This window comes from Maylandia zebra, linkage group LG6 (assembly GCF_041146795.1).
Source record: "Maylandia zebra isolate NMK-2024a linkage group LG6, Mzebra_GT3a, whole genome shotgun sequence".
NCBI classification, from domain to species: domain Eukaryota; kingdom Metazoa; phylum Chordata; class Actinopteri; order Cichliformes; family Cichlidae; genus Maylandia; species Maylandia zebra.
The window spans coordinates 24,115,012-24,259,190 of record NC_135172.1 but is presented as its reverse complement, the minus strand read 5'-3'; the positions used below and the strand labels follow the sequence as shown (position 1 = coordinate 24,259,190).

General features: G+C 40.2%; 3 protein-coding genes across 5 annotated transcripts in view; 2 read left to right on the top strand and 1 right to left on the bottom strand.

Moving 5' to 3' along the window:
• Positions 1-59,263: 59,263 nt before the first annotated feature.
• On the top strand, positions 59,264-107,566 carry ndst3 (N-deacetylase/N-sulfotransferase (heparan glucosaminyl) 3). Of its 2 annotated transcripts, none has more exons than XM_004549531.3 (15): positions 59,264-59,688; positions 61,424-62,725; positions 71,476-71,563; positions 73,882-74,036; positions 75,352-75,537; positions 81,921-82,049; positions 94,416-94,598; positions 95,131-95,227; positions 96,048-96,171; positions 96,769-96,943; positions 97,353-97,523; positions 98,051-98,160; positions 102,768-102,870; positions 103,946-104,056; positions 106,429-107,566. In XM_004549531.3, exons 2-15 carry the CDS (start codon positions 61,727-61,729, stop codon positions 106,456-106,458), a joined length of 2,661 nt encoding a protein of 886 aa, XP_004549588.3. In that variant the 5' UTR covers positions 59,264-59,688; positions 61,424-61,726; the 3' UTR covers positions 106,459-107,566. The 2 variants fall into 2 exon arrangements, with proteins under 2 accessions (XP_004549588.3, XP_004549589.3); XM_004549532.3 differs by having other exon boundaries at positions 106,424-107,566.
• Positions 107,567-109,929: 2,363 nt separating this feature from the next.
• prss12 (serine protease 12) lies at positions 109,930-133,571 on the bottom strand. 2 transcript variants are annotated; one of them, XM_004549530.4, is made up of 13 exons: positions 133,041-133,571; positions 131,767-131,905; positions 130,506-130,678; positions 130,204-130,351; positions 129,394-129,572; positions 128,278-128,419; positions 127,947-128,164; positions 124,623-124,764; positions 118,270-118,475; positions 117,601-117,679; positions 116,908-117,030; positions 113,688-113,983; positions 109,930-111,221 (listed from the first exon to the last, which is right to left on the bottom strand). In XM_004549530.4, exons 1-13 carry the CDS (start codon positions 133,372-133,374, stop codon positions 110,899-110,901), a joined length of 2,502 nt encoding a protein of 833 aa, XP_004549587.3. In that variant the 5' UTR covers positions 133,375-133,571; the 3' UTR covers positions 109,930-110,898. The 2 variants fall into 2 exon arrangements, with proteins under 2 accessions (XP_004549587.3, XP_076741010.1); XM_076884895.1 differs by having other exon boundaries at positions 130,204-130,354; positions 133,041-133,570.
• Positions 133,572-134,515: 944 nt separating this feature from the next.
• mettl14 (methyltransferase 14, N6-adenosine-methyltransferase non-catalytic subunit) overlaps positions 134,516-144,179 on the top strand; it is a 19,491-nt gene continuing 9,827 nt past the window's right edge. The window contains exons 1-4 of the mRNA XM_004549528.3: positions 134,516-134,819; positions 135,220-135,308; positions 135,647-135,734; positions 141,554-141,631. Coding sequence (XP_004549585.3) covers positions 134,754-134,819; positions 135,220-135,308; positions 135,647-135,734; positions 141,554-141,631 — 321 coding nt within the window. The 5' untranslated portion in view covers positions 134,516-134,753. The remainder of the gene's footprint in view (positions 134,820-135,219; positions 135,309-135,646; positions 135,735-141,553; positions 141,632-144,179) is intronic.

The window sequence follows — 144,179 nt, the reverse complement described above, 5'->3', positions numbered from 1 at the left end:
AGAACTCGGTCCAGCAATGGGAAAAAACACCGGAAGCCAATTTCAAGGTCTCCACACTAGTTACCATCAAGTGCAGCAAATGCCAAGGTGATGGACTACGCCACGACTTTTCTGCACAGGCCATCTGAAAGTTGCTCAGACTTGATAAGTCTGGCCATATGTTGCCATAGATCGTAAAACAGGTGCTGAGAAGCCAGAGGTAGGAATAAGTGCTAAACCATCAAAATGGTTGACCTGACAGTGCTCATATACCCTGGTGGTTTAGGAGTAGATAGATGGCATTAAAGGTTTGACCCAAAGTGTAGCATCCTGAAACTCTATGAGCAACAGAAACATCCAGGAAACAAGGAGGATCCATGAACACATCAGTGAAATGGACACCAGGGATCAACTGTTTCGTGCCTTAGGCAGTTTTAAACAGATGGTGTAGAGAAGGAAGTATTGTGGAAGACCAAGCCCCTCTATAGGATGTGTCATCAGCTGGCAGAGGAGATATCAAGTATTCCTCCCCCTGAAGAACAGCACAGAGGTTCTGATCATGGTGGCAAAAAGGACCTAAGATTCATAAAGTCAGGAGTCTACCACAGAAGACAGGATCCAAGGTACAGGCTGTACAAAGGTGCCCCTGAGACAGTCCACTGCATGGTACATAGATATAAGAATTTGGGGCGCTATACACTGAAAGGAATACAGGAACTGTACTATGTATGGATTAGAAGTCCTGATGGTTGATCACTGAAAATTGTTGAGAACAAACAGGATAAAACACTGTGGGACTTGAAGATGCGCACAGACAGACGGCTTCTGGTTAACCTATCAGACACAAGGCTGGTTGACAAGGAGCAGAAGATGGCAGTTGCAATAGATGTGGCAATCAGAGCTGACAGTGAAATCAGACAGAAGGAGCAAAAGAAGACTGACAAATACCAGCAGCTGGCAACCAGAACAGATGTGGACCGAGTATTAATAGAAGCTAATCCAAGACCTCTCTCCAGATGAGTGCAGTCCTGGGACCAGCTAAGATACCACTTACAAGTCTCTGCAGAGGAGCCAAGCTTAAAGAGGGCATCTGTACCAGCCAACCAATGAGACTTTTTTTTTTAAAGAAAAGTGAAAAGCAAAAAAGAAACAGCCTAAACAAATTTGTTTGAACAGCTGTCAGAAAACCAAGAAACAGAAATATTAAAATGAAAAAGAAAATACTGAATTCTGCGACTAGAACGATTTCTTCGGTTCAGAAATGCAAGTCAGTGACTACTACTCACAAAACAATAAGGTGCTTTACTGTTTTTTCTACTTCTTGTAAAACAGTACATTTTAAAATGCATGGATAATAATAATAATTATAAAGAAGCATTAAAATTATACTTGAAATGAAAGAACTTGCATACTGGTGTGTTAACCATTACAGAAACATTAAAAAAAGATTTTGGTAATTACCAGTATTGTTAATTTAGGGCAGCTGTCGCATAAACCTTGCACTGGGTAGCAGTCTAATAAATATGTTACAAGTACGTACTGCATGTAAATAAAAAATAGATAAAATAAATAATCAGTAGACCATATGAGCTCATCAAGCCTGATAAGACAACATAAACTGACTTCTGCAGATCAAATGCATGTCCAACTTTAAGATATCAAATGTCCACAAGGCATATCTTATTACATCAGAAATGGGCCAACAAGCTATTTCAGTTTCACCTCATTAATCCCTGTTGACTACGCTTACACGGCCACATTTCGTGTTCTTTTTCCCTGTGACTTTCCTCCCTTCCATAATCCTCTTTAAGAATCAGGCAGAGTGTTCCTCCTCTGCTTCTACAAAAACAAGGCAAGGAGCCAGGAATGAATTTTGCATGGTTATTGATTAATAAATTAAGTTCTTCTGACATTTTGTAGAGGGCCCTTCTGACTTTAAAACTATTGCTTCATTATGCCATTGTATTATTGAAACATATCCATCATGTTTTTAATACATTTTTTCACCATAAATCTGTGTGTTTGATGTAGCTTAATTAATTAGAATTTACTTCTATATTCAAGTGATGCAAAATCAATGTAATACTAGTCTGAATATTGAGCAGGAACATGAGCTGTGAAGATTTAAAAACCGCCCTCTCAAATACCCATTTTCCATTTCCCTCTCCCCTACACTCACAGTTGCTGTCAGGGTCTCCATACATAACTTTCAGGACACGAAGGTCGCTGCGATTGAATCTGGTCTTCGCAGTTGTGTACATTTTTAGAATGCAAACTTAAACTGTAAAAAGTCTAGCACATAAAGGATTATATTTTTAGTTTTTTAAATTCCCTGGAAAGTGTTCTTAGTTAGCTGCTGAACAAATGGGGGGAAAAAACTATTTGTCCCATGCAGGGGTGTAAAAGCAAAACAAGACAGATTCATTAGAATGGCTGATAGTAGAAGTACATCAATGATTTAAATATATAGGTCAGATCGGGGCTCATTAGTGGTTCATTCCAAGTGCCTTAACTCTGCAGGGAATAGTAATAATAGAGTGCATGTTTATGGATGAGGTTTTCTGCATGTGCTGTATGCTCTGTGTAGCTGCAGCATGGCATGGACTGGTGTCCAACTGCTCACATAAATATGACTCTGGTAAATTAATGACAAAGTGATGGAGCTGGGGTGGCAGTGGTAAATAAATTAGGCCTTATGAGCAAGCTTCCTTAGAGATTTCTCACTTCAGAAGGAAGGGAAGAATAAAGGGACCGAAGAGGGAGGCGTGAGGGCGGCGAGGAGTGGAATACACAGAGACTGATGAGCAGAAAGACTTGCGCGATTTTCCTCCTCGCTCTTCATATTTCGGTCTTCATTTCATTTCATTTTCACTTCCACCCCCTCTAGTTTTTTCCCTACATTCCATCTTAACTTCTTTGACTCGTCCACCATAACGCTAAATGCTTTACCGTCTGCTCTAGCTCATCTGTTGAGTCTGTTTTTGGGGAAACCAAAAGGTGAAAAGGGGGGAGGGAGACAAAGAGGGAAGAGATGGAAGATGATGGCTTTCAGAATGTAGATACAATTTCAATATTAAGATGAGATATGATTTCAATAATACAGCTCAACTCCAGCTGGCTTCTTCTCTTCCTTCCTCTCGGGGAGCCGTGCTGTCAGGTTGTGTTTTCGTCGGGATGGGCTAAACTGGGGGCTAATCCATCTTACTCCTCTGAGGACACACACAAACAACATAATCTGCCATTGTGTAGCTTCTAAAACACTTGGAAATTCAGATGAAGAAGCAGACAACTTTGAAAACTCTATAAAAGCTGTTGCTTATTTTTGTCTACTCACGTTTAAGGTGACTTACACCACCTAAAACAGGCTAAACACATGGTGAACTCGCTCCATCACTGTATGACATAGCGCTTCTTTTCATGCATGTTTCAACCCAGTTTCCAGTTCTGTTCAGTAGTCTCTATTTTCCATGGGCCAGATGTGTTACACAACTCATCTGCAGGGACACCCTGACACTAATATAACAGAAAGCTGAGACCACTTTAAAGTGTGTAGTTCAGAAAGTGACAAACCAAAATAGATGGCACATCGGCTTAAACCTTGAAAAACCAAGTACAGCTTTACTGCTTCCATAGGAATTAAGCACCAGCCAGCCAATGATAGTCGAATGCACTTTATTAATTAATCACGAGTAAGTGTAAACACCTCTGTAAAAGCAGAGGTTTTGGCAGATTGTTGGTCTGGAGCATTCAGGTGTGTCTTAACAGAACTCTAAAGTTTTCCCAGGAGTGAACGTCCTGGTAAATTCATGCTAAGGTCAGAGCGTGCAATGCTCAGAGAAGCGGCAAAAAACACAAGAGCTGCATCTCACACTCCACAAGCTGCAGTTAGCATATTCAATGTTAAAGTTCATGATAATATAATTAGAAAAAAGAACAAACACATCTGGCTTGTTTGGAAGGGTTTCCAGGAAAAAGCCTCTTCTCTCTACAAGGAATATGACAGCACAGCTTAAGTTTCAGCTACAGCCTCTGATGCAACAGAATAATGATCCCAAGCAGCTGCAGTGGCTCAGACCTCAACCTGATTGAAAGAAGAGTGGGACAAAATTCCTCCACAACAGTGTTTAACACTGATAGAGAATATTTTGATATATAGAGGAGACCATAGCCAACTTAATGACACCCAATAATGACAGTTACTTCAAGTTATTTCTGCTAAACAGGACTCCACATGAAGGTAACATCAGGTCCTTTTTCAGTTAAATTAGTTAAATACATTTTGACATCCTATTCACGGTTAAGGAAATAACATGTATGTATTTATCACACACAGGCAAATAAAATTAATCCAGATTGAACAAATTAATTTGTTATTCATTTTATAATCCAACTGTCCAAACATTTGTAGCACGAGACTTCTTATCCATCAGGTTTAAATCAGAACTTGAAGACTGAATTGCCAGTGGATACGGTGACAGCTGATTACACTTTTTAATCAGGATTTTGTAATGTGATGTATACCGAACAACCAAGACTGCCGATGTTTGCATGTTTGTGTCTTTAGATGAATACGCGGTCAATATAAAAATAGATATAGCATATTTTGCTGGTAAATAACCTCAGTGAGGAGGATATGCTTTCTCAGCCAGTCCAGGGTAACTCACCAGTTCAACATGAAATGCTCTTTCGTTGCTTTTGCCATATGTTTAAAATTAATGTTTTGCTGAATGGGGAAATATTGATTGTTTCTTTTATCGGTGAAATTATCAGTAAATGCCACTGCTCAGTCTTTAGTCGTTCAGTCATAACAGAACTGTTATTTTGACAAATGTGGTGGTATGTGGTTTGTTTTCTCCCCACTCTGTCATTTTGATAGAAGTTGACTGTTTTCATCACGCCTAGAATTTTGTTCCATAAGTTTCAGTATGCCCCATAATTCGGTCGCTTGTAGAACCACTTTTGTCGGCGATAACGTGAAGTAACTGTTTGCTGTACAACTTTATCAGTCTGTCAAAACATTGTGGAGGAATTTTAGCCCGCTGTTCTTTACAAAGTTGCTTCAGTTCATGGTTCATGCACAGCTCTCTCTTAAGTCCTGCCACAACACTTCAAACAGGCTGAATTCTGGACTTTGAGCCATTGCGGCACCTTCATTCTTTCTTTTTTCAGCTATTCTGTTATAGATTTGCTTTTGTGCTTGAGATCATTGTTCAGCTGAATGACCCATTTTTTGATCATAGTTTGACAGCTGGTGTGGCGTGTTTATGGTGAAGTTTTGTGTTTCATTTCCCTGTTTTCTCATCTGTCTCAAGGCCTGAAGTCTTTCTGAAGTCTTGTGGTTTGTTTCGATGCAACAGTGCAAACTTAAGACAAGCTGCGGTGGTTTTTTAGAGAGGAGAGGCCTGTAGATTCTGAGATATAGCTTTTGTGGGGTCTGATCTTTGGGTGGATTTACTAGCATGTTCATTCCTGGGCGGATTGTAACATCGTTTTAACACACACCTGCTTTATAGAGGTGCTCAAACTTGCTGATGATCAGTTAATCAGGTTCATTTGATGAGCAGAACCTGAATGCTACATACCGTCATAATTCCTATAGAAGCAGTAACAGTGTCCTTAACCAGTGACCAGTCATGACTGTATCCTTAGATGTAATCTTGACTGCAGGTTTTCTCCATCTACTCATATTTTATATCGCATTTATATCTTGAATAGTTATTTTTTCAAATGACTTTTTTGGTCCTTTGGATTTGTTTACTTTGCACTAACAGTTTTATATTCGCCATTAAGTTCTTTCACTACTGATGTAAAAATACTAAATCGGACAGCTGATACTTTCATCAAGCAATTTGAGTGTTAAAAGCAGATTAAATGCCTGTTATTAGTTATCACGCCAACATTTGAGCCAATCAAACAGATTCCACCTACTATTTGGATCCATTTAAATCTTGGGTAGCTAAATACTACATTTTTACAGGTTGTCTCTTGCATTAATTGGAAGTGAAATGTCCAATGGTGCATGTAATAGATTCGCTGGTCCACTAGGATACCTAGTCAGATCATGCAAATATTGGCACTACGTCTGAAAAAATGTAAACCTGAGCAATGACTGGTTCCTAACCAAAAAATAACTAAAAAAGAAAATTCTGAAATTTAAGTGGCTGGTCCCTGAGAGGAGATGAAACCAGGTCTCCCTGGGTTAAAGACAGAACAGCCAACGACTACTGACACCACCACCCACACCACCTCCATATCTGGATTTTAATATAAGATATGGCAACAGGCTACCAAACCTAAATGGAGGTGAAGGATAGCACCTGCTGGCCGTATGTAATCAATTTCATGGGCAGTTCACTTTGAAAGCAGGTGAAATCTCCTATTGTGATTGAAAATGAATGTTTTAAAACAGTCTGAACACCAAAAAATGTAGAATGTTATAAATTACTGCTGTTCTGTAATGTATGTACATTTGGTCCTCATTTAAAATGACTCAATCAGCTGGAGGCACATTCTGTTGTGAGTCATGTCTGACAGACTGGCCTGAATAGCTAAAGAAGGAAGATTGAGGGAGAACAGGTGAATTAAAAGAAGGTAAATACTGTACTTGCTGCCTTACACCAAAATTGAAATTTTGGAAAATATATAAATAATGTAAACTTCAATCGTTTTTTTTTTTTTGTAGATTTGTTTGATATGGACAAGAAACTTTTTCTGCTTTTGTGAGACAATCTGGAGGCCAGAGCCGCTGTTGAAATTTATTTAAGCTTTCTTTTAAATAAACTTGACCTTGACCTTTTCGCAGCAAATTATTTTACCCACCCCACCCCCACCCACAGCATTTAGCTTTGGGCCACCCATTTAAATTCCCACAGTGTTACCAGTTGTTTCACAATAATAAAAACAATTCACTTATTTTCAGTTGTTTTACTGTTTTTTTTAAAAAAATAATAATAATAATAAAAAAAACCTCCTATTAACACCATTAAGCTATCATCTTGTCCTCTTTCGTCCTTTCATCCCACTTGTCCATTGACTCCCAAAGCAGGAGCAAAAAATTTCCCTTTAACTGGAGCAGAAAATTCTGACTGTCTGCGTTATAGCCCTCATCCCCCTGCAACCTCACACTCTCAAACCTGAACACACTCGTCTTTTGCCCTTGCCCTTTAAGCTGAAAATAGTGTGGGAAATATATATATATGTATGAATGTGTGTGTGCATACAGTGTGTGATATGAGTATGTATTTGAAAGTGAAAGTGTGTGTGTGCGTGCTTGAGCGTGTGTGTGTAGAAAGCCTCGGAAAATTGGGACATATGGCTGTGTATTCCCTGAGATCCCACCTAAAACACTGCAGTATTCAAGGCATAAATCACCCAGATTGCTGAAACACACAGGATATCTCTGCACTTGTGTTTATGCATCCATGAGTGCGTTTGCATGCACATGCACCTCTGCACATACACTCACATACACACACACGCACACACTTTTGCACGAGTTTGTATTTTCCTACTAGCACATTTTGGCCACTATGAGGATCACACACATTCATTTGCATTCACATGCCCGCACACTTTATGCAGCCTGTGTGTTCACATGCACACCTGTGTGTGTGCGTCTGCTTGTTGTGTGATTTGCATACTAGTGTACCATAATGGGGCTACTCTACAAATCCTGGCCTCGAGCTCTGGTCCACCCTGCCCCCTCTTTCTCCCTCACTCTCTCCTTTTCAGGTTCAATGCAGGTTCTCTAATGCTATCACTCTTACCATATGGTGGGAGCATCAGTTAAATTGCTGCTGTTTCAGCACTGCATGGCCTGCGTACAGATCAAACACTCTCACACACACACACACACATGCATTCACACATGCATTTTCTGGCTGCCTGTGTACAGATCCAAACAAAGCCATATGGGCCTCCTCTTTCTTCATTTACTCCATGTAACCCTGGTGCAGATGAGAGACTAGAGGAACCAGCAACACCTATCTCTGCAGGCTGTGGAACTGAAGAACAGAGAGGTGCTGCCAGAGCCACCTTTGCTCTACCACTGACTGTAGAAATAGACACGATTAAATTATGAGATGAAATAAAATTTTGAATCTTATCAGTGCTACACTGAGCTGCAGATGCATTTTTTAATAGACTCATCCTGTCCGGCATCCTTTTTCCAATGTAAAAAAGGTCATAGCTGTGGCCTCAAAGGCCTGAGTTTATCCAACAGAGGACAGGACAACAACCTTTCTAACTGCCTTATCAAATGCCTGAGTAAGTGTGTGTGTATGCTTGTGTACGTGAATCCATACGTGTCTGTTTTGTGGGAACATGACTGGGGATGTTTCCTCTCCTCCTAGCCATTAGAAGGGGCTCATATAACCAGCCTATGGGCTTCAGAGAGACACACTCTCTATAAATACACACCACTTAAGGGCCTGTGGGGGACTCGGTACACACATACAGTTCTCAGGCACACACAAAGACGGGCACCCCACACGCAGCAGTTTCACATCTCTCTATTAAGTCTTCAGTGGATGTTTATGCTTTTGCTTAACAGGAACAGACTTCAAAATTGAAAAAAAAAAAAAGTTTGTGCTGAGCAGAAATACATTTCACCTCCCTAACATGTTTCATATTTCTTACCTTAACTACTTCATACTGTATTCATGTGAGACTCTGATTAACAAAAGGAGTAAAATCTGCCATTCAAAGTAGGCTTTGGGGAGTGGGAAGTGACATTTTTTTCGAGTTCAACATTATTTTGCAATGATTTTGCTGTCTTCATGCATCACTGTGTGCTTTTATAACATTCTCTGCTAGAAAGAAGATAAAACTGTTGACCAGATGTCCTGGTTGTCCTTCTGTCCTCTGTGCGTGTGCATGTGTGTGTGTGTGCGTGCCTGCACGCATAAGCATTTGTGTGCTTGCTGTGTTCGTGCCGTGCGAGTGGAGTGTGTGCAAGTGTACGAACCCTTTGCCATTTGTATCTTTAGTCTTTTAGCACCTTGTTTTGGCAGCATGTTCACTACTTTTATCTAGTACCTCAGTAATGGCCAGGGCGGGGTATTAAATACACACATTCACAAACGCACACACACACATCTGCATACACGCTTTAAAGCTGAGTCCTTCCTCATGTTGATGGTCTACAGAGATACAGCGACCTCTCTTCGCCTGGCCCCAGGCATCCCAGCCCCATTTCTGTATCAGAATGTCAAGCCTGTTCATTTTTTTGTCCGTCCATTTATTGCGTCCCAGTAGAGTTCCTGTCTGTTGGTATGTCCGTCCTCTAGTCTGATAGCCTGTTTGTCCATCTCATCAGAGCCCGCTTTTCCTAATAGAATCACCATCTGTCTGTCTGTTCAAACTGTCTGTCCATCTGTCTGTCTGCCCATGCCAGTCTCTCTTTGTCCTCTCTTTCCTGTTCGTTTTCCTGTCTTTCTCTTCCTAGCCATAAATCTTCCTTTTAATTTACCAGATAGTCCATCCGCCTGATTGTCTGCCATCAATCTGTTCATCTGCTTGTGTGTCTGTGGGCACGAGCGGTACCGAAATGTGTTTTTTGCAACCCCGTATAAGAAAGCATCATAATTTGCAGAAAGTCAATAAAGCATTTTACTTTGTCAGTAGTTGCTGTGCAGAAAGCAGGTCATTACTTGCTGAATGCCTAATATGGTTGGATGTATGGGTGCCTAAAAAATCTATAAAATATTATATTTGTTTTATTTATCTAAAAATTAGATGAAACAGGACAACTCAGGAATTTTAGTTTTTGCATTCACAGAATATGGACACGTTATATATTCTTAATAAAAAGATATATATTGACAACAAACAGCCGAGTGTACATAAATGCAGTTTGTAGTTCGTTTGTAGTTCAAGATGTAAGAGCAGCATTTTTAAAACATGCATCACTGTCTCTCTGTTAGATTTTTTAACTAGATGCCCTGTTGTGATTCATTAACAGTTAACATCATGAAACAGAAAGAAGCACTTTATTGAAAGTATCGAGATTCATGTTACTAAACTGTTAACATTATATAAAGATATTCCATTTAGACAAAATGTATTAGTAATGTAAATTTGTGTCCCTGACATTGCTGATTGCTGTTTAAATCAACTTTGTAGAGTGGCTAAAAGCTTAAAAACAAGAGGAAACTCCAGGTTTGGGAGCTCTGCTTTAGCCAGCGAGTGGTACACCGAGTGACCGCGAAAAGTAAACATATTTTCTGTGCAATCTCTTACCAGTCTCCGTCTGGCTGCTATCCAGTTGATTGTTGTTGCTGTTCTCTCCCACTCAGCAAACGCAGCTGTCAGCCTGCAGCCACAGTGAGGGGAAACGGATTCACCAGCCTGTAGAACTAACTCTACTCAAGGAAGTTTAGCTGATGTCTTTTCAAAATTCAAGAAGTTTAACATTTGCAAAATAAAGTTGCTGAAGTGACTAACTCCAACACCACAGCTGCTAAGTTGGTGACATTTTTGGTGTATTGTGAAGGATGCCCTTCATGTTCATCATGAAATAGTTGGACATTTTAAAAATGCATCACCTTTCATAACTGTTATGTTCCTCTTAAAGGCCAGTGGGGGATGTAATGAAGTAACAAAAAGTGTCTGGGTTGAAAAAATGTGACAAGGAGACAAAACTGTCAGTAAAGAAAAGGGTTGTGTTAATAATTAAAACTGAAAGAGACTGACAAGCCACTTTGACCATCAAAACAAAGGAAACACAACAAAACCCAGAAGCTGGTCGCTAAACAAGAGAGTAACCTGGAAAGGTTAAATCACCACCAACACCGTTCTGTCCACAGAGCAGGAGTAAGCAGCCACAACGCACGCGCACGCGCGCGCACACACACACACACACACACACACACACACACACACACACACACAGACTATAACACTGGACCTCTCCTCTCTGGACTTAAGTACTCTGATCTTAGCTGTACAGAAGGGAGTTTCCTAAGGCTGGAGCGAGTGCTAGACACACCTGCACCAACATTTATCACACGTTGCTGTACTCTTCATGACAGAAAAAAAAAAATTTTATGTACTTGATTCATCACAAAATATTCATTTAATTCCACCCAGGGCTTTAAAAAAAACACTGGTTGATTTAAGCTGTATACAAGAAGATGAGCAGACTGTCTCGTAAGCGGGCTGAGAGCCTTCAATCAACATGTGCAGCAAAATGATGGACATTTTATAGCTCAGTTGTGACAAGGTCAGTGTCCTTTGTCTGCTGGGAAAGCATTGGAGCTGGTGACACCAACAGATTGAATAAACTGATTAGGAAGGCTAGCTCTGTGATTGGCTGCAAACTGGACACTTTTGAAATTGGGGTGGAGAGGAGGTCACCGAACAAACTGTTATCCATCATGGATGACCACGCTGACCACCAGGGAATCTATCCCAGCTGTCACAGGGCGAGAACCAGGGTACACCCTGAACAGGTTTCAAATCTACTAGTGTAGGACTAACATTTAGAGACAGACAACTATTCACACTCACAGTAAATTTTACAGTCACTGGTTAAACTAACTCCATGCTCATCTTTTGACTGTTGGAAAAGTTCCACTCAGACATGACGAGAAGATGCAAACTGTCAGGGTACTGGGTCTGAGCGACCCAGGGACCCTGAGCAGTTTTGGACTAATATTATAATATATGTATTTTGTATTGCTGTCCCTCGTTCTCCCTGCATATGTGTCTGCGTGTGTGGGTGTGGCCCTGGCAGGTGATTGGCCACACCTGAAGACCATGTCACACCTGCAGCTGATCAGGCCTCGTCGGAGGAGCTACTTGAGAGTGTGGTGGAGCTCTCTCCGACGCTGGATCATTGCGTGACTTCATGTCAGTCAGTACGATTGTTCTTCCGCATTGTGTGTGTGTGTGTGTGTGTGTGTGTGTGTGTGTGTGTGTGTGTGTGTGTGTGTCTGTCTGTCTGTCTGTCTGTCTTACGGCTGCCTGTTTGTTATCTCCCCAGGAGAAGCGGGGAGACGAGAGGACAGCGAGTACGGGGTGCTCAGACACCAAGGAGCGGGGAGAAGGGACACTGACACTGGGAAGAGGACACGTCACGGGAGTTGGGATTGCACAGAGGATTTACTGTTATTTTCCTTACCACTGTAAATAAACACACTGCTTAGCACACAGAGCTCTGCGCCTGGGTCCTCCTTTTCCTCACACCCCCACGGTTTGCCATGCCAAACCGTGACACAAACTCCACACAGAAACACTCTCATGCCCTAACAGCCCCTCATAGCTAACTACTGTACCACCATGATAAGGCACTCCTATCCTAAATTAGAAAATGTGGAAACTGACAGTTTATTAAATTCCAAAGTTGAATTGAAAATAAGATGCAAAATCTGTACAGAGTCATGCAGCCTGCAGACTAACAAATAGATTTAAGTGCACACACATAGAATTCAGCTTTATATATAGCACCAATTTACACAACAATTGTCCAAAAACACTTGATGTTGTAAAGACCATACAATACTAAAATAGTCCCCTGACCTCCTACGAGCAAGCACTTGGCAACAGTGGAGAGAAAGAACTCCCTTTTTACACAAACAAACCCCTGGCAGATTTAGGTAGGGGTAGTCATCCACTGTGAGCAGCTGGGGGTGACACTGGACAAAAAGCACCTCACAATAAAAGAACTCGGCACAAGCTAAAAATATGACAACCAATTTGCTGTGACATGTCTGCTATCCTCCACCAGTGCTTCCCATTGTGAGCTGCAAAGGCCAAATTAATTATCGGTGGACTCAAACGCAAGATTCCAATTTTCAAGTTGCTCTTTATTGCATATACAGGGCTGGATCAGGTGACCCTGAATCCTCATTTAGTTGCAAAAGGCCTAGGCTCCTAGGTGTTTCTCACGATGCACTGAGTGTTCAATCTTCACTCACCTTTCTCAGTATGTTTTTAATCAGTGGTTATCATTAGTCTCTGGCCACAGTGCGTCTTTTATTCCATCTTCCTCCCTTCACCCCCAACCACTTACAGCCGATGTCTGCCCCTCTCTGAGCCTGTTTCTGCAGGTGGTTTCTTCCTGTTAAAAGGACGTTTTTCCTTTCCACTGTCACCAAGTGCGTGCTCATAGGGTGTTGTTTTGATTGTTTGTTTGTTTTTCTGTATAATCGTGTGCATTGAGGTCGGCTGCTGTTGAGGTTTGACAATATGTAAATAAAACTGAGTTGAATTGAACTGAAAGTCCAGTTAGTGAGTGTGTGTGAGCATACAGTGGCTTTGTTGAGGGAGAGACCACTGGTTTGTTTTTCCACAGGTGAGGAGGTGAGCAGGCAGGTGGGTAGGCTAGGTGAATGTTCAGGCGAAGCAGACAAGCTTGACGGAGTCAGGTAAGTGGTTTGGGTAAGCACTTCATGCTTTGGGACCGTTACATTTCCCAATTTCCTTGATAGCAATATTAAGGAACCTGATTGGAGAAAAAAAGACCACAAAGCTCCAGTATTCACCGAGAGAAACCGAGCTTACATTTAAATGTGGAAACAAAAAATATGTCCCGAGCTCATGGTGCTGTTTGTAAAGTTACATGTTGTGTATGTGGGTCAAAAATATTTGAGTACTGCAGCACAGCACAGAAACAATAATAACTCAGAACAGCTCATTGAGAAGGTGCAGTATCTAAATAAGGGAGAATTAATTCATTTTTCATACCCACTTACTCATTGTCAGGGTCACTGGGGTGTTTGAGCTGCTCTAAGGAAGTCAGGAAAACATCTTGGACAGATTGCTTGTGCTCTGCAGGCTAATGCATAAACATAACAAAAATAAATAAGTACTCATATTCAAACCTAAGGCCAATTTTCTATCTTCAGTTCACCCAACAAACACAAGAAGAAGGTGTAACCTCATTAAAGAAAGCAAGACTAAGATTCAAACCACAGCCAATTAACCATGAAGACATTGTGCCAGGGTACACATAATCCCTTCTTTAAAGACAACTTATATTATATCAGCACTGGAAGGAATTATACAGCAAGAGGCTACATGTCTGCACTGACTGGTACTCCTCAGGGTGTACATCGGGTGTCTGACACCATTGTTTAAGGTGCTCTCAGACGAATTTAGATAAATAAACATATCTTAAGAAAACATAAATTGTGAAACACCTTAAAGACAGTTAACCCAGTAAAGCTTTACCTATACAATAAACCTATAAACCTGTCTTAAGATGAACCAGGAGGCTGAACCCTGTAGAGCAACCACTAAGACAACAATGCAAAGAACTAAAAATCCTATAATCAGGATGACTCCTCAAGCAGAACTCAGCCTATAGGTAAGGACAGCTCTGCTTGAAGCTAGCCAACAACAACACAGACGTCAAACAGAACACAGCTCCAACTGAAATAACTTTTAACACACAGTTTATGCGCTCGCATGCACCAGCGAGCACTCGTGGGTGCATGTGTTAGTGTATTTAATTCTCTAGCTTATCCATCCAATTCAACAGATGCTGGAATATGAAATCCAGCCTGCAATCATTAGGAGTAATTTGCCTCATAAGTGCAACGTGATTACTCACAAACACTCCTGTGAGCAGAGTTTGAGAGGCACAAATGAGTCCAGGCTAAAGCCTGTAGGCTGGAGACTGAATGTGTGTGTTGTTGTTGTTTTTTTTATTTTATTAATTAACCCTTTCTAATTTTACTGTGTGCAAGAGTATATCTGTGTGTGCGTAACACGTGTACTTTAATATATGTGTGAATACACATGCGATATTTTTCTTCCTAGTGGTGATCCATTACTCTGTCAGCTCTTTCCCATGATGCTTAACAGCCACTGGAACATTGTGTCGGGAGAAAATTGCTTCATCCGGAAGACAACTCTAGCTCATTCCTTTAACTCTGTCACACTGCCTCTCTCTCCTTTGATCTCTTACTCTTATCGGCTGTATAGATCACCTGTATCTCCATCAGTGCCTGCCTCCGTACCTTCCTGGATCACTTTTGCTCTTTTCTGTCTGTGATTTATTTTTTTCTTCTCATGCACTTGTTCCTTACATTTTGCCTGTCACTCAGTCTGCTTTAAAGACTTATGCTTTTTTGTCTCACATGATCCTGAGCTTTGTCTCATGGATGAGGGCAGATTGAGCGATCTTCCTGGTTTTATTTAGCTGTAAGGATGCAATACACACAATGATGCACATGCTACCATTTATACTAAAAGCTTATTAGTAATGTTATACATGGTGTTACTGTGAGTTGTTGTCTTTCTGGATAACCCTCTGTATGCAAGATGTCCATAAACTTCAGATGCCCGTGAATTGCAGATTTGTTTGATTTCAATTCAGTTCAGCTTTACAAATCATTACAGCTGCCTCAAGGTGCTTTAAATTGCAAGGTAACAACTCTACAATAATAGAGAGAAAAGGCCAAACAATCAGATAACCTCCTATGAGCAAGCACTTGGTGACAGTGGGAAGAAAGAACTCCCTTATAACAGGAAGAAACTCTGGCAGAGCCAGGATCACGGAGACCAGCCATCTGTCGTGACTGGTTTTAGAGAGCAGTGGCTGTACTCCCATGTGGACTTGGACTTTATCACATGGAGTTTATTACTTCCAATATTACAGCACACTTTGCGCTTGGAGTGGTCTTGAATAGCTTCCATGGATGGATGGATGGATGGTATCCAATATCTTTGGGTGGATTATGATTCTGAAACTTCTACTCTGATAGTTGTTCATTGTGTCCACGCAGTGTAGTACTTACCTATTTAGTACAAAATAATAATCTAAGAAAAAGTAAAACAGTTGTGAATTTAAAACACCTAATATGATGTAATCTAAAAATGGTTTTGATCTGTGCTAACTGCAGTAACCCTGCTTTTGTATTTTGCTGGCATCCTCAGGTCTACATTTCAACCAAATATGGACCCATCCAGCATAAAAAACAGTAGAAAAAAAGAAGAAGATGTAGCTACCACAATCCCAAACTTGAGATTTCAAAATTGGCTAAGCACATATTTTTATATACAAGTTTGTTTTTATTGCTTTTCATTGTTTTTGGTTTGTCATTGTTTTTTAGCCCACACACTGTTAATCCTGTTTATTCATGCAAGAATCAGTGCAGCCTTTTGGGGCCATTTTGACTTAATTCACAAATAAATACCTTGCCTTGCGATACCTCATTTACATGCAGGTCATTGCTTTGCATCTTGCTGCGTTCACTCCCCCCTTTGTGCCATGCCAGGCATTCATGGCACAAAAATAGGCAAGTGCATATCAAATTGATGTAAATGCCAACGTGTCACTTGACAGTCAAAAATGATGGACTGAAGCCCAAGAGGAACTGCCACCAGTTGCCTTGGGAGATATGAATTATAAAATGACTTGTGACTTGTAATTACTTTTTCCCCATAGAATGAACCACGTTTTATAGTGGAAATCATGGATGGATTATAGCTGTCACCTAAAAGATTGTATGATAAAAAATGCTTCCGTAAGGCATATAAAGTAAGGTTTGTTCTTATTTCATATGTAAGCTTTGAGACTAATTGGACTCAAGCCTCATCTGTTTCAGGAATAATTCTTTATATCACAGGCTTCTGCTACACAAAACAAGAAAGAGCAGCTTGTTTTGCAGTGAATGAGTTGTATTAACACCTGTTCATGGTCCATATTAATCTTTTGAAATTACACATTTTGCTGTGGGATTTGATTGTGGTCGTACATGTGTGTGTGTTGGTTTATATGTATGCACGCTCATGTGCAACAGTCCCTTCACTCGACAGTATTTTTCCACACAATGACAGCCCATTCAAATCCAATTAAAGCAACACAGAGGGCTTTACAGCGTCATTCATTCATCTGTCACTTATTCTCTCCCGCTGTCTCTCCCTCTCTCCTTCTCTCATCTTTTTCTCTGCTGGTTGTAAATGATATGGGTGGTAACCGTGTGGGTGAGCTCTAACTATCTCTTCTGCATTTTCAGTCTCGTGTTGTTGTTTTTTTATTTCTCCCGTGAGCTGACATTTAAAATTAAATATATTTTAATACTGATTGTTATGGTTATGGTTTATTTTTTTAATAGAAGCAGCTATTAGTGCATGAGATTCTGTGCATATGTAGCTTGAATTTAAGAGCTGACTAAGTTTAAATGCTTTTGTAAGTTTTATTCATTTATTTAATAGGATCACTGCATATTAATGGAAATAATGAGGGAAAAAATGCTGCAAACATCCCAGATTGTTGCAAAACTACTCATTTGCATTCTTAGTCCTTTGGCAAGGTAAGTCAGAAAATGACTCAAAACAAAGATATGAAAGACGTTTATAAAGTCTCCACAACACGTCTTTGAGGCTCCTGCCAACAATCTACCTGCTTTTGCTAACTGAGAGCCGACGTTTCACTTTTAGCCTTTTACCATCAAGTGGTCTTTTATAACACAGGCAGGCCCATTAATGCAAAATCAAAGCTGTGGTATTACAGCAAAATCAAATTTAGATACTTTATTTTAAATAAACACGAAATTCTGAAAAAAGTGCTTCTGATAAACACTAGTTCTAGAAAATATTTTAAATGAACTATAAATTACAAATATAACAGCCTGATATACACTCACTGGCCTCTTCATTAGGTACACCTGTTCAACTGAGCGTTAATGCAAATATCTTATCAGCCGATCATATGGTAGTGATCTGTTGCAGACAAGTTCACAATCGCAAGAGCGTTGCTGATTGGCTGAGGAAGAATAAAGTAGTCATGGTAAACCAATCACATGAGCAATTTAAGATGACATAGCAACAAGATGCTATGTCAACCCAAGACAAGGGTGAAGTTTTAGGAGAAAGAGGGAAGGAATGAGAGAGAGAGAGAGAATTTTGAGATGAAACAAACAAAAAAGAAATGCAAATCAAAAGAAGAAAATTTGGAGCAACGTCTTGTAATGTACAGTTAAGAAAAATAATAACTGTGGCAGCTCTGATGGAAATTTTACATTTTATTTACTAAAATAAAACAAAAAGATGTAAATGAAAAAATCTTTTTATTTTACTTTTTTCTTCTGCCACATTTATCTCTGTGGGAGGTGCACGCCTGACAGGCTGATTTATCCAGATTTAAAGGTATGGAATTTTACTGCAGTTGATAAACTGTTGATTTCACTTTTTTGACATCACAGTTTGTCGAACTGAGGTCACCTAGTGTCAACACCAACAGCAAATTATTACATTTCAAATAAACCTTTTTATTTTATTTAATGAAAGTTGATCATTGAACACGAAATCTTTCACTACAGCTTTCAAACACCGGAGTTTTAGAACATGCCTTCAGCTACCAAGGTCAAAACAGACTCATGCACTATTAACACCAATAAATCCAGTGACTTTGATACACATGAACAGGTCCTAACTATTTTTCCCCATAAACTTAAAATAATCAATTTTTTTAAACAATAAATAAAAAAAAGATTTCTACAGGTGTAAAATTAAGGAGTTAGTAGCCAAACAGATGTGCAGCTGCACTGTTGATGGTTAATTTAAATCCCTCTGCATCTCATGCCAGAGACCCAGCTGCAAAACGAGGAACTACTTGCTAAACAACAGTTCTCAAAACAGTGACAGGGTGTTCCTTTTAGGCAGAGTAGGCACTTGGTCCTTTCCAGGATTGGTACACTATCTCCACCGAACAGGAGGATGCCCTGCTGCCAAATGCTATCCTTCAGCTCAAATCCCATGGAAATACAAACCTCTTCGACGACCATCACCACACTATAGTCCTCAGAGGCTGCTATTTTATGAGGATGTTACAATGATTGCCCCTTAAGGGGAAATTATTTAGACAGCAACAGTACTGATGAAGTGATGAAACTGAAGCCAACTCCCATAGAAGCAGTCGTCCAGTCAGGCTTGTATCATTGTGTCCTCCATTTCTTTTTTGTCTACGTGTTTCTGTAATAGAATTGCAGTGGCCACAAAATATTTTTCTGTGACGTCCTCTCTGGGCTGGTATTTAGCGTTGCTGTTGGCTTTGTATTAAAATGCAAACACCAAAGGAAAGATCTTGTGTGTCCTCATTGGGATAGGGATTTGTCTCGGTGTAAGGTTTGTATTGTTAACAGGTGACCGTGGATCTCAGGCCACTGCTCAGGGACACATCAAAAACTAAGAGAAAAAAAAATTCCAGTTAATTATTCATTGCATGCATGGCTAAATATCTGTTTATTTTATTAAAGCGAGTATTTTTTGTTACATCAATATGTGCAATACTTTTTTTGTTATCACAGACAAAAAATGCAGACCTGAAATATACCGCTGAGTCCATACATGCTTCCATTTCACACAGACTTCACCACCGCTGTATTCAGTTAAATGCTGACAAATAAATACCTGGTCATTTTTGTCATTAAGATCCATTTACGATGAGAGGAATAAAAGCAGTAGTTACCGGTACTTATATTTACTCACGTAAGCATTCAGTGTGCTGAAATCATGTTTCAAATGAGGATCAAATGATTTGAGTGTGCAGGCATCTGAGTGCTCGGTAAGCATTTATTTCACGGATTGCGTTTCAACAGTTGGGTTGATATAAGTGTGTGTGTGTGTACGTGCGCACACCAGGGAAGCACTGCAGGGTTTACTGTTTCCATTAATGTCTGTACTAAGATGCAACTCAGCTTTCTGAATTATGTAAATGAGGTGCTGTAAATTCATGACAGAATCAATGGCTTTCATTTTTTATCAAATCAATCAGGCCTCCATCAGTCCACAAGCTCCACAGTACCGCAGGACACACATTCACTGCACAGCCTTATATTAATCCTGCCAAGACAGGTCTTAGAATAATGAGTTTTGGAATGATGTGTATACAGTCATAAATATAATTTTTGCTTTTAACCATCAGCTGATTCATGATTGTGTGTGTGTGCGTGTGTGTGTGTGTGTGAGAGAGAGAGAGAGAGAGAGAGAGAGTAAGTGAGCGAGAGAGCAAAATAGAGAGAGAGAGAGAGAGCTACTTTATGATGACTCAACTATTGGGAAGTTACCAAATGGATTTCAGCCTGATACACTTTAGGTCATGAAAAATGAAGAGGCTTGGCATTTTACTACAGCACTGCATATAAACTTACTCTTATAGTCTTTTTAAAATACACACATACACACGAGCACCTAAATACAATAAAATGAAGGCACACTCTGTTTGAGAGCCAAACAGCCTATAATTCCATAACTCCTGTGAACAGTGTGTTTAACAAAAAAACAAATTCAGAGGAAGCGTTTTAACATGGAAGAAAATATGTTTACCATCAGACATCCTGAACTGTGGAGGAACTTTTCTACCAAATGATTCTGGGATTACTTCTGGGGACAGCCAGGCTCAGCCAGGCTGTTTGATCCCTCCCTGTCAGAGTGTCCTTGAATTAGAACCACATGGACTCATATGAAAAAGAAAGTTTCTGCAGGACTCCAAGTACACTCTTCCTTCTTCTATAAGAATTAAGAGGGTAAGCAGCAGCTAGATTTTGCTCATCAAATGAACTTGATTAACTGATTATCAGCAAATATGAGTACCTCTATGAAAGGAGAAAAATTGGCATCCCTGCAAATTCACCCCAAGGTAAAACTGTGCAATGCTCGGAGAAACTGTAAAAAAACCCCAAACAAACGCTACATCTTAGAGTCTACAGGCCTCAGTTGGCATGCATTTTAAATGTTAAAGTTCATAACAACACAATTAGAAACAGATTGAACAAGTATGGCTTGTTTGGAAGGGCTTCCAGGAGAAAGCCTCTTCTCTAAAAAGAGCAGGCAGCCGGGCCAAGGTTTGCAGAAATGCATCTGAACACGGCCGCATTTAGCATAAACCAAACACAGCATATCAGCACACCTCATGCCAACCGTCGGTGATGATGTGACTTGTTTTACATCCACAGCACCTTGGAACCTTTTGGCCATTAAGCCTTCAATAAAATCTGTATACCGAAGGATATGTGAGGCCTGTCCGACAGCTAAAGCTTGGCTGTAATTGTAATTGGCTTTTGCAAAAGAACGAAGCACAGCAGCAGATCTACAGCAGAATGGCTGAAAAAGAAAAATTCATCAAGGTGTTGCAATGGCCCAGTCAAAGTCAAGACCTCGACCTGGCTGAAATGCTGTGGCGGGACCTTAAGACAGCTGTGCATAAACAAATGGCTGCAAACATCAATGAACTGAAGAAACGGCATAAATAAAGTCATACAGAAAATTATTATTCAAGTTATTGCTGTTCAAGGTAGTTCTTCAAGCTACTGAATCATGGGCTATGCTTGGTTTTTCACAGGACTGCATAGAGTCTTATGAAAACTTAAGGACCTGTCATTCCTCAGATTATATATATTTAAAACTTTAACACCTTACTTACGTCTGACATAATTATTACTCTAATTCAGACCTTCCCAAAGTGTGGGGCCCAGTGGGGCGCAGAGCCATTGCGGGGGGGGACAAAACGCTTGGACACTGCTAGCACGGGGCTCCCACAGAAACGCAAAGCAGGAGATGAAGCATCGCTGAATATGTTTCCAAACCAACTTCATTCTAAGCCAAAGACTAGAAAATAGGGTGAAGCATATCTGCCCTTTGGTTTCACCTGCACAAGTGCCAAGGTAGGTCTCCCCTGCAGAATTGGTTTCCCTGTGTCGGGAGCAGCGCTGGGCTCTTCAAATCACGGACAAACAGTATCCCACAGTTGTTGATGTTTTTAAAGCCATTTTGCACAGAGAAGCATTTTTTGAAAAATGTATTGATAGCAATGTTGAATATTATAGCACATGAAAAAAACAAAACAAACCTACACATAAAATTGTAGTTGTAATTTGGGGTGGCTGTAGCTCAGGTGGTAGCGCAGGTCATCCACTGATTGGAAGGTTGGTAGTTTGATTCCTGGCTTCCCCTAGTCTACAAGCCAAATATCCTTGATACTAACCCTAAATTGCTCTCCGATGCATCCAGTATGGAGTATGAATGTGTGTGAATGTTAGCTATGAAGCACTTAGAAAGATGTACTAGTGTGAATGGGTGAATGCACAAGTTGTGTAAAGCGCTTTGAGTGCTCAGATGAGTAGAAAAGCGCTATATAAGAACCATTACCATTTACCAAAATAATTGCACTGTGACGCCTCTGTCTTTCTAAATCGAGGGACAGTGTAAAACCTGAAGATAGTCAGATTAACAGTATTTTGTCTCTATCTGCCATTCTGCAATTCATCTCATGTAAACAATAACGTGGCGCACAGCGTGACGGGAAAAAAGGCACATACCTTTGACGTTGAGTGACGAACTCTGTATTCCTCGTCTTCACGTAAACGCAAAAAAGGAGTTTTAAAAAAATCGCAATTTTCTGTGTTTCGAAACGCCGTTTACGTGTGGACGAAACAGCTGCATGTTCAAAAATACCTGTGTAGGTGTGACCGTAGCGTAAAAGAGTTAGTAGTTTATTTTATTACTACCTGTAATTTATTGCAGATTACTTATATTTGCTTAATTGTTTACTAAATGTTTGAGGTGTGAAATAAACCGCAATGGAGCAAAATATAGGTGTGTGTGGTTGGAGGATGTGTTTGTGCGTGTGCGTGCGCGTGCGCGAGAAGGGAGCGGGGGGCGTGAACATTTTTCTTGTAAAACAAAGGGGGGCCTAGCAAAAAAAAAAAACGTTTGGGAGCCACTGCTCTAATTGATGCTTGTTTTCTCTCCACCTCTGTTTTCCTTTTGATTTTTAATGCCCAGTTAGGACTCCCTTTGTTCAAATCCTACTTCTTCACAGTAACTAGGAAAACAATAGACTTCTGATTGCACTCAGTTCATAATCTGATCCTCAAAGCTTTTTACACAAACTGCAAAAATCTATGTTGAATCATTCCTTTTTTTAACTACACTTGTTCTTTTCTATTTAAAGAAAAACAATGCCAATAGTTTCCAGCTCCACATTTTTATGCTTGGACTAGAGTAGCTTTGTATGATTCAAAGTAATCCTTTTAAAACACACACACACACACACACACACATATATATATATATATATATATATATATATTGTGTCTTGATGAAGGCCCTAGGTTCATCCTTATGTTTGCCTCTTGACCAACAGGTGGGCGGGGCTTCTGTGCACACTAGTGATGTGCGATACCACTGATTTCCTTTCCGATCCGATACCAAGTAATATTCAGGGTGGTATCGACGATACTGATCCGATACCGATACTTTGTACAAAATGGATTTTATTTATTGTATCTCAAATTATAGCGTCATAATGATTACAGGACATCAGAATACCTTCTTCTTATCACTTAATAATGCAGAGTTCATCATATAGAAATAAAAAAACTAAAGTTGTGTGCTATTTGAACACCTTGCCTGCCTGGAGGACTAAAGGACTCCGTGAGAGACTCTCACCCTAGCAGCACCTGTCCCTCTCCTCCTCTTCAGTTCGCCTCAACATACGCTCGTCATATTTTGTGATATGATTTACTCTGAGGTGTTTGACAAGGTTAGTGATGTTGCCACAACCATACATGCCAACCCTCCCGATTTTTCCGGGAGAATCCCACCTTTCTCCAGATTTTCCACCCGGACAACAAAGTTGAAAAACCATATCGCAGAATTCATAGCGCGGCCCAGCCAATTCCAGTTTCCAACAATGACGGCAGCGACTTAGTTTTAATATTACTCTTATTTCTCTTTCTGGGTCGCAAAAAAACTTTTAACATATTTTCAGGTGAGAATGTAGCTGTGTAAACTTCAAATATCTGAGCCGACCGACACATCGTCTTCAAACCCCCGCGGTCTTTCACCACTCGGGTTAAACATGATGTACAAGTCACTTTGATAACTTAAAAATGTTCTTGTTTGGCTTTTTCAGTGTTTTATTTGTTCGTGAGTAAATCGGTTTGGCTGAGATTAAAGTTATTAGATTAGATTAAATTAAATTAAACTTTATTATTCCCTCGGGAGGGTTCCTCCGGGGTTTTCACACAGCTGAATAAACGTCAAACAGAAAACTGATTAAACAGAAGAGTTTACGTCAGTGTCCGGTTATATTTTAGACAGCAAGGAGCAGACGGCAGAGTTTCACTCCACCGAGGGAGCTCGTGACGTACTACCCGGCTTTCTTTAGACCGCGAAGGCCGGTCCTCAGGTGGAAGCAGCCTCTGAATTTGGACACCCCCGCTGTTTCCGGGCCGGCCAATAATAACGGTGACATTTAACGTATTTTATCCGATAAATAAACCCTGTAAAATATATTTATCCGCCCAAACAGCCCTTTTGAATGTCTCCCTAATTCTGAGGTCTCAAGGTTGGCAAGTATGGCCACAACACCTCACTTTTTTTGCCACATTTGTTGCAAACCACGGCTCAGCTGTTTGTGGAGGTAAAATACATCCGCACAATTACGCTCAGCCATTGTTGTGAGTGTGCACGCCAAGGGGCTGCGAGACATTTATACAGCCGTATTTCGCACATGACTATGAAAGGCGGAAGAGGAAGTAGTTCCTTTGAATGTAGGCAATCCGAATGTTATAGTTTCTTTCCACTGTGTTCCTGTTAATGATAAACTACAAATTTACTCTAAATTACTAAAATATCGATATTTTAATGTGAGAATCGATTCTAGAACATAAATGATTGGTATCGGAGGAATCGATATTTCAGGATCGATCCGCACATCACTAGTGCACACATAGATGATCATATCAAAGATCTGCTGTACATATATGACAGAAAACATGATAAAGGTGCACTTCATTTTGCTTGCCTATTTTTATCCAAAGTCAAGTCAGTATCAAGTTTCCGCTTCTTCCTGTATCAAATATAGTCCAGTCGGGGGGTTTTCATGACCTTGATCTGCCATTGAAGGCCAGTTTCACTTGTCTGCATCATCATGTTACACAAGCAATGTGTTTTATCTTACTTTACTCCACACCCTTCTCACACCTGTCAATCAGTTAATTGCAGCACCAGTCTTTATGTCAGAGATATCTATCTAGGATTTGAGATTCTGCTATGTTACTTGAAGCATTAACATTTGTTTAACCTGAAAACATCAATTGAAGCAGAGCAGGTGGTAATGGAGGGGGTAGGGGGACAGCTACAAAATTCTGGTGTCTTACTTTTGCTTGATCTATAAACACACTGGATACAAAATATAAGTTTACATTCCCGGTTGATTTTCTTTTTTTTCTGCTAAGCCTGTAAATGCAGCCCTTTAAAGCCTGAACCATGAAATAATTCCCAGAATTTATTATTTTTTTTAATTGATTGTTTCTTGAACCTACTGATATTAATTTGTATCATATTTACTATATCTTTGCATTTTTTTTCAGTTTCTTGTTTAAAAATGTTTAAAAAAGATTCCATGCACATCCTCCTCATCCTATGGGGCAGGTGCAGAGCCAGAAAAAATGGGATAAAGAAAAAGAAATAACAGTCTGCACACTGCAGAACTTCAGATTCCTTATTTATTGCATCTGGTGATGTTTCGAGCACACCTGCTCTTCATACATCTTAAAAATGTATTGTGCAATTTATTTTGGTTTTCTGGGAGAAAAAAAATGAGCCTGATGATGTAGAAGTCTTAAAAACTTGCAAAACCTCATCTATCAAATATGATACACTCAGGTCTACAGTCTTGAAATTAAAACTAAATTTCCTTGATTCTGTTTCATTACCCGGACCAAGGACGTCATATTTTGGTACCATTTGCACATCTGTCTGCAAATACACAGATGTGCACGATAGCGCGAAAAGTTTTAAATGAATTCTGATAAAACTTTGTCAGGGTGTAGAGTGGTGTCACGTTAATATTTGCCTTACATCCAGTTTTCCAATAAATCAACTCAATGATTTATTGGAAAACTTACAAAAAAACCCCTGTAACTGGAAATTATGATTATGACAAGTGTGGTGTGTATTGTTAACATATAGAAAGCACTGTACAAAGATGTAAAATAATATGTTACATTTGACCTCTGACCTCTTCTTTAAGGTCAACTGAGGTCAAACTTTCATAAAATTTCTTGTCCTTAAAATTCTATTCCCTTTTTTGTGTTGGCAGCTTTTAAGAAATGATCCTGTTCTATTGGGATTCTAAATATTAGAATTAGAATATCATTATAGCTTGTGTCACGTTTGACCTTTGAAATCACTTTTACATTTCACATCTGCCAGTTATGTCAAGCATGTTAAAATGTGTTTCAACAGGGCAAATAACAAAATTCTGCACTCTGCATAGAAAACAAAATGAATAAATAGAAAATATAATACTATTCCTGTAAAAGTAAATACGCCCCTCTGTGTGCTTCTTGTTGTCTTACTGTTGCACTCATGATCCCTCTGTCCTCCAAGTGCAGACCTACCATCTCTCTTTACTCTTTTTTTTGCTCTGTCTTTTGCTCTGTCTTTCTCTCTCTCTCTCTCTATCTCTTGTATGGGAGCACGTGTGGGCATTAACTCTGCTTACCTCCTCCCAGAGTAGGCATGGCTTCCTCATGCTCCGGCTGATGCACCTGTGTCACATTAGCGCTCACCTGCAGTATTTAACTCTGGCTCACCTTGTTATCTTGCTCTGTACGTAGAGTTCCTCAGCCCGCCATTTCAAACTGCGTACCTTGCTTTGCTTCCTTGATTATAGGAAGCCAGCCAGCATGCTTCAAAAGTCCCTCCCCGCCTTTCTCCTTCCTCCTGCAGAGGAACACACCTGCCAAAGGGAAAGCATGGTTGGAAAAACATACCTGTTTTTGAACCTGTTGAAAAACTGGACTTAAATTACCCCAAAACAAAACAAATAGAACTCCACCTGTCCATTTGTTACTTGTGCAGTCCATAGCTTATATTTTCCACTATTTTTCATAGTAATGAAACCACTCAGGGACCGCTCATTGAGCCATGGGGGCTATTGAGGGGCTATTGTCACCCTGGAAGAGACCCCCTGGATCAATATATTTCATGATAGGATGAAGACGATGCCTCAAAAATACTTTGAGCTGAACTGCAGTCATCCTTTCCCCTGAGAAGAAAAGTGGATCCTCCTCCTGTATGGGTCAAGGGTTTAGCCTTTTCCTTCGGTTTGTCACCTGTTTGTATATAAATGGGACTGCTATGACTTGGTATGTACATAAAGTTATTGGCTTCATCTGTCCCTGTGACAACAAGATACAAAGTCTTTGTTTTCATGCTTTTTATTTATGCTTTTTATTCACAGGCGTCTAGCCTGAACAGCCATTCCCCCCCCCCCCCCCCCCCCCACTTTTTTCCTCTTTTTTTCTCAGGTACCACGTACACAAAAGCACTAATTTTCTTAAAGAAAAGTCCATATTTAGCTGCTAGCTATTTGGCTGCCATTTTGTTCCCATTCCTTTAAAGTTCATTGCTCTACTTTTCTCGATATATTCCGCTGACTTTCGGATAACCGAACTGTGCAGACATTACCACAGCCTTTCAACCCAGAGGAACAATACCAAACATTGCAAACATCATATTTGTGTAGTCTAATTTTGAAAGGAAGAATATAATTTTTTTTTTAATGTTTTTCTAAACTGTCAAAAATGAATGTGACTGTTAAGTATTTGTTTTACACCAAAATATGGAGAACATGCAGCGGAATGATCAGACGAATGCATAAGACAACCGTGATGTGTGTAAACTAACACTAACTATGGTATGGTTTCCTTTTTTCAGGTGAATGTCCGTATCTGTGTGCATCTGTGTGTGTGTGTGTGTGTGTGTGTGTGTGTGTGTGTGTGTGTGTGTGTGTGTGTGTGTGTGTGTGTGTGTGAAACTGCTGTTGGGGTGCAATCATTTCCTGCCTCCTGGTTTAGAAAAGATGTTGGCATGACAACATGACACTTGGGAAGGATGGTAGGGTAGACATAGAGGGAAAGGAGGGAAAACAGTGTTCTCTCTCACTCTAACTCCCATAAATAGACAACTAAAGGCTTCATGCAGTCTTTGAGTAGGAACTTCACGCTTGCTTTGTTATTGAAGGTGCTTAAGATCTCCTGCTTAGCCAAAAATATTAATAAACTGCAGAAAAACACTGAGAGTCAGACCATAAAAAAATAATTTAAAAAAACATTCTTCATGTAACTTTTGGCTGATATTCTTTCTAAGGTTATCTTCTCATGCGTCTCTGGACTGCCTTTGCTGTTGTTTAATGTCACTCTGTGAGGGGTTTAACTGTAACGTAGATATCTAATCAGCCAATTGAGAAGATAAAAGGTGGCAAAAGTACCTCCCTTTATGAGGCAAAAAGTTAATGAAGCAAAAGTAGCTCGCCGCTCGTTACAACCACTGTATGAAGAAAAGCATCTCTGAACACAGATCACATCAAATCTTGAAGCAGACGAGCTGCAGGAGCAGAAGATCAGACCAGGTGCCACTCTAGTCAGCAAACAGAGAGCTGAGGCTGCAACTACACAGGTTCAACAAGTTTGGACAATAGAAGAAAAAAGTTGGCTGGTCTCAAGATTCTTGTTTTTATTTTGGTGCAAAATTCAGATGGTAGGTTCAAAATCGAAAAAACACGGAAGCACGGATCCATCCTTTAGGCCGTGTGAGCGTCATTTAAACACCAAAGCCTACCTGAGTATTTCTGCTGACCACACACATTCTTTTATGTGGTTATAAAGAGATGAACATGTGTACCCATCTTCTGATGGCTGCTTCCAGCACAATATCACAAAGCTCATATTTTCTCAAACCATTACTCAAATGGCCCCCACAGTCTCCAGATCGTTGCCTAATAGAGCACCTTTGGGATGTGGTGGAACAGGAGATTGGCATCACAGATGTGTGGCTGACATATCTGCAGCAGCTGATGCTGTCAAGTCAGTATGGACCAAAATCCCAGAGGAATGTTTCCAGCACCTTGTTGAATCTGTGCTGCAATTAAGAAGAAGACTCAACCCAGTACTAGCAACTCGTAGCTAATGAAGAGGCCAGTGAATGTATAATCCTGGGGCCTCTGAGGGAGAACATTCATCGGAGATAACCTACGTGCTCGCACAAAGCACATTAAAGATGCAGGAGTTCATCGGTCACAACAACACATCTTCACTCAACACCTGACCTATCATAAGATTTGCCTTCATGCCACTTCCAGAAATCATAATCACGTTATTCGACACACTGGAGGAGATCTGTGTGTAGCAAACAGGGAACACTGCATGGGGAGTTATCTTTAAAAAAAAAAAAACAATCACATGAGAAGATGACCTTGAGAGGTCATAAATGAGTGCCAGATTTCAAAAATGTAATAATTATTAGCTGGAGAATGTATATATGAGGTTCTATTGATTTAAGTTTCCAAATGTCATGCATTTACTTGTTCATTAAGGGAAAAGCTCAGCTCAAGCAGACATTATGACACGGTGAAGCCATTTAACACAGCAGGCATATCGATCCTGTTCATGGGTGATTCACTCATATAATATTAATGTGGAGGTAGAGTTTGTCATTCCCCGAAAACCACAGATACCAGAACTGATACATTCAAACACTTCAGTACAAATACTTTGTTACTGTACTTAAGTAGAATTTCCAGGTGACGTTTTTCTTTTACTCCCTACATTATTAAACACACATCTGTACTTTCTGCTCTTTATATTTTCAAAACAGAATCCTTACTTTCGGTTTAACGCATTTAAGTTAATATTTCTCGTCACTGCCGGCCTTAAACATGAAACCAGTTTGGGCCTAAACAGTAACACATGAAAGGAAATCCTGTTAATGTATTAATCACCAGAGGTTAAAAAGAGATGAAAGAGGCAAAACTGTGTACCATCGTCAGAGGTTACATTGGGCCTGTTTTTTTTGTTTTTCTTGGCACAACACCTGAACGACTGCAGACGTCCATAAGTTGCTGTACTGTGACAATCCTACTTTAACCCCTGACTTTACTCATTTTCTGTTTAGAAGCAAAGTAACCTACAAAACAGAGATATTTTTTTATTTCATTTCTTTTTCTCTGCTAATGTTCTGATCTGAAGCAAATTAAAACTTTATTATTTTATTTAGACTAAAATAAAGTCTGTATTTCCATCTACTAATATTATTTTATTATTAAATTAATATAGCAGTTTCAGTTTACTTTTTTTTTTTAACTTTTACTTGAGTAAAGAAGTTGAATCAGTACTTCAAATTTTACTGGATTATTTTTTAAACACACATCTGAACTTATTACTTAAGTACAGAATGTTTGTACCTTTGCGGCCTCTATATAAAATAGGATAATGTCTGAAAAGCAATACACGCTGCAAAAGATAGGCAGAGAAATAAACTGCAGACGTTATCACCTGAATTATTAATCAAGATAATTCATCTTCCAGTGATTACAATCCATCTCTGCGCCTCACTGTACACACACAGTCACACATCCACAAAGACACCAACCGTATACACACAAGAACATTTGTTCTGGCATTTGCAAGAGACATTTTTATCTTGCCTACTCAACGGTTATCTCCTTAAAATGGGTCAAGACAAAATGAAAATCGAGAAAATTCTCACAGCATGAAATAGATAGACAAGGAGAGACGGATACACAAGGGGAAGGCAAAGAGATAGATTTGTAAGGGAGTTGGGGGTAGGGAAGTGCGGGATATTGGGGTTGTTTGATAAGAAAAGTTCCCTTCAGTATTAGCAGGACTGCAAAGGGAAGTTGTCTCTTATTTGGAGAGACTGTAAAAAGTTCCATATTTTTAATTTTTTTGTTTTTGCCTTTCTTTGCACTGTACACAGTTGTAATGAAGCTTTCCTAAAATACACAATTTAAAAGTGCCATTCCCTGGTGTAGCTGTTGTTTACTGCTTTGACTTGTTTTTCCATCTCTGTTACCAGGACAACAGGCTATAAAACTAATGTTTCGTTCACTTCGAATTTGCCCTCGACTTCTTCTTTCCTATAAGTTGAAAAGTCAGAGAGCATTTGATGCAAAATTAGGAGAGGATTGTGTTCCAAACGTGGCAGAGAAAACAGATTTTGGTGAAAGTGTGGTCTAAAAAAGGACACACCTGCTTCATCTGCATATAATGCTATCTTCTAATTAGTATGTTTATCCTGTTATAAAACTATCATTCAAAATTCTTTAATAACAACAAGCTGCTTCGAATCTATTGGCTAAAGTATGGCCTGCATTGTGATTTGGTGCTGTGCATGCTCCTTGGGAGTGCCTCATCCCCCCACTTTGCCGTTGGCTTTATAATAATTATATTTAGGTTTTTTTTTTTTTTAGATATGGAATCTGGTTCAAATAACTGCATCACAATGAGAACTGACAAAGCATGGCACTTTATCAAAATTTGACCGTATTGAATTTTAAAAGGCAAACTGCTGTGCAGATTTTGTCTAAGCACATTTTTAATCAAATTGTAGGGCTTTTACTGGCATAAGGAGATACCATATGAAGGTCATCTTGGACCAAAAGCATGCCGTTTAAGCTTTGAAAGCTGTGCTTCTCACACCTTGAGTCTTCAGTGCATGGCTTCCCTAAATAAGGCTTTTTTAATTTTTATCACTGCCTGAAATGTGTCAGGAGCGTCCTATGATGGTGCATAAGTCCTACGGTGCTCCTATATCCTTGTCAATCTGTCAGTCCTGACTTCTAGCTGAAGGATAACAGGAGAAGTGATGGAGGAGAGCACAAACTTTGATTGCCTTTTATCGATTTAAACTCGTACAGCAGGATGTCTGTGTAGTTCACACTTAATAATTGAACGCAACATTTCATAACTATAAATCAACAAAGTTCAAAGAACATCTTTCTTTCTTTCTTTCTTTCTTTCTTTCTTTTATTAACATCAGCATCAGCCTCAGCTGTTCTTCCTAGGTTGCATAATTAGTGCTGCTTTGCCGAAGTCGCTGGCGTGGGCCATTTAGACTCAAGGCATCCTTTGGGGTCTGTGCTCAGATTTAGGATTATGTCAGTTAAAGGGATGTGACTCATCAGAGTTACTGTTTTGAAGAACTGTGTTTAACTGTATATAAAACTGTATATAAAACATGGACACAGTCCTGGTGACAGTAGTCATGCTGCATTTTTAAGCAGCAACATTAGGGCGCCGTCATGTTGGGGTTTCTTTTATCTGGGGTGCCAGTTCAGCTCACCTGGTTATGTAAATCTGTAAAAAATGACCGACAAAATAATGTTTAAAACAAAAATTACAGTATTTGGTTTGGTTGGTTTGTGGCATACTGTATTATCATCAAATGCTAACAAGCTTCATTAGTCATTTCCTGTGTACCTGCAATCCACAGTCACACATATCTGGTGATAAGTAAAAGAATAACAAAATGAAACAAAAACTGAGGCACAAACTGTAGCAGAGAAAGCCTCAGATAAGTCTATTAATATGCTCCAGTGGAAAAGTCCTGTTTAACTTCTCAAATTACAGATGATTAGCAGACTTTGACTGGCTGAAAACCAAAGTGGCCACACCTTTATACTTAGGCCTTATCATATATGATACTAGAATAGGTTTTAAAAAAGAAAAAACTGTATGAAAGAGGACACCATCCCAAGAAGCCAAAACATGAGCGTACCGGGACTGACTTGCTTTTGGAGCCAGTCTCAAAGAGAAATGCAGTTTTGGCACTTCGGTGCTGGCTTCATTTTTAGCCCTGAAGTTTCCTGCTTGGTTTTAACCCAAATCACAATCTTTTTCTGACACACATCAATGTAGTTTTCGGTGCCTAAACCTAACCAGTGAGTGAAAGCAAAAGAATTAACCAAATGAAAAAAAAAAAAAAAATCTGCCACCAGATGCAACTTAAATAATTCAGTATCTAGTGACACTATTTTCTACTTCAGTCTACTTGTAGCTTTCTACTTGTAACCTTCTGAAATGAAGGGACAATGGAGGTTGAGGGTAGTGAGAAATGTGCATGATCACAATATTTGTTACTTGCGAATGCCTTTCAAGAGAGACTGAAGTTGCAAAGCCATTGTCCATGTTCATTATACCTATTTTTGAATGGTTTCTCCCTTTACATCCATCCATCCATTCACTTCCGCTTATCCTTGTCAGGGTCGCAGGGGCGCTGGAGCCTATTCCAGCTGTCATAGGGCGAGAGGCGGGGTACACCCTGGACAGGTCGCCAGTCTGTCGCAGGGCTAATACACAGAGACAGACAACCATTCGAGCGCTTTACATCAGTGCAATATTTTATCTACAAGCTGCTGCACACTTTATACCATATACCAAGGATTTCTGATAAGTGATTCTTGGTGATGCAAGTCTTTTTTTGTTTTTCTTTTCAAATACATCTCACGTGTGATAAATAGTTTCTCTGTGGTGGCTGTATTTAAAATTGCTCAGTGCAGATTCCACCACATATCTGCCACTTTGTTGGCTTCAAATATGATTTTTGAAATAAAAAAAATCATAAAATAAAATAAAACATTTATGCAGTCACACTGTAGAAGCCTCATTAAATGTTAGCTGGTTAAAACCTGATTAAGAGACAAAGTAGTGTAAGGTTCAAGCTACAGTTAGGACAATAGGCTAATGTTAGACTACGTCAAACACATGCAAGTCAACGTAATCTAAAGTGACAGAAACACAAGAGTGTGTGAACAGTGATATGGGTGTTTTTCTGGAGGTAATGTGAATGTGGGGGGTGTGGGCTCCAAGTCTATTATTATTTATTTAATGTCAGTTCCAATCCAAAATGATTGGAACTGACAAATAAAAGAAAGAGTTAAACACTGAAACTTAGAACAAGAGCAAGTGTCCTACAGGAAAATGCCCACTATCACAGAGGCAGACTATACAGTTCGTACATTTTATGATCGCTCTGCAAGCATGTGCCACGAGTCGGTGCAACGTGTGCTGATTGTTAGTTGTGAATACATAATTATATTCATGCATGATTTACTGTTTTTCAGGAAACAATATAATAACAGTATATTCAGTGGGTATTAGTAATCAGCAGTTGCTGAAGTTCTGTACAGGCTTTGAATTAGCTAAAATATCTCCCTAATGAAGGCAGTCACGTTCCTTTCTTCCTTGCCTTTTGGTGTTTCCTTCATATGTGCTTACATCGTTTCAAATTCATTATTTTTAGCCCTTCACCCATAGTAATCCTGCAGCATGGATTTGCAGGATAAAACAGAATGGACCATGTGGAAATGTTTAATAAGAAATCCAGTGGGATTCCTGCACACTATGTAAATGAATGGAAATTGTCTGTCATGCATCATAAGCTGTGCTGTTGAATTCTCTGAAGATATTTCATGTAATTATGTAGAAATCATAAATATTATAGAATGTTTAAGGAATCTAAAAATATAATGTGGAAATATCTTGTAGCATCTTGTCTTCAAAGCTCTTTCTTTAGAAGAAATAAACCAGTAAATCTGGGCTACTTTTCCTAATTTACATGCAGAATTGAATGACATTTTAGTATCATTATGCAGCAAAACTATGCATTTTATATTTAGTCGTATTAGTTGCAATAAAAGGGTTTCTGAGGTCTTCTGCATAACTTAAAGTTAGTAACTCTGTTTTAAAATGTATTTATAATAAAACATTTAAAATTCAAATGAAGGACGTGGAATCTGAGATATGCTTCTACTCAACACCCATTATTACTTGTGCTATCCTTACTATTCATTAATGTAATGACTCCAAGCATAAAAGCCTGAAATCACCAAATAACTGGAAGCTTCCTTTATGTTATGGAAGAAAATTACCTAATAAGGGATTGTTGTCAACAAAAAGTTATGCCATCACATATTAAAACATTAAATATGATGAGCCTAAAGTTATTATGCATAACTTTAAAGGTTGGAATCAACATGGTAAACTATTAACCCAATGTATACAGTTTCCATCGTTTTAAGGGAATATAACATGGAAGCTGGTTATATTCCCTTAAAATACCAGGATAGAAAAAACACAGTGGAACAGTACCAGTCTGAGATTGTCCTCCCCACAGCCTGGATCTCAACATTTTAAAAGCAGTGTGGAATCATCTTGACAAAGAATGGAACAAAAGGCAGAATGCATCCATGGAAGCTTGAAGAGCTGTTCCTGACGCCTAGTTAAAGAAGAAATAACAAGAAAGCGTGTCTAAGAGAGTTCAGGTTGTGTTGAAGAATAAAGGTGGTCATAACAAGCTTCAAGCTTGTTAGAAATGTATATAATCAAATCACAACAACAGTTGCCTCGAGGCAAAGGTAAAGACCCTAGAATAACACAGAGAAAACACAAGACAGTAGGAAGGAAAAAACCACTTTTAACAGGAAGAAACCAGCAGAACCAGGCTAAGGGACAGTTGGTCATCTTCTGCGACTGGTTGGGGTGAGGGAAGGAAGACTACACTAAAACCTCTGTTTTTGTGTCGTGCACTGTATTTTTTGTTTTTGTTTTCACATTTTTCAGTGAATCGCTGCAACTATTACCAATTTTGCTTAATAACAATATGAAGGGTGGCACAGTAGTTTAGTGAAGAACAAAAGTGAGGAAACTAACCGATATATACAGATTTCCAATCTGTTGCAACAATGTATACTATGAACCAGCTTGTGTTTTACAAGTGAGGAACTAAAATTCATCATAGTAATTGTCTTAACATTTAAAGTCTCTCTTCTTATTTTATGATGCTAATGCACAAAACGAATAACCTTTAAACGCTTTAAGAAAAGCTGTGATTCTTGGTGACAGCACTTCCAATTTTGTCCTTTTTTCTTCTCGTGGATGTGGTTTGACACTTTCACTGGTGTCTATAAACATGACCAAATAATGAATCATAGCGCATAAAGGAAGGTTTGTGTCTTTTTCTCTGCAGTCAAGCACACAATTTAATGATGTATATTGTCACACCCCCAAATGCCAATTACTATGAGAAGGTAATTAGTTTACAGTTTAGTTCACAGGCTATAATCTGGCATGCTGACTCAAAAAAATAGTGAGGGGAAACGGCACCCTTCCAAATAATTATTATGCCATCAACACATATCATAATTTGATTTTCTCCAAAAAGCCCACATTAAACAAATATTTTTTCTTCCACCAAAAAAGGTGTTTTGTGTCTCTTCAGCTTCTCTGTTTTCGGGTGAAAGGCAGAGTAGACTCCGGACAGGTCGCCAGTCTGTTGCACGGCTCTTGCAAGTCAAAAGGTGATTTTTAAAAACAAAAGAAAACACGTTCTATATACGCTACCTTTTTAGACTGTGCCTTTTTTGAGTCTTCACACAAAAATGAACTTTATTTCTTAGTCATGTCAAAGCTTTGAACCAGAAAATATACTCACATCTCCCAAGTGCTTTCAGAGAGAGTCTGCAGTTGTTTCTCTTCCTTCAAGCTTCAGGAGAAATATATTTACTCCTCTGAGCAATACTTAAGCGCATGTGGTGCATTCATATCATTGTCTAGTTCCCTTAAGATCAGCGCCTCTGCTTATGAGCGATGATGACATATGCATATGTGTGATTTGCATATTTGCATATTTGTGCATTTTATGTTTTATGTTGATCACTGGTTGCAAGGGAAAATGCTGAATCCACACTATTAAAGTCTACTATGCTGTTCTTGATAGTTTCTTGCTTTCTTGCTTCACTGCTTCTCTACTCTGACTTCTAATGGACTCCAGGAAATTTACCCATATGGAAAAGAAAAAAAAAAACCCCTCATATTTCAAATGTTTATGTTTTCACATATAAGTCTTATAAGACTGTTTGTCCCTGCTATGAATTACTTTAAGGCATTCATCATATGAACTCACAGCGATACATAGCTGTTTCATAATATGTGGCAAAAAAGTCAAACTGGACACATTTTGGGTTAAACCATAGTACAAGGCTGATGGGGTCGTGTAAACATGTGTGAACCATTAATTTGATTATGCTTTACTGCTTACTATTGTGCTTTGTAATAGATTGTATATGATTGTATATACTTTAGGTGACACCTCAAGTGTCACGAATAAAAGGCCACAGCTGAGCATACAGGGAGTGCAGAATTATTAGGCAAATGAGTATTTTGTCCACATCATCCTGTTCATGCATGTTGTCTTACTCCAAGCTGTATAGGCTCGAAAGCCTACTACCAATTAAGCATATTAGGTGATGTGCATCTCTGTAATGAGAAGGGGTGTGGTCTAATGACATCAACACCCTATATCAGGTGTGCATAATTATTAGGCAACGTCCTTTCCTTTGGCAAAATGGGTCAAAAGAAGGACTTGACAGGCTCAGAAAAGTCAAAAATAGTGAGATATCTTGCAGAGGGATGCAGCAGTCTCAAAATTGCAAAGCTTCTGAAGCGTGATCATCGAACAATCAAGCGTTTCATTCAAAATAGTCAACAGGGTCGCAAGAAGCGTGTGGAAAAACCAAGGCGCAAAATAACTGCCCATGAACTGAGAAAAGTCAAGCGTGCAGCTGCCAAGATGCCACTTGCCACCAGTTTGGCCATATTTCAGAGCTGCAACATCACTGGAGTGCCCAAAAGCACAAGGTGTGCAATACTCAGAGACATGGCCAAGGTAAGAAAGGCTGAAAGACGACCACCACTGAACAAGACACACAAGCTGAAACGTCAAGACTGGGCCAAGAAATATCTCAAGACTGGTTTTTCTAAGGTTTTCTGGACTGATGAAATGAGAGTGAGTCTTGATGGGCCAGATGGATGGGCCCGTGGCTGGATTGGTAAAGGGCAGAGAGCTCCAGTCCGACTCAGACGCCAGCAAGGTGGAGGTGGAGTACTGGTTTGGGCTGGTATCATCAAAGATGAGCTTGTGGGGCCTTTTCGGGTTGAGGATGGAGTCAACTCCCAGTCCTACTGCCAGTTTCTGGAAGACACCTTCTTCAAGCAGTGGTACAGGAAGTGGTACAGGAAGAAGTCTGCATCCTTCAAGAAAAACATGATTTTCATGCAGGACAATGCTCCATCACACGCGTCCAAGTACTCCACAGCGTGGCTGGCAAGAAAGGGTATAAAAGAAGAAAAACTAATGACATGGCCTCCTTGTTCACCTAATCTGAACCCCATTGAGAACCTGTGGTCCATCATCAAATGTGAGATTTACAAGGAGGGAAAACAGTACACCTCTCTGAACAGTGTCTGGGAGGCTGTGGTTGCTGCTGCACGCAATGTTGATGGTGAACAGATCAAAACACTGACAGAATCCATGGATGGCAGGCTTTTGAGTGTCCTTGCAAAGAAAGGTGGCTATATTGGTCGCTGATTTGTTTTTGTTTTGTTTTTGAATGTCAGAAATGTATATTTGTGAATGTGGAGATGTTATATTGGTGTCACTGGTAAAAATAAATAATTGAAATGGGTATATATTTGTTTTTTGTTAAGTTGCCTAATAATTATGCACAGTAATAGTCACCTGCACACACAGATATCCCCCTAAAATAGCTAAAACTAAAAACAAACTAAAAACTACTTCCAAAACCATTCAGCTTTGATATTAATGAGTTTTTTGGGTTCATTGAGAACATGGTTGTTGTTCAATAATAAAATTATTCCTCAAAAATACAACTTGCCTAATAATTCTGCACTTCCTGTATGTGTTTCTCTAGTCTTGCTTGTCACAACTTCTGACTAGCTCAGAGAAACGTAGCCCTCAAATTTGCACACACCAAGAACAAAGAACTAAAGAAAAATAACACAAACATAAATACGAAGGCAGTGCCCACAGTCAAACACAGACTGCTTATATCAAACACTTCATTTGCGCTCTGACAGCTAAGTACATGTCTTGGATGAAAAAAACTGACAGTTCAAGGTGACGGCTAACTCCAGTCAATCCAGTGTATTGCTGTGTGATGTGAGCTTTGAGCACTGGATGTGTGTGTGTTTATGTGTGAGAGAGAGAGCAAGAGGAAGAGCGTGAGCCCACATGTGTACGTGTCTCGTCTTTTGCGTGTGGTCTAGGTAGGGGGTAGCTGACAGGTGTCCCTTCTTCTTAGCCATGCAATTTATCAACCCTCTGGAGGTAGCAACCTTTGCCCGAGTGCAAGTGTCCAAAACTCTCATGCTTCCCTCTCTTTCTAAACAATTAAACAACAAAAATAGATCAAACATTTCAAACCAAAAACCTTAGGAAGATAATAAGTCACTCTATAATAACAAGACCTGTTTTTTTCTCCCCTGTCTCTCTCTTATTATCCATATGCTGACAATGGCAGCGAATATATTCTAACAAGAAAAAAAGAGGAGAAAAAAATAGAAAGAAAGTCACGGCATGCTGAGCAGCCACAGAGATTTTAAATCTTTTGTTCTTTCTGGCTTAATAATAAAAAGTGTTTCAGGGCTCGCTATGAGCCAGCTGTCAGAAATAAACCACGGCTATCAATATCACTCCCCAGATATCATTATTTTAGTTCTTTTCAATTAATTATGAGAGCGTGGTAAGACGGCACTTTAGATCTCATTTCAGGGCCTAAATTGGTTTGCGAGCATAAAAACCTTTATTGTGTGTGCCCCGCGGCACATGCACTGGCGCACAAAACAGTTTAGAGTTTAGTTATGGAAGTTAAATGTGGAATTTTGCAGCTGCAGATCACAACTTTTTGCCAGATATCAATCAGTTTATCATCGAAAGTTTTTTTTAGGTAAAGCTCTTAATAGTTTGTTTCACTGGATGATTTTTTTTCTTTTCATTGAAATGCACATTCCTTCACTTTCTCCTTGGTAACAGTAGCTTTCTCTGTGGGGAGCTCCTTGCCTCCACCCCCGCCACCCTCCCACACTGTTCCCCTACCCCTCCAGTGCTATTCATTCAGTGCTGCTGTACCAAATCAGCCAGGGGTGAGGGCTTTGTGGGGAATGGGAGTGGGCTAAAGGGTTATGAGGGAAGCATGAACCATAGAGAATAATACAAGAATAAAGGCAGGCTTTAAGATAAAGATCCTATTTTTTTTTTCTTCCATTTTTTTTTTTTTTTTTTTTAGCTTCTCTTGTGTTTTTGTTGCTCTGGCTTTGCTGTCTTCATCTGCTTCATCTCTCTCTCTCGCTCTCCTCTCCCTCTCCTTGGCAGTGGACGGAAGGAGTCAGGGTGATAAATAGGTGGTGTCCGATGTGCTTCTCCTCTCCTGTCGTTCTTCCTCTCCTTCTTTTCCACTCCTCCTCTCCGGATTCGGCTCACCGCACTCCCCAGGCTTACAGCGTGTTCATTCCTGTCAGCAAAAAGCGAATCACGGGAACAACCAGATCTACTGTGCACATGTGCGCACACACACACACACACACACACACACACACACACACACACACACACACACACTTGTCGGCACACACACAGGAATGAATGAAGAGTCACACACAAACATAGGCCACAGAAGGCCTGATGAAATAGGCCAATGGTGGTATGCTAATGTGTAAAATGTACTCTGATGCATAGAAAGCCACAGTACTTAGCAGTTCTTGTAGAAATACACTCACAGCCACAGTCTATTAGTGTTCACAATGCACATAGTCTGGATGAATTAGCATCACCAGTGGCCAGCATTGACACTGCAGATAACAATTTATCTCAGGCATTTTCATGCACACAGGACAGAGGTGTTTGGGTTATTTTGAAAGAAATTTGGAGAGAAAGAAAGAAATTAGGAAAAGTTGATCCGTAGTTAGAGCCCTGAAGCTAGAGCTCATGTTAGCTTTATTCCTCCTAACACCTACGGACATGTTTCCTTCTACCAGCACCACATATTTAAACCTTGAAGATGGATCAGTCAAGAAGAGGCCCCTTGAATCTTCCGCCTGTGCAACTCCTATCAGGACTAGAGATGGCACGATACCACTTTTTTATGTCCGATACCGATACCGATATCATAAATTTGGATATCTGCCGATACCGATATGAATCCGATATAGTGTTTTTTAATCAACAAAACTGTTTTTTAAAATATCTTGCTGCATTTTGCAAGTCTGCAAGTTCATACTCAAGTTTAAAACAACAACTACACTAAAGCTATTCTGTTATACCTGTATACAAAAAAAATATTTCATAGTTCAGCAATACTGATCAATCTAATAAACTTAGACCTACACCATCCTCCCTATTCTGGTATTTTAAAGAGTACTTAGCGTAAATATTAAGCAACCTAACTAATAGGGTTCCAACTCCCAGCAACAACAAAATTAAATAAATAAAAAATAGGGAACCACCCCTCACGCGCCACCTCATGATGCTTAATCGACGTAATCAACCTTAATTTGATGCAGTGTGAAAAAAAATGCACAGAAATCAATTATTTTTCAAGAAATATTAAATAGATTCAACATCTTTCTTCAACAAAATTGCAGACTGCACAGATGGTACCTTCCCAAAGGAAAAAGTACTATAGCTTACTAGGGTATATATATTAGACTTAATAGTCACTATGTACAGTAATTGACTTCTATTCATTTTACATCAAATTAAAACTTTGGGTGTCAGATAATTATTTATTAAAAGCTAGACATTTTAAATGAGAATAAGAAAGAAAAGTATGTCTTTGTGCCCCCTTTTCCCAGTTAATGCCCTATCGGCCCCCCTGGCTAAACTTTGCTAGATCCGCCCCTGCACAGTTACCAGCCGTCAGCTACGTAGAAAAAGATCCTGGTGTAGAAATTAATATTAAATAAATTCTAACAACAGCTTATCAAGCTTAAACGTGCTGCTGTTGTTCAGCCGCTGGTTTCCTCTTTCTGGTGCAAAGTGGGCCAAAAACAAAGACGGACTCGCGACAGAAAAGCCGATCAGCTGATTTAAGCAGTTTCACGATTGAAGTAGCAGCCGGAGAGCGAGAGGCAGTCGCTTGTTAAGCTTAACGCAGGAATGCTTTACAAACATTCAGAGATGGACTTACACACTTGCTTTACTTCTCTCGGGATAACTTTGTCGGAGATGAAATGCCAGGTTGCTAGCAAAGCTCCACATGCTATCCAGACCACCGACAGGTCCTGCATGCCACAGCTGCTCTATCACGTGATGCATACTGCTCCGACTGCTAACGTTCTGAGGTGAGTTACGGCGTGTTGCAAGTTTTGTGAGGTGCTTTCGTGATATTTAATGGATCGGATTACATTTTTTATTTTTCTCCGATATCCGATCCAGTAATTTAGGTCAGTATCGGACCGATACCGATACGTAATATCGGATCGGTCCATCTCTAATCAGGACATCTCAGAAAAGACCAACATACCATACTCTGTTTTTGAGTTTGCACTAACACAGCTTGCAGTGTCAACGTACCCTCTCAAAACATCCCCATTGTAGTGCACTTCCCCTGACCTCATGTATCAGTGGAGTTTTATTGAAGAACAATTGGTGTAAGCATCCCCACAATGGTGCCATGCATCACTTGTTGTATAATTGAAGAGGCTGGGTGCCTTTTAATGATCCCCTGGCTGACCCTGGGCCTGTATTTGCATTGTTTTTCGCTTAGCACATGGCTAATAGCTAGCCTAAAGGTAAGCCGGCCTTACTAAGGATCGAACACCAATTTCCTCCACGCCGAGGGCGAGCTCACCACATCATTTGAAACATAAGAGAAAAGGTGCACGCTCACTCACGTAGCCACCCATTCTCTGCACTGCACAACAGACTTCCGCAGACATGTGCACAAACACACCGTATTACTGCACCTAGCATGTGGCCTCAGGGTGTGTTAAATAGGAACAGTGAAAGGTGCTATTTATTTAGATGATAAGCGTGAACCTGCTAATAGAAGGACTATGGGAGGTAGAACTGTGTTTTTTTTCTTCCCCTTAACCTAGGTAGACTCCTTTAAAGAGGTCACAGACGGTGAAGTGCAAAGACAGAACATGGCAAAATAAAACTGAGTACAAATAAAACAGGCTAACACATCGACATGCCACACCCGCTGCCATGCCATTCTTTCCCCAGCCTGAACATGTCTTTAAATTGGGTTATAAAAATGTGTATCTATTGGCCTTATATGAGAATCCAATCTTCCACGAGGAGGGGGCGAGCAACAGAGCAAAGTGATAAAAAACAAATAAATCAATTTAGTTGCCAGATTTATTTTCCGATCAGAGGGAGCAGTGAGTGATAAAAAACTGTATTACACCCAATGCTAAGCTTCGCTTGCATTTTTTATTTATGTGAACAGAATCTGTGTGTGTGAGTGTGTGAAATATGTGTGTGAATATATTTGTGCGAGATCGCTGCCTTTGTCGGCGGTGAGAGAAATGTTTTTGTGTGTGCGCTTAAGGTAAGTCACCTAGCAGATGTACAATGTCATAACCAATACACTGTAAGAGCCCACTGGGTTCCATTTAACAACAAAGAAATATCTACTATGGTATGTGCACAGATATAAACAATGTTACAGCTCCATCCCTGGCCCACTGCTGCCCTTATGCTGTGTCTATACTTCACTCTCTTTGTGGTACTTATTATTGGAAAGTCAACAGGCATAAAAGGATAGGGAAGCCCAGCCAATGTTTTCGAGTGTCATTTGGCAGGTGTAGTGAGGAGGATATTGGGAGATGGGCAACAAAAAAATCGCCTCGATTCACAAAACTACATGGGAAATAATTCACTTGGACTGTATGTCTCTAGGCACTCAGCATTTAGAATGGGCTCTGCCACTTTAATTGAAAGGGAAGGGGGAGACAGGGAAAGAGAGGGAAAAGCTGTTACAAACAAGAGCATGATTTATGAAATCCATCCTTCTGTTCGTCCGAGCGAGCTCATTATGTATGCGCAACGGAGAGAGTGTGAGAAGACGGATGAGTCGTCCCCGTGGCGGAGGAAGAGGAATGGCAGCGCTAAACTCCGCCGGTAATCAACTGGTGAAATTAAACATCAAAAAAACAGGAATGATTGTGTGCGGCAAAGCAATTTGTCTGCAATTAGCGACCAGTCGCATAACTCACGCACAGGCACACATAAACACATTCAGTCTTAATGGAACAAGACATGTCACTGGGTGTGTCTTTGCGTGTGTGTGTGTGCAGAAATACGGCGCAGGGTAACCATAAAAATAGTAAGTTAATAAACTCGAGAGACATTAACAGGATCTGGGGCAATTGGTGAACAGCTACGTCATTTGTCAGCAGCTTTTATTGAACGCTTTCTGAAAGGCAGCTGTATTTATGACCTTTTGGCTGTCATTTGTTTACACTAGTTTAGGAGAACTCAGAAAGGGCGTCAAAACATAGCTATATGAAAACAGCTTATATGAAAATGGCAGATATAGTGAAGTTATTTCATAAGGCGTAATATCCGTAATGGCAGGGTCAGCGTCGCCTTTTCTCACAGCTTAGGAGCTCTCTTTATTCCTTGATTGCTCTCAGCAGCTTTGTGATTAGCTCTTAAGTAGAAACTTTTAGTAACGCTTATAGTGCCATTTAGGAGGACTAAGATAAGATGCTTTGTGAATGCCACCATTTTTGTGAAAGTGTTTTATGAATGTATCCTGCATCAGTATTTGTAGAATATCCAAATTACCAACACTCACATATTACCGTAGCAGAGCGTGTTATTTAGTTGTAACTAGATTTCCTTTTAAGGGCATTTTGCAAGTTGTGTAGTTTTTAGCAAACAGGTTGCCAGCTCTCAGATCTTTAGCTTTTTAACTCGAGTGTCCTGCTCATGAGGTCTCGGATCTCTTATTTGTGAATCAAAAACAGTTAGACAAAGTTGCTGGAGGTCCTAGGCCCTGTTTGCACGTATGAGCCAATAATGAATATAGCCTAATGTGTTTGTGTTGTTTTCATAAACAAGACTTAAAAAGCGTTATCCACAGGATCCGTGTGTGAGTCAGAAAATCAGAATACTCGCACAAATTAAAGCACAGTAGCAATAATTTCCTTAATTACTTTTAAATCTTCATTATTCTCAAAACACAGACATGATTGGTCAGAACCCAACGGTAAATCAAAATCTGTGCTTTTCAACACCTCAGAGCTGACACGCTGGTTCTACGTTTTTTTATTTATTTATTTTTATTTTATTCTTTTACACAGTGTCCATTTCTAACATTGAGTCCTAAACTCCATTAAAGTAGTTTTAGTACTGCTGCTAAAAACCTGATCATTTCTCAGTTTTCTGCCTTTATTCAAAATATAATTTGTAGTAGAGATTATGCCACATTAACAAAAAAAAATTACAGACGTTCGCCTTTAATTCACAAATATCATTGCATTAACGTTGTTTAGGAACTACAGCCATGTTTATGCATTTTATACCCCATTGTAGGGGCTCAAAATTTAATTGGACAATTGACTGACAGGCAGTTTTATGACCAGGTGAGCCCTGTTCACTTGTTATTTCATTCCTTCCTCTTAATATCCAGTCGTGATACTTACACAGTACTTGTGGATTGTTTATATTTTCCATTTTGTCTTCTGTATGATCCTTGTTCTGTCATTTGAGTTTGATATTATAAGTTTAGAAGTCTTGATTATTTGCTAATACTCTGTTTGGTTTCTTTATTGTTTAATCTCTATTGTATACGGTGAGTCTTTGGTTCTTTGGTTAGTTTCAGTTGCTGACGACTTTGTGGAGTTTGTTTTTAACTTCTCTCTTTTTTTGTTTCTCCATCCATCTCATCTTCATTTATCTTTGTCTCCCACTGTTTCCTCATCTCATTCTTCATGTGTGGCAACTCTTATGTTCATGTTCAGTATATTTCTTATAGGTTATTTCTTTCTTGTTAAGTTTCTGTTTTGATTTCTCTGTCTGCTTCCTTTAGTTACTTCCTGTTTTTGCTTTGAAGACTGTGCTCTTCTGTCATATCATGTGTAGTTTTACTTCATGCCTGTCCTCTCTGATTCTCAGCTGTTCTTGTTACTGACCTGTTTTCTGTTTGCCCAAATGGCACTAGTCTTCCTCTTTTTTTCTTTTTTTTTTTTGTAGTACTCTAATGTATTTTCTCTGACTCTGTAATCAGAGTATTTCTGCCTAGCACACCCGGTGCTTCTGGATTTCCTTATTCTCCTTTTTCTGAACTCTCTGCATTTGGGTCGAACATCAGCTAACTCCAGAACATGACCATACAAAGAGTTTACAATGAAGAACAGGGAAGATTAGACTTTGTCTTCCTAACTACCTAAAAATGTTTGGACAGTTCTAAAACAAAATCTTGACAGATGAAATAAAGATTAAGAGAAAAGTTTGGAGACGGAGAAAAACAATCTAGATTCAAAGCATTAACACATTTTCTGTCAAACATGGTGGAGACAGTGTTATGACATGGGCCTGTATGACTTCCATTGGATCTGGGCCATTGGTTTTTATTAATGATTTGACTGCTGATAGAAGTAGCAGTACGAACTCTGAAGTTTACAGATCTGCACTTTCTGCTCTCTGCTGCAAAACCGATCGGACACAGCTTCACAGTGCAAATGGATAACGACCCAAAGCAAACTGGAAAAGCAACCCAAGAGGTCCTTAAAGCAAAGATGTGATATTCTTCAATAGACAAGTCAGTCACCTGATCTCGTCCCAACAGATCATGCTTTTCAGGTATTAAATACAAAACTGAAGGCAGAGAGACCCACAAAGAAGCAGCAAGTAAACATGGCTGCAGTAAAGGGCCTGGCAGAGCAGAGCCCCACATTTTTCTAATACCATAACTTGCTAGTTATAAATATTAGCATCACACATCCAGTAATTGCAAAATCTGAAAAAATAATCAAAAACAATCACTTAATAATAACAGGATATGCGGGACATCATCAAAGTGACTTTTTTTCCTCCATTCAAAAACTCTCCCTCACAGCATATATAGGTATTTTGTAATCACTGTAAACAATTTGCAGTGTGAGTATTTAAGAGAAACCATTTTCACGCATGCAGTGCACCCTGAACATTTCTCATCATTAACTGGCCGATCTGAATGCAAAAGTCTGAATCTGATATAACGCAGACTTTAGCACAGAGTTCATGTGAGAATACAGCAGCTTAAACGTCTGGAGAATTCACAGTGACAAAGTGGCCATCGGTTGTCTTCTGCCTGCTGCATGCTCTATGCGAGTGCCGCCGTAAGTGTCTCCAGTAGAGAAAATCAGATCCGTGTGATGTGTCTAATGAATTTGCCGTCATGTAATTTCATATTTTCTTCCTCCCCTCTTAATCATTGATTTTGCCTCCCCACTAAGCTTTAACAAACTCCTCTTTTTGTCTTTCAGATCTACTCCTGAGGTTAGTACTGACACATACTTAATACTAAGATATTAGCTGGCTGGGAACCAGCCAGTCAAAAGTTTCCCGGCCGTTTTCTACATACGATACCACTTTATTTCCTGTGCTAAAATAGTTTTCAGTTTTTATATAAATCAGGTTATGTCTGGTCTTTAAAATGAAAACTCCCGACAAGCCTCTTTGGGCATTTTGAGAATTACACACACCCTACAAAGCAAATCATATGAACATTCACGTATACTGGAGAAGCCTCCTGCCCACTGGAAAAGTAGTTGCACGACAAGGTCAGCATATCCTGTCATTTGTTATTCACATTGAATTAACCACTGCTAGTCGAGGCTTATATCTCTGGTTTGCTTCGGAAAAGGGTCGCGATAGGAACTGATGAAGTCATGCAGTCACGCAGCAAATGTGGGTGTCTGCATCACTTCCAAAGCTTTCAAAGTTAAAATGAGTCCACAGAGTTACCAAAAGTCTCCATTTTAGGGATCCTAAAGCACTACAGCTACATGGATTTCAAAGGTTTTGCATCTCACACAAACATATTAGGGTCGAGTCAAACAAGACCATCACATTCCTCTGTCCCCTGAACAGAAAAGCACTTCTGTTCAACCCACAGGGGTGCTATGAGGGTGGGGGGCTTCAAGCATCTGATGATTTGTGTGAAGTGCTCGCGCAGTATGTTGGCTCTTCACCTCATGCCAAGAAGCAGGTGAAATAGAGTTGACCCTGATGCTGTTTTGCTGCAACATGCAAAGGAAATGGAATCTCAGAGGGTTCATCAAGATCACACAAACCATAGGGCCGAACCCGAAACCAGATCTACCAAAGTCTCTTTTTTTGGACAATACCCGAACCTCTCAATCTCTATTTACCCCTGCTGTCTTCAATCTATCTTTTCCTCCCTACCTCTGACCTTTTCACTTTTGAGATTCTTCATACCAATCTGCTCTTTCATCATGTCGTCTATTCTTTCTCAATCCCACCATACTACTGACCTTTCAGTTTCATTCTTCCTACATTTCTCTGCCTCTCCTTTCCTCCTGGTCTAGGCTGTAATTCAGCTTGTTTCAGGGCCAGTTAGGCAGCCAGTGGAGTTAATCTGTCTTTTCAGGTCATAAATCACTGCTTGGCGTCTCTCTCTCTCTCTTCCTCTTTCTCTATCTCTCTCTCTCCCTTCTTCTCTCTCTCCCTTTTCCTTGCTCTTACCTGCTGCTCAGACATAGAGTATACTTTGAGGTTATTGTGCCTGACAGTCAATGCTGGTGTTCTTTGTATGCATGCTTGTGTGTGGTTATCACTTCTTTAACGTCCAACAGATAGAGAGTGAAACTGCATACTCTGGAAGTGCCACAGCCAATAAGAAAAGACTGTTAAAATGTCAAGACCAATCAGAAGTGATGCTTCTCTCTGCGGTGCAGTTTGCAACTCTGTGTGTGTGTGTGTGTGTGTGTGTGTGTGTGTGTGTGTGTGTGTGTGTGTGTGTGTGTGTGTGTGTGTGTGTGTGTGTGTGAGTGTGTGTGTGTGTGTACATCAGCCTTTTTGCAAACACAGCAAGAGCATGCTCTGGTAACAGATGGAATCTACTGGCTGAAATTTCAATCAAAAGCTGTGCAAAAAGAAAAACATTTTGAGGTTAAAGACATGCTCTGTGCACGTGCGTGCCCATGTGCGCATTTCTCTGTGTGCACGCCTGCATGTGCTTGCTGACATGTGTACAACCGAGCAGGTGCATGGGAAACTGTTGGCCTCTACAACAGACAAAACCACATCAGGAACTAGAGTGGCGGAATTGATGGGGGAAGAAACACAGAAGAAAGAAGGGGAAGGAGAGAAAACAGATTAGCGTAGCAGGAGGGAGGAGAGAGAAAGAAGGGGAACGCAGGAGGAGAGTAAAGTTGAATAGCAGGAGGGTGGGAGTTGGAGAGCGGGTGAATGAATGTGTTGTGAATCTATTGTGCCCGGCCCCTGAATGGAGTGTTAGTAAGCTAAGTAGTAACCGGTGATTTACTGCTCCAAGTCCATATCAGCTGAAGTGGCCAAACAATGCCCTTTCGCAAGCAACATTTACCAACTAGAAGAACCGTGTAGGACTCTGATCAGGATCAGAAGTGGAGCAAAGTGTTTGGGAGGACACTTCGCCAGAGAGGGTGAATGCAGGGGCAAATGCTACCCAGACTGAAAACTGAAAATCTGGGAGATTTTAGTGACTTTTCCAGTGCATTGTTTAAGTTCTGAATTCCATAAGAGAACTGATGGAAGATGAAGAGGTGGTTATCATCATATCAGCAGTGTTCACATGTATAACACAGCTGGATTTGTGTGCATTTAGGGTGTATCCCTGGCAGTGGGGATTGTATTTTGCTAATTATATTTTCAACCACACATTTCTCTCGCTCTTTCTCAGCTTCTCACTTTCTCTGTCAGCTTTTCCCTCACACTCAGTAAAAAAAATTGAAATGCCAGTAATTATGAGCAAAACCTCCCAGCTTGGGGACCCTGAATTCAGACCTAGCCATGACATTAGAAAAACAAGCCCTGTGACGAATGAGAGAAAATAGACAAGTAGCAGTGTGTGTTCATGTCGGTGAGTGTGTGTGTGTGTGTGTGTGTGTGTGTGTGTGTGTGTGTGTGTGTGTGTGTGTGTCCTTAGCTACATGTCTGCCATTCTTATTTGTTGAAAAACGGAGATTCAGTTGACCACTGAAACACTCACTCACACAATCATTCATCTAATCTCTAGCTCCATTCCTTACTGCACTGCATTGTTGCTCTGCATATATAGTAGACTGCAACCAAGATAATCTGCATCAGAGTTTCTGCAGGAGTGTCACAGGAAAGGGACACTCAGAGAAACATGATCTCTTTCCACACGGAAAAGCACACACAAGTGCTGCATGAGCAACAGTTGGCTCTAACTTGCCACCAGAAACCCCACAAGACCTCCTTTCAGAGACCCCGGAGACCTCAGCCTCCATCCTAATACTCCTCCATCCCTTTCCAATTCATCCTCTCCTCAGTTCTGTCCCTCCCCCTCCTCTGCCCTTCCCGCCCCAGCGAGTTCTCAGTTCTGACAGAACAGTTAATCATACACTCTCTGCAGGGTCTCATCCTAGGTGCGTGCATGAGGCGAGGGTGTGTGTGGGTGCGTGCGCACGTGTGTGTCTGTGTGTGTGTGTCCAGATGTACACCTTCATTTTCAGCAAAGCAGAAGATTCATCTTTCTCACAGCTATTTTTCTCGTTTTATTTCACTTAAAGAATCCTTATGTCCCACGCCTTCATGAACAAGCACATGCAACTCAAACAAAGTTTTTCTTTTCAAATACCGGACGTTACAGCGGAAAAGAAAAGCTCGCCGTTTGGTGAGAATTTCTCTCTGGCTTCCTAGCTGATTGGTTTCATAATTAATCATTCATTTTTGTTTCATTCACAGCTACAGGAGGTTGTTGATTAGATCAAAGAAAGAGGCTGTTGAGCTCGATTCCTTCCACGCACTTTTTCAGAATTTCTGCGAAATTCCACTCAGAGTGAAACATGAAAGCAGCGCATGAGTAATGTTAAATCAATCAATCAATTAATATATAAATAAGGCCTGCATATATTCTTTATCAGGCTGTTATAGTGGCAGAGAGAGTCGGCCGCATGTGTTTGCTGTGAAGTGATTTCGGCGTGTGGTGGAGTGCGCCTTTAATCGGAAGCAAAGTGATGTGAAATCTTGTCTGTGGAGGAGGGTGGAGGATGTGGAGAAGTCCTACTGTCTCGAAAACAGAAAAAAAAAAACCTGTTTAAAACGGAAACCTGTTACTTACACTGAACGTTGCCACCTTTGCGCGTAGTGCGCGATCTCCAGCAATGCATACCAAGTTGTTATAGGAGGGAGTTGTGAGGAAGCCTGTGTTTTATTTGAATCAGCTCTTGCAAGACTTGGAAAATATCTCAGCTAGTGAAGTGTGAACCTACTGGGCTTATGCTCGACTTTGATGCGTGAAACTACAAATGCGGTGCGAAATGTGTCTCTTTCAGTATGCGGGTTCGATTTTAAGTGGACTTTTATTGGCGCTGTCAGCCAAGAGAGGAGCAACCCGTCGACTATCTGATCAACTCAGTAACAGACCAGAGAATTTCCATTAACGTCTGAACTTTAAAACAGTTTTTGATGCTGCAGCACAAATAAATATCTTCACAGTGTATGATTTTAAAAGCTTTATGGCTTTTGGTTTTTAGAAGAGATCTACGGGATTTTAAAAAATGACTACATTAATTTCAGACAGGCGTGTGCGCCTTTGAAACAAACAGAAAGGGTGGAAAAAACATTCATCAAAGTGCAGAGAGGATGAGCCAGAACAAACATCAAATATCGCCAAAAACCACGTGATTTGCTTGTAATTGTCTCTGGAATGTAAATCTTCCAGTTGCAGCTCTCAGACACACACCTTATGTTTTGGGTATTTTCAGTTAAATTTTTATCAATAAATGAACATAACTTTGATGTGTTTTATAGATTTCGTTCACCAGGCAAACCTGTTACAAGCTTTTATCTCTGCCAAGCAGGTTATGTTTTTGGTAGTGTTCGTGTCGTTCTGTGTGGAAACATGAAAACTCGAAATGTTTTGAATGAATTCTAAAAAAACTTTGTAGGCGTGCTGAGTGGGGCCATGTTAACAATCCACTGAAATTTGGCTTACATCCACGAAGGTCTTCAAGGTGTACTCAACGATTGATTGGTTGAAAATTGACAAAAAGACTTTAATTTAGAAACTATGATTCTTGCTAGTGTGCTGTTTCATTAACATTAACAAAATGCACCCTATAAAGATTTAAAATTTTATGTCACATCTGATCTCTGACCTCTCCCTCAAGGTCAACAGATTGATCAGAAGGTCAAAGTGAAAAAAAACCCTCGCTATTTAATACAGTGTTTCTTACTGCCATTGTTTGTACTGACAACATATAGGCATACAGGAAATATAGATTTATGGGGAGAGATTGAGTAAGAGATTATGACTTTGTTTTATATATTACAGCAACAGGTTATAACCTTTTAAATTAATAACAACTGAATATTTGTATTTTTAGGATAATAAATAAATAAATTTGTTATCAAAAACTTGTCATTACTACGAACCATTAAAACAAATGTACTAAACTTGATTGATTGGTTGATTGATACTAAACACTAAAATGAATGCTGTACTTGTTTTAAATCCACATGAAAAATAACAATAAAAAAAATCATACTACTCAAAAAATATGTCAAATGGATTTCAACAGGGCAAATAACAAAATGCTGCACTTCTTTGCAGTTATGTTTACTGCACTACAAACTTCTTAAAGTTCATTTACAGAGAACAATGAAAAAATATATATAGAAAATACAATAGTACTTCTTACTGCCATTATTTGTATTGACAACATATATGCATATAGGCAACGATATATGTGGATTTAAATCTCAGACTTCTTCTTTAATGTCACGTAAATTCATTACAATTTTTTAAATCAAATTTTCATGATTTTTTTGATCTTCAAAACTATTTTTAAAATTCCACTGCCTTTTTTTGTATTGGTAATATTTAGGAAATACTGGCATATGGAGATTGTAAATATGCCAGTATTATATCGAAATATGATGTCACATTTGACCTCTGACCTCACTTTTACATTTCACATCTGCCTTTCTTTCAAGTTGACCCCAAAATGTGTTATATCTTTAAATAAAGTAATGTCAGGAGAAAGAGAATGAGCTTCCAAGTTAATTAGAAATATATATCAGTATAATATTATATAATAAATTCAAATTATTCATGTCGGGTCATTTACGAAACAGTGCCTACTGTGCATTACCTTCACCTGCATAATGTTTGTGTAATCAAAGTAGACACGTGTCACCTTTTTCTGATTTTTCAGCACTACAAACTTAAAGTACTTTAAAAAAGAACAAAGAAAACTAAATGGATGTATACAGTTTTATTCCACAGTAAATACTGCCCATGGAGTTAGCAGAGGTTTGTCCTCTCTGAGTGCTTCTAGTTTGGTTATTGCATTGTTGATACTTGGATGCATATGTGCAGATTATAGTTACTAATATTTTCACTCATTTTAATGTTTTTCCTCACGAGAAATGTAAGGATTTAAACCTTGTGAAGAACTGCAGCATCAGAGAAGGCAAACATGATTGTTAAGACCAGTGCAGTCAAGATGACTTTGCTCTTTAAAGTGTATCCGTGAGGAGAAAAATGAATTGCTTTGTTGCACGTAACACATGGAAGAGCGTTTGGATTAACATTTGCTAAAGTAGTCAACCAAAACGCTGAACTTCTCCAGACCACCTTCTCACATTCTCATGTTACATGTCCTCAACTGGAGTCTGCAGGGCAAACCATCTTTCTTCTCCTTTGTGCTGATATAATATGCTTAGGGACACACATCCTCTGCCTCGCACACTCACACACGTCAAACATGCACACACCCAAAGTGCACATGAAAGTGTGGGCGTGAGCGAATATTAAAGTCAGCAATTTTGAGGTGCGAAAATTGCTCTTGCTCTCCGGGATATTTTTAATTTCCTATTAAGCATCATTACGCTTGCATGATTATGCATGAAAGCCACACCTATGCACGTGCTCACACACTCACGCTCCCTGACAAACTCGGCAAGTTCACATTGCGTGACTGACCATGTGATTCTCATCCTTGTCCTTCATTTCATTAGACAGGGGGCTGAGAGAGCTATTCTGGGAGAGAATGGTAACTCTTTGTTGGTTGCTCAGCTGAAGAGACGTCTCCAATAGCAACTGAGACCTATGGCCTGCCCCCCGTGGCGTCCAGCGCTCATACTTGTGGCTGTGAGTGTCCACGTCTGCATGGATTCATCCCTCTGTGTGTGCTGCCTTTAAACTGTGTTCTTGCACGCGTGTTTATGCGTGTGCGGACGAAAACAGCGGCCAACTCGTCTGTCATAGCGGTGCACAGCAAGGGATGAACACGTTAGTGTCAGCTGAAGATGTGAAAGGCGAGCAGAGGACAGGAGTGATGTGACTGTTATTGATCCTGTCTGGTAATTACAGCACGATTTATTACCAGAGGAAGATGGGGGAGGAAGCAGAGGAGGAGGTATCATATTTAGTTTGGGGTTGTAAGTTAGGTTTTTGGCGAGCGTGAACAAGGTCAGAGAGACAGAGACGGATCACTTTACCCTTCCTTCCCTTGAGCACTGTGTGATCTGATCGCTGTTGTGCTTTCTGACATCCTCCCCCTGTACTTTCTCTATCTCTCTGTGCTCCTTCCTAATTTTCTGTTGTTTAAATTCTCATACAACCACATGATATGCGGCTACAACACCGCCAGACTGGTGTTTGTTTTTCTTAAACGCTTGCGCACACGTCTAGCATTACCGCTACTCGGTGGCTTTTTGTCTGTCAGAAACATCACGTCTAATCAGCGCTGAGATGAAGTGTTGATATGATATGAAATGAAGGTGCGCTCCGTCACTCTAACAAGCAACAAGCCTGCCAGTGTTTGTGGCTTGTAAAAGTGTGGGAGTGTTGGGTTGTTTACAGAGATGTGTGGGCGTCAAGCATGATCTTGTGGGTACGTGTGCGCATTTATGTGTGTTTCTGTTTGCGTGGAGGCAATATTGTTCCTGAATTTGTCAAAAAAAAGCCCGTGTTCTTATTGGCGAACCACATCCTGTCTGTCAATGAGTCACACGGAGTAAACAAAGTCTTACCAAAACACACTGCTGCGATGATCCTGCTCACTGTTTGCACTGCTGAGACATGGAGATCTTTTCCACCTGACCACTGTAATCTAACGAGGTTGCATCTCTGTAGTAAAATACTTCCTAGTGATAAAAATGATTACAAGCAGAAAAACAGTCTTATAATGGTTGATGTAAGAGTTTAAAAAATGTAAAAGAAAACCGTTCCCCCCCCCACAAAATCCCCAAGAACACCAAGAAGGAGCTGGATGTAAAATCTGTTTTGCTTCATTTCTGCTGTATAAAATTTGTTGGAGCTGAGAACTTTAATAGCCTCCGTATTTCCCCCCGCACATTATACACAAATCCCGGGAAGCATGGGAGGTAAACAAGTCTCCATTACTGCAATGACTTCTTGCATTTTAACCTTTGCTTTCTATTATGTATTATCTGGTACTCTCTCAGTTCTCTGTTGCTGCTCCAACTGAATTGGCAAACTTCAGTACTTGGGAAAAATAAATAAATAACTGTGAAACACACAAGTCTTTACTTCACAACAAGCTCGCTATCTGACCCAACACTTAATATAGGTTTACTGGGCGTGCAGAGCACTAGGATTAGCTTCAAGTAACATTTTATCTAATGTTGTGTAGGTGCTGTTTTTATTTCTTGATTTTTTAAAAAAGTTTTTTGTGGTGTTTTTTTGGTTGGGGTGAGGGGAGCATATTAAGACTAGAGGCAAAGACAATGGCACACTGACACAGATACCTGTGAAATAGCTGTGAATTTATCTAATCATTAATCAGATTAAATGCTACTAAACCTCACCTGAAAAGCTGTTGCTCCACCAAGTAAACACCTCAGGAGTGACAGCAGAGGGAGATGGCACAGTACTCACGTCGGTAACCGAATTATTCAAGCCTCTTGTTTATTCTCTGATTTACAATTTTAATTCGTCAGGAGTAAAATTCTCTTGTGTTTGCTGGAGTTTTTAGAATTCTCTCTCTGCAGCGGGGATTTGAACATTTTTCCAGCTGTCTGACATTCAAAACTCATTGTTGCCGTTTTTGGTCTTACACCTTTGTAGTGCTGGGATGTCAAACGAATTTTGCATCGAGGGCCACATGCAGCCCGCTTTGATCTTAAGTGGGCCGGACCAGTGAGACTCCAATTTCTGTCATTGCGAATTAGCTCAACTGCACATTTAATCCCTGAGATATCTCAATATAAGTAATCAGAAGTGCAATTTCAACAGTACGTCTCAGATTTTCTACATAATAAAGAAATGCTGCTGAAGTAGTCTGACTCTTTGGGCACAAATTGTTAGAAAGTCATGTGTAAAATTACATAAAAAGTTGTTTACTGTAATTCTAAAACTTTTTTATTGCTAATTCACAAAAATATGCAGTTTTATTTATTTATATATCTGTTTATTTATTTATTTTACTATGGGTACATTGCAAAAAAACAGACATTTCTATAGTAGACAGTTAAGAAAATAGAAACTTTTAAGTAATTTAATTAATACTTCATTACTGTAGAATGAATGGCTGTGGGGGGGAGGCTTTATCAGTAGGACAAGCTGTAGAATTTATGAAAATACAGTTAAAAGTTCAAAATTTATGTCCTACTTCAAATTTTCCAAAGCCGTCCAGTGGGTCAGATTGGAGCCTTTACCAGGCTCATTGTGACCCTAGCTTTATGTTTGACACCCCTCCTTCAGTGAATACACAGTAGCTGTGGGCTTATCGAATAACATAGCTTCAGGCCTGTTAATTTCATTTATAATTTTTCTGTAAATTGCTCTACAAAGCATCACTGAGCCCTGCTTTCACTCTGGCTTTTTCTTGTAATGAGAGAGAACGTGTACAGTTGTGCTATATGAGTATGTTATATATGTGGTATGAGGCAGGATAAAATTAGCAATTTATCCGTGTTTGTAAAATTAAAAAGAAAAAAAAAACATGTGATATTATTCATAACAGACTATAGTTGCTGCTGTATGTTGCTATGGTAATCCTGCTACTGGCAGCCTTCCAGTGATAGATTGATCCAGGACTGGTTATTCTATACACTAGACCCAAAGATGGGAGAAGAAAATATTTCTTTCTCCGTGTGCGTGTGTGCATGCATGTGCTTGTTTACTGTTGTGTACGCGTATCTTTGGCTTATCAATCTGCGAGTGCTGTATTGATTGGCCAAAAGATATTTCCTCTAATGTGCTTGGGGATGATGGGTAAGGGGGGAGGCAGCTTTCACTTAGCCTCCAAGCTCTTAAGAGAACATCTATCTATCAACATTTCCAGGCAAGGGGAGGGGTCAGGAGCGGGTAGGTAGTTTGATCTTACTCACTTACACACGCACACACACACACACACACACACACACACACACACACACACACACACACACACACACACACACACACACACACACACACACACACGAAGAAGAAGAAGAAGAAAAAGAAAGAGCAGGAATCATTGAAATAGCACCAGCATCAAGCAGCCAACACACCTTAGCAAAGCGAGCATGTTGTTGTTTACACTGTGGGAGGCAAAGAGCTGATACATCTCAGAGAGCTGCTGCTTAGAGCCATAGATCCTGCACTTTGTGGAAACAGCCAGCAGAAGAGAGTATCGTTAGTAGTGCCCGGGCACAGGTTCCACTGTGTGTTCAGTGCGACAGTGCAACAATCTGTCCAGTGTTTTGTTGTGTTTTTAATTAGGACTGTATAGTGTGAACGATGCTCTGTGTAGATGCCTGCTGCTCCGACTCTTGCGACTATGTGATGCATCGTGGTGATAACGTCCCCTCGTCCCCCTCCTGCTTTTGCACTTGAGCTCCATTTGCTCTCTTCAGGGCCTCGCACAGGACCAGAGACTCGCAGAGCCACCATTTAGCTCTCAGCAGGGAGAGAGAAAAGAGGGGGAATCGGTCGCTCCTCCTCTCTTATCTCTCACTTAACAAAAGCCTCTGATGAAGACAACAAGCATTCTGCCTCCCGCTCTCCATCTCTCTCGCTCTCTCTCATTTATCTCCATGCTCTTCTCTGTTGAACAGTCAGGGTGCTAGTTGAACATGGCAGCTCTGACACTTTTCACATAGTCCTTTGTTGCGTGTGCACTCTCACATGCATTTGTGCGAGCGGCTGCATCCTTTTGTGTTCCGCTGCGAGTTGGAGACAGCGTATAGTCACACATGTGTGAGCTTAGCATTCTCAGCACTTATTATTCTTGGGGTTTGTGGCAATGGGCAAGTCTGTAATTACCTTTAGGGTTAGCGCAGTCCCGCTTGCACCCTGCACACAGCTGTCTGGTTTTCATTTCTGGCTTATTGTCTCCAACTAGCACCATAGCAAGGGCCGCTTCTTCACTTGTAATGTGGAGGAAATGGGTGAACAGCCTCTCTAATTACACTTCACCCACTGACACTAATTTACATACAAACACAATCACACTCCAATCCAAACCTTCATTATCTCTGGATTCCATTCTGTAGGGCATGATATTTTGGCTGTTATGCGGTATTTCATTCAGGCTCTGTTACTCACCATCACCACTCAGTTATTATGGCTAAAGTGGGAGCCACGAATTGTGGAACTATCGACTCAGAGTATGACCCAAGAGTGGGGAAAAAAATTCTCAAAGTGTATGAGAACTCACATGTTAACAGTTTGGATGTGTTTTCCACCGCGCTACTATGTGCACCTTAAAGTTCTTTGCATAAAGTTTCCGGTGAGGCTCTCCTCTCTCTCTAAAGCTGATACATTATCTTTATGCCGTATGCTCTCTGTCGAACACACACTACTACAACAAGCTCCATTGTGATGTGAATGAGGGGCCCACCAGCTCCATGGAGACTTGTGTGAGCTAGAGTGTGTCGCTACAATTAGGTTAAAGAGATTGATGAACTACTAGAATGTAAAAAGGGAACAACTTAAAAAAAAGATTAAAAAAGAAAGAAAGAAACACGAACACTCCCCACCCCACCAATACCCCTCATGGTTGAAAAGCTGTGACTGTTTGATGGACATGTACAAAATCAGTCACGTTGAGGCTGAATCACATGTGGGCAAATATGCATGAGTCAGGGTGCTTTGAATAGTGATTATAAGACATTTCCCGGCACTGGTCATATTCTTTGTGACGCGAACCTGGCTGCAGTCTAAAGCGTTACTCCTTTCTTCTTATTCTTTCATCCTTGAGTACTATAACTTGTCCGATGAGAGCGAGAGAGAGTCGGTAAAAGCGCGCCATTAACTTGCACCGGTGCGTATCGGTGTGTGACATCCCTCATCCAACTAACACCAACTAAAGGGCCGTTGAGCTTTTACCGGGTCCGTGATCGCTGATGCCCGAGAAAAAGGCTGTTTGTGTCAATCAAACCGAGCCCCAACCCACCCCTCCTTCCTTTTCTATCTCCCACCTCCCTCTCTCTCTTTCTCTCTCTCCCTCCCCTAGCTCACCTCCACTCGTGTAGGCGCTCTTAAACCGCGGCGTTTACGCGCGGCAGCCAGTCGTTTACGGGCACCTCTTGCGTCTACGGATATCTACCAGCTAATCTCCACCTTAATAAGATGAGATAAAGGGACAAGTGAGCATAGCTCGCACCGAGAGAGGAGACAGCAGGGGGAGGGAGAGTAAGAGAGAGCGAAGAATGATGAAAGAGGGGAGGAGAGCGGATCATTCCGGCTGGCCGCCCCTACTGCTCTAGTGGAGGGGAGAGAGGGAGAGAGAGGGAGAGAAGGAGAGAGAGAGAGATGGCAAAACGCCTCAGCATCCGAAACACACGGGAGTGGTGCGCCACCGACACCGGAGCTCTGGACTCATCCGAAGCAGCGTTGCACACTCACCACTCCCCTCTCCCCGCACGGCGGTGCCTCGTGGTCGGTTAAAGGTAAGTGGGCGAATCGGTTCTTTAGATAAAGTCCAGCGTGAGAAAGCGGATTGGAAAACTCTTTTATTGCCTGCTGTTAAGTTTGAGTTAGCCTTTTTTCATTCAAGCTGCCTGAATCTGTGGTGCGTGCCACCTGCTTTTTTTTTTAAGAGGTATTGTTGTCTCCGTGGGTCCAACAGACGGAAGACTAAATTTGTGTTTTTTTCTCCCACCCTCTTCAGCCTTCCTAATATAGGTAGAAGAACTACACTGTTAATCTAAAGCTTCTTTTTTGTCTTTCGGATTTTAAAGAAAGGTCGCAGATAAAAATATCATCAGTTATAAACCATCAACAGTTATTTTGTGACAAACACCAAAATTCCCTTCTTTTTTTTAGCTAAAAACTGCAGTTTTGAAAAATTCGAAGCTGCACAAACTTTTTGTTTCATATTAAAATTGACAAAATGTGCAAAGCAAGAGCTGTTTCCTATTGTTTTTCTTACTAACGACAACAGCGCATTAAGTTATTAAAAAAGGGGCGAAAACTTCCACATGAGCCGTCCAACTGTCCATGTTAATCCAATTCCAGCGCCCTCCTGTGGTTCCAACAGTGGGGCACATGCATGCATAGAGTAACAGGTTCAATCAGCTCAACCGTGCTGTTGAGAAACTCACCTGTCCCTAAGTCATAGGCGCTTCTTTATCCGCCTCTTACGCTCTGTTTCTAAGAGTATCCTCCGCATTTTTCACGCGGGTGTAACTTTTGAACACATTTATCAGAGCTACTACTCCTAATTCAAGTCCCAGTTAGGATGACATATATTTTTTTCAAGTAAATCATACAACTATCTTCTTCATGTTGGCGTAGAGATAAAAAGAATACATTTTCACATCATCCCTGTTTCATTTTCTGGTGTTATATTTAAAGCCCCCTTCCTCTGCGACCTTCTTGTTTCTCGTGTTCACTAAAAGCAAGGAAGACAGAAGGGTGGAGAACATGAGGAAAGACTATTGATATTCAAAGAGACAGAAGGAGAGAAGAAGAAGGGTGCAAAATGACAGAACTTGGATTGGAGGATGGGGGGGAGAAAGAGTAAGAGATGCTGTGGGATCTTTTTCTCTCCCTGGCTCCCGGCAAATACATTAAGATGCTAATCCTGGTCTTTTTTGTCTCTTTCTATAATTCATTGCATTTTTTTCCCCTCTCCGCTCTTTTTCTCTGTCTCTCTTATTCTTACGCTTTTCTCCCGCTCTTCATTTCCTCTGTACTGTCATGGACTCCCCCCAGATTAGTGCTCCTGGCTAAAGGATTCCGACTCTAATTTTGTGGTATTTCAGATGATTAGGCTCAGAAATGGGACAGAGGTGCACAGAGTTTGGCACAATTAGATGTATTCTCAGTGGAACTTTATAGGAGTGATTAGTTGAGCCCATATCCACCTCCCTGCACAGCCATATTAACACACAACCAGCTGTTGTTTATTCGCGGGGATTGACTTTTGTGTTGTGTCTGTGCTTTTTTAACTGTGATGTTATTTGTGTGTGTGTGTGTGCCAGAGGTTGGCTAAGCCCTAAGGATGTGAGTTGTTTTCAATCAGCACAGTAGTTACCAGCTGTGCCCTCACATTCCCCAGGGTGGCACAACCAAGGTACACACACACCCGCAAGCAGGCACGCAGAGAACTAATGCATACTATTCAACCTTGCCCGGCAAATTCACTCTTTCTTCTTTTCTCCTTGTCCCCTTTCCCTGCAGATATTAATCATCGCCCACCTCCATCTGCGCACGTGATTCCACTACGAGGACTGGGAGTCGAGCACCTCGGCTACTTTGCTTCAATCAAGACCTTTGTTCCCTGACATCCGGCACAGCTCCCTTATCCGACTGCCATGGTGACATGACACACACCTGAGTGGCTTTGTGGGTTTGCTCCTGTCTCACGCCTAGTCAATCGCTCGGGTTTCCAGAAACGCTCTGTCTCCTGGACTTGCTCGCTAGACTTCAACAAACTACAAAAGACGTCACTTCTTCCTGCGCACGACCCCTCAACAGGTTGCAATGACTGTGGCCGTCCGATTCCGCCGCCATTTACGAAGGCTCTTGCTCTTATTGGCCTCCTGCTGTCTCGTCTCCCTGCTCCTCTCTGCCTATTTTCTCTTTACGAACTCCTCCCCTTCCATGCAGCTCGGACAATCCCCTGAGCCCGCCTGCTCCCAGCCGCTCTCCATGTCCCCGTATCGTCAGCTCCCGTACCCCTATCCTCCCAACCCTCCTCACACACATGTCTACACTGACCAAGTAGTTTTGGTACTGGTGGAGTCCCAGTACTCCCAGCTTGGCCAAGACATTGTAGCTATACTGGAGTCGGCACATTTCCAGTTCCGGATGGAGATTGCTTCAGGAAAGGGCGACCTTCCGCCACTTACAGAAAAGGGCCGTGGACGATTTTCGCTCATCATTTATGAGAATCTGTTAAAGTATGCAAATGCAGACACGTGGAACAGACAGCTGTTGCATCAGTACTGTACTGAGTATAGAGTGGGCATCATCGGTTTCTATCGCTCCACGGAAAACTCCCCATCTACTCTCAAACTGCGAGGACTACCACTGGTGCTTAGGACCAACCAGGCGCTTTGGGACTGTTGTGTGGTCTCTAGTTCACCTCTTCTGCACCTTACCAAACCCGGGACAGATCGAGGACCTTTACCCGGTGAAGACTGGACTTCATTCTCCTCTAATCACTCCACATACCAGGCGGTGCTGCACGCACGGGCTAAGGAGGGTGGAGGCGCAGGCAGCGGTGATAATTCAGGGCCTGGGTTCAGTCAAGGCCTCCAGGCCACAGTGGTACAGGACATGGGACTATACGATGGGGTGAGGAGAGTGCTTTTTGGCCAGGGACTGGCCTACTGGCTCCACAGACTCATCCTGGTGGATGCCATTTCCTACCTCACAGACAGGAAGCTTACTTTGGGTCTGGACCGGCACATACTGGTGGATATAGATGACATTTTTGTGGGGAAAGAAGGGACACGCATGAATGCCAAGGATGTGAAGGTATGATGGTGCTGGGGCATGCGTGTGTGTGTGTGAGATAATGTGAATTAGAGAGAGAAAGATAGGGATAAGGAGGATGAATTCATGTCGGGTCAGTTGAGTTGGATTAGATTTTTCATTCTGGTATCAACTTCTAAAAACAGTAATTGATGGCAGTGCAGCGGTGGAGATAAGGAGATTTTTCCGATTGCACTGTAAGTCACCTCAGCAGAAGATTGTTCCAGGAGAGTATTTTAGAGGATTTTTTTTTTTTTAGCTCGGGCATGAGTGCTCTGAGGAGATATTTGGAGGAGCTTTTGTATGTGTGTAAGGCCCCTGTGTGTTTGTTGTATCAAGTGCATATTTGTTGGGGTACAACGAGAGGGTATTCTCAAATGGAGATTTAGCCAAAAGGGGCCATTTAAAGGAACAAAGATGTGGTGTGAAAGGGGGAAACAGGAGGGGTAAGAGAGAGAGGGGGAGAGAGAGAAAGAGAGGTAGTGAATGAGCCAGTCAAAAGATGAATGGCATTTATTCCTATTTCCCACGTTCCTCCTCTTAGGAAAACTAAAGGAGAGTCAGCCATGCAGCCTGCCTCTCAGGACAGCTATTGTTTCAAAACACACGCTTGCATGAACAAACACACACATACACACACGCGCACACACACACACACACACACATATATATATATATGCAGATAAAGAGCCGTGAACCTAAGTGATGTATGCGTATATATATATGCAGATAAAGAGCCGTGAACCTAAGTGATGTATGCGTGGCAAAGTAAAATATTTCCAAAGACTTAAAATGTTGAGTGAATGTAATATTTATGAGAGAAAAAGTATTTCCTGTTTGCTGGAGGGTGGATAAATCTCCCCAGCAGGAGGAATTTTGTTTGAAATCATTGGTCACATTCTCCCAGTGCGTTCTCGCTCCGAGAGGTTCAAGCAAAATAAATTGTGTTTTGGGGGGTTTTCATGTATAGCAGTGTGTCGGTCCGTGCGACTGTCGGAGGTGTTTGTGTGTGCGTGTCGGGGGAGGACTCTAAGGAAGGTGAGATTTTTGCTGTTATGTGGTTACGTGCATGAGCTAAGAAGAGAAGAGTTTGCTCATCCCCCTGCAGTCACAGGATATATATACGTGATATAGAAATGTGTGTGTGTGTGGTTGGTTGCTTCCTGAATTACTGCTTTAGATTAGAATGTCACTTTCACCTGTCCTGTCAGGCACTGACAAAAAAATGAGGCACCTGTCCGTGGCGGAAATTTGGGCCGGAGATGAGAGGAATGGAGAGGGCTGAAAAAGCAGGAATGCAGTGTGTGGCGAAGTGGAGAGGAATTCCACCCTTGAATATAAAAAAGATGCTTCTATCCAAAAAGGATAAAAGAGTGCATATTCACACATGGTCACACACATGTACCTCCACGCAGCGACACGGGCACACTCTCGCACACATTGCTGAGTGCATTTGCGCGTTCACAAAATGAACACACAAATGCTCCCTAGTTGGAGTTTTCATTTTAAGTCTGCCTGACTCTTCAGCTTTATAGCATAAATATACATGAGGATGAACCAGTGCCATAACAGAAGGGCAGGGAGATGCGCACAGAGTAAGCGATGGAGAGGAGGAGATGGATAGATAGAGAGAGATAGGATCAGGAAAAAAAAGGGAGGGATGCCATTTGAAACACATTACCTCCATATTTCGACTCGTCTCTCTATACTTCAGGATAGTTGGCAATTGCAGACAGGAAAGCTCAAGGAAAAGATCAAAAAGGAAAATAGTTTGAGGGCGGGAGGGGGGAGGTAGAGAAAGTTAGAGCGCTGCGCCCAAGGGAAGAGCTAGAAGCTAACTTTGCATTTTCAGAGAAACAAAATGCTGAAGGGAAATGAGAAATCAGAAGGGAGGAAGTAAGGGAGCAGGAATATGATGATTTGTAGCAGCTGTCCCCTCAGAGATGGACAGCCTCGGGTGAAGTTGTCAGATTACAGTATGAGTAAGGCAACTTACCACATGCACCAGCAGCCACAACATTAAAACCACTGACAAATAAGCGAATAACTTTAATCACGTCGTCACAATGCCGTGTTTTTGCTGGGAAACCTTGGGTGTTGACATTCAGCAGCAGCGGCCTACCCCAGCGGGGGTAAAGTGCACACTGCAAAAAGTGGTCCAGTTAAAAAATGACAAAAAAGAAAAAACACAAAGGTGTTGAGCCAGCCAGCAAAAATCGACAGAGCATCTGCAGAATGAGCCAGAACAATCCCGACTGACAGAGGCAAACCTGCTCTTATGTGTTGAAGCCGTTTTTTTGGAGGCAATATTAGGTGATGTTAGGGCTTTAACATTCATAATGATGTGATCCACCCATTCATTTCCCCTGTTTTCTGCTACGTCTGTCACGGTGCAGAGACAGAGTAGTAAAAGCTGTTGCTTAGATTTCAGATGGGCTCTTAAAAACAAGCCCGTCCCTTCGAGCAGGATGTCACTGAAAAGCTGTTGAAAGGGATGACTCATATTAGATGACCCTGTGCGTAATATACATCTGGCTTTGTGTGAAGGTGACAGCTGAAAAAGATGAAAACTAGCAGAATTCGGCAAAATCATTTTAATCACAAAAGCGAGCTGTCTGCCAAGGTCTGATGGAGATAGCTTTATGGAGTAAAATATGTAAATTGTTGTTGATTCAATTTGGGTCAGAAGTGACCGACTGATGACTGTGATGATATTAAAGGGCGTTTTTATCTCCCGTAATCAAGCGGCTCGAAGGTCTGTCCAAGCATTTTTTTTTTTTCATATTTCATAATGGTTTCATTCAACCATGTGACATCTGACAGATGATATGAAAAAATAAATGAAAGATACCACAATAACTACTTTTGAAGGACAAATACAATCCTCCCCGGTGCTTTGAAGGCAGCTTATGTTCAACATCGCAGCAAAGTATGTAACACGGAATGTTATCGATCAATTAGTGGAACAAGATGTTTGCAGGAGCAGTGCTCGAAATCCCTTTTTACCTCTGCAGAGCCAGCATTCAGTCTCATGTTCTCTCCGAGAGGAGACTGGAGTGAGACAGAGAGAGAGAGACCAATTAAAATGCCACCCTCCTTCTCTCTGCACTCGTCATTAGTCTCACCCCACGAGTTCATCTGGTGACAAACAATACCTACACCCCCCTCCCTTTCTGTCTGCACACAGACTTACACACACAGCTGTATTTCCTCTATTAAAATGATTCACAGGGAGGCACCCCACGGATGACATTTCTCAAAATGAGGAATGATGCCAGTCAAAAGCTCCCATCAATGATACTTGTGCCAGTGGTTGTGTTTTTTAATTCATGCGTGTAGGTTTTCTCCTCTCCTCCGCCTCAGAGTGGTCCTGAGGGAGGTGTCAGATCCTCATCTTCAGATCTCTCTTTATCACCTCCACCTTTCCACCCTTCCACCTCCTCCTCCTCCACACACCTTCCTCCTCGCCTGAGTCATTGATCACTATCTCTGGCCTATCTGTATTCCTCTCTAAGCCTCTCTCTTGACTCCCTTCTCGTTCTCTTCCTCTCCAAGGTGTTTTCTCTAGTGGCATCATCAAGTTTAGAAGAAACACTAGTGTAAACATGCATCTTGCTTGTGGATTCAGATGCCATGACATGCACACTCTTTCAGAACACGGGGCTGCAGTCATCTGAAAAAGATTGTTTTGGATTGTTGTGATTTGCACGGTTGCCTCATGCCAACACAGAACTTTTCTGTGTTGCATAAACTCTCCCCTCATATTCTTATGCGTATATATTCAATTGTCCAGCGCTAGAAATGTCATCATGTCTTAGGAAACTGCCCACAGTTTGCCATGTTTTATGTACCCCCAGTCCACATCTTGCACTTGTAAGAAACAAATAGTTGAGTAAATAAGATTAAATTGTGTTTACGGAAACAGAACCAGGCAATTCTTTTTTGCCATTTTCATGATTTTTTTTTCAATTTAGCGAGTCAAATAGTTGCCACTTTCATGTGGCCTAATAAACCGTAAAGTACCATCTTGTCTGTAAGATTGAATAGAAGGCCCGGTTTTTGCAGCGTTCCCTGACACAGGGCCGAAAACAATGTGCAGCACGCCAGTTTCAAATAAATAAATGAGCTAAAGTCTTTTATTTTAAAATATCCTTATAATCGCTTTGATTTAACCTTAAATTGAAAACAAAAATGGCATTACACAAAATGAGCAATATACAGATTTCAGTGAAGGTTTTTGGCTTAGTTGTCTCTAATTTATTGTGCAATCCAATTTCTAGTTAATCTTTAGACCCAATTAAGTATGATGCACATTTGCAACTTAAGTCAATCAAACTAAGCTCTTTCCATATCCGTTTGCCAGTTTGCCAAATGCTGTTACGTAACTAATGAATTAAAAAAGACATAAACAGTGGATGAAAAATTAAACAACAACAAAAAAATCAGTGCAGAGCCAAGGAGATTCGAGAAAGAGGATTGATTAGGGTCTTTTGTTACAACAGGCACACAAAGCTCTTTGTTTTTGTCTGTGCTACAATCATTTAAAGCACGTACCCTTTAGGTAAATGACAACATTGCAGGTGGGAAAGAAGAAAAAGAAATTATATAGAGGATGCCAGAGGAGAGCGGGATAACGCTTCCAGCATGATGCATCCTGACATCTGCTCTCACTCATCCCCCCGATCAGGGCGAGAGAAATGATCACAGCCAACCCTGCAGAGAACTTTTGCAGATATGCTATTAGGGAAATGAATTTGCAAGATTAAATTGTCTTTATTTAATTATTTTTTAAGACAGTCACCAGTGTTGTAAAGAGTACTGCAAAGAAAGCATTTACCTATTAAAAAAACATATATGCATATATATCTTTATAACTCATTTGGTTTAATTAACAGTTGTTGTCAGTGCTCTAGTTTTACTCCAATTAAACTCTAAGAATGTGGCCGCGGGCCATTATTTTCTCCCACAAAATGAGGCAGGTTTTGCAGTCACTGCAATCACTGAAACTCAAACTCCTTGAGGGGCTGCCAAGTAGAATTTAGCGTGAGTATGGCGATGCCAAAGCAATCACAAGTACCTTGGAAACGTAAATGCAAGTGAATAGATGATTTAGTAAAAATGCTTCAATATAATAGGCTACACTGACTTGAATCTGACAAGTGAGCGTGGAAGTGGAATAGGGACGGGAAGAGTGAGCGAAGGGAAGGCTGGCATTAACTAGTGCGGTTTTCTTTCTGCTCATCAAATAGAGATGCCTGACCCAGTTAAATCTGCTGGTCTAGTGTTAACATTACACGCACATACAGTGTAGGCACAAAGCACTCATGTAGATGAATCAAGAACTTTGACCCGCTTCGTTTTCGCAGAGGAATTAAAACTCGATAAGTGTTCCTCTCTTGTTTGTTGTTTCTCTCGCCTTCGAATTTACTTGTGTGTTAAAAAAAATTCGACTTAAAATAAGTTATTTTATAATTGCTCTTATTATTTTAGATATCCCAGTGAGCCTTAGAGCTGTGGAAAGGAAAAGGAACGGGAGAAAAAGAAGCAGTGCAAATGCAAGAATGACAGAATGGGGATATGGTGAAGAGGTGGTTGCTGTAAAGGGTTTTTGAAAGGCAGTGAGTGCCAGCTGTCCAGATGCCTGTCTACCATCTGTTTGAACTCCAACATCTAGCTGGCAACTCTTCCTCCACACACACATGAAAGTACACGCGCCGACGCACACTACCGCTCGCACATACACAGAAACAACTGGCATCGCTTCTGACACTAGCAGTGTTAGGAAGCAGTGGGATTGGGCACAGAAATTAGGGCTATTGCTCGACCGCTAATCCCAGTGTGTGCGTTTACCTTCATCGCTCGGATTGGAAGGATCTCTCGCGCCCTGCATAGTCCTGCCTCCCAACTCTCACTTTGCCTACCAGAGAGAATCACTTTTGGCCAATTTCAAAACTATTCTCAGGATCCAGCAGACACTCGGGCTCTGTTTTTTTCAGCTCCGCTAAGAAAACCAGCACAAGGAGACGTCTCTGTCCCTCTGAGAGGCAGAATTAAAGGAAGGAAGTGAACTCCCTTTATTATTATTATTTTATTTATTGCTCACCATGTACCCACGCTTCTCCCTGCTCATACCTGCACATACTTTAGTGGTTCATAAACTCTGAGAAGCTGGGTCTAATTTGAAAGCAGTAAACAGCAATCGTTCACCGAGCGCACTGAGTTCTTTTTTTTTGGTTGGTTTTTTTCTGATTAGTGTCTGCTGTGTTTTGTTTTGCTTTGCTATCACCGAGGCATTAACAAAACACTCTGTCTTCTTTGTTTCTTTTCAGCTTTCTTTATTAATTTCCCACCAAAATCTAGCTTTTGAATGGATTTGGAAAGCCACTCGAGAACTGACGCACGGTTGAGAACCCTGTCTCAGTTATTTGTTGCTGGTAAAGGTTTTTTTGTAATTGCCGAGAGTTTTGAAAAGAAAAAAAGAAAAAAACATCACCCTGTCAGTTGCTTCTCTGATGTTTACAATGTGAGAGTTGGCTCCTGAATAGCAGCTTCTTTGATGCAACAATTTGTCAACATCACATTGTCCCTTTCACAGCGCTTCATGTCAGAATAATCCTTTTCAGGAGGACTCAAATTAGAATCCCCAAAAAATGGAACATCAAAAAAAGAGTTTAAAAACACATTCTGTTCACAATTATGCTGCGACACAGTAAAAGTATGTGTCGAGTCAGAAATGGGAGGAAAATATTTAGTGAGACACAGGTTTACCCTTATGCGGGTCTAATCTTTCAGAAGACCTGCATGTAAAGGGTTTCAAAAGCAAAGGAGAAGAGCGATGAGCACTGGTGTTAGTGATTATCCAGCTCTAAAGTTTATCCTTCCACAGATAGGTTCCTTTTTACTTCCCTCTAGATAAGAGAAAACCGTGAGATCCTGAAGTATCTGCACACAAAACTGTCTTTGAGGTCTCTACAGAAGTAAAACACAAGACGAGGACTGGAAGACAGTCGGGTCATCACGCTTCAGTCTCTATCTTACCAGACATGACCCCTTCAGGCCTCCAGAGCAGAGGGATAAAGTCCCAAAAATCCATACGATGAAACAGAGATGCCATGATGCTGACTTTCATAGCCAAACATGCTAAAAGCAGCAAACATTTTCTTTGTGACTCTTCTGTTTCCTCTGTGGATGTTTGGTAACAGAATACAAATGAGACGTTCAAACTAATATACCGCACACTTGGACACACACCTACGCCGAGTCTCACAGTTATCTACACACGCGTTAATAATACATTTTGACCAAGTGCATCAGGCAGTGTAGATTGAGTTACCATGCAAAGCACTCAGCTACAAACTTAATTTAATTCTTAAGTCTTTCTATCCACACGTTGGCTCGCGTGTGCATGTGTGCGTAAGATATAGAGGGTGTCATAGCAGAGTAGACAGGGGATCAGATTAGGGAGTTGTGCACATCTGTCAGCATGCAGCCATCTTCAGCACCATTAGATTAGAGTTAATGAAGACACTCCACGCATGTGTCTGTGTATTTGTTGGTTTGAGAGACACACTCGGGAGGAAATAAGAGAGGGGAAAACGGAGCGCGGGAGTGGGGAAGACTGCCTGGAACCAATTCCTTGCTCTCAGTTCAGCTGTGCTCAGGTCTCGTAAATCACGGAGGGTTCCTGGGGATCGATTAAAAGCGGCATGACAAAGATTGGTAGTGGAGACGTGGAGCTTATAGCCCAACGGAAAGACCCAGCAGACTGAGATATAAAGAGAATTACAAGAGTTTTAAGTATAAACAAAATATTTGCGGGTGCAAATGGCGAGGAAGTGCAACGATAGCAAGAAGAGTGTGAGAGCGCGGGGGAGGGAGCAGGGGTAGAGGGCTATAGAAAGGGAGAGTGAGCGCTCTTTCCTCCATGGTGCTTTATCCTTCCTTTCAAATTAGAGCAGCCCTGTCTCCTGAGAATGTGACATTTTCACGGAGCAAGCGAGGGAGAGATGGAGTTTGAGAGAAGGGTGGGAGGGGTGGAAGACAAATGGGGAAGGGGGGCAGAGAGGCAGCTGCAGGTTCTCACAAGTGGGAAGATGGAAAAATAGAAGGAGAAAGGGAGACAGAGAGAGGCAGCAGGGATATTCAGGGTTTCACTTGGCAATGTTAGGGATGGATGGAAACAGTGATCAGAAGGGAGGAGATTGTGTGTGTGTGTGTGTGTGTGTGTGTGTATTGGGGTGGGGGTATTAGTCCACCCTCCAGAGGCTACTAATGCACTGACCTTCATTAACTTGCATTACTGTCGGTGTGTGTGTGTGTGTGTGTGTGTGCAGAGTGTGCGACTCTCTTTAGTTAACACTCATTACAGAGTCTTTGTTTAAAGGCCAGTAAACTAATGAAGTCATTAAATAAGTGAGGAAAATCCTGATTCGAGCACTGAAACTAGAGATTGCAGAAACTTTAAGTACGGGAACGGAAGACTTGTGCATGTAGAAAACAAAAGAGGAGACTCTAATAATGAGACACAGTGCAAGAGCACATTGGTGACTGCTTCCATTGAGCAGCCATACTGACATGAGCATACGGCCATCCTGGCAGCTGTCGAAGGAACAAGTGCTCACTTAAATATACATCACAGAAACACAAGATCTAAAACCAATTTGTATGTGTAGACTCGCTGGGGAGAAATAAACATATTGCTTTTATTTTGCATCTGTCTATCTGTCTGTCTGACTGTCTGTCTGTGTTTACAGGCTCTCCTTGATACTCAGAAGCAGCTTCGTTCTCAGATCTCCAACTTTACCTTTAATCTGGGCTTCTCTGGGAAGTTCTACCACACAGGTGGGTTTTCTCGTGTTTTTCTATCTAACCTTTGCAAAATAATTTAAATATGATGAATACAAAAAATTATGTGTACATACTTAAGAGAATCAAATAAAATAGAATAGCATAGCCTTTATTGTCGTTGTACATGTACAATGAAATTGTGGGTGCTCCACACCAACTATTCCTCTCCCCACCCAACCGGTCGCGGCAGATGGCCGCTCCTCCCTGAGCCTGTTTCCGCTGGAGGTTTTCTCCTGTTGAAAGGCAGTTTTTCCATACATGAATCAACATGACACAAATACATCTTTATAGTTTAATTAATATTCCACTAAGGTGACTCTAAGAAAGGGAAACTTATTGCAGAGAAGTATAAACTACACTGTTTTGGTACAGTTAGCAGCTGCAATGAACCAATGAATACAAACCCTTTCATCACCATTTTAGGACTTGGACACCAAATAGTTTGGTATTTTTATGATAAGCCTTAGTGACTTTATAAAGAATACTGCAAAAATGTAGGCATAATGTGGAGTAACAAGTGTTCAGTCACAAAGAAGAAATGTGAAGGATTTATTTGAAACTTCAAATGAATGCAAAATGATGCATGTGTAACTATATGCATCAGAACACAGAAAACAGTCTCAGAACATACCACCAAGTACTGTGTAGTCCACTAAAATCACACTACTTACATTTAGCAAACACTTTATTAGGTACGCCTGTTGAACTACTCGCTAATGCAAATATCTAATCAACCAATCATATGTCAGTAACTCAAAGCATTTAGCCATGTAGACATGGTCAAGACAGCCTGCTGAAGTTCAAACTGAGCATCACAATATGGAAGAAAGACAACTGAATGTGGATCTCAGTGCTCCAGGACACCTTTGGGATGTAGTGGAAGGGGAAATTTGAATAAGCAGCTGACAGCATCACGCAGTTGCTGTCGTGTCAGCACGAAGAAAAATCTCTGAGGAATATTTCCAGCGCTTTCCTGAATCTATGACACAAACTATTCTTAAGGCAATAGAGGGTCCAACCCAGTACTAGCAAGGTGTAACTAATAAAGTGACCAGTGGGTGTATTTGTATAGTATATCCTTGTGTCTAATTAGCAGTGACATGGCATGTAGCTGTGGCTATTGAGAACATGTGTTTATTTTTACGAGCACTGACAGTGTGTTGCTGGCCTTGCTCTTTCAAAAATATTTGAAATAAGTTTGAAGTGATTTGATTGAGAACACTAATGCAATACTGGACAGTATTCAGGAAAGTGAGAGATGAAGGGTACTGACACACAAAAGTACACACGGTTTTAACAAGCTGTGGCATTCAAATGAGAACTGCTTCGACACACTAACAAATACTTTTAGCGTTGAAATACGAATATCAGTGAAGCTCGTGTAAAATTACAGCAGTGTGCATAAAAATAATGAGAAAGCCTGATGTCGGTGGGGAAATGCGTTACTGATTTGGGAACTGCGTTAAGAACAGTGAGAATGACGTTTCTGGTGTGAGAGTTGCACCAAAGCGATTTAGAAAAACTGTAATTTTCGAAATTATGGCCATAGTTAGAGACCAACAATCAGAATATGCATTTGGGAATAGCTACCGTATAATTTTCAAGTAGCTGGCATATGACGAATGCACCTCAGTTTCTTAGTTCGATCCACGTATGACAGGTCACACCTGTTTGCAAAGCATCAGGATGGTGACAGGCTTTAGGATGGGACTAACCAACAGAACAGGGTAGCTACATCCATCCTTTACATACAGGAATAACGTGACCCACATGGTTCTAATTATAATTATAGTGTGCATATGTTATCACATCATCACTAAAACCAATATATGTTATTTAATAGCTTTAGATTTAAAGTTGCACAGTAACACATTTAACACATTTATGAGGTTATGACATACTGCATTGGATCCTCCGCTGCCTTCTGGCTCCAAGGACAGTGCTTATTGATTTTCTACTTAAATTGTCTAAATCTGCAGTAAGAGAATGAAGGTGTGGGATTCACTGGAAAAGAAAAATCGAGGTGAGGCCGAACATGATTATAATTAGAAGAAATCTGATGCAGACTAGAACACATCTCCATCGCATCTGTTATTGCTATGGCATCATCTCCATGGTATCGGACTACCATATTTAGTAACACAACCTTAAGACAATTGGGTTGCATAGTGATTCTTATCTAACCCTGCACCAGCAGGAAGCTATGGATAGCACTCATTTGGACGTAATCTGAATCTGCCTGTTGTTGTAAGGTGCTTAATGCTTTATTTCTCCTTTTGCCCTGTTCTGTTTGTGCGTTTTTGTGAGCGTAGGCACAGCAGAGGAGGACGAGGGAGACGATCTGCTACTGAAGTATGTAGATGAGTTCTGGTGGTTCCCCCACATGTGGAGCCACATGCAGCCTCACCTCTTCCACAATGAGTCCTCACTGCTGGAGCAGATGGTCCTCAACAAAGAGTTTGCTCTGGTGAGATGGATGGGCAAGCACGCACACATATTTCTTTCACCGTCTCTGTCAGTGTGGTTTTCGTCTTGTGGGTCCTTGATCATACGAATTTCCCAAGACTGCACTTTTTTCAAGGGCATCTATGTTGACGTGTGGGGCTGAAAATGAAGCCATTGCAAAACTGCAGTTCCTTGCGTGGCCACATGAGGCTGGATTCAAAAGCGAGTCAGTGCCGAAAGATTATTCCCGTGATAAATTGCTCAACTTTAGAGCACATGTAAACATTTTTACAGCCACTTTCAGTCCCTATAGATAATTTCCCTTTTTATGCCAACTTTGCGGGGAATTACATTTTTATAAGTCACCAGTTTGAATTGTTTTCATGCTTAAAATCATGCAATAATATAGGTGTGTCTGGATTTAATAAATTGGAGTCATTAAAAAGTGTATTGGACGTTTTGGTGCCTTTTTCATATTGCGATTTGACATCAAACACGATAACATATGCCATGTAAACTGTGCTATTTTATGTTTGATGATATATTTACAAATGTTTGGGGAGATTACACTTCCTGCTAAACAAATTAGTTGCATATGGGCATGTTTTAACAGACTGAGACTTGGTTGGGGCGCAGCAGCGAAGGAACAATTTTGCTTCCGACAGACAAATAAAATGTAATATCCCTGCTGGGAATGATGCACTTATTTTAAAAGACACCTGAGTCCTATTTAATGTCTCCTGGTTAATCTGAAGCCCTCAAGGTTGAGTGCTTTTTGTTGCTCTGCACTGCTTTATTTTGTCTGCTTTGTTAGTACCTGTGTGTATGTGTTTGTGTTTGTGTGAGCGAGCAAAAAATGATTTGTATGACCGTGCTGGAATTCGTTGTCACACACGCGAGACAACGAGGAGGGGTTGGTTCATGCTGTTGAAGGTGAGCGTGAACATAAAGTCTGATCACTAGCCTCTGCTGTACACACACACACACATGCACACTTCACTCCTTCATCCCCTTTGGCCGCCGATGCTTAGCTTTGACAGTGTGTGTAGGTGTGTGTCAGAGCAAAGGACAACACCATCAGTCTTCGGGATGCACCCGGCAACCATCCACCCTCACACACACGCACACATGCTCGTACAAACTATATATTTTTTTTAATTTCCAACCCGAAGGCCAGCATCATAACAAACACGGTACAAGGCACGTGCTTCATCTGCAAGGTCAGGCTGTTTATGTGCTACAAAGTCCTTTGTTTGGGAGCTGCAAGCATGCCATTATTTCTTTGTTTATGTGTATAAACCTCATTTTTCGTGTCTTTGCACGTCTCCTCTCTCCAGAACCACAACATCCCGGTGGATATGGGCTACGCTGTGGCCCCTCACCACTCGGGTGTCTACCCGGTCCACCTGCAGCTGTATGAGGCTTGGAAACGTGTGTGGAACATTTGGGTCACCAGCACTGAAGAGTACCCCCACCTCAAACCTGCCCGCTACCGTAAGGGCTTCATCCACAACAGCATAATGGTGAGCAGATGACGCAGGCGATCAGCTTCACATTCAGCACATACATGCAAATGCATCCCTCCTTGCTCATGTGGATAAATACACATTGATTAATTGACATATTGCTGCAAATGCATGAAAACCAATTAGGCTCTTCCCATCTACCTGTTAGATATTTATAGCTGAACATGCCTCGTTTTGTGTGCAGCTAAATGCCAACCCCCCTGCTCCAAAAAACAGGCTGTCAAATATCTCATTTCAAAACATGTTTTTTTTTCCTGAAAACATATTTCTGATTATTTCATTATTTTATATTTTCCCTGCTGTTTCTTTCTCCTTTTTTTTTTTTTTTTTTGCTATTTTCATCTTCTCTCAGGCTAGAAGTAGTAGTCATTAAGCTTGTTGTTGCGCAGCTCTGTGTTGTGGCGGGTTCCTCTTTGATAGAAGTCAGAGCTGGTGCTGTGTGCAGACATGTTTTTAATAAAACACTTTGGCCTGGCAGACCATGCATAGATGTGCATTTTCTAGTGCTGTGTGACGCTGCCGATTTTGGTATCGATCCGATACTAAGTAAACACAGGGCCAGGATGGCCAATAACGATACTTTTAACTTATAAAGGCAAGTTATCTAGAGGAGATCAGTGTGTCATAACTTTTGCGATGAATCATCATCAATTTGGAAATTCTGAACATATTTTAATGACCACTAAATTACTGTGATTTTTAATTTCAACAAAAGTACAACAAAACAAATCAAACACATCTTTCAGTTTTTCGTGTATTTTTTAAACTGTAAATGTAAATGTGCACGTCTCTAAAGGAATTTGGTTCGTGTAATAGTCTATAAATAAAACAGATGTGACAGTCAACACAAAAAGGTTCAGATATTTTTCATAGAGCACATTAGAGGTATAGTTTTCATCTTTCAAAAAGTAATTAATTTAACACAATTCAGTTAGAGTTACAACAAAGTATCGATCATATCGTGCTAGCATAGATCCAATACCAGTATTGGTGTCGGTACTATCAATATTTCGATTGATCTGCCCACCTCTAGCATATTCTGACAAAAGCTGGTGAGTCAGGTTGGCCAGATAAAATGATGACTCTTCTCTGAAGATGTTATTCTGTGGGACTGACTCTAGCACTCAAGGCACATTAACAAGTGTCCTTCCCTGCAGATGAAAAAAAATAAAGAAATAAATATTAGATCTCTGACTGGAATTAAAACAACAGATTCTAAATTTGTGGAGCAGCTGAACTTAAAAAAAGCTTAAATCTGTTTGAATGTTTTGCTTTGTGGCTCTGTTCTTTTATCCTGCTTTGAAAAAACCCGCACGACTCCCGTCTGTGTTTAAATAAGTCTTTGCTGAATAGTAAATTGCGTGATGATTGTTTCTTGCGGCCCCCTAAACAAAAAATCAATGATGCTGTGCATGGTGTGTAACCTCTCTGTGTACGCAGAGGTGTATGTGATATGAATTCTTTGACCTTGTCTCACCGCATGCTCAGCTTCACGTTAATTTAACATTTAATGGCTTCCCAGTGCAGTCGACGGGCTGGGCTTTTCTTTAGGTTTATTTTCTATATGTGCAGGATGTACCGCAGACTAAAAAGGTTTGGTAATGAGAGCATTTTTAGCACTTTTATGCTCCAATAAATAATTCATCAGTCGCCATTTGAGACGACAATAGAATAAAACTTTTGTCACCCATTTCACCTAAGCAAATTGCCTTCATCCCTCCCCCTGCCTCCCCCTCTTTTCTTCATTCACTTGTCAGTCAGGCTCTTTGTCAGTGTGCACAACAGTTCCCCTATTGACAAAAGAACCAATCACATCTGACACCAAAATTACCGGTCCGTGTTGTTCTGTCATATAAGGGTCTCGAACAAACAATTTGAACAGACAGCTATGTCAATTTTCTAATCAGTCCCTGAAGTCTACTTTTATTTTCTCATGACAGCATCATAAAAGACATCGACGTAATCCTACTTCCTCTCATTACAATGGCACGCTCACTTTTTGACAGGCTATAATAAGTTATTGTGCGTGATCAATAGTAAGGATTTATGAAAACTTATGAATCAATGAATTCAATAAAGAGAAAAGCAAAACATGAGGGGGAAAAAAGCGGATACATACCTGTTAAACAATTTTACGAAACAACACATCGCAAAGAAAGATGGAAAAGAAGAAAAGCCACAAATAAAATTGTTTGTGTTTTATGTCAGAAGAACTTGAAAAGCTGCTGACAGAAAAACTGAAACAATTTCAGATGCTCAGAAACAAAACAAAGAGATTTCCGTGCTTACAGCTGACAGGAGTGATATCGCTGTCCAAGCGTTGCCTTTGAAACACTTGTTCCTTTTGTCTTTCAAACCTAAGTGAAGGCTGTAATGACACACTTTTGAATAGTGAAACAAACTTGTTTTGTGTTTTCTCAGTTGGAAATATTCATCCACATTGACAGTGGGCAAGGACATATGCAAATTAGATATATTCAGCTGAGCTCAGGCAGGAAATGAAGGGACTGATTTCCTGATCGTGTTGCTTCCACAAAATCAGACCGCGGACCGATGGACTCGCCCGTCACTGCTAAGTACAGACTCTGCATTTACATGTTGGAGGAAATGGTATTTAAAAAAAAACATGTGGTGACATTGCCTCCGGCATCCTACACTAAACGCAGGTCTGTGAATCAGAATAATCTGCCACTGGTGATCTACGAGGTAACCCAAACATGCTGTGACTAAATCACTCCTATAGAAGCCTTCAAAACAATGCACATTAATCGTATAATATATTAAAAAAAGCTCAATTTAACCTCATTAACACTGTGTTTAAAGGAAGTAGTATTATTGGATGTCTTAAAATGTTCATTTTGATGAACTTGCCCAGCTTTTGGTTTTTGGAAAAACACAGTTTAAAAAATTAATCTCGCCTCGAGGTGAATTTATTAGCTGTTCTGAAGCTTTTTTTCATAATGTAAAGTACTTGCATTTACATAGCGCTTTTCTAGCCCTACACCCCACTCAAAGCACTGCAGACTACAAGTCTTTTATCCACAGAAGACTATTCTGTGCATTTAAAGCACTTCCATGGCCATACCTCACGTCCATCCAATCAGCCAGTTTGCCTAACATGCATGTCTTTGGGAGTGTGGGAGGATGCTGGAGTACCCGGAGGTAACCTACTGTACTGGAGGAACATCAAAGCTCCTCACAGAAAGGCTCCAGCCTGGGCTCAAACCGCTGCCCCGACACGCCACCCATGCACCCGTGTCACACGAGCTTCATCAAGATCTTTATTAAGATCAAGTGATGTGACTGAAAGCTACACGACAGCTACTTAGGCGACATTACTGTGGTGACATCAAACTGTGTTTAAAGTGTAACCAGTGTGTTGAAAAGGCCCATCTCTCGCTCCAAGACATTGCACGCTACACTGACTAAATAGCAAAGGGAGGCCAGAAAAAACAAAACAAAATCAGAGCATAGCTCACGGAGGCAGAACAGTTTTTCTGAGAGGCAGCTTGTGTGGTGGTTCATGTGTGTATAAATGTGCACCTCCACGCGAGTTAAAAATGAAGTTTCGAATGAGCTCACCATAAATTAGCTGATGAACTTTAAGATTCTGATGCTTCATCTCGCTTCCCGACCTATTGTCTTGCTATTCTGGGACATCACTCACATCCTTCCCGTTGTCTTTACCTTTCACATTTTTCACTTCCAATTTTTCCCGCAATTTCTGTCGATTAATCTCTTTCTCCTCTGCCGCTCGCTCCATCTTTGTTTGTTCCGAGGAGGACAGGAAGTTGTCTTAAGGCTGTAAAATCGGCATGCGCGTGTGTCTCTGTCAGCAGATTGAGAGCCACCCACTGGACCCACAGTATCAGAACAAATCACACTGAGATATGGGGCTGTGCTGCGTGTGTGTCTGCGTGTTTGTGTGTATGCATGCGCGTGCAGATGTGCAAACATGCATACTTGTGTGTGTGTGTGTGTGTGCATTTCTTTTTAAAATGTACTATATCAGTTTGAGCTATAGCTCTGTGGATAATTGGTTTGGTGAAATAGTGCTGAGTGTCTGTGGCTCTGGTGGCCTTCTCTCTCACTCTCTCCGGTTCCATCTCTCTTTCTCTCTCTCCCTCTTTCTCTTTTTGACTCTGCAGTGTTTTATAGATAAACCAATATCTGTGCTTCCAGCCTTTTACTCTCTATTTCACACAGAGAAGTGCTTCACAAGAAGTTAATGCACTTATTTTGAAAGACCCTTTCTCTTGTCTTGTCTTGTCTTGTCTTGTCTTGTCTTGTCTTGTCTTGTCTTCTCTTCTCTTCTCTTCTCTTCTCTTCTCTTCATTTAATCATTTAATGGACTAATTAAAAGACATTTAGTTTATCAACCATTAAAACCCTCGATCTGGCAACCTCTCATTTTCCCCCATTGTTCCATATCTCCGCAGGAAAATCATTTAAATTAACAGAAATAATGTTTGTTTGCATGAACAGTCTAACTTCTAGTACTTCTTTTGGGGGTGAAAAAAACAGTCTTTACTCAGTTCAGTTTTCTGACGTTTTGGACCAGTTTTTGTATGTAGGTTCCTAGCTACACAGTTTGTACAGGGTGTGGGGTGTTTTTATTATGTATTTTTATGGCCAAAGGTGCACAGTGCACCTGCTTGAGGTGGGGTTAAAAGTAATCTGTTATCATCTCCTCCTGCTTCAGTAAACAGCAAGTTACCAAAATACCAAACAGGTGCAGGTGAGGTGAAAAAAACTGAACAGTGCCTGAGGAAGATTTAACTAATCACCAATGCCTTGTGCTGCACACCTGCATGAAAACAAGGTCTCTGTTGCTTTGGTGAAGACATCTCGGCTGGATAGCACTTTAGGACACACAGCTCAAGCGCACTTGATGCAGGGGGTGGTGTTTCTTTTGACACCATTAATTGGGCTCTGATAAACCTTTTTCACAGTCGGCATGTTGACTTGTCATTACGAGGAAAGTAAAGGTAGAGCTAAGAACCTAATAATAATAATAATAATAATAATAATGGCTCTATTATGGCTACGTTCCAGTTAGCCAGCACGGACAATACCAAAGGGCCTGGAAGTGGAACACCTGAATTGAATAAAACCATTAGTAATTACGCCTTTCCTTTTAATCCTACGCCAAGTCAAAGCGCTAGTTGTGAATAAGGTCTGTTGAACTGCGCAAGACTGTGACTTGAGCCATCTGCAGATGTACGCAGTTAACAATGCCATATGCTGTGTGACACATCAGAATGACCTGCTCAGATGTCTGCATTTTCTGTTTGGATAACGCCACACAGACACACAGCTGCACATTTAATCTTATCATCATTTAATCTTTACATCCGTCACCCGAGTCATTGCTGTTATTTTTTACGCCATCTTTGTACCTGGTTTGTTTGTATGTTGCATTTGAAACGGATGAGTGATCTGTAGTTTAAAAAAGAAGCTCACATAGGACCAGCTGTTGTAGCTTTTCGATTTCAAATCATTGCATCACGTTGGTTTCATATGCCTCTTAAATGGGAATTCCCTCACTTTAACAAGGTGTGATCACAGGAATATTGAGATCACACCATATTACAAAAATATATATATAAAGTGCTTTACGGTTTGATATTGGATAAACTGCTTAAAGAGATGTCATATGAAGATTACAAGTCTGAAAATGAAAACCAGGTCACCAGATGTCTGTAGCTTGCTCCTCATCTGTGCTTGAAGCCAGAGGCTCAAGGCTACATTAGCCTCTACAAAAAATCAGAACTATTTTGCTGTCACTTTTTTCTGATGCTCTGTGAAAACTGTAAGCCCAAATTCACCCATTAGTCATTATTATAGTGGTCAGAGTGAATTCAACATTTTGTAGTTTTTTTTTAACATCAATATAGCCTAAATGCTGCACTAAAGGTATCCAAAACTTCATTGAGAAAAGGTTCACACAACATCTCCACCCAAGATTTGCATGCAAACCTGGAAGTTTTCTATACATTGATTTGGGCGAGTACCCTCCGAAAATATGTATTTAGCACAAAAATGCATTTATTTTTTTTTGACCAGCATTGTTGTGCCATGTTTTCATGGTGCAGTGTTAGTTATATAATTAACAGAATGACCCAAGTAGTGTCAGAGTTTCTTTATTTTGCCAGTAAACTGACTTACACATACATCCAGTTCTCAACATAAAAACCACTGAAAAAGGAGCTGGGAATACTGAACGAGTGAGCCCAGGAGTCTAACAAGGCTAGAGATGTCCCAATGTCATTATTATTGCCATGAATTAGTGCTGGATAATGATATTTGTCTTATTTATTCGCACTTCTGACTTAAAATGAAAATATATCATATGTCTGTGTCTGTGTTTTTGTGTGTAGGTGCTGCCTCGCCAAACGTGTGGCTTGTTTACTCACACCATCTACTATAAGGAATACCCCGGAGGACCAAAAGAACTGGACAAAAGCATCCGTGGGGGAGAGCTGTTTCTCACCGTGCTGCTCAACCCAGTGAGTCAGAGAAAACACGCCCACAATCAAACACACAACTTCTCATGCAAATGGATATAGGGAGGGAAAGACAGCACTTTAGTTAGGTTTTTTTTTCACCTTATAGAACCAACAGGGCTTCCTGCTCTCGCTCTAAAGGTAGCTTCCTCTCTGTCTGGTTCATTCTGTTTTATTTTTGCTGTGTGTGTCTGTCTGTCTCTGTTCCTGTCAGGGGCTGCTTCTCACTGTGGAGCTGTGTTCATCTCCCCACTTTAAATTAGGTCTCACCACAGGGGGGTTGCTGTCTCTCTCACACACACACACACACACACACACGGGCGTGCATGCACGCACACTCCGCGCACGCATCCTCCCCCTCTCACTTACCCCTGCTGTGTATGTCAGCTCAACTCGATTTTGCTTTGAATTAAGGAACAAAATTAGGTTTTGGTGGCAGTTAAGATACTCATCCATGTGCACATCCTCACGAGTGCACGCACTCACACAAGAGAAATTCACAGGAATTGTCCCCAAACAATCTCTTTCTCTCTCCGCCTCTGTCTCAAGCCACACGAGCGTGCACGTGCACAGACGCACACAGTGACGCTCATAGACCAGCAGTAGGCTCTACTGAAGTGTCAGGTAGGGGAGCGCTGAACTAGAGGAGCTGTCAGAACTCACCGAACATCAGAGAGTCAAGTGCAGCTCCGTACAACAACCCAATCTGCCTCTTTTTTTTCTGTCTCTGCACCGCTTTGTCTCCGTCTGTCTTTCTTTTTTCTTGCTCAGGTTTTCTTTCTTCTTTTCTTTTCTTTCCTTCTTTTTGTCTCATTTTCTCTGTTTTTCCTCAGTACTTCCCGTTTTCTTCTTTTAAGCACAAAGTCTGAAGTGTTTTAAAAGGAAATAATGCACGACGTTTCCATTGCAATAATTGCTGCTCTGCTCTCAAATGACACTTAATAGGAATCAGTATGTATTGAGTTCTACATAATTTTTATAATTGCTTTGAATCAGGTAAGTCTCCAGCAAACATGAAGTGTTTTACATTTCCCCTTGCAGCAACAATAGCTTTCTAATAATAGACAAAACTAGGTGGTTGGCACGGAACAAATACTAGAGGGAGCACAATTTTTTCTGTCTAACCAGCATCGTGATTAGGGGCGCTGCTTGTTATGTATTGTTACGATGAGTGAGACAGATTGTATTAATACACTGAGTTAGCAGGAAAAGTGTAGCAGCAGAAAGGGTCACCTGTGGCTCTAAAAGTATGGCCACTTTGAACATGTCACATCAGTCATGTTAATTACATGCTATTTAGCAAGAGCCTGTCTAATTCATGCCATGGCTTAAATTGGAGCCCAATTGATTCAGGACTTTTGGGTTTGATGCTGAGAAATCTTTTCTGTTCTGTGAAGACATCACTCCTCACCTGCATCCACACCTCAATTTGGCTCTATTGTTTCTGTCATGCCCAGTTGTGATGCTACTCTTCTACGTGGTGCAGACATACTGCTGTAAATACTGCAGACTATAGAGTTGGGACTGCTGTACTGGACAAACTATGTGTTGACATCCCCCCGAGCATCTTTTATTGCATTGCTTTCTGTCAAAAGAAAAGGATAGCGGTAAATGCTGGATAATGCAAACAGTGGCACGAGTATGTCTGTGATAAGCCAACATCAGCTGAGTGATATATGGGCTGGCTCCAGCTTATAAATTCGACTTTTCCCTGATATCTGTGAAATTGAACTGCTTAGGAATCTATGATGATGCCAAGAAAGTACCTGGTGCTTGTTTTTATTAGTTTCAGTGTTAGTTTTACTCTTTTTAATTATTATTGAATGGAGGGCATATGTCAGAGGCAAGATTTAGAACAATCAGTGCAGGTATTACAATAGAATAGAATAGAATTCAACTTTATTGTCACTGCACATGTCACAGGTACAGGGCAACGAAATGCAGTTTGCACCCATCCAGAAGTGCTTTAGCCATGATATAGATATATTACAAATATATATAACAATAATATAGATATGTAAGTATATTACAGAAATGGCTCTATTATGGTATGTTATAATGTACACGGTATGAAGTACGTTATGAATATGCTATAACTATAAGTATGTACAGGCTGTAGTGAGTACAAGCTATGTACAGTTTCATAGATCGTCCACAGGCTCCTAGCACAACCTAGGACTCGAATGAAGCCGAGAGGTGACCGGGCCTTTGCATCCGTGGCACCTAGACTCTGGAATAACCTCCCTGTTCATAGTCGTACTGCCGAGTCGATCTAGTCTTTTAAATCACGTCTTAAAACTTATTTTTTTTACTTTGGCTTTTGATTCTGTCTAGTTGGCTGGTCTAGCTTGTTGTGTTGTTACCTATTGTTTGTTGTCCTCTTTTATTGTTTGTTTTAACTGTCTCATGCTTTTACTGACTGTGAAGCACTATGGTCACTATTGTTTTAATATGTGCTATATAAATAAATTTTGATTTGATTTGATTTGATGTACAGGCTATGAACAGGATATAAATATGAAAAACTATAAAGAAATATGAGATAAAAAAAACTATACAGAAATATGAGATAAAAAAACTATACAGAAATATGAGATATACAGCTATACAGAAATGTGAACTATGCACGTTATAAACAGTTGTAGAATTAAAAATGATCGTATTTTACAGAATGATTATTTATACAGAATTATACAGTAGTGCAGTTAAGATAAGTGAGATATGTGGGTAATTTCTACAGAGGCTATATAAAGTGCTAGTGGTTGTGAGTGGTGGTTCAGTCCATGTTATTATTGTGTGTCTGAGGGTACAGTTGTCCATTGTGGGTGTGTGTATGTCCAGTCCGTGTGTTAACGTGGGTCAGATGTCAGATGTCAGGAGGCAGAGTTCAGGAGTCTGACAGCTGTGGGGAAGAAGCTGTTCCGGTACCTGGTGGTGTTAGTCCGGAGGCTCCTGTAGCGCCTCCCAGAGGGAAGGAGGGTGAAGAGTCCATGTGCTGGGTGACTGGGGTCAATGTAAACACAGAACATTAAAAAGCAGTTGACTCACAGGCTTCATCGACATCGCGAGTCTCAATAATCTCGTCCATCAAAGCCTCATCAGGCAAGTTGTGATAAAATTTTACCAAACTAACAAATACTTAACAAATGACAGATCCTTTTTTTTATTTTAGATAGTTTTACAAGTTCACAAAAATGTTTCAATTTCTCCTATTTCTATTTCTATTTTAGGTGATCAAAAGTATTTTTCACATCTAGTGTAAGTTTTTAGTTTTGATTCAGTTAGCTATGACAGCCTTGCTCTGCTGTGTAACGGTTTACATATTTGCCTGACAAGTGAAAGGTTGCTGGCTTGATTCTTGCCAGAGGAGCAAATCCCTTCCGCATTTGCTTGCTGATGGGCATCCTCTACCAAATCAAACCATGTGGTCACGCCTTGTGACAAGGGAGCAGCTGAAAGTAGCTTTACTGAGAATGTGCCACCTGAAAATGAAAAACATCACGGATTTAATCATGAGGTTCGCTTCCTCAAGTCTTCATGTCTGTGAATGTAGTAAAAAAACACTTTGGGTGCTCACTAAGAGTAGAAAATTACTATGAAAATACTGGACTACTTACACAATTCCCTAGTAAACACAGGAGTGCAGCGCTGTTTGACGCAGTAAGGCCGAGCATGTCGTCAAACTGACATGCTCCAGATTTAGGCCCTAATTTTCGTCATGTAAATTCTGACAATCCTCATTAAAAATGTATTAATGTCATGCTTTAATAGCAGTATACATTAATACAATTGTGTAGCATTAATTCTTAATGAATATATAACACAAATAAACCAACCTCCAGCATATTCAGGGACACATTGAAGTAAAATAAATAATGTGAACTCAGCATAATCCGAAAACACTCTGTCCTCTTTGTCCCTCTCTTGTACACACACACACACACACACACACACACACACACACACACACACACACACACACACACACACACACACACAAGCTAAATACACCCTCCCAACCCCCCCTCTATTTCCACTATCTTTTACTATCTTTTGTCCTCTCTTTCACTTTCTTAATTAGTTTAAAAAGGGAGATGAAACTCTCCTCTTGTTATATCAAGAAAAAAAAAAGCAATTTTCGCTCTAAGTGGGAGCTATCTGCCATGAATACATCTGCACACACACAGTCCATACACATACAGACTGATAAATCATTTTCGCTTTCTCGCTGCTATGTTTCCATTTTGCAGACGTAAAAACGTAATTAGTGTGTGCACTTTGCCCATGTAATCAATAGCGTTCTCTAGCTTTCTGCTTTAGTCCCCGAGGGTTTCCTATTGTTCGATGATCTGCACATTGGTAACATTGACACTTTCTGTGCAGTGACTTTAACTGACCTTTTGTAGCCGTTCACTCCTGGCAACAATCAAAAGCATGCATGTGCGTGCGTGTGTGTTTGTAGGGTCTGGATACTTTTGCGTCAATCCAGTCTGCATTAACGTTTACTGAGCTCAACTCTCATATACAGTAAATAGTACACTCAGCAATTGATTGGACTCTGCAAACAGCCAATAGGCCACAATTCATTCCCCAATAAATGGCCAGAGAGATGTCGAGAAAGATGGGAGGGAGAGAAAAGGGGGAGCAGGGTGAGAAGGTGGCAGACAGATTGAGATTTAATTTTCAGGTCACGGCATCTTGTGTCACTTGAGAATCCAGACACATACAGGGAGGAAGTGATGCACATATAGGGTCTCTCTCTCTCTCTCACACACACACACACACACACACACACACACACACACACACACACACACACACACACACACCGTTGCAATGTTTGTGCATCCAAGGCATCTTACTGCAGTACGTGTGTGTGTGTGTGTGTCTTTCTTTCTTGTATAAATGTGTGTCGAGCTGGCATAAGCAGAGCTATAGACATATATCAGGGCTGACATTTAGCGCTTAGCTCTGCCACTAAGCTTATTAGCCAAACACCAAATATCAGCACAATCTCCCTCCCTCCTAGCCCTCTGTTTTACCCACTTCTCACCCTCACATGCTTCTTCCTTCTACTCCTGTCAGGCTGTCTTGAGGCCTCCCTTCTCTCTTCATCTTATCTTTTTGGTTTTTTTTCTCTTTTTCTAATTTTCAACATTTGCATGTTGACTGTGCTCACACATGTGAATCTTTCCACTCGTTTTCCTTTTTGTCTCATTTCCACTCCTTTCCACCTTCCCTTTTTCCTGCTGATTGCAACTGAAGGCTTTGGCAGCTCGTCAACACATCAAGCCCCTCAAACACACACATGCTCACACAAAATGAGCCACAGTCCAAACAGGGAGAGAAATTACAAAGTGAGAATAAACCTGTGAAAGATGCCAGTATGGACGGGGCCAGTAGATGTTGACTCGAGCGGGCAGAATAAATTGAATTGAAATCATTTGCTGTATTGATGTTCAGCTTTCAATTATCCACTGATGAGGCAGAGACAGTGAGATGGCCTGTGAGACGGGAATAGAGAGAGCCACTGCGAGAGCAATAAGAAGAGAGAGGATGATGGCGAAGAAGGAGGAAGAACTGGGGGTAGGGATTTAGGCTTCTGTTTAGTAGCAATAACAGTTCAATCAGGGAGGAATGTATGTGGAACTAAGTGGTCTGTAATGGGAAACAGGCTACTACAGCTACACATTTAGGAGAATAAAAGCACCAGAGATTGGTTGTGCTGGTTTGGAAATGGTTGAGGGGAGAATAACACACAGACACACACACATATACACATATATATATTCAAAATAATGGAGTGGGTCTGGGAGAGCATGAGTAAACAGAAGCAATTAAGGCTGCATAAATCATCAGTAGACCTATGGAGAACTTAGGTGAAGTTTTACACAGTTTTTCAAGGCACTTCTACGCTGGAAGGTTTCTGCTGTTTGAGAAGCTTCTGTTGGAAAGTGTGTTCACAAAAGAGGTACTGATCTTATTATTTTCTGTTTACTAAACTTAATATGAAGTTAACTGTTAGATAAAAACGTAACATTTTTAATTAGCGACCACTGATCTTTTACAAATGTGTCTATTGCTGTATTTTCTCTGCGAACACCAATGCTGTGTTCTGACGTTGCCTTTTGATACCAAAATTTTATTTAGTGTGTGTGTGTGTGTGTGTGTGTGGGGGGGGGTTGTTTAGTACTATGCAGGATAGTTGACACACAACTTCACATGGCACACATCTTAACCTCACTAGCAGCTAAACACATGAACAGTAGCACAACAAACACAGTGAAACATTTTAAGACTGGCACTCCTGTCTTTGTGCAGAATTCATGAGGTTGGTGAAGCTTTAATTAATCAAGGAAAATTAAGAAAGAGGAAATGGGATAAATGTATTTTTAAAAGTGACATTGTTAAAATTGTACATTATGATAAATAATTAAGGTGTCATGATCAGATCAGAGATGTTTTCCAGACAAAGTGTGCAACGTGAACGTCTTGAAAAATTCCTAAAGAAAGTGTGTTTGAGAGACAAAGAATTCGTGTGACACATGACAGATCACAAAATTAACATGAGTAAAGTGTAAACTCCCATAATCCCTTATTATTTAAATAATAAGGGATATTTATTATTATTATTTAAATAATAAGGGATTATATCCTATTGTTGAAAGTATATGTAGTTTTTTGATATATCAATATACTCCAAAGAATAGAGAAATTGTTGTTTAATAAGTGAAAGAAAGCAGAGATGTCGATTCAGTATATTTTCTATAATCGTCCTAACAAGCGATGGCTCAGAAACACATTTTATTCCACATCTCAAACAAACGCTACTCGCCCAGTACGCAAATAAATGAATGAACAAAACAAGAAATGCTGCCAGCTGGCTTAACGTTAATGTTGAGGAATGGCGGTGAACAAAACTGTGACATTCTTCCATTAAGACAACATTTCAGAGCTGCAGAAAAAGTAACTTTCACAAAACCAGCAACTTAGACAAAACAAGGCAGAGTTAAATCTGCAGAATTTGAGTCTGTGTCGCTTTCTCTGCATGAATTTATAAACTTCAGCTGCTGTGGTCACCACCAGTCTCATCAAGGGGCCTTGAATGACAGACTGTTTAGTCAGGCAGCCAGCCATTATTATAGCTTGCTTAAAGTTTTACACTTCCTTCTCTGTCACCTTTATCTCTCTCTTTCTCCTCATCCTGCTCTTTGTGCTGCCTGCCACCACTATTGTCGGCAGTGATGGTGGTGACAGCCTGAAAAGGGCCTGTAGCATGCACATGACTGTTTTCTGCAGTTTCAGCCATATTTGCCTGAAGGGTCTATTTTTTGGGGCCCACAGTCTCTCCCTTGCGTTTTTTCATATCCATTTTGGAAATCTGACTTTGTTTATTGGTGTGCATATTAATGAGGGGATTAAGCCAAAAGGGGAAAGGTTTTAAAGATGGGGCTGAGCCAGCCCAGTGTCAGTTTTACTCCCCAAAACATTAAATTATTCCATTGTGTGACTCATCAAAATCTCATCCTTCCACAGCTCTGTCATCGAGATGCACCGATTGCAGTTTTTCTGGCCATTGTGATTTCTGTTTTTTGTGACCTGCCAATTCAGATTTTCTTCTAAGAACTATAACATGACAGCTTTTACAAACAAACTAACAAAACAAAACAACTTTCATTCAATGCAAAATATTATTTTTACAATAAAATCAAATATTAAACTTTACAATTTCCCTCAAACTGCAATAACTTATCGGCTCTTCTTGTACTGAAATAACTGAAAAGAGGTGCTGTACACCTACCTTTACCTGACATCTTTACACTTCCAAACAAATAGATTTATATCACATAACAGATAACTGGTTCTTACATCATTTCCCAGCAGTTTTTTATGAGTTCACCAGATAGCAGGCCATCAGCCCTTTTCTCTTCTTCTCTCCTTATAAATTTCCTTTAGCTTTGATCCTTCGCTCATACTATGGCTTCTGGCTTGTGGCTGGCTCTGAGCTCTGGATAGCTTCAGCTATCACTCGTTAGCTTCTTTTAAATGTCCAGCTGTGTGAGGGTGATTTAAATGTCTGATTAGGTTTGAGGATGGTCAGTGTTGTAATACTGCACGTAACGCACTTACAAAATCCATGACAGTCTACATATTGTATTGTACTGTCTTGTCTATATATATATATATATATATATATATATATATATATATATATATATATATATATATATATATAGTAGACAACACAGCCCCATCTTTAAAACCTTTCCCCTTTTGGCTTATATAAAATTTTTTAATTTATTTTATCAACTTTTCTTCTGACGATGCTGTCTGTGCGCTCAGTGGATCTGCACTCGACTACTCCGCCTAGGCTGCACTGTCCAGCGCAGATCCACTGAGCGCAGCGCAAGCTAGCAAGACAGAAGCTAAGCTTGTTGCAACATGGAATATTGAACCTCCCTCACCCTCATTCAGATCTGGCCTTTGGAACTATTTTGGTCTTCATGTGAAGTTTGACCCTGAAAGTAAGCGTGTCATGGACAAAAGTAAAACAGTATGTCGAATGTGCCACGCAATGCTCAATTGGTGGGAACTACTGCGTTAGCGCAGTTAGCTTGTTAACATGTTGACGCCGTCCAGCCCCATGCACGGGGCGATCCACGGTAGCTCGTTAACGGAGATTTGCCGTGTTGTGGCGTTAACGTCATTTCAGATTAACGCTGACAGCACTAGTGGGAACACAACGAATATGACTGCACATTTATGCCGACATCATCCTAGTGCAAAGACAAGTGGAAGCAGACAAAAACAACAAGCACGCATGCTACAAACTTTACCCGAGTCGTTTAGACAGCCATTAGCACATGATTCTCCTTATGGGGACGTGATATGTTTAATATGCTGCTGAGAATATAGCCCAGAAGAAGCGTATAGTATAGCTTTTATTTTGGAAAGAGCCATTTCTCTGTAATAAACTCTCTTTTCCAAAGATGAGTGATTCCTCAATCAGATAGATTTATTATTTTATCCCTTTGTTGTTTCAGCAACATTAAATTTAAAAACTGTACTTTTGAGTTAAAATATATATTTATAATTTTAATAAATGACAAATTAAAAAAGCGTGAACATTTTTTTGTATTGAAAAAATATCGAACCTTGACACCAAAGTATCGAACCAAACCGAACCCTGAATTTTGTGTATCGTTGCACCCCTAATAAATATATATATATTCTCATAAATAGATACAACGTAGATACAAAGATAGATAGATCAGTAAAACAAGTAATTTCTTCCAAAATGCAATAATGTTCAAGAAGATTGGCGCATGTTACAAACCTAAAATACATGACCCATAATCTTCTAGGACATGGTATTTATGTTTGTACGTGAGTGTTTCTGTGCCCGCGTGTTCATGTGTGCATGGGGTTTGAAGAACATCACTCCATGTTGGACTGACACGCCTCATCAGATCATCTAGGTCAGCATGAGATTGGAGAGAGGAGGGGGAAAAAAAGATGATGAAAAAGTGACTTCTTTAGGCAGATGAGAAAGTGAGAGGAAGACATTAAATGGATGGGAGAAGAGGAAGGAAATGAATGTACGTGGGGGGAATGAGGGGAAAAAGACAGGGGACAAAGATTAAAAGAGGGAGACCGAGGAGTTGGAGTTTTATACTTCTCTTCCAGTCTAGCGCCGAGTACGATTCAAGCCCAATTCTGCTGTTAAATTATTAGGATAGTATTCTTTATTAAACGCACATATGGGGCTCAAAGCTATCCAGTATTCAGGAAAAGTATCCAATATTCAACAAGAAAAGGTTTATATGGTTCTGGTAATTGAATTCTTAGCCAGAGCGAGCCCTTCCACCGAAAGGGTTTGGAGGTTTTGCTGTGTTGGGAGATTAACATTCTCTCAAGTGGCTTTTTTTTGTTGTTTTTTAATTCAGACTCACCTGCCAAGGTTACTCCTGCTGTCTCCTTCCTTTGTTAGCCCTCTCTGTACTTCTTCTCTTTTTCTGCAGCTCTCCAATTACAAACACAAATCATCTTTCCTTTCCCCCTTTGTTTAATTTGGCAGCCAGTGCTTAAGCTCCATAATGAATAATTTCCATGTTCAGTAACACTGGGATTCTCTCTCTTGCTCTCTTTGTCTTTCATGCATATACACCTGCACATACGCCACACACACACACACACACACACATACACACACACACACACACACACACACACACACACACACACACATACAGCACAGCCTGTCCCGTTACAGCCATCATAGGCTATTGAGTGGTGTGAAAGGAACATAAATCACTTTTTGATCATCTTGCCTTGCTTTCAAAAAAAAGCACAAAACAACACAAAAAATGAGATTTTGAAATCATTCTTATTTACACAGGTAGGATTTGCCTGCACTCAATTTATGCCACTCCAAATCCTCTTCATTTATATTCGCAACCCACACGCTCCACCCTAAATACTGAGCCACAATATTCATTCTCAATCCCAAGTGGGGCTGTTTCCAGTGAGACATGGTTGGATTTAATTTTACACTATTCTAAGAGTAGTGCTTCAGCTATGTTTTTTTTTTTTGTTTGTTTGGTTCATCTTCCAAGGAAAAGGGTTTTGAGGTTTTCACATTACAATTCATTGGAGAGGATGAGCTAGCAAACAGTTTTTAGTGGAGTGCCTTTCTGTTGTTGTTCCTGGCTGAGTGCTCGGTGATGCCTTGACAGTGGTTCCACATTGTTGCTCTAACATCAAGTAGATTGATATGAAGCAGGCAAGCCTGGGTGGTGCACTGCTGGCTGCTTACAGTGAGCAGAAGATAAGAAGACACCGGCGGATGCACTCAATTGCGTTGGAATGCACAAATGCATAAACATTTGCGGCGGCACACACACATAGACACTCGCGTGCACCAAAAAAAAGGAAAGAAAAATTTGTCTGACGTGGATACCATTGCATTCTCACACAAGTATCCCACAATTCATCTGTTCCCCTTGTCTCCTTTCCACTGTGTCTCTCATGCTAACACACTCACATCAATGTTCAGAGGCGATCAGTATTCTGAGCAGCTTTCCAGGTCAGCCGGACGCTGATCCATCAAACCCCCGACACTGTGTCGCTCTGTATCTACAGCAACCTTCGCCGTTAGAGATGAGCAACAACAGTCCTCTGTCATCAGGAAATTCACTCTCTGTGCTTGAATGAGTCGTTGTATGTTTGTGCATGTGCACGAACTACTTTCATTTTAGGAACAAAAAAAACCATAAGGTCAATATTAACATAAAGGGGAGGCAAGGAAAATGGTACTGGTAGGGTCCGGGTAACTCCCCAGGGAATGAAAGTGGATAATGCAATGTAACTCTGTAATGTGATGTATTTTAAAGGCGAGGTTGTTTTGAGGTTGTAGTAAGGTTCGGGTTATGGTTGGGGTAAAGAGAGGTTTTAATTAAGGCAACACTTTATAGCTATGGTTATATCATAGTTATTGTTAGTCTCCAAGAAATCAATGTGGTCTAAAGAAATCATAGATACATGGCTGTGTGTGTGTGTGTGTGTGTGTGTGTGTGTGTGTGTGTGTGTGTGTGTGTGTTCTACACAGACACATTTATTCATCCATACTGACACACAAGCTCACATTCAACAAATAATTCATACCTTAATGGCTGATGTTACCGTTTCATCCGGACACATTCTCAAGCTCTGTGCAATCACAAAAGAAGCATGTGTGTGTGAGTTTATGTGCGCACACTGACTCGCGTGCATTTGTCTGTAGCAGCTATCTTAGCTTGTCTCTTTGATCAGCCTATAAAAGCACTGAGCCGTGGACAGATAGCCCGGACCAGCACACTATCGCTCCTTCGCTCCCTCTGAGTCTTACCTTCTTCCTCACAGACATTCACTGTTGTGAACACAATCTGAAACACTCCCCCATGTGTAGGTGCATCTTTCCGATCACCCGGTGGCTACGAGGAGCATTGTGCTGCCTCCTCAGCTTTATCTAGGAGTGGTGAATACATCAGTTTCACTTTATCTGTTTGCCTCTTTGTACTTGAAAGCAGCGTTGTGCTAAAAGTTAATGTACAATCTTACATAACAAAAGTGACTGTGTCACTTTGCAAAGTGATAGCAAATATTTATACTTGCTGGACAGCTGCTCTGTTAGGGAATTTAAAGCCATCGCACTCTGAGAAATAATCTGTTTGCTTTCCACTGCACCAACATCAACAAACATGGGGAACTTGGGAAATGGTTTTTTGACTTTATCTCAATTTTACAAAATATAATAAGTACATATTTCCCACTCTCTATTTACATCCTTTCCCTCTCCACCACCACCTTCTCTGCCTGTGTCCTTTCCAGATAAGTATATTCATGACCCACCTATCTAACTACGGCAATGATCGACTGGGGCTCTACACATTTGTCCACCTGGCCTCCTTCCTTCGCTCATGGACGAACCTGAAGCTTCACACCCTCCCGCCGCTCCAGCTTGCACACAAATACTTTCAGCTCTTTCCTGAACAAAGAAACCCACTCTGGCAGGTGTGTTTGCTATGGTATTTTCCTACAGGTATGGACTTGTATTGCTCCTTGCATTTGTACGGTTTTATCGGTGCTGTTGGGAGTAATAAGATGTTCTTATTACTAAGATTAAAACATATTCTGGAGGACAAAGAAAAAGAAATCCTGAAATATTCAGATGTACAAATGATCTGAAATTAGATTAGTAATGTCATGGTCAGAAAACACTACTTAGGTGGTATTTGCTTTGGTTGATTGTAATTGTTTTTGCTTGCGTATGATCATGATTTTTGTTTAAATATTACAAATATCAAGGTTTTTTCTTCAAATATGATGCTTTTAATAGTACTGTTTGAGAGTGTACAGTATATAAGCTTACACAAATTTGTAGTGACTTATGAGCAGTATGCATAAAACAAAAACAAATGCTTATCTCCTCCTTTTTGTGCTGCAAATCCTCTGTGGTATGGATTTTCAGGGGCATGTTTGTGTTTCTGTGTATAATATGTGCATGATTGCTTTAACCTCTAATCCCTTTTTTTCTGTGATGTAGAACCCGTGTGATGACAAGCGACATAAAGACATCTGGTCTAAAGAAAAAACCTGTGACAGATTACCCAAGTTCATGGTAATAGGACCACAGAAAACAGGTAAAGATGCAGAAAAAAAGCCCACAATCAGACATGCACAAACAACAAAGAGACTGCTTCTGTGTGCCCAGGTGTCTGGAACTACCACATCAGAGCCTATTCATTTAATCCCCCCTCGCTCTTGTGGTCCTGTCAGAGGCAGACAAAGGAGGAGGCTCTTACCACCTTTCTTCCACCCACATGTGATCTACTTTAGATGCACAGATAGAGAACCTCTCCCTTTTTTCCTTTTTCTTTCACTGGGGGTCCTTCAAAGACTTAAAAACAAGGTAGTGTGTATACATTACACAAGTCCTGAGTTAAGTCCTCTAATTGCTGCTGTTTGGTGTGAAAGGTTAGGAGGTTCTAGCCGCTCATTAACCAGGTGATAATCTCCCAAATGGGAGGAGGGGGTCATTATAGCAACATTAGCAACCAAACAACAATAATTACAACCCTCTACATCCTCATTTTGTTAGAGGGTAAGTCAGAGATGTTGGAACAAACAGGAAAAAAGACTTGAAGGAAAAATAGCAGGATTGTGCATGAGATAGTGTGAGGGGGACTGGGTGAAAAGAGCTGCTCAGGGCGAGACAGAGGGCACGACCAGAGCCCCAGTGCTGATTGGTGTCAAATGGTTTTAAATCATTTGATGGGAAGGCCTATGATCACTACACACACACACACACACATTCACATAATCAGTTCTCAGCAAGATATAAATCTTGCGGAGGGAAAACTCATCCAGTATGGATCAGTGGATGACAGCTCTCACACACACTGATGAACACACACACTCACACACACACAAGCCAGTTATGAATTATGCCCTTTCTTCCAGGAACGACAGCACTTTATCTCTTCCTACTCATGCATCCCTCCATCTCCAGCAATTTCCCAAGTCCAAAGACTTATGAGGAGGTCCAGTTCTTCAATACCAACAACTACCACAAAGGAATTGACTGGTAAGAACAAGCACAAACACACACACACACACACACACACACACACACACACACACACACACACACACACACACACACACACACAGCCTAACCTCTGTTTGTTGTCTTTGCCTTTTATTAGTCAGTGCTTAAGGTGAAATGAAAGATTGCAAGCCTTTTTGTGAAGTTGTTATGGATTGTCCTATGTCTTGCAGACTCGAGTGATCCATTAAGCAGTTTAGCAGCGTCTTCCAAATGATCTTTTTAAGTCTGCAAACATAAGCCAACAGACATATGGCTGCCTAAATTGACCCATAAATGGGTTGCTTAGCTGACAGAGACACAGCTGGTGCATTCTCCAAAGTCATCCATAAAGACCTGACTGTGAAAATTTTTCATTAAACACAGTTTAAAATATATCGTGTTTATTTCAGGATCATTGTCTGAGCTGTAAAGGCTGTAACTTTGTGACTTTAGAAGTGACTTTGAAAAAAAAACTGCTTAAATGCGGCTGGGTGAGTTTGCAGTGATGATTAATGCTTGTGCATGAGGGGTACGTCTTGAGTGTGTGCATATGTTTATATGACTACTTAATTTTCCCTGTGTCTACTGCCTCAGGTACATGGAGTTTTTCCCCGTGCCCTCCAATGTTAGCACAGACTTCCTATTTGAGAAGAGCGCCAACTATTTCCCCTCAGAGGAGACCCCACGGCGAGCTGCTGCCCTGCTACCCAAGGCCAAGATCATCACCCTGCTCATCAACCCTTCTGACAGGGCCTACAGCTGGTATCAGGTAAGTACTGTGCACAAACACACACAGAATACATTAGATGCTTTTGCCTGCTCACTTATTTTTAAAAAAAACTTGCTACAGTTGCCTGCTTCATCTGCTGCATCTCTGTATTGATTTAAAATTGAGTTCTTTATCCAAGACTGTGCTTGGAGTCGCTTGCATGCACAGAGTTAATGAGCCTAATTATCGATATATTTATCTATGAATATCATTACAGGAAATGTCACAAGATCCCGATATCTTTTCCTTAAGCCTGCTTAATTAATGAGATATGAATGTCAACTATGTGCCAGCGTAAATGTTATATCACTGACCACAATGAAAACACGCTCTCACACAAAAGGTGTGAACGTATTAATCGTCCAGAGTATTCTGTGAAGCTCATTTGGGAGTTGTGATCCTTCTCCAGCATCAGAGGGCTCACGAGGACCATACAGCCCTGCGCTTCACCTTCTATGATGTCATCAGTGCGAAAAAGGGTGCGCCAGCCGAGCTGCGCTCCCTGCAGAACCGCTGTCTCATCCCTGGTCTGTACTCTACACACCTAGAGAGGTGGCTCACGTACTACCCTGCTAACCAGGTATGCAAAGACACAGACACAGGGCTATGCACTTGAAAAAAGTAAATAAGAAGTGAGATTAGCTTCTTAACAGCTCTCTGTGAATTGTGATTGTCGTAAAAAGACATGGCTGAAACAATGGTAGTCGTGTCTTCATTTTAGTGATTAGATTTTGCTTTGACAAAATGAGAAATTATTGATTCAGCTTATGAAAAAAATTTAAGTAAATTGGTCTTAACCCCTAAATGCCTAGTGTGTCATATTTGATGCATGAATAGTAAACAAATAAAAGTTCAAAACTAAATAAATTGCATAAGACATTTGCAAAAAAAAGAAAGAAAAAAACTGCTGGATGTAGCGAATATGATGCAATTTAAAATTCATATATGCTAATTAACATATGATCATTTTTTATTTGTCAGAATTAAATAATAAATAAACATTAAAAAAATAAAAATTGAATTTTGTGGCAACTATTCTATGGTTCAAGCTTTAAAGTGTTAAAAGTCAGAGTTCAGATCTGAGCACATGATTGCATCTGTGTGTAGTTGATGATCATAGATGGCCATCAGCTGAGAACTGACCCTGCAGCAGTGATGGATGAAGTTCAGAAGTTCCTTGGTGTCACTCCCCATTTCAACTACTCCCAGGCCCTTACGTAAGTCTCTCCCACAGTATCTCGCTGACTCTCTGTTTTTTCTTAGTGTCAGTCATGACTGTCTTCCATCTCTGGCATGCTGGAGTAACCGAGTGTGCACCGAGGTGGAAATATTTAAACAAATTAAACCCATAACAAGACCCTACTCCAAATTTGTGTGAAGCCTGACATCTACTGGTGAACGGTGGGGACAGCCTGCCAAGTGGTGTCATTCTCTGAAAAAAACACAACAGTGACATCATATGCCTGTTGCTTAAGAGTCATTAAAGGTCAACCTTGGAGTTTGTGTGCTTATTAGAGAGACTCCAATCCAGACCACTGGACAGTTTTGGAAAATGTGAAGCAGGGAATCGATTTTGGACTATTTTCACGAGTTTTCCTGTTGATAAAGACCTCCACCATGGCTATGCATATATATCAACAGAATTAAATAACAGATAAACAATTAAATGATACTCAACATGAATGTTTTTCACTATCTAGTATTGAAATTTCAATTTTTTACACTGTACCCACAGGAAAAAAAACGGAATTTTCGCTGAATTAACAAAAACTTGCCATTTTATAATTACAGGACAATCAAGTCAGTGAGCTACAAGAATTCATTTCTGTAATTTTAACACAGTTCATACAATTTAGCCCCAAGCTGATAAACTGATAAATGTATTTGGTTTGCTACATCAGCATTTCTTTATGGTGTAGAAAAGAAATAGAGGTGGGTTTTTACACTGAGATATTTTTATAAATTATATTTCTTTTCATGGACAGAAAGGGGACTTTGGTTCAGCCCGCATAAGATCAAAGTGGGATACATTGGCTCACGTTACAAAATGAATTTGACATCCCTGGTGTATGAGGATATGTGTAGATGGACACAAGATATAAATGAGAATGTAAACCTTAAAGAGTAAAATGGCAGTAGAATGATAGAAGAAGTTTATGTGCATAAGAGAGAGGTGAATACTTTTTTAGTGCAATGGCAAATTAACAAATAACAAAATATTTTTAATGCTTTAAATTTGTTGAGGAAGTCTGAAATATTCTGATTTGCAAATACTATTAGATGTTTACCTTTGGGCCACACTTAGTGATATCACACCCCATCATTGGGTATATTAATGTCTAATTGCATTACTTGCATTTTGGAAGTAATGCAATTAGACATTAGACATGAAAGTATTGTGTATGTATATTTCTGAACAAGTATGTAAGAATTACATAATCACTGTGTACCACATTTCTAGATGTATTTGTGCAAGAAAGAAGGGAATAATTAATGCATATTTTTGGTAAAAGCTATTCAGCTGGTGAAGCTTCCACCTTCTTTAAACACAGGACAGTAGCTGTCCTCACATACTGTATCTGCTGCTTGAGTATTTTGTGTTTCAGCTGCCTGAATAAAAAAAAAGGGTAAGTCTGCTGCACAGTGTCAATCCAAAAGAACTAAAATAGCAACGACAACAGTGCCAGTTACCAAGATAAGTAATGAACACATCCATTGCAGTCTTTCACAGCAGATAAAAAAGGCATGTGCACCAAGCAAGTCAGAAAGATGGTTTCAATTGTGTAGCCAATGTATGCTGTTTGCAACCTCAAATACAGCATGTTACACGTATGTGCTCAAATTTCTTTTCACGTGTAGTCACTAAAATGACCCCAGGTTCATTTTTAATCACGCAGATCGATATAATACACTGCATATCAAATGTTTTCAGAGACGAGTACATCTAATATGTTGGTTGAGCTGCCTAAAATATGTCAATCGAACTGGGATAACAACACAGGCTGGCTGGATGCAATCTGGCCCACTAGATGGTTTTTAAAAGTGTGAAAATCGCAGAGAAAAAAAGCATAATTTCTTTTGGACTTCTTACTGGTTTGTTTGTTTGTTTGTTTGCAGCTGGAATGATTGTGCAGAAAAACATTAAGAAATGATCAAGAGAGCAGTTGTGAGAGCTGACTTATTATTGTGGCAAAGATGTTGCAGATGGTTTGCCATAGCCAAAGAGGGTCCTTGTTGTGTTGCTTTGTAATGATAATAGAGTGGCACTTTTCAAGACATGTTGGCTGTTCAATAACATCCATCCATCCACACTTCCATACAGCTTCTTCCACTTAACCAGTTGAGGATTACAGAGGGGCTGGGGCCTATCCCAGCTCTCACAGGCCTAGAGGCAGGGTGCATCCTGGACAGTCCACTATCATATAGTGCCTGTTTTTCAAAATAGATTATTCATTAAATAATTGATTTTTGTTAAATTATTATATAGTAGTACAACTGCTCCAGCCCACTTGAGCTCAAATTTAGCTGTATGTGGCGCGTGGACAAAAATGAGTCTTAATGTACATAACTTAAGAGAATTAGCTTCCGCCTGTGGATGCTCCTGTTTCAACTCATTCTCCATTAGAGATGTTGCATTTGACCTTTATGTTTTGGAGGAGCGTTAAACTGTTTATTTCTCAAGCACCACTCATCAGAATGCAATCTGCTTGCAAGCCCTCGAGTCTACAGACAGGGACATCTAGAATTTGTAGCTCAGATTGGGACAGAGTGCATCTGTCTTGGATCACACACCCACATGCATACAAATAATTTGTAAAGAGATGCATTTTGACAGAATAATAAGGAAGCTGCGTGTGCGCTTGCGAGGTTGTGTTTTGGCTGAAGACCGACTTACACAAAAGCCTAATCTTTCTTTTCTCCTTCTCATTCTTTTGACATGGCAGCAGTCTGACAGATCCTCAACGCTGGAGCCTATTTATTTAATCCCCCTTTCATTTCTTCCTCCTGTCCTGTCAGAGGAAAACTGAAGAAGAACCACTTAACTCTTTTTTTTTATACTTCTATACCCGCTGATGCATGCAAATAAAGAAAATATTTGCATCTTTCAATCATATCCACTGTCAAAAGCAGTTAACAATAATATGCATCTTGTTTTAAATTTATCTCCTTTTCACCTCTTTTATCTCTTTATTTGTGCTACTGTAATCGACAAAAATCTTCCATGAAACTAAAACGATCTAGTATTGTTTTAAAAAATATATAGTTCTGACTGGTCAGGTTATGGACACAGGAATCCTTTGGCAGCTGATCCCATGTGTCCTGTGCATTGTGGGGCAGGTCTATATGAAGTGTGGAGGCTAGGACAACACATTGGGTTTTATTGTGTTACATGATCTTCTGCTGGACAGTTTTGCGGGGGTTATCATGTTGGATTGGCTGGTTTTAATGTTATTTGAATCTCAAGATATAAGTTCCTTATCGGTAAATGGCCACATTCACAAAATTGGATGTTTTACTAATGTTTTTATTATTATTTGAAGAGCTATAAGATTAGACATCAGGTAGATTAATATGAAATCTACCTACTTCTGAGATAGGTTGCCATCAGTGGTGTACATGCCCAGATATTGACACGTGCCAAACTATCGAAAATATCAGAATCTTTGAGCCATACAGTCAAGGGTTCTGATGGCGTTGTTATGCTATTATCAGCATAATTTGTATCTACATGCCCCTTACAGGAAAGAGTCACTGCAGATCAATATTCAAGTTTTTCTGTGTATTTGATGAGTCATTTTTTTCCTATTCTGGTGGAAATTGGTTTCTTTCATAGTGATTATACTCCTGTCCAGAGCACGAGGGGTCCCTGAATGGTTTGATGGATCGTACGTTATGGCATGATGTCAACCCAGTTGAAGATCTTTGCCTGACGCCTCAGAGAGCACGCTCCACCACCACCATCAAAATCTATTGGGGAATGAGTTTTGCAAAAGTAGTCCAATCCCTCCAGCAGAGTACAGTAATTCACAAAGGCACTTTGCTGTGAAGGTCACCCACTATCTTCTTGTATTAAAAAACAGGGAGGGGGTGCAATGCTCTTTTTTTTCTCAGTGTTCTAATTTCAACAAAACTCACAAGGAAAATGTAACACAGGGTGGAGAAATGATACTGAGGTCACAAAGTGGCCAAAAGCAGCACATTCATTTACCTGTGACACTACCTCTTCTATCAGATTGCAATTAGCCACTCTGTGCCTGATCATTTACCTCTTATTCATGGCAGTCAGGAACGTCTTGCAGTTGTCCTTGCAGTTGTTTCTGTCACAATGAGCAAGTATTAGCTGTTTGCTGCTGAATATAAGACACATGACATCTTAAATGCAATGCCATAAATATGGATTGGTTAAAGTGGATTAAACAAACATACCATTTAATGGTTCTAACTTGCGTGCTCCAGGGCCTTTTCTTTTTTTACGTAGAAAACAGAAACCGTTCCAGTGAATAAACAGGCTATAGCCTATGCATATTCCCGTATTTCTTTTTCTACCGCAGAAGAGGATTACTGTATTAACCAATCAATAAACTGTACTTCTTCCTACTGCGTGACTCCGTTAAGACGACGAGAGAGCAGGAAAGGTGAAGAGAGAGTGGGCATAACATAGATGATGATGACAGAAAAGATGTTTAGTTTGTGCGAATAAGATGTGTCCTCTTTTTCAGCTGTAGCTTCTAAAAAATGGAGCACTTCTAAATAGGATGGCCTTGACAGCAGCACTGAGGTTTATTTTTTTAAGTATTTAATTTTTTTTTTCCTATTGTCACAGCTTTGACCCTCAGAAGGGCTTTTGGTGCCAGCTCCTGGATGGAGGAAAGACTAAATGTTTGGGGAAAAGCAAAGGAAGGAAGTACCCCTCTATGGAGCCAGAGGTAAGATGGTTTTTACTTTAATTAGAACATATTATGCTCATGAAAGTACTTACATACTCCCTGAATGAAATGTTTGAAAAAGATGTACAAAAAAGAAAAAAATTGCTGCCAGACTGATTGACAGTGACAGCCCACAATCCCCTCTATCATTGTGGCAAAATTTCCCACAGGACTCAGCATTGGATGGAAACTGTCACCCAATCAGATCTAGCCAGAAACTTACAACCTAATCATGAGGACTCGATAGTGACACAACCTCTGTGTGTGTGTGAGAGAGAGAGAGAGAGAGTGGGATGAAGGTGGAAGGAGAAAATCCAATCCATAAATCTTTGTCCTGGCTACTGATTCCACAGAGGAGACCAGACCTGCAGACAATGAATCACACATTTGCTCTCACGTGAAGACAAACACATAGATGCAATTTGTCTTCCCACATGTACTCACACATGGCTAATGGCTGCGCCTCACTGTCGCCTATAATTAAACTGTTTCTGAGTTTCCACCAGGGGGACGGAGGTAGAGGGCAAAGCAGGGATGGGGAGGGAGGAGGTGGAGGTAGTACTGGGGAGACAAGAGAAGTAGAGAGATGAGGAATTCACACAGGGGGCGAGAGAAATAATGGATCTCATGCATCCTTCATGTAATTTTCTTCCCTTTATAACTTCATTTTTTAGCTCTGTTGGTACCACTTGGCACTTAGTGGCCCTAAAGTCCTACAGAGGAGAAATAAACTGATCTTGGTGTGTGGCTCATCATTAATCTCTCTCTATATATATCTCTCCCCCTGTCTCGCTTTTATTGTTTGTCTCTTCCCAAAATGCCTCTACATATCCCTCCTTTTCAACCCCTTTTCCTCCTCTTGTGCTTCTTTTCCTCTTTTCACCCAATACCTTTTCTGCTTTCCTTCCTATTTCTTTATTTTCCTGTGTTGTCTTTCCAATCTACAACGTATCGAATCCTGATGGACTAACTGTTCCTATTTGTGTTGCTGCCTCTTTGTCTCCCTTACTCCCCCTTCTCTTGGTCTTCTCTATTTTCATTCTTTCATCGTCTCTCATCGTGCTACTCTCTTCAGGCACGGGCATATCTCTCCAGGTACTACAGAGAACACAACGTGGAGCTGTCAAAGCTGCTGCACCGGCTCGGACAGCCTCTTCCCTCTTGGCTGAGAGAGGAGTTGCAGAAGGTCAGCAGATTGCTCATCTCACCAGACTACACAATATATGTTAGTTAAAGAGTCTGAACGAATTAATAGTGTATTAAACTGAGCAGTGAAATATACAGCAGCAATTCAAGTTTTATAGTTTTTTTTATTGATTTAATTTTAATTTTACAGTTGAAAACACTGCACACTTAAAATGCCCAAGGCTAAAATGGGTTAACTTTATTGAGCTTCCATGTTTAGAAAACTATTCAAGACAATGGTTCACTGGACTCTGTGTTGGCAGAAATGTTAATGTTGGGGTTAATCAAACAAACTAAAACTAAATTGTTATAACATGGTTGTACATTTAGTCTGCCAGTCACAGTTTTGTTTGTCCTCTGCTCATCATTTACAACTTAATGATGATACGAAAACTTGAGTATAAACCTGAGTCAGAATAATATGTAAATATTGAATATAAATATCCACACCAGCCCAGTTTTAAACAGGGAATTTTTAGGCAAACACAAGTTCTGGAGGCCAGAATTAGCAAGGCAAAAACTCCGATCTGGTCTCTGGATGGCAAGTAGGGCATAAATTTTGAGTTTTCAGATGTATTATCAAATGTTTTACACCCTTTTCTTCTGATAAAAACTTCCCTCGTGCCCATTTATACAACACCAAAGTAATTGAGTTTATAATTGCAGGGCAGTCTTGCCAATGAGCAGTTTTACACATTTCTTTCAATTTACCCCCAACATGTAAAATGAGTTTTACCTCATGGCTTTCGAGTATGTTTAGAGGTGATAGTGCTGAAAGCAATCAACAGTCTTCAATGATTTCAACAAGACAGAACTCAGCACAAACTTATATAACCAGTTGTAATATATTTTGGGGGAAAATGTTGTCACAACCCCCGTTTAACAAAAGACATACTTTTTTCATCTCAAAGGTGGGAAACACCTTGAGTACAGCAGTTATACCTAAGGTATACACAAATATGACAACAAGCTTAAATAAGATCAATAAAACGGAACACAACATGACCAAAAATAATAATAACAAGATAAAAATTAACCTGGCATCAGTATAAATACAATAAAGTTGAATAATTGTGAATATTAAATATCGATCAAACAAAACTGGATTTAAAATGGCCTGCAGAATGTAGTTAAAACAACTATCAGATGCTCAGTATAATCCGGTCTCTAAGTGATGACATGAAACCTGCTTCCAGGCCTAAACTACTAAGGCTGTTGTGTTTTTAACATGGTTTAATGCTTTGCATCTTGTTCTATTTAATCTCAACAAGCCCCTAAAAACAGTCAGTGATCACTGTCGGCCTCTCTCGGTTTTTACTACATGCTATTCATTCATTTTTCCACGTTAACTTGTGGAAAAAAGTTAGTGTTCATCCTCCAGCTTCACTGTTTTTATGTTATGCTAACATAGCTATGTCGCTAGCGATCGTGTAGTACATCATTGTATACCAGCTAGCCCAACTTCAGTAACCCTACAAAGCGTCACTGCAGTTTAGTCTTCATTTATGTTCTCTGTGATAGCAGAGCTGTACGTTTTAATTTTTTCAGAAACCCCTCAGTCAGAACATGATATATCATGTTTAGGTGAAAACTAGCAAGCTAACTTCCTGCTAACTTCTACCGCTGTTAAATTTAATAAGTTCTCTTTTCATGGATGGCTGGGAAAAGTACAGACATTCTGTACTTATGTAGAAGTATAGATACTACTGTTAAAAATACTCTACTAAAAGTTGAAGTACTGATTCAAGTTCTTTACTCAAGTAAAAAAGTACTTGAGTACTCGCAGTGATAAAACAATAACTACCCCCAACAGCGTTAAAGCAAAAGTAATGAGTAATGAGTTGAAAGTACAGATATTTGTTTAAAATGTAGGGAGCAAGAGGAATAAGTTGACAAAAAAAACTTCTCAAGTTAAATACAGATACCAAAAAATTGCACTTAAGTACAGTAACAAAGTATTTGTACTTTGTTACTTTCCACCCTGGTAATGAACAATGCAGTGCAATAAAAATGCTGAGTGTGTGTCACAATTTGTGACGTTGCCCTGCTGAAAAAAACCCAAATCAATCCAATAGATATTCAAAGCATAGAAGATACACGAAGCTTCATAATGTTGTTGTTCTCTTTTTTTGGCACACTTGAATGTGCTGGATTTTCTCACGGTTTATGAGTCAAAGGCAGTCAGCCACATGACATAAGTTTTCTAGTCCACTGACAGCATTCACATCATGCTCCCGTTCTATTAACTCGGTTAGCATTTAGATCAATAAATCAACAAAGTGCAATTAAATTACTTTATCCCATTTCTTTCCCTCGTCTCTGCATTTCCCTCTGAATCCCCTCCCTCTCTCTTTGCTGCTTCCTGAAGGTTAGATAACCTTTGCATCCATGAGCCATGGTTAAAAGTCTTGGGGTCAGGGACCAGGAAAGCGACCAGGAGCACCTAACCTTCAGATGCACTGTCTGTGGCCTTTTAGTGCACCCTGAGGTGAAAGCGAGGACAGAGCGCCTTGGTTCACCGAAGAGCTGTGACCCTGCTGAAGGGACCAGAAGTAATGAAAGCGCAAAGAAACTTTGTGAGCTGATACAGAACTCTTGGATGGATGGGTAGATGGGTGGGTGGATGGATCTGTCAGGTGAATAGACAGCTCTGAAAAAATGGGACTAAAGGAAAGAACCACATGACAACAGTGACGCAAACTGTGGGGGACAAAGAGAATTTGGAAAGTCTTTGATGCCCAAACCCTGTTCCGGTGAATTCTCGTGCACACCTGCAGTAAATTCAGTGATCAATAATTTTTATTTTATTATCACCTTAAATTATGTTGCCAGAACAGCGCTGGTCAGCTGTGCGTGGTTCTCATAGACGTGAGTTTGCACTATGTTCTGCTCTATGTATCTCCAATACAAAAACACATGCTTTGAGGTCTCTTTTTACCTTTTTTTTTTTTTTTTTTTTTAAGTTTTCTGTTTTAATGAAAGAAAGAAAGCAAGGAGGACACATGCATAGACTCAGGGTGAGAGAAAAACTGTTACTTTCCATGCTAGGTTCTCATTTTTTGTGATTTTTCTTTCTTTTTTTAAGTACAGCTAGTTTTTGGTAGATCTGGTAGCTTTGTTAACCCGTAGAGATGTCACTTGTGGCTTTAGTGGGAAAGTTTGGACTGTACATGAGTCACTGAAGCAAAAAGAATTGCCTGCTCATTATTTTACTGTGACAAGACATCCAGGGGAACATTGTGTCCATTAAGCAAAGAATGAGTGCTGATGATTTTAGCTCTGAGGAGATACAAATTTGTGGGTGGAAGTCAGCCTAGTGGCTATGACAGTTAAAGTAGCTATGCTAACTGCAGGCAGTTTTTGTTTTGTCGGTGTCTCAGTTAAGTCTCAACTTGACTTTTTCTTCCCCTTTTTAAAAGCAGTGGCCTCTGTTCTTTAGCTTCAGTTTGAATGCAAAATCCCTAAATGTCAAACACAAAAACCAAAATTAAAGAAATGGATATGACTGACAGCTGATATTTTTTAACGAGTATTATATTATTGTATTACCTAAATGCGGGATCATACCTGAAGCCACATTTGTGAACTTACACTATGCTGTTTCTACTCTTCTAAGGTAAGTGAAAATGACATGATGAAAGTATGCAGTGCATCTGGTATTGTATCAGAGAACATTTAATCAATACAACAATACTTTGCATACTGGCTAACACTTTTTATTTTTTTATTGTTATGAGATCAATATTTTACTTTTGATGTTACTGATTTTATTTTATTATTTTGTTTTTTGCAAATATTAATATACAACATATACAGGCTATAACAGATGAATGAAAATTAAAGGAGAGACCTGAATCCTTAATCTTTAGTCCACTTGGAAGGAAGTTTTGAGTCAGTGACTTTTAGTTGTGACATAGTATCTTGGTGGAATATAAATATAAATGAAATAGCAAAGGGGGGGTTAGGGCTTGAATATCATCCAAGCCCATAACATCCAAGCCACGAAACCATAAATGTTGTTGAATGACATTTTGAGAGCTGTTTAAACCTTTGATTCTTACAATGTGTGTGTGTTTACACTCATTATCCACTGTATAAGGGACCAGTGTTTAGCTGCTCCTTTAAACAAACATCAGAGCCGCCAATCACATGGCAATATGGCATGCATTCTTGCACGGAAACAAGTCAAGACAACCTGCTGAAGTTTCACTCAAGCATCACAATTGGGGAGGTGGGATTTAAGTGACTTTGAACATGGTATGGTTGATGGTGCCAGATCAGGCTCGTCAAAGTATTTCAGAAACTGCTGATTAGCATGGATTTTCCCAGTAAACATTTCTAAGGTTTACAGAGAATATTTCAGAAAATATGAAGTAATAGTTGATGCTCGAGGTCATTACTGAGTAGCAGCTCAAATAACAACATTTTTACAAGTAAGGCACGCAGAAGAGCATCAACATGTTGAACCTTGAAACGATGGCAGAAGACCACACCACTCTTGCTAGATAAAAACAGAAAAGTGAGGCTACAGTTCATATGGGTTCACTTGGATAACAGAAAATTGGAAAAAGGATCTAACGAGTCTTGGTATCTGCTGCAACATTCAACGTTAGGGTCAGAATTTGGAGCAGACAAGAAAGTATAAATTCATCCTACCTTCTATTGGTGGTGCAGCATGGTGATGTGGGGGTATGACCACAGTGTATACATCTACTGATTGCTGCTTCCAGCAGGATAACCAACAATGCCACAAAGCTCAGATGATCTTAAACTGGTTTGTTGAACATGCCAATGAGTTCACTGTACTCAAATGGTCTTGATAGTCACATTTGGGATGTGGTGGAACATTAGATACTTATCATGAATGTGCAGCCAACAAATCTGCAGCAACTCTGTGATGCATGACCATGTCAATATGGACCAAAACACTGAGGAATGTTTTTCAGCATCTTGACATGAAGAATTAAAGCATTTCCAAATTCAACACAAGACTAGTTTTATAACTTTGCAATGTCAAATAATGACCACAAGAGGGGGCTGTCAGACTTAGAGCTCTGAAAACTGCACCTCTTTCCCTGCTGATCAACAGGTGACAGCAAATTTAAAATAATGTTAACGTTTAATCCCAATCTTTTGGGATAAATTAAGTATATTTTACCATTTCTTGCAATGTGCCTTTAGGCACAGAAGTGAGCATGAACTTACAGGAGTGTAGTATTCTTTGTTTGTAGATCTTAAAAATTTGCCAAAACTTTGCCAAATTTTTTTTTATTTTAAAATACGAGTGTTCTTGTTGTATGTTGAAAGTAGGAATCTGTCGAGATACTAATTCGTGAGGGAGGCGTATACTTCTGGATACATGAGAAAGCAGGATTAGATACAAAAACCAAAACCCCACCACTACAGTTTGATAGTGTATACTGTCTCATGTGAAAGCAAAGTTGCATTTACTCATGCTGAAAAAGTATGATGAGATACTTGAGTAACCTCAAGTAACCTTTTAATACATTTGGAGAACATAAAGAAACACGAAATGCTGGTTTTGCATTCACAGCAACTTGTACGCCTTTTCTCATAAATCAGGAGTACTGGCTACAGTTCCCGCAAACACTTTGCGACATACCAGTGGCATTGTTTTCCTTTGGGTGTGCATACACATCATCTGACAAGGGGATGCTTGCTTTGACACTTTGCAGTAAAAACAAAACAACCCTGAAAGAGCTCTGTTGTTCCAGCAGCTGTGACCTATGAGATGTGGTGGAAAGACAGGACATGTCGTATAAAATGTAAAAGTGAATGCGTTGGGGTTTTTTTTTACTTCAAAAATAAAATATGAACACTGCACATATGTTGGCATCTAAATTAAAAACACAAACTCAGATTTTTTTTTAATATAAATTTTATCAAAATTTGTGCTTACCCAGAAATGTTGAGACAAAAAACATGGTCATTTATCATTTAACAATAAGGAGGCAGTGGGTGTTTTTTTCTTTTTTCAAGTGTAACAGATTGTCTCCTTTCACTGTTGTTAGAAGCATGACAACCCTCAATTATCTGACCAAGACCTTTGAGTCACTGTGATAGATCAACACTTCAAAAATGCTTGTGCTTTAAATCAGAAGGACTTACGCCCCTTCCTTTTTCTGCATACATCACATAGTGCTAAGTCAAGGACAAATACTGACTGGATAGCAATTGCAAAAGCCTGAGAATTACCAAGACCTGAAATCACACAAAAACGTTACATAAACAAGAATGAAATGAGGTTAAAAATCATATTTCACTTTGACAATATGACTAAAATACTTAACACAGAAGCACTAGATGTCATGCATTAAGTACCAAAAAGGATTTCGTAGTGCAAGTATGCAATATTGTGCTATTACATACTGTTTCAGCATGAGTACATGCACATTTACAGTATGCTTGTTCTAACACAGTGGTCCCTTTTCAACGTTTTAATAGCATATTTCATGACATAAGTTACAAGATATAACTTCATAACGAAAGTGAGCACAGAAAACAGTTTAAAAAACAATAATCAAGGGCTGCATGTGATGCTACATAAACAAAGAGATGCTTAGCTTACAGGATATACCATTTGAAATGAAAACCTCATAAAAATGTTAAATTAGTCAAATAAGTGCTAAAGAATAATTTCCCTTGACAAAAAACAAAATACAATAAAGTCCAACATTGTCTTTATGTCACTAAAGGTCAGATTGTGATATACCTCACAGGATTATTAAGAATGACATTAAGTATTCATAACTGAAATATCCTTTTATGCAAGTAGCTGGCTGAAAATGAATCCTCTTGATTTAGACCGTTGTTTTCAGTTTATTACTTCTTTTTTTCATCGCGTCCAATTACTTTGCGTATCCAGGAGCTAAATGCGGAGACTTTGGTGTAGACACCAGGGGACTGCTGTGTCCTGCAGGCCTGACCCCAGGATGTGACCCCGTAAACAACCCAACCCCCTCCTGGGCGCTCACACACCAATGGACCTCCACTGTCTCCACGGCAACTGTCCACACGCCTTTCTGAGTGGATGCTGCCGGCACAGAGCATGCGGCTTGTGAAGGCTGTGTGAAAATGCTCCTGGCAATGGCGGCGTGGAAACAGAGACAGAGGAGCCTGCTGCAAGGTCTTGGAGTATGAACGGCCTGGAAAAGGAGAGAGCAGAGAACAGCAGGTTTCAAAGGTGCGCCTGAATTTATGCTCCAAAGAAAGAGAACAAGGTTTCAATGGGCAGCAGGAGGAAAAACTGCACTTTCTTCTGCATCTTCGGCAACATCAGCATCTCATGGCTCTCAGACACAGATCCAGCATTTAACTCTGACTGACAGCAGCTGCTACATGCTGTATGATGTGTGGGTTGTGAGATTAAATTTGGGTAGATTGTGTGTGCGATCATGATTGGATTTCAAGGAAAGTGAGGCAAACATACAAAAACGATGTGTTTATGACAATTATTCACAGTGAATTCTCATTTAGTGCCATCATCAAGAATTTCTGTTTATCCCTCAACTTAGATACAAAACATGACCTAGAACACATGACTGCATGTGGTTAGTGCAAAACGTAAATATAAAGTTAGCATGGCTCAACATGATGTTGAGCTGTTAAATGTTTACTCCGTTGAGTAATATTATCACATGGTAGCATGCTGATTTTAAACATTTAGCTCACAGTGCCAGACAGCCTTTAATCCTTGTGGTTATGAAGCAGTGTTTCACACGAGTATCACTTTTGCCAGTCAAGTTTAAATTTCTGAAACTTGACTGGCCAGTATGAAGGGGAACTGGGAGACAAGTCAGTTTCGAGCTTTGTGGCTTTCTTTATTCCACATGGTTCCCACGCTGCGTCTCTTTTTAAAAAAAAAAAAACAGCCTTTTTACACCTATTACAGCATACATAGCCTCCTAAAGGCCAAACAACAAGCAGCAACCCATTTTTGCATTGAAGCAAAAAGAACTGCGACCACAGCAACCCGTGGATTTCTACAATTGTGTCGCTGGGACAAACAACCAAACTAATGGACTGGTTCTTATATACCGCTTTTCTATTCTTCTGAGCACTCAAAGCGCTTCACCCATCCACACCCATTCGCACAAGCACATTTTTCCTAGGTGCTTTCTAACTGACATTCACACACATTCATACTCCGATGAACCTGCTCTACCACCTGAGCTACAGCCACCCCGAGCTCTGCAGCTCAGAGCTCTGGAGTTGTGAGTGGTTTCTTTCTCTGATGCTCTCCAATGCCACATAGTACTGCCAACTATCCAAGGCAGCTTAGGATGGCAGACGTGTAAAATTTGCTTGCGTGTGTGATATCAGAGGGGCACTAACAGCTGTACTGAGCACACATGTCCTCACACCCTCTGAATAGCCTGCATTGCCTCACTTAAATAAGCTAATAAAAACGCTCTTTTCCACAAACATCAATGTTCTATCACATGTACAGTCCACTACTTAGAATCCATGTGTGAAACACGCTCGGATCTTAGGGAGTGTGTGTTCTAGCTTGACCGTGTCCTGTGTTCTTTTGACTCACTGTGATTAATGACATCAGCGTGTAATTTAAAAATCACTAACAGATGTGCATGTGCGCATATGGTCAGGTGTATGGACAGAGACAGAAAATGAAGTCAAACAAGTACAATTTACAGCACTGATGACGGACTCGTCTTTACTTCATCTGGCTTTGCAGGTGACCTTTAAAAACACATTCAATTGAGAATAGAATTTTTCTGCTCTTTGGAGAATCACCCTTAACTGAATACAGAAACAACCCTTTGGGTGCACTTGTTTCCCTTTATCGCCTTACTGCTGAGAGTTGTTTTTTTTTTTAACACTGAGGGGCATCTGGAGGTCTCTGTTAGTTTTTAAATACGTTTTTTTGACAGCAGAAGTAATTGTGACAAACTATTTTCAGTTAACAATTAACATGGAACTGAAAACGTGCAAATGTGAGATTCTATGTTGGCCTTGAGAGGTGAAAAGCACTGCAATGTAAGAAAACACAAGCAAATAGAATAAATATTTGCTTGGTTTTTGTTGTGTTTTATAGAAATAAATAACAAAACCATAAAACAAAATGGAGAGGGAGACAATAACGTGATGGACCAGCTCAAAAAGTGGCAAGCTAACAGCAAACACATATCTACAATATGAAATGAAGCATGTGATTAAAACACACATTGCCTCCATCTTTTTCCTCCCTCATATCTCCCACAGATGAATCCTCCGCTTTTTTGAGTGTTTCAAACTTGGTCTGAAAATCTCATCATTTGGTTTTTGTCACTTCCGCAGCTGGTCCATCATGATATCGCCTCCCCAGAAAAACCCTGTTGTGGTTTAAGAGATTTTTTTTCTACTATTGTGATTTATTCAACTTCTGTTGTGTTTTGTGTGCTGTTGCAGCGTTTTTGTATTTGCTGGTGTTATTTTAAGTTGCAGTGCATTTGACCTCTTGGAATCACTACAATACTGTGGCCCTGTGGCATTAAAGATTTATGAATGAAGATTAAAGGGTATTTTGCATAACGTTGCATAATGTTTTGTGACTTCAGGTTATGCACCCCAGGTTATCCACTCAACACTCAAATACACATACACACCCTCACCTGTGTCGCCCCAGCCGGTAATGTGACAGTTGCTGGCTTGTTTGAGCACTCGCTCTTTCCTCATGGGCAGGCAGGCGGGAAGGACATGACGGCTGAATGACACACACTCTCCCGGCATCTTGTCCACTGCCCCCTGTGACAGATGAACCAGGGCCAGGTCGTAATCATTGCTATGGGTGTGGTAGCTTGGATGGAGCACAATTTGATCGACACCATACTCCTCTTCATATTCCTCAGGGACGAGGGAGTGGTAATCTCCCACTCTAACTTTATACTGCTTGGTGCTGTTTCCATACCTGCAGAGAATTGTAGATATATATGTATATATACATATTATGTATGTATATGTATATCTATCTATCTATCTACACACACACATATATATATATATATATATATATATATATATATATATATATATAGACACAGTAGTTTTATGAGTTATGGTAGAAAGAGCGTAAAATGCATGCATGCACAAAGCTCACAAAGCTGTACAATCCTCTAAAGTGACTGGCTCTGACTTTCAGGTTTCAGTACAAATACACAATGCTATTCTCTCAGCAACATTCACAAAACATCTGAAAAGTATGTTTAAATGTTGGGAGGAACAATCCAGCACAAAATATTCACGCAAAAATCTCATCTATCTCATAAATGCTTGTACTAAGGTCTAAACCAGGGGCAGGCAACTCCAAGCCTCGAGTGCCGGTGTCCTGGAGGTTTTAGATGTGTCCATGATCCATCACAGCTGATTTAAAGGGCTAAATGACTCTCCAGCATTTCTTGAAGTTTTCCAGAGGCCTGGTAATGAACTAATCATTTGATTCAGGTGTGTTAACCCAGGGTGCGATCTAAAACCTGCAGGACACCAGCACTCGAGACCTGGAGTTGCCTACCCCTGGTCTAAACAAACAGAGTATGACTAAAGACAAGAGTGACAGCAAATCTGTCACTCCATCTGTGCAAAGCTGTGATTATCTGACTCATAGCATGACATACCAGCGTTTTTCACACATTCAATTAATTCTTTGGTGTCTGGTGTCTTTGAAATGGAAAGGGAGGGACATAGAAAGGTGCACCAGAGTGCAAAGAAACGGGTAAATGAAGAAGAGTTAAAGATGGAGCCAAGTCTCCGTGTCTCGTTACATATGGTGCAGTCTTTCCGGAAAGATCGTCTGACCTGGGAATGCTACCGGGTCCCTGGCAGAGCAGAGACACTGCTGACGAGCCTTTTGACTACGTAAATCTTCACAAATCTTCACAGTCACAAATACAGCTCACATTGACTATTTACATTAAAAAAGTAAATGAAGTGGCACGAGCAACCAGGCTTCCTGCGCTTAAGGCAAAATCTCCAGATTATGATGGATTTTTCACATATTGCTGCTGCTGCTGAAATCTGTGTGTAATATTATTGTTGGCACACCTGCAGCTGTACAGCTACAAGAAAATAATCGGTTTATGTGTTGGCTGCAATAAGATGAGACCATTTTTCATAAACATACTAAGAGAATCAAACAACATGGTCATGCTACTAAAGGTTGAACAGCTGCACTTATTTCATATTTAAGCCATCTGTACTTGTAGGCAAAATCGAGCGAACATAAGCGAATACACCAAGTTGCTCATCTAATTTCTCTGACCTAAAGGGCCGCATAGTATTACGTTGCTTGTTGCTGTGTGTAACTTTGTGCTTGTTTATGTATCACTCTATTTTGGAGTATACTGGATGAAAGGCGACACCGTGAAGTCGGAAGTCTTCACAGGTCTATGTCCTCTGGCTCGCATACAGCAAATTTCTTTTCATAGCTGTCATAACCGAGGCCAACAGCTTGAGGCATTGAAAACCGATATCAGGGAATTAAGCTGATTGACTATCACTATTGAAGTCCTAAATAGCAGAACTGGGTGGCAGTGGCACCGGTGAGACCTGCAGGGCATTTATGGCCTGTAGGTCACACCATAAATGCACAAAGACTCGCAAAGGTTAAACAGCGAGCGCAACACAAAACAGCACAAAAGACTTTCACACCTCTGATGACTTTCACAATGAAAAGTGCCTTCAGGTGACTGCAGTTTAGACTTCATGAAATACAGATAAGCCTTAAAATTGCAGTGAAAACACGTCAAGAAGCTGTACTGTTCAAGGAATAGGCTAATAATGAGATGCTAATATTAGATAAACTTGGCTCTCATTCATCAGTCTTCCATGTTAGCCCCACCTCACAAGTTAAAAGGTGAGTTCCTTTAGGCTGTTTCTTAAGTAGCTCTGGCCCTCTGAATCAATAAAACGGCAGCCACACGAAAACTATGAGAAACGTTCTCTTGCAGCGCAAGAACAATTAAAGCATTATGTTTGAGGATAACTGTCGAAGGTTCCACAAGGCTTACAATGCAGCTTTTGAGCAAGTATAACAGTCGTCAGTTTAATCTTACCCTGGTGATTAACTAATCACCAAGTAATCACTACTACCTAAATCTACCTCCTGTAAGAAAGTATAGTTAATTTGGAGCACTTCCTGTGTATCGTTTCGAAGTAGCTGAAAGTAGCACTTTCACAGAGGAGAGGAGTTCTTGCATATACAGCCTCTGACAGCTAAAGTGGTCTGGAAATGGCTCAGGAAACGGCACTGGGAAAGATTTAGTGAAAGACTTCTTCCTCTCTGAAATGTGGAAACACTTGGATTTATAGTCATGGACCTTCTGGGGTCTTTACGGGGCTGTGGTTCTCCCACTAAACCCCACCACTGGAACTAAAACCCAGTAACAACCAAAATATATTATCAGTAAAATAAAGCCTGACAATCCAACATGTACTGTGTAAACATTTAATGTGGACTATTTGTTTTTCCACTGCCTTCTCTACTGTATGCGTTAGGTGATAGATGTTCGGTTTGTGGCATCATGTGGAGGCCTCTAGTCCAGATGAAGTTGAGTTGAAGCAATTGCCTTTCTTCCTGCCACCTGCACCATAACCACAGCCAAACCAGCACTGAATAATGCTCAAATGTTCAGTTCTCAGCCCTTCATCAGTCTTGTGCATGCGCACACATTGTCGAGCTGCTTTGGGATGAATTCAAATATCCTACTTTATGCAAAACACTTTTAAGACTTAGCAAAATATGTGTAAGCACAATCCACATTTCCACTTCAAAAGTCTAATATGTGCGATATGAAAAAAGCCAGTGTATTTGTGTAATAGCGGATGTGTGTTTTTGACCTTTTGAAGCAGTGTGCCGAAGTGAGGACCCAACAGGTGTCAATGAGAGTTGCTCCACAAACCAACCTCCCATCTACTCGAGATCCTCGCAAACGGATAGCAGCCTGCCATGGCCAGCCACCCCTACAAAGAAAACAGCCAAAGAACTTTAAATTGTATCTTTAGGCACTTTCTTACTAGCAGCTTGTGACAGAAACATCAAATAAACACACACTTTGTATAACTTAAAGGTAAAATTGTATTTTTACAAAAAACAAAGAACTATTGGCTGAAAACGTGGCACATCTTGGCACGGTGTGTGCTCTTAAACAAATTAAGAATACTAGACAAGTGCAGGAAGTTCACCATTAATGAAGGGTGGGATCATCTTAATAGATTATAGAACCAAAAGGCAGCTGACATCCAAAAAAGAGAGGTAGATTTCCCATTTTCTTAGTTAAATAAAATGAAATAAGGGGTGGCTCAATACTGTTTCACAGTGTTGTGTATGGACCTGCTTTGTTTTAAAACATGCGTCCCCACACAATGTATCTTGATGTTTGTCTGCACACACAGTTTTCTTTGCCTATAGCCCTCAGATCAGCTGTTTTCTATCTAAGGTTTGCTTGAAAATGTGGCCATTATTCTTTATTCTAGATCTCTGACAGGATTTTTCCATGCTGGTATTAATCCCTGCTCTCCCTGCCAACTTACCTCAGAGAGTTTTCTCCTCCTATGATTCTCCTCTGGCGAGTGTGTATGAGCCGCAGACCGCAAATTGAGTCCACAGGATCTGACAGAGACAAAAGAGGGACCAGTGGTTGTGTATATTTGAGAGCCTGTGGGAGGGTGATGATTGCTAAACCATACATCTCAGCTCCAGTGTTGGTTTTATTAAATGTTTAGTCTGGTCAGAAGCATAATTCTTCTTTTCCTACTATAATATGAACCTGAATTCAATTAATAAATAAATAAAGTGATTCCTTTCACTGTTTGTCTATGTGATGTCCAAAACTACATGCAAAACGAGACAAAATACAGTCCTGCATTGGTTATGTGAGAAATGGTAGCATCAGAACATGTGCAGGTAATGGAGAGCATTTTGTGCGTCTGCCCTGACGTGTCACTGACAGGATGAAGCAATAATACTGTAAAACTCTCCATTTTACCATCTGGATACACACAGTCATCGAAGTCCCACACTTTCTGCTTAAACTCTTACGCTGGTCCTTTCTTCAGCCATTTATATCTTTTGAGTTTTCGGGTGTGTATAACATTTTGGACGTGTTTGCTAAACACAGTATAGTTTCCAGATGAATAATAGAAGCTCTATTTGTTTTCAGCGTTATAAAGTGAAAACCAGGTCCTGACTAACTGACTGACCTTTCACCACTTTGTAGCTGGGCTGCGGAGCTCCGTAGTCGCATATGACCCCAGCGTCCTCGCTGTGGCGGCAGTTGTGTGTTCCTGGAACCTCTTTGATACAATCAGCTAAAGAAAGCTCTTCACCAGTGCACTTCACATTGTCCACGTGGATGGGCCCCGTCCCTTCACCGAAGTATGCCATCACGCGGGCCTTTGCCACGCCACTTGAGAGGACAGACGTATACGCATTTCACTACATCGCTTTCTCAGTTATAGAAAACAAACACAAGAACAGGCAGAACTGTCCAAAAAGTAACACATTCTGAGAAACACACGTTCTTTATGATCAGAGGGGAAAAAAAGATCTGTGGCACAAATTAAGTAAAAAAGTAAGTCTTAGTAAAAATATTTAGATAACGTGGGAGATCTGATGGTAGTTCCGAAGAAGAGTTAGTGCCCACCATCAGTGGACCTGACAGATATAAAGTTCTATTATGGCCACAGCAATTTAAAATATATTGATGTAAAATAAAAGAATTATACTAAATATGGAACTGCACTGGAGCTCTGCACTTGTTTTTGCACAAGCAGCAACAATGGAAAACTCTGACAATGACCTTCTGTTGGTATTTGACATGGAGCAAAGTCTGTTGTGTAGCATTCTAAGGAAAATTTGAATGTGCGGCGCATGCAGAACAGACGTCTTTTGTTTATCTTTCAGCTGTAACAAGTCAGACAAACTGACTGACGTGAGTGATGAGGCTTTTTTCAAAATTCCATTTACAAATGTCTTTAAATAAGAGTTGAACATTATTTGTTGTTACATAGACCTGTTTAGGTGCGTAAGTGAAGGCGGTGACAACAAATTGGTTTAGATGTTAACATTTGACCTTCTCAGAATGTGACGCAAACTAGGTTGACAAAGGATAGCAAAACTTTGCACCATTATCTCACCCCTGACTTAAATTAGCAAAGAACTAACACACACTGGCCTGTAGGATGAACTTGTGTAGGTACAGACTGTAACTGTGAATTTAATTAAGACTGATAGATAACAGAAAGAGAAGGTCTTATGTTGCATCCCTGGAGTATGTTGGGTGACAGGTCTCGTTATCCACTGGGAACCTTGTGTCTCTTACTTACTCATCTAATGTTGTATCTGTGTGTTCAATAGCTCCCTAGACAATGTATGTAGAAAGTGACCCTCCGAGTTGCTTGGAGCAACGCCTAAAGACTGACATCATGCTGGCTTGGTGTATCTCCGAGGCAACCCGCGGTTAACGTACAACAACAGTTAAAAAAAAGAGCTGCTTTGGCTATAAACCACTCAAGTTGGAAAGGAGGGCCAAGTGTTTTCTCAGGCATCATATTTCATGTGCTTCCATTAATATTCCTTGCGTTCAGCCCCATTGTAAATATACCCATTAGCTAAAGAACATTTTTTTCTCTGTTTATTTTATTGGAAGTGAAGCTCTTGATATTAGGACAATCTTTGTTAGCAAGTACTCTGCAAGATAAGCAGAGTTGTTGACAAGAACCATGCCTCTGCCACAAGACTTCCGCATTTGTGCATGACATAGCTGTGGAAAAAACCATCCATATATCCATCTTTTCTGCTCATCCAATTCAGGTTTGTTGGAGTCTGGAGCCTATCCCAGCTGCCATAGAGTGGGAGGCGGGGTAATCTGTATAGTTGTGTACATATACATATATGTGTATATTTTTTATCACCACCAGAGCAACCTGCAACCCTTGCAGACCATTCACTACATCCCGTATGAGACAGAATGATAATTGCCTTTAACACACTTTCCACTAGCTCTCTAACATTTATGCATTCCAGATGTGGCTTTCATCTGCAAACAGATGTGTCACAGAAAACTTGGTGACTTAAGGCATGAATATCTTTGCTGAGGAGTGATGAGAAAGGAAATAAGACAGTTTGTTATAGTAAAGTTTTCCCTTGTCATCTCATTGTCATTGTTCTTGAAAACAAAAAGGCGTCTCAGAAGAAAATGAAAAGGAGGCCTCTGGACAAGTGCCAGGAAACATATCCGATACTTGAAATGTGACTTTTGCATCATTAGCCTGTGTTTTAAATCGAATGTTTATTTTTGTAAAGGTAACAGAAAGGTCACCATGAAAAGCTCATACCAAAACATCTTAACAACTACAATCAAAGAAAGAAAATTAATAAATAATGAAACGCAGTCATTTTTTATGATTTATAATCCACTGTAGCTTTTTTTTTTAAAAACTGTAAATAAACTTGAGCATTTCAGACGTGTGATGAAGGCAACATGGAAGCAGGTAAGGATTGTGAGATGAAGAAATGGGGTGATGGATTTTGCAAACCGAGTAGATTCAGTCTGGATTCACTTACAGTTTTTTCTGATTGCTTAAGCACATTTTTTGTAACTATTGGCTAATTTTGCAAAACTCTTCACACAAATAAGAAAACCTGTCACCCAATCATCAAAACATTGTAGTTCTCTTGCAAAAGTGAACACAGCTAGACTAACTCTTCACACCTTCGTAAAAGTGGTGTTTCCGTATCAAACAGTACACACAAGCCATCATCTACTAAGCACACAATGCGCCAACTGCACACTGATGGTATGAATACAAAACACATCTGGCTTTTGCTTTCTCTGTGCACAAGGTAGGCTATGTCAGTTTGAGCTCATACTTCTGTCATAGATCCATAAGCATAGAGGGATCCAAACTTCAAGTACTGGTGTTTATTCAAACACATCAAAACAAACACAAGTGTTCATTTCCAAGTATAGGATTATTTGCAATCGCCATAATGACTATATGGGTTACTTGGTCTGCAGTGAACATGCTTCCTCTGCCCCCAGCATCTGGTCATCTAGCAATTCTGTAAAGTAACAATTTCAGTATTTTTACATCAGTGGTATTGGTGTGTTTCTCATTGGCATATGGCAGTGCTACAAATCTTTGTGCGAAGTGACTGTACTAACCGATTCTCATTTCAAGATGTCCCTATGGTACTTGCTACAGTGTAGCGGCTCGAGTTAGGCTGGACCCGTTGGCCAGCTACCCTCAGGGTCATTCCACGGTTGATTACATGGTCCACTATTGTAGCTCTGATGTCATCAGTAATTCTATTTCTTACTCTTCCTACCCTTCCTCTCCCCCCTCCTCATTTTCCTCTCCCCCCTCCTCATTTTCCTCTTGCTCCTCCTTGTCCTTGTCGTCCTCTTCATCCTACTTCTTCACCTCCACGTCCTCTTCCTCGGCCTCCTCTTCTTCTCACTCTTTCTGCTCCCTCCATTGTACTCCGCACACACAGCTTACCTGTATTACAGTTTTTCTCAAATGTTAAAACACAAAAGCCAATCCTGTAACCCAAATGACCAGTAGTCTAAACACATTTACTAAATGTAGCCACCATATTCCAGTACCATAAACACATGTCACATGAAGACACAATTCACAAAACACAACCCTCTGTACTCATAAATCTAAACACATTTTTCCTTGCTAAAACACATGTTGCAAAACAACTCTGCTCATATCCTCAAATGAAAGCCCATGTGATGCAAAATGCTTGCCACAGTCACCAATCTTTGAACACAGGGAACACACCTGGCGTCATTCACTACACACAATGACTCAAAATTGAAGACACTTGTTGCTAATGCTGTACCCACATGTAAAAGCAAGTTCAGAGTGCACAGTATGCTGAAGGTTCCAAACAAACACAATGGATGAAGGCAGAGTCAGGGGAAGAGGAATTTGATGCAGAGGAGGGAGAAGAGCTGGCCCTGGAAGAAGAGGAGCAGGCCAATGAGGAAGAGGAGTTCAAATGAGAGGAGGAAGAGGAGCGACCAACGAGGAAGAGGAGAAGGCCAACATGGGAGAGGAGAAGGTCCAGGAGGGAGAGCAAGACAACCTCGCACCATCATTACGAACGAGATGCGAGCAACAGCTCAGCGACATGATGCCGCACAGTGATTGTGGTGTGTGTGTGGTGTGAATAACGTAAATAAAAAAACTTCACACCCTGTTCATGTTTTCAAGATTACTGTTGTGTGCAATAGATTCTGTTTTTGCATTGAGTTGTGTTACAGTAGTGTACGTACATGCAGGATTTTCTATAGATTTATACTACTCATATGAAACTCACAAATCTAAATGCCTAATCCTCTGCAGAGATCTACGACGATCCGTTACTGTATAGCTTCTAAAATATGCATTGGCAGTTATGAAACAAAGAACCTTCTCACAAATTGAGCATTGTGTTTTCAATTGTTTTGCTGTAGTGTGTAATGCTGTGTATAGTGTTTACAGTTTTGACAGCTTCGAGCTGCTCTCTTGGTGTGGGAGTTTGAGTTTTGCAGTGGGAAGGTGTGGTTGTGTTTATGTAGCTTTAGAGAAGGGTGTTGTGTTTGGACATTGGGGGACCTGGTGGTAACGTTTGTGAAATGTGTTTTAGCATTTGAGAAAAACTGTATAGTGCTTAGGCAGATTGCAAAGTGAACGAATTATCTAAGAAAGTTTTGACATGTGAAAGTGTGCCAGACAGTTGGCAAATTAGTGTTAATGATAGCCATACATGTGTATACTTTTGCTAGGAGTGTGTTGGAAATTTGGTAATTGAGTGTAAGCAGTGAATTGTGCCTACAGTTTTGCAAAGTGTGTGTTACAAAATTGCAAACTGAGTGCAAAGCAGTTTTTGTGCTTTTAGTTTTGCAAACTCAGTGAGTGGTTTTGCTATAAGTCTGAATAGTTTTAGAGATTGTGCTACAGGAATCACAGTTAGGGTTTAAGCATTCAGAAAAAACTGTAAGTGAGTATAATGTACGAGGAGATCACATTGCATTTCTACAACTTTCAGCTAAGCTTTTCTCAAACACTTCACAGTACCTCTGTTTCAGTGATGCTGATCCTGTCCATAAGTGCTTGCACTTTTTTCTTTTTACAGTTTTTTCTGAATGCTTAAACACTAACTGTGATTCCTGTAGCACAATCTCTAAAACTATTCAGACTTATAGCAAAACCACTCACTGAGTTTGCAAAACTAAAAGCACAAAAACTGCTTTGCACTCAGTTTGCAATTTTGTAACACACACTTTGCAAAACTGTAGGCACAATTCACTGCTTACACTCAATTACCAAATTTCCAACACACTCCTAGCAAAAGTATACACATGTATGGCTATCATTAACACTAATTTGCCAACTGTCTGGCACACTTTCACATGTGAAAACTTTTTTAGATAATTCGTTCACTTTGCAATCTGCCTAAGCACTATAATACAGGTAAGCTGTGTGTGCGGAGTACAATGGAGGGAGCAGAAAGAGTGAGAAGAAGAGGAGGCCGAGGAAGAGGACGTGGAGGTGAAGAAGTAGGATGAAGAGGACGACAAGGACAAGGAGGAGCAAGAGGAAGATGAGGAGGGGGGAGAGGAAAATGAGGAGGGGGGAGAGGAAAATGAGGAGGGGGGAGAGGAAGGGTAGGAAGAGTAAGAAATAGAATTACTGATGACATCAGAGCTACAATAGTGGACCATGTAATCAACCGTGGAGTGACCCTGAGGGTAGCTGGCCAACGGGTCCAGCCTAACTCGAGCCGCTACACTGTAGCAAGTACCATAAGGACATCTTGAAATGAGAATCGGTTAGTACAGTCACTTTGCACAAAGATTTGTAGCACTGCCATATGCCAATGAGAAACACACCAATACCATTGATGTAAAAATACTGAAATTGTTACTTTACAGAATTGCTAGATGACCAGATGCTGGGGGCAGAGGAAGCATGTTCACTGCAGACCAAGTAACCCATATAGTCATTATGGCGATTGCAAATAATCCTATACTTGGAAATAACCACTTGTGTTTGTTTTGATGTGTTTGAATAAACACCAGTACTTGAAGTTTGGATCCCTCTATGCTTATGGATCTATGACAGAAGTATGAGCTCAAACTGACATAGCCTACCTTGTGCACAGAGAAAGCAAAAGCCAGATGTGTTTTGTATTCATACCATCAGTGTGCAGTTGGCGCATTGTGTGCTTAGTAGATGATGGCTTGTGTGTACTGTTTGATACGGAAACACCATTTTTACGAAGGTGTGAAGAGTTAATCTAGCTGTGTTTGCTTTTGCAAGAGAACTACAATGTTTTGATAATTGGGTGACAGGTTTTCTTATTTGTGTGAAGAGTTTTGCAAAATTAGCCAATAGTTACAAAAAATGTGCTTAAGCAATCAGAAAAAACTGTAACCAGTTTTATTATTTTCTGACATACTGTCAATCAAAGGATTGGTTGGGACATAATGAGCTAGTGAATCAATGCTGTGTGTGTGTGTGTGTGTGAAATTAGCCGATTCCAACTTAAATACCTATATCCCAACTGCCTGCAGACAACCTCAGCATCATGATCAGTCCATCCATCATCACAGACAGTCCCCCACTGACCGGACAGATAGAGCTCGACACGCCCTTCTCTAGGGCTCTCTCCTCCTACTAGTCTCACTGGTACACCTGAAGAACACATACACACACAACAGTTTAGGCTGACAGTGCATGAAGATCACATGCTGGCTCAGTTGATTGAAGATGTCTAACACCCAGAGTCTTGAAATGTTCAAAGAAGCAAACATTCCTCTAACAAACCTGATCTGTCTAGTGAATAGAAGCATGTGTGTACATGCCCTCTACAAATAAAGTAGCTGGAACACCTGTCTATGTTCTTGCACGAAAACACAGTCTGTGTGTGTGTAGTTGTGTGTGTGTGGTTGTTTATCTTTATCTTTATTGGCTCTCATCTCATTTTTTCACACGCACACACTTTCTCTTGTTCTTTCTTTCAAGTGTTCGCTCACACTGTTAATCAAATCAGTATAAGCTCTACATTGATCTAATAGTTGTGAGCATACAGATGCCCCAAAATGCACACACAAACGCACACACTCACACCAAACACATTTAAGTGTATACTAATGTCTTTCCCGTCTGTAGACATTTTCAGGATCAGTTTACATTCTTTCTAAGTTTCAGCTCAATCTGATTTTTTTTGTTTTGCCACTGAATCAACATACCTAGATCGAAAGAAGAAAGATTTCCTCATGGAATTTTCTTTCTTTGCGTCCTTCTTTGTTTCTTTAAGAGATCATTTCAGAGATATCATTTTTTTGTGCTTCGTAGTCTAAACATTCCTAAGCAGGGAACCTCAGTATAAAATGATTCTGGCTCTATTACAGTAAATGAAATACCAAAATTTTCTTAATGACTGTGCTTTTGGGACATAGGACATTTAGAAGGGTGAGATTTAGGGGAGGGAGAATTAATTGTGGGAATGTTTACATCTTAGTTGGTGTTGGCAATTATGGAAATGTTTGTCCATCCTTAGAAACACAAACAGTTCTTCCTGTCTTAACACACACACACACACAAACACACACAGAATTGTGTTTAATCAACTAGTGAACATTACCTATATAATTTTCTTCAGATTACCCCAGTTTTAATCATAACCTGTATCAAGTGCCAACATTAACATAAAAGGCTTTAGTGTAGATTTTAATGATTTACATCAGTGAGCTCTGTTCAGGAGGGAAGGTCTTTTCAATGTGACTATGTGGAGCCATATTTATATCCCCTCAGCATGAGTAATAAAAGTAAAGATATGCACACACGCTACATTACTGCTCTGACACGGCCTTAATGTGATGATCTATCACAACAGAGAGTTAAAGTGAAAGGCTGAGTGCCTGGTTTATCCTGCCTGGCTAGTTACTTTTTTCCCTTTTCCAAAAACAACACAGCCTGATCTGTCTTTGGCATGCCGAGGGATGAAGTGGGGTTTTGCTCACACATGTAAACACTCAAACGCAAACACGTAATCAGACGCGCATACAAATGCTCCACAGTAATAACAGAATTCTTGAGTTGCATTTTTGTGGGGTAAGAGCGTCCCTGAGGCTATTGCCAAACAATGTAAGCCATCTAAACCCACCAAATTAAGCAGCCATTTCATTTTGTATGCGCTCTCTCTACACAAACTTCAAACCTGCCCTCACTCAGGATGTAAAAAACACAGTGTTTTCTGTGTCATGGGCTAGACTTATTAGACTTGTGCACGCGACATTTGCAGAATGATCTGAAACCTGAGACATCTGAGCCATACAGAGATGTATGAAACTTTACCCGCCAGCATCTCTTACCCTTGCAGAACTTTATTGCTGTCTGGAAGCTATAGACATAGATCTTGTGTTATGCGATAGGTTGGCCATACTAGTGCACTGGTGCCTGGCAGATGTGATTGTACCATCAGGACTTATAGGTAAAGGGTCTGTAGTGGAGTCATTTGATCATGATGACTTTACCATGATGCCAAGTTATTAAGGCTGGAAAAACCAACTGACAGCTGTGCTTACTAGAGTTAGCATGGCTTATATCATCCTCTCCCTGTGTCTCTTGAAAAAGGCTGACTTTGTTTTTCTACACACGATGAGGTTTAATTGCCTGCAGGTTGCGGCAGACATGTCAGGAACAGATTTCAGATCAGCTTGCCCTTCCATTATCTGTTTTTATGAAAGGAAAGGCAAATTACAAAGACGTTTTAATCATTTGGCTAAACCCACCAAATTAAACAGCCATTTCTCCCTGATTATAAAGTTGGCCTACAAGTGGAAAGCCAGGATACAAGAGTCCTTCATAATTTGTATTTTTGTTACTAAGAGTAATAATTTTGTGTATTTATTAGTCTCCCTTGTTACATTTGCTTAGCCCACTAATCCTAAAAGGATCTATCAGAATATCTCATGCAGATTATATCTGCCAGGCCCACTGATGGTGGCATCAGTGGGCCTGGCATATATAAAGTAATATTGTTGTAACAGCAATTTAAAATACATTTATGTAAAATGAAAGAATTATACTAAATATAGTTCCATATTTAGTATAATTCTTTATGTGTGTTTTCTGCACTTTGTTTTTCTGTAAACAGCAACAATGGAAAACTGGCAATGACCTTCTGTTCAGTATTTGAAATGAAGCAAAGCCTGTTGTGTAATTCTAAGGAAATTTTGAATGCGTGGTGCATGCCCAACAGACCAGATTTATTATCTTTGATGGTGATCTTTCAGCTGTAATAGGTCCGAATACCTGACTGACACACAAGTGACATTCTGCTGATGAATGGAAACTAAATTCATTTCTTGGAAAGTACAACAGTTTGATTGACTCCTGGGGAATCCCATTTATGCAATGAGGCGATCTCTACTGGGCCAAGGCCAACCAAACATGAGAGGGGGAAAAACAAAATCCACTGATCAGCAATACTGAAAGTCTTAATATAGACTAAAATCAGTAAAACTGGAGAGCATTAAAATATCATAAGGGGATGTAAAAATACACTTCTTTCTTATGATGAACTACGAGCCCTGAATTATATTTCTGAAAAAACAGTATGAATGTAAATGTGTGCATAACAACCTCTTTTCCTAAAACATTATCCAGAAAGATTTAGAGATTATGCATGCCTGCACGCCCAATATATGTCCTATGTTGTTATAATAATCCAGCCTAAAGCTTCAACTAGCACTATGCTTCAAAAAAAAACTGTGCCATATATATATAGTCACATACAAGTTGCAGTATACATAACCACATACAAAACCATGCATCTCTCCCATATATAACCTTTTAATGTATTCTCTTACTGATTGGAAGACCCTCTCCATTGTGCTCAGGGTTGCATGCAATGTTAACATCTTCCTGGTGTGTACAGTCGTGGTGCAGCCACTCCCTCCTGTTGCACAGCAATAAACTAGGTTCTTTCCCCGTGCAGCTCACATCATCCAACAGAATAGGACCTAAGCCCACCCCAAAGCGTGGAACTGGAGTATCTGGCACTCCAGGAGAGAGAGTCTCTCCGAACCTGCACATGCAGACACACATCCGCAATCAAACAAACATGTTTAAGTTATTTATGAGCAATGATTTGGAATAAATACAAAGGTGTGTGAACGGGTGGGAAATACTTTACATTACCTGTAGCCAAGCTGTCGGCACACCACTTGCGTGTTTGAGTTTGTCCAGCCGTCGTCACACACCGTTCCCCACTGACCACGGTAGAAGATTTCTAGACGTCCCTCGTGGCTGCCGGCACCCCCAACCAACCTAATAGTACCATCTGGAGAGAAAGTGAGAGAGTGATTGGGGATAAACGGGTCGAGAGAAAGAGAAATCTCCTTTTGAATGTGAATAAATTTCTTCTAGATTTCTTCCAAAAGTCACATATTTTACTTTTATCGTTTTTTTAAGTTTTGCAGGAAATAACGGAGCACAGCAAAGCTATTAACTGCACTGTAAACGTTCAGAGTGTAATTACTGATGTTGTAATGAACAAAAAAGCTCTGGTCAATCCTGTCTGAACCAAATGCACCAAGATGTAATTTACCAAAGGTCAGCCTAAGGATTTATTGGTAAGAATTTAAAGTATCATGTCACATTTGACCTTTGACCACTCCTTCAAGGTCAAAAGACTGACTAGATATGAAGGTCAAAGAGTTAATAATGCTATATAGCACTTTTTAAAACTGTTTCTTACTGCCGCTGTAATGACAAAATATACACATATAGCGAATGATATAGTAAGATTACAAAAATCACAATATTTTATTATGACTTTCTCATGTAACTGACAGTAACAGGTTATAATTCTTTAAATACATAACAATTGGAATACATATACAATGGATCTGAAAAAGTTTCTTTTTATGGGGGGGGGGAACAAAAATCAAAATTATGTCAAGGATATTAAAATGAGTTTCCACAGGGCACTAAAACAGGCCAATTGTTTTTACTACAGACCTCTTCTACTCCCGTAAAGGTAAATACAATCCAGAGGCTGAGCTGCCTTGGTGAAGGTTTGCGCTCTCAGAGTGCTTCTTGTTGTTAATGTTATCAGTTACACCTGTGCTTGATACGTCAAAAATGTGGGAAGAGAGAGCAACAAAAGCAAAAAGCAAAATCTTTAAGGGTCATGGGAACTTCCTGATGTTTCCGGTATAAGGTGAGAAGCTTTGATTTCTATATATATAAACATGTCTGTGTGTATCCCACTTTGATGTCTTTGCTCCTAACAATGATTATTTGGTGATCTACCTGTAAGAGGATTGCAGGAGACCCCTGCATCTTCAGAGTGCAGACAGTTGTGTTCTCCCCATGCACTTTTTGGACATTGCTCCAGAGTGAGCTCATTGCCTGTGCAACGCACCTCGTCCAACCACAAGCGGCCTGAACCCTTGCCAAAATGTGCCTGGCCCCATGCCCTTGCAACGCCACTACAAAGAAAAGGAAAGATGCAGAATTCTAAGACATTTTGGCTCTAGTAATACTAATGCAAAACACATGTGCTCATTGGACATGACGTACAAAATGCAGCGCATACAATACCGTATCCTTTTCTCCTTTAATTTAGAGGATTTACAGAGTGAGCACATTATATGTCATTTTTAATATCGGGACACTACTTGTCACGCACATCCCTGCAAATGTAAACATTGCGATGTATTTGCTCCCTGTATAGCGCTGCTAAATATGCATATCTCTGTGGTGCTAGAATTCTAGCAGGAACAATGAGCCTGATTCACTGTCTGACCCCCAGATGTTCTTTACTGCTTGCTCCTCTTTCTCTGTGTCTGAATAGAAAGAATACTTGTCATACTTTTGGAGACAGAGGGAGAGAAAGACGGAGGGATACCCGCACAAACTCATCTCCAGCTGCCTTCTGTATCTTTCTGCCACACATTTTTTTCTCACTTCTGTCACACCGGCAGTGTATTTCCTTTATGCTAATTTGAATATGAACATTTGTATCATTGTGTGTGTTTGTGCGTGTGTGTGTGTGTGTGTGTGTGTGTGTGTGTGTGTGTGTGTGTGTGTGTGTGTGTGTGTGTGTCAATACGACTTAACCTCAGCCCCAGCTGTCGACACACCACCTCTGCATCACTGTCATCCCATTGGTCATCGCAGATGGAACCCCACTCCCCGGCATGGAGGACCTCAACCCTGCCCTCTGACTTTGACCGGCCTCCCACCAGCCTTATGGGAAGGGACACACCTGCTGAAGTGTGAGCAAGCAAAAAGCACACAGTATGCTGCTTTTTTATTTGTATATTTTTAAAGTATATATTTATTGAAATTTGTAGTTTGTAAGATCATTTGATTTCTTTCAACTTATTCTCACAAACCTCCCATGGCAGATCTATAATTACCTGGCTGCTGGTTGCAGGTAACAGCTGCAACCAGAGAACACTCCTCGCCATTCCAGGTTGCCTTGGGACACTGGAGCAGGTCTGGCTCTTTGCCTTGGCAATGGACTGCCGTCCAGTGGAGCTTGGCTGTGCCTGGACGGAACAGAGGAACTGCTCGAGCGCGACCTGAAAATCTGGAAGAACATCAAAAGGGAAACATGTTAGTTATAGTAATTTGAAAAGCTTTTTAATATTCCAGCTGACACTAACCCATCCACCCCTCCATCCGTTTTCATAATTATGGTCACGGGTTGACTGGAGACTATTCCGACTCACACTTGGCCAGAAACAGTCCATAACAGGGCTACTACACTCTCACATCCTCTCTGCGGCCAATTTAGAAGGAGTCATTAACCTAACATGTCTTTTGAATGTTAAAGGAAACCAGATAACCTGGAAGTAGGTACAGGGAAAACATGCAAGCTCCACACAGCACCATCATGCCACCTGACACTGATCCAAATCTCATTTAATAACAAGAGTTACAAATTACAAGCAGGCAGCTTTATTAACCTGCTAGCAGTAAGCTTGAGCTGTCTGCACATGCATAATCTGTTGCTCTGGGCCAATGCCGTTAGTAGTCCTTACACCCAACAGCTTTCAATAATTAAGCATGTGAAAGTCATCACCAAGCACTCCAAATGACATATGCCTGACATTTGCCCTTCTTCCTTTCTGCTGTGGACTTTCATTGACTCCTGTGTGAGTACAAACACACGCGGGCAAGTGTTCGTATCAGAACGTGTGCCAGCGCTGGTGTTAGTGACAGCATGTGCAATAAGTCAAAGAGTTTCTCTGTTCTCCAGGGAGAGCAGGACAGTTTCTCAACTGACTATGGACTGTGCTGTTATATACAATCTGACTACAGGCTCCCTTGAGAAGCATGACAACATCTCATAATCAAGTCCACGAGACACAGTAAGAGGCACATGTGAAAAACAGAAACAGAGAACGGACGAGTATGCGAGAAACAACGTAAACGGCACGACACTCGAGGTATTTAAGTGCCTCTGGGGAATAGAGGGCTGGAATGTAAGAGTCAAACAAGAAGCGTCGAGCAGAAAAGAGGAGCGTGCCTGAATGAAGCTCTGTTAGCAGTTATGAATTTAACGGCAGATGGTGACAGAACCTGCACCTCTGTCTAAAGACGTATGTGAGAGGGAGGGATAAAATAAATACCGCACATTTAAGCATATGTGTACGTGTTTGTGCTCTCTCTCACCCCTTGCCCAGCTGTCTGCAGACCACTGTAGCATCTTCGTCTCCCCAGTCGTTGCTACAAATGGACCCCCACGTTCCCCCAAGGTACACTTCCACCCTGCCATCTAGCTTGGAGCGGCCACCTTGCAGACGGACAGAGCCTGAGATGGAAAGACGGTTGGAGAAAAGTAGATGTAAAACTGTATGTAATGTGCAAAAGAATCTTTTTGGGGAACACCTGAGTTTAAAGTGTGTGTGGGGGGGGGGGGGGGGGGGGGGGGGGGGGGGCTAAAATTGGCACAAAGTCAGGAGAGAAAAAGAGACACTATGCGAGCTCTAAAACACACATAGATCACCGGCCATGTTTTCATGTTTTCATGTGTGTTTCACCACATCACACAAAAAAATAAGACAGTAATGTCAAAAAGTGAAATATTAAAGAATGCAAACGATATGTCTGATTGTCTATTTTAAATGTCACACCTTTTGATATTATCTATCTGCACAGCCAGTTCCTTCAAAAGTGGAGAGATGTGTTCTTCCTGTGCTGCCCCACAATGCAATTCATGACCTAAATATTTATAACCCATAAGATCAATATGATATAAGAAGAATAAGATAAATATAAGATGATTACAAAATGTGTTTTTCAGATTTGTTATTTGCAGGTATAGTCGTTCAGTGTGTGAGCATGCATCAGGGTAACCTGATTGCTTTACATTGTAAAGTAAGAAGCTTACAGCGAATGCCTGGGTGCACATCCATGCCAACGCACACTCACACAAATTCATGCCCCTAAATATTCATAGGTGCCTGAGCACCCTGTGGCTGTCTTCCATGTGCAATTGTAAACACACTGAATCTGAACACCTGACTTACCGGCATGTAATTGTTAAAACGTTCAATAACTGACACCAAAACTGTAATGTAATACAGCTGCATATGGATTTTTAAAAAAGGAAGAGCTGAAAACACAAATATTTTCATATGAACAATTACATTCACACCCTGGTAAACCAAAGGTATGGTAGGCTTTAATGATTCCATGGGTGGATGCTCTATGACTCAGCTGCACAGTACTGTAAAAACACATGTATCAACAGCTTCTCAGCCCCTATAAAAATGTTCATTCCATTCATGTTGGCCTTTTATCTGCTGTAGCATGTCTTGAATCCTGCTCATCTGGGGATTTCACCTTCTTCTAGGTGTAATATTTGTAGCCACGTTGTACAATTTCGAGGCTGCTAATGCCTATAAAACACAATAAAGCTGCTGCTACTAGGCCTGCGTGTTTACCTTGTTTACAGTCGCAGTACCCCCAGTCTACTCTGCCTCTGTGGTTCCTAAAAAAGCACCAGGGTCGGATTCGGCCGTCCGGGTTGCGACAGTGGTTGTGCTCGCCTATGCCTTTGCCCGGGTACCGTTCGTCGAAGCCGGAGACTTCGGTCCAGTTCATACACCGGGTGCCGGACTCAGTGACGTCTATCGCTCCCCGGTAGAAGCCGTCTTTCCCACGACTCCCGGCACAGTCGGTGAACGGCAGGATGAATGAAGGGACGCTGCTGGCATAACAGCGAGTGCTGATCGCAGCCAAAAGAGCGGCTTTTAAAACAAAAAATGGCACATTCATGTTAGGGCTATGACGGATCCTATCATCAGCTAAGGGTTTCCACGCGTCCAGTCAGCCTCTCGCCCAGCCGTGGGACGAGAGTGAGAACGCTGCGGATCGATGAAACCCCTTTTTCTTTTTTGTATAGGCAAGGCAGTCCTCCAACGAAAATTCAATAACATGGGCTACATGATGGAAGTAATTTTCCTCAGATGACTGATTTGACCAACTGTAGTGTACCTATATTTTCAAATAGGAATGTTTTTTTAGATCTTTTATTTTGGCATTGTGTTATATGTTTCAGTACCCTTTACTACTCATTACCCACTCGACCAAGTAGTTTAGAAATATTCTATAAAATACAATCTACAACTCCTCCTGACGCACAGCATTCAAATGCTCTCAAACATGAGGGCATTTGCTCCAATAACATAAAACATGAAAATGCATGGTATAGACCGTGGTGTTGTTATTTTTATTGCTCGAATTATAAGTATTCAGTCATTTGGAGCCGATTTGTAAGGACTTAATTTGAGGTGCGTTCTTGCAGTTGAGCTATCTGAAGCACTTGCTTTTATCATTTTGCACAATCTTCTCCTTTAAAAATGAATACGCTCCATTGTCTATCGCAACTTGAATCCTTTGTGACTGCAAGAGTTTAAAAACACGAGTTAAAAGATTGTGAAATATAACAAATGCTAAGAATTACTTATCAGTGAACCAGTGCATGAAAACGTATCACCAATAAAGTCAGCGACGAAATCATCGCAGTGAGGTGAGCTGGAATTGCTAAAACATTACATGTCAGTGGTTGGTACGTCTTGGGGTAACGTGAGCGCTCTCTGTTGTGATTGGTGTTTAAATTATTAGTCGGGAACACTCGTGGGATCTGTACGCTGCTGCTTGAAGAGCGAGAAGAACTAACCGTCTTTGGAAGACGACTCATGAGACGTCAGCGATTGTGACATCATCACGCTGCGTCCGTTCAATCACAAAGGCATTCACTCTTTATTTAATACCGGCGTACACCGGCAATGGCCGAGACAGGTGGTAAATCGCTCTATTCTTAAGACCCAAATATTGTTCATACTTTGATGATTTAACCAATACAGTTAGGCATAACTGTATACGAGCTATAACAAAATTCAAATACACATGTGCCTTTGACTCTCATTTTGAACAAACTCCACCGGCGGAAGGGCAATAAATTGAGCCTGAGCGTGCGGGTGTGGAAATCAATTGCATCTATCGACTTTTCCTTTTTTTTTTAGCGGTTAACCTGCATTAGCCGGTTGCTAGCTGTTGTTACAGATAGCTATAAGTGTTATATGAAAATATTTTATTTACACCAGCGGCCAAGGGGACTTAATAGTTTGTCAGAACACAGTATATGAGACGCAATGAACAGTCGTCTTCAAGAGATACGCGAGAGACAAAAACTTAGGCGGCAGCTGTTAGCTCAACAGGCAAGTACACAACGAGCCCCCAAGCTGCCTCTCAATGTATCTACAAACCTAACGGATTTGTATTAATAACGTGGAGCTAAGCGTGTTATATGCAAAGTGGGTTTTCATATAGTTTCCGTCCAACACATCGATGCATGGGTGCCGATAACTTGCCTATCCCTTTCAAACATTCACAGTGGTCGCCCTCGAGAGGAGCAGACTCAATGTACGTGTAAATAAAAGATTTGAGCGCATTGAGGACCCATTACAATTATCCATAACGATATGGAGTCATGTACCAGCAGTACAAAACACCAAGGGGTGTTTTATTAAGAAAATGTTTCCTCATAGTCGGCACTGTATGGTTGGCACAACACAAGCAGGAGGGCCTTTACATTTACTTGTTCTGTCGTTACCACAGCTGGGAGCTGAAAGCGCAGACAGCATCGGAGCAGTCCTACACAGTAAAGACGAACTAAAAGAGATCGAGGAGACTAGAGAAACATGCAGGTAAGCTGTAGTGTTGGTACTGTTGATGGTGGCTGTGGCTCAGGCGGTAGAGAGGAGCATCCACCCATCAGAAGGTCGGCGGATCATTCCTCAACGCCACATGTTGAAGCATCATTAAGCAACATACTGAACCCCCAAGTTGCCCTGAACCATTACGAGTCCCAGTCCGTTTACTAAACTGCAGAAATGCTCAGAAGCATTTTTCTCTTTGGGTTTACTGCATGCACATTCTTTTTTTTTTCCATCTTGTGCGCTCTGTGTTGTCATTTGTTCAGTACCAAATGCTTCCTTTGGGACTTAGGAAATGTTGAAATATTGAGGTGTATTTGTTGTTGCAGGGCTTCATATGACAGCACAGCCCCTTCTTCTAAAAGGAAAGCACAGACTGAAGGAGAGGACACAGAAGAGGATGTGGAAGAGCAAAAGGTGAGTGTAACCACATAAATGTTGAGTTTATGAGATTTGGTATTATATAAATAAAACATAATTAAAAAGCCTGAATGTGTTAGGAGGAGTTAAGTATTGTAACATTGTGCCATAGGCAGTAGTAAGTAATGATTGATTGATTGATTGATTGAATCTTTATTTTGAACATGTTGAAAAAGTATAAAAAAAAAAATAGAATTAAAAGAGACAAATGAACAAAGCAAACAAAAGGAAAACGAGCAACCACAACTCCAAATAACGTCCATGTTCAAAAAGGAGCAGGAAGAAGCATAAGCTTATTTAATCCCACCCCTTTTCCACTATCTAGTATCAATAGACTACAGAAATACCTCCTTGTAATTACATTATATGTCATGTGTAATTTTTTTTTTTTTTTTTTTTTTTTTAATATATACACATATATGTTTCTATCTATCCATACCTACGTATATACACACATACGCACATATACACATTTTCAATAACCCCATTAACACCTGAAGGATACACAACCTACAATTTTATATATATTTAATATATATATATATATATATATATATATATATATATATATATATATATACACACATACATATACACACATATATATATATATATATATATATATATATATATATATATATACATATACACATACATATATACCCATACCAACAAACCCGTGCATGCGCACACACATGAAAATATTAGACAAGAACACCCTATCAAATCTCTACCTTTTCCCTGTACCCTGTAAAAACCATATCCTTAAACCGCTTTTTAAACTGCGCCATGCTTGGACATTGCTTCATATCTTTACTTAGTCTGTTCCACAGCTTCACTCCACACACAGAGATGCAAAAACTTTTTAATGTTGTACGGATACGAGGATGTTTTAAATTTAATTCCCCCCTCAAATTGTATCCCCGTTCCCTTTTAGAAAACATTTTTAGAATATTGTCAGGAAGCAGGTTATTTATTGCTTTATATATAATTTGTGCTGTGAGAAAATGAACCAGATCTGTGAATTTTAGAATTTTTGATTTTAAGAATAGTGGATTTGTATGATCTCTGTAACCAGTTTTATGGATTATCCTTATGGCCCTTTTTTGTAATATAAAGATTGATGATAGCGAACATTTGTAAGTATTGCCCCAAACCTCTGCACAGTAATTCAAATACGGTGCAATCAGGGAACAATAGAGAATGTGGAGTGATTTGTGGTCCAGAATGTGTTTTACTTTACTCAAGATTGAGACACTTCTTGAAATTTTGTTATGTATATGATTTATATGAGACTTCCAGTTTAATTTATCATCTATAATCACACCAAGAAACTTATGTTCAAGTACTCTTTCAATTTCCACACCATCTACATGAATCTGCACTTGTGCATTTCTAAGGGAATTCCCAAATAAGATAATTTTAGTTTTACTTAGATTTAGCGATAGTTTGTTCCTGTTAAACCATTTTTTAATTTTGCACATTTCTGAAGTAATTGTATCCAGCAGCTCCTTTAGATTCCCCCCAGAACAAAAAATATTTGTGTCATCTGCAAATAATACTAATTTTAATATATCAGATGCCTTACAAATATCATTTATATAAATAATAAATAATTTTGGACCCAGTACAGAGCCTTGTGGAACACCACAAGCAATGTCCAAGCATGATGAGGAATGGACACCCAGCTTCACAAATTGTTTCCGGTCACTTAAATAATTTTTCACCCATTGCAGTACAACCCCCCTAATCCCATACCGTTCCAGTTTATTAATTAATATGTCATGATTGATTGTGTCGAATGCTTTCTTGAGATCCAGAAATACTCCAGCTGCATACTGTTTCTGATCTATAGCATTCGTAATCTCCTCAATTGATTCGATTAATGCCAGAGATGTTGATCTTTTTGATCTGAATCCATATTGACTGTCAGAGAGTAATTTATATTTATCTAAGAATTTGTCTAATCGTTTATTAAACAGGTTTTCTAGGATTTTGGAGAATTGTGGTAGTAAAGAAACAGGCCTGTAATTTGTGAAGTGGCGTCTATCCCCGGTTTTATACAGCGGCACAACTTTAGCTATTTTCATTTTGTTTGGCACTTTTCCCGTCTGAAATGATAAGTTGCAAATATATGTTAGAGGTCCTACAATTCCTTCAATGACCTTCTTGACGATTTTCATGTCAATATCATTACAATCAGTGGATGTTTTATATTTACACATGTGTACAATGTCAATTATTTCTTTTTCCTCCACTGATGTGAGGAACATTGAGTTAGGGTTCCTATCAATCAGGTTTTCACTACATTCTACTGATGGCAGTGACTCAGGAATTTGTTCTGCCAGTTTTGGTCCAATATTTACAAAATAATGATTAAAGCTGTTGACCTTATCAGCAGTGTTTTCCATAATATTGCCATTATCGATAAAGTATTGTGGATAACTTTGTTGTCCAGAATTATTTTTAATGATACCGTTTAAAACATCCCATATTCCTTTCATATTATGTTTATTGTTGTTCAATATTTTACTATAATACTCCTTTCTACATACACGTATAATATTGGTCAACTTATTTTTGTATTTTTTATATTTATTTTCAGCTTCTTTTGTTCTTTGTTTTAGGTATTCCCTATAGAGTGTATTTTTCTTTTTACATGCATTTTGTAAACCCTTAGTGAGCCATGGTCTATCTGAATATTTGTGCTTTCTGTTGTATTTTATTGTTGGACAGTTTTTATCGTACAACTCCATGAATATTCTTAAAAATATGCCATATGCAATATGAATATCAGCTTCTTTGTACACCTTGTCCCAGTCCTGATTTAATAGATCGTTCTTAAATGCAGTCATAGTTTCTTCTGTCCTTACACGTCTGTATCTCAGTTGATCTTCATGCTGATTTTTCTTATAATTAGTGTCATAAACTGCAAAAACTGGTAGGTGATCACTGATGTCATTAATTAATATTCCGCTCACAATGTTGTTTTCCATATTGTTAGTGAAAATATTGTCAAGTAAGGTGGCACAATGTGGTGTAATTCTGCTAGGCCTGGTTATTTTAGGATGTAAACTCAAACTGTACATAGTGTTTAGGAATTCGTCGGTCATTTTATGCTTTTTTGGATTCAACAGGTCAATATTAAAATCACCACAGATAAACATAACTTTTTGATTTGTTTTAGAGAATATTTCCTCTATGAAGTCATTAAATACTTGAATACTAGAGCCAGGTGTTCTATATATACAGCTAATTATTACATTTTTTTCTTTTTCCTTATAAATTTCAATTGTTATACATTCTAGTAAATTATCAATTACAGTTGTCATACTTTCTACCACCTTGTAGTTTAGGTTTTTATCCACATACACAGCTACTCCCCCTCCACTCTTGTTCCTTCTATTTACAAAATTCACTTCATATCCCTCCAGTCCAAAGTCCATTCCTTTCTCCGCATTGATCCATGTTTCAGAAATGGCAATAATTCCAAATGGATTTGTCAACTCATTTAGATATTCCTTTATATTGTTGAAGTTGGCATACAGACTTCTGCTATTAAAATGGATTATTGATAATTTATTTTCCGTGTTGATGGTGTGCTTAAACTGTTCATCAGTGAAGTAGCAGCAGTTACAGCTGATGTTGTAGAAGAAATTATTTTCCGGGTCTATATCCTTTTCTAAGTCTAGAACATTATGGTCTGTGTATCGAAATGTTCTCAGTTCCAGATTATCATAAAGAGAATTCCAATGAGTCATGTTGATATTGTTGCCGGATGCAGATGAAGTTCTTTTGGACTGTGCCATGTGTTGTGTTGTGTGTCACGTCACATGTGTATTCATACCTCCAGAGTAAGTTGACCTCAGTATTTGTCCAGCTCTTCCATATTTCTGATGACCAACACTTTGGCTTGTTCCGGTGTTCCATTGAGTTTAATGAATACTTTGCAGTTGGTGGTCCATGTATTTTGAATTTTTCCCTGTTTCTTCAAGTAACGTGCTTTCCTGGCAATGTCCGCATTTCTTTTTATCAGATGTTCGTTCATGAAGACATCGGATCCTTTCAGTTTCCTTCCTTGTTTTAACAGTGCTGTTTTCTGTTTTCTGTTTGCAAATCTCACAATGATGGCTGGTTTGTTACTGTCATTTTTTCGGGGTAGAGGGTGGCAAGCCTCAATGTTGTTATAATCCACTTCCACACCTTTGGACCGTAGAAAGGTAACCACTTGATGCTCCGTGGAGTTGACATCTTCCTCTCCTGGCCCTCCTACATTGTCAGTGGCGACCGCCCGGGCGTATGACCGGGGTTTGATGCGAAGCCCCGTGATGATAACATCGTTCATCCGGGTGTACTGCTCCAAATCCGCCACTCTGTTCTCCAGGTACGCCAGCCGCCGATCCTTCTCGGCGTTCTGGATGCGGAGAGCCTTAACTTCCTCGACCAGGTCCAGGATGGCTTTCTGCTGCAGTTTGACAGTAGAAATCTCCTCTGTCATAAACTCCAGCGACTTCTTAATATCGTCTCCTTCCTCGGCTGACAGAACTTTTTTCGGGCCCATGCTGAGAGACGCTCTCGTAGCTTTGCCGTGACGACCGGCTAGCTACTTCCCAGAATCCTTTGCGGTGGCGAAAGGCGATTGTTTGATGTGTGATAAAGTGGTGTAGCCTACAGCAAAGCTATGTTCAAAAGTGTCTATCTTACAATATAGTTAAAGTTATCACTGACATCATTAGTGTTGACATAAAGGCTCTTATTCTACAAGCGTCTATACATGAGTGCCTTGAAATGTGGTGTGACTTGGACACAAAGGCTTGTAAAGGTCTGGATTGGAGGACAAAACTAATCTACTAAAATCTTGTCTGGTAAATGTTGTCTTTGAGCCAGAGTTTGACTTTGCTCTTTTGCGTGACTATAATGACGTAAATACAAATGACTTATGAAAAAGGTGGAAGTATTAGTTCATTTTTCCATTTAATACTTTCAAGTATTATTAAAACTACAACCCATTAAAGGTTTTAACAGATTATAACTGAAGTTAATGAATTGTAAGGTGAAGTATAGATTTACAATCACAATTTCAGAGAAGTTTGCATGTTGTGCGTGTTAATTAATCAAATCAATAGAACCGAATAGAATACAGAAAACATGTAAAATATTTAAATTGAGACATTTTGCTATTTTATTTAAACAAAATGGTCGGCCCAGCAATGAGCCGTCGAAATATGATAGCTGGGATAGGCTCCAGCCCCAAAGTCTGTAAACATGGCCTTGTTCCAGCAGTTTTGGGAAGTGTTATTGCCATCAAATTCATAATGAGCAATTTTTTTTTTCTTAAAATGGTACATTTCATTTTCTCAGTTTCTGCAGTAAATAAAACATGGGTTATAAGATTTGCAAATCATTGCATTCTGCTTTTATTTACATTTCCCAAAGTGCCCCAACTTTTTTGGAATTAGGGTTGTATTTTATTATAGTGCGAAATGCATCGATTCAGATGTATTAGAACAAATATATGAAAATGTGGACAGATTTAGCAGGCTGACAATGTCCCATCTCACTCTTTGATTAACATCTAACTGATTTAATGTTTTTTGTACGTTTGTGTCTTAGTTTTTTTTCTTCATATTAAACAGTGGTGGTATTTGTTATAGTTGACGATATAGTTAACCGTTCTCTTGCTTTATTTTGCAATTACATTCAGCTGCATTCATCTGCTAAACATAGTCATAATCTATGTCTTAGTCATAGTCATAATTGTAAACCTGATTGGTCATTTGTACACACATGCATATGTGGGCCTGTTTGTGTTTTAGGATGAGCTGGAAGTGCAGCAACCAGATGAAACCAACCCATATGAAGAGGTGTACAAGGACTCAAGTACTTTTCTTAAGGTTGGGAAATTCTTTCTTCGCATTCACAGTCACTTTTGTATGGACTTGCAAAACCTGTTTCCACACAAAGTATCCAGCAACTTTAAGCAAAAGAAAATTTTTGAATGGACTATAATTTGACTTTCCTAGAGATACAGATTACTCAGCAGATGTGAAAACACAGCAGGATGTCTCAGTCACTGCTCTCTGTCTACATTTGTCTTTTTTGGGGCATTTTACACACACACACACACACACACACACACACACACACACACACACACACACACACACACACACACACACGCACACACATATCCTGAGCAGAGCCATCACAGAGGTGATTAAATGTATCAGTGTGGCATCTTATTAATTTTGACAGCAAATTTTGGATTTGGTTTTGGTCTAGTTGTAGTTGACCAAATATCACAAAATTCTAGTAGACTGAATTGAAAGTTGATTCAGTTGACTAAAATATAAAGTGTTAAAGTTTGTTGTGTTTTTACCAGTGAGAGTTGTTCCACATGGTTTACAAAGTGTATTATTTTCCTTGACATCAAATGCCAAACTTGCCCGTATGTCTGTTTTTTTTTCTTCCTTCCAAGCAATGACATTTTGTCGCATTTTCACAAGAAAAAAGGGTGTACCTTTTTCCAGGGAGTGCATCTGACCTTATTGCACAATAGGGCTGCCACGATTAGTCGACAAGTCACGATTATGACGGCTAGCAAAATCGTCGACGACTAATTTAATAGTCGACACATCATTTGAAGCTTTGTAAGATCCCAAAAGACACAGGAATAAGTAATAGGATTTAAGAGTGTAATAACGGACTGAAACAGAAGATGGCAGCACTGCATGTACAAGGATGCCAGCTGCCGTTAAACCCCGAAGAAGAAGAAGAAGCAGTGTCTGGTATCATAGCTGTGTCCAAATTCAGAGGCTGCATCCTTTGGAGGCCGCATTTGTAGGCCAGTTACGTTACAGCAATGCGACGAAGGCTGTCCAAATTCGATGACTTCTGCAACTGCGGCCGATAAATGTGTCCTTCATTTCCCCAGATTTGAAGGATGGGTTGGGTGTATCCTTCGTGGCCCAGCCTATCCCAGGATTCATAGCGCAGCCCAGCCAATTCCATCAATGGCAGCAGCTAATTAGTTTTAATATTACTATTATTACTCTTTCTGTGTCACAAAATAAACTTTTAACTTATTTTCAGGCAACAATGTAGCTGTGCAAACTTCAAATATCTGCTTGGTTTATCAAGACATCACATATTTGCAAAAGCGCTCTGACGTTTTTGGAGACGTCTGTTATCCACCAGCTCGATAGCTAGCTGGGGTTCAAAGCTCACTAGAGCCGACGAGAACAGCAAACTCCCGGCAAATCGTTTTCAACCCCCCGCTGTCTTTTGCTACTCAGGTTAAACATCATATATAAGTCACTTAGATAACTTAAAAATTTTATTGTTCGTTTTTTTCAGTGTTTTATTTATTCCTGAGTAAATCGGTTTAGCTGAGATTAAAGTTATAGTTTTTACTAGGGCTGCACGATTTTGTATAAAATGAGAATCACAATTTTTTTTTGCTTAGAATTGAGATCACGATTCTCTCACGATTTTCTTTTCCAATATAAATATTTATTGCACTTATTAACTGCACATCATCTTCGTAACAGTTGAGACTGAACATAAAAACAATAAATGTAATAATCTAGAAAACTAATTGAAATGACTGTCAAGCTGCCACTGCCATGCTTCTAACAGGAAACTTCACTGTGCTGTAACAGGGCTTGCAAAATTTAAAAATCCCTGGTAGCCCTTCAGTCAGGGACTCTTCAGTTTTTGGTACCCCAAAATAAATTTAAGCAGTCCGAATAAAAAAGAGCAATTTTTTTGATTGATGTTTTGTTTCCTTTACAATATTATACATTAAAGTATAATATTGTAAAGGACACAAAACATTAATCAAAAAATTGTTGAAACACAAATTACAACATTGTATAAAAATTACAATCATCAACTCAAATACTTGGTTCTAATTGAACAGAAGTTTCTATCAACTTGTAAGAACTGTGTAGGACATGAATCAGTCTGTGTCAGATCCTGAATTTGAAATTTCCACTGAAGTCACGAGTAAGAGACAAGTGGAACCAAGATCGAGGCCATTTGCTTTTTGAAGTTTGCAAAGACTGCTAAATTGTGCCAGTGGTAGTTCACTCTTTGCAACATAGTACGCTGTTCTAAACAGATTTTTCAGGTTTATTTTTAGTATATTATTTGCAATTGGTGTTTGTTCTGGGAAAGATATTGCAGACTGAGCAATAATGCATTTCTTGCATTTCTCATGGGTTCTAATGGGGGCCTTTCTTAAAATGACTGGTCCCAGTAACAAAGGCGCTTGTCGACTCAGAAATCGAGAGAAAACCAACAACACACCCGGCACAACATTATGTTATTTACACGGGTGCACATAAGTGGTCCGCATGTGCGCATTCGCTGTCAAAATAAAAGACGCGCACCAGATAAGAAGTTGCAACGCGTGTTTGCGTCCATATAAAAAGCACTGTT

Coding starts and splice junctions, on each gene's coding strand:
- ndst3 (XM_004549531.3), top strand. CDS start 61,727: ATGACTGTGGCCGTCCGATTCCGCCGCCATTTACGAAGGCTCTTGCTC. Junction 96,944..97,352: donor GGGCCTACAGCTGGTATCAG/GTAAGTACTGTG, acceptor ATCCTTCTCCAG/CATCAGAGGGCTCACGAGGA. Junction 102,871..103,945: donor ACCCCTCTATGGAGCCAGAG/GTAAGATGGTTT, acceptor TACTCTCTTCAG/GCACGGGCATATCTCTCCAG.
- prss12 (XM_076884895.1), bottom strand. CDS start 133,374: ATGAATGTGCCATTTTTTGTTTTAAAAGCCGCTCTTTTGGCTGCGATC. Junction 130,355..130,505: donor TACCTGCAACCAGCAGCCAG/GTAATTATAGAT, acceptor CTCACACTTCAG/CAGGTGTGTCCCTTCCCATA. Junction 128,165..128,277: donor TGCCGACAGCTTGGCTACAG/GTAATGTAAAGT, acceptor CTGCATGTGCAG/GTTCGGAGAGACTCTCTCTC.